Below are 129939 nucleotides of genomic sequence, written 5' to 3'. Positions count from 1 at the left end.
CAGGAGGGAGCCCAAGCCCTCCTGGCACGGCGATCTCCCCACCACCACACGATCCGGCCAGGAGGGAACCCAAGCCCTCCTGGCCCAGCGATCTCCCCCCTCCCCCCACTATACGATCCGGCCAGGAGGGAGCCCAAGCTCTCCTGGCCCGTGACCCCCTCTAACCCCCAACCCCCACTAAAATACGGGCAGGAGGGATCCCAGGCCCTCCTGCCCTCGACGCAAGCCCCCCCAATGATTGCCCCCCTGAACTGTCCCCCCCACTGACCCACGACCCCCCACCGACCCCATGACCCCCCATCCCCACCCCCCTTCCCCGTACCTCAAAAAATGTTGGACGGGTGCCAAGCCCGCCCATCTGGCAAGCCATCCAGTGCAGGAATGGGGCCGGATTGGCCCAGGCGGCTCAAACCCCACCCACAGATGGGGCCTGAGGTGCCTAGGCCAACCAGAATAGGCCCAGGAGCCTTAGGCTCCTCCTGTGGGCAGGGCCTTAAGCACATGGGCCGGGTTGGGTCCATGTGCCTAAGGCCCCGCCCCAAGAGGGACCTAAGGCTCCCGGGCCTAGTCTGGTTGGTCCAGGTGCCTCAGGCCCCACCTGTGGGCAGGGTTTGAGCCGCCTAGGCCAACGGATTCAGCCCAGGGGGGCGTTTGGGGATCGCGGGGCAAGAGGGCTTGGGCTTCCTCTTGCCCCGATGTCGGGGGGGGAGGTGGATTCTGTAACCGGTGTTGTTTTTGACAAACACCGGTTACAGAATCCAGCTTTTAGGCGAAGAACTGGCTCCTCCTTCGCCTAAAAGCCCTTGTTTTGGACGTTTGTGGCTTAGGCTTTTTTTTAGGTTGACTATATGGTATAAGTTTAGATGTAGTGGTGGTCTGGGCATTTAAACAGCTGAACGTAGAGGCAGGCCATTATAAAAAAAACAACCTCCTTTTGGACGTTTTTTTTGATAATGGACATTTTCCCTGCTTCTACTTTCAACGTTTAAGGCCTTAGGCCAAAAGGGGACTTAGACTTTTTTTTTATTATGCCCCTCCACATGTATAGAGGAGTAGCCTACTGGCTAGTGCAGTGGGCTGGGGAACTGGATTTGATTCCCACTGTGTCTTCTTGTGATCCTGGACAAATCACTTAGGCCCAAATTCTGTAACCGGCGCCTAATATTAGGCACCTATTTCGGAGGTGCCCATCTAAATAGGTGCCTATAATACCTGAGGCTTTTTCTTCCGTTGGGGATAGTGCTCCTACATTAAATAAGTGGAGTATTCTTAATTATTGTTATTTATTATCCACTTCTACCATTTTAGGTAGATCTGTATAAAATACTAGCATCAGTGAGAGAAATCATGCCTACTTTGTAGGCATACAAATTTACCCTACTCTTAAGTAGGTCTAAACATTCTCACCTAGATTATTAAGTACATTCATAAATTAGCATATTTCATAATCTACACAATACTGTCCATGCACAGTTCAACCCCAACTATGTTTACATACAAAAAAAATGGCCTCTTATAAAATCCTGATTGGCATAAAAGTATGCATGACAGCTTGATGTTGTGTACTTTGCAGTAAAGAATGGCATGGGGACAAATTTTTCCCCGCAGGAACTCATTTTCTTGTCCTGTCTCAGCAAGTTTTTTTTCCCTATCCTGCCCCATTCCTGCAAGCTCTGTCCTCATCTGCACAAGCCTCTAATACTTTAAAATCATAAGTGTTCTAGGCTTGTGCGGTTAAGGCAGAGCTTACAGTAATGGGACAGGGACAGCTACAAAACTCGTAGGGATGGGGCGGGAAAATTGAGTTCCTGCAGGGACGGGGAAAAATTTGTCCCCATGCCATTCTTTACTGCAAAGTACACAACATCAAGCTATCATGCATACTTTTATGCCAATCAGGATTTTATAAGAGGCCATTTTTTTTGCGTATGTGGACACGTCTGTGCAAAATGAAGTCATAAAATTACCGCCCCCCCCCCCCCACCAAAAAAAAAAAAGACAGACCTAACAGCCAAGGAATGTGTTTTTTTGACACCTTTTCCAGGCAAACTCCCATACTTGATTTATCATCCAGTTAAAGAGGCTTCTTGTCTGACTGGATGCTGAGGCTGCTCCTTGAAAAGACACAGGATATATATATACAGTGGTGCCTCACACAACGAACTTAATTGGTTCCAGGAGCAAGTTTGTTATGCGAAAAGTTCGTTATGTGAAATGCGTTTTCCCATAACAATACATGTTAAAAAAAATAATTCGTTCTGTAGCATAAAATATGCTAAGATGACATAAAAAAAGATAAATTTTTTGTTATTATTTTTATTTAGATACATCTAAAAACATAATTGTTTTTTAAAACAACACACATTTTTTAAATTTAAAGACAGACTAAGTAGAGTCTAATTTTACAGTGAGAGAGGGCAGAGTCTCAGCGGCAAAAACTGGGACTTAACTGTTCATTTTTTTTTTTTTCTAGCATCGGGGAAGCGGCGAGAGTAGCTACGCCCCCCCCAATGCATCAGCAGTAGGCGCCGGGCCCCTGCGAACCGACGGTCCGCCACTGCACAGGGAGCCAGGCGGAGAGAGGGCAGTTAAGCGCAGTGCCTGCGCGGAAGGATGCAGCTCGGGCGACTTCGTTGTGTGAAACGAAGTTCGTTGTAGGAAGCAAGACATGAAGTTCGTTGTGCGCAGCGTTCGCTGTGCGAGGCGTTCGTTATGCGAGGCACCACTGTATATATATATATATTTTTTTTTTAACTCAGTGAGAGTCTGCAACAGAACTAAGTCACTTGCTTCCCAAATAATTATGACAAGGTGTTTAGTAGTTTCTTGAATATGAAGTCACAGTAGGTTTACACAGAATTGTGTTAGCACTCTTTTTACATACATGGCCTTCACATCTTTCCAAATTCAGGTTTTAATTTAAAACTGGATTTCCTTTAGCTGCCACTGCTGTGCTATTCCTTGCTAGTCAATGAACAGAGCTGGGGATGTGGCTAGCAACCCTTGAGCTCTTCAGGGTCTGTAGTGCCTCTTCAGCATGTCTTCTGAGGTGGGGTGGGGGTAGGGGATTGAAGGTAAATGGAGACAAAGCGAGAAAAGGCAAAATAACCTCTCCTAATTTGCTCTACTTATTACATCATAGTCCTCTATAGTATAGCTGTTCATCTTCTTTAAGGCTCAAGGGCAGTGATAACACCTTATCATGAAGAAAGTCCTTTTACTACTAACTGAATATCTGCCTTGAAGGGGATGGGACTTGATATATCGCTTTTTTTCTGTGTGGTTTATACAATTAAATATTGAAGATATTGAGAACACAAGACACAGGACAAAAGTGAACATTTTTCAGACTTTGTGCCATTATTCTAGAGGGAAGGCAGCTGCCTGATTCTCAAATAGGGCCAGATATACTAAAGGAAAAGTATGTTTTTCCATGTTATTTCTATGGAAAGAAATGCCTAGTTTACAGGCCAAATAATCAGTAAAACATATACCCCATTTACAAAACCCGATTCTCAGCTTCCCCAACCCGATTCTAATTTTCCCCAGCCCCCCTGCCTGATTCTCAGCTTCCCCAGCCCCCCTGCTCGATTCTCAGCTTCCCCAACCCCCCTGCCCGATTTTCAGCTTCCATCTCCAGCCCCCAAGACTCACCAGCCCCTCTGCCGATTCCCAGCTTCCATCCCCAGCCCCCAAGACTCATCAGCTCCCCTGCCGATTCCCAGCTTCCATCCCCAGCCCTCAAGACTCACCAGCCCCCCTGCCGATTCCCAGCTTGCATCCCCAGTCCCTCTGCCGATTTCCAGCTTCCATCCCCAGCCCTCAAAACTCACCAGCCCCCTGCCAATTCTCTGCCTTCAGCCCCCCCGCCAATTCTCAGCCCCTCCTGCCGATTCTCAGCCCTCAGTCCCCCCGCCACCGCCAATTCTCAGCCCCCCCCCCCCACCGCCAATTCTCAGCCCTCCTGCCGGTTACCCTTTGCTTCCGAGGTCTGCTCACTCCCCCCTCGACGCTCCCACATCCTTTCGTTTCTTCTGATGTAACTTCCAGTTTCGCGAAACCAGAAGTTACATTAGATGGGAACGAGTCCGGCAGCCGGTGGTGAAAAAAAAAATTAACTTGAATCGGGGCTGAATCGGTGAGTCCGTTTTTTTACCAAAACGAACCAATTCAAATCGATTCACCTGATTCGAATCGGTGAACCGATTCGAATCGTGAATCAGGCAGCACTATCCTGCAGTGGTGCCATGACCAGCAGCTACAATGCACGATTGCCCAGCCTCCGCTGTTTCGGACGCTCCTGCTCTGCTCAGCACTGAGGATTCCGTCATGCTGCTTGTTGATCCTGCCACTGGAACTACGAATGGACCACCAGCCTGCAATGCAGTCAGTCTTGTAACCTGTGAAGAAAGAGCTGGAGAAGGAGCAGCAACCTGCATGGTACCAGATGGAGGTAAGCCCTGCTGCCACTCCCAACCGCTCACCCCTGCCCCACAGGAAGATCCTGGGAGGGGCCACAACCCATCACCACCTGGTCCCAACGCTGGCAGCGGTCCTGTGCCAAGGTACAGTGCCAGGGCCACTGGCCATACTGATGAACACCAGGCAGGTCCCTATTGCCCAGCTGGCCAAAATCCCGAGAGACCCATGGATAGCCCCTGCAACATGCACCCAGGTCCCGTACCTGATCCACGCCCTCCGAAACCAACTTCTACCCCCCACTTGGGTCGACAGCCCCTCGCCTGCACTCCCTGCCAGTGACGCACCAGTGGCCCTTCCATGCTTGGTCCCCACAGGACCCCCCCTCCTCCTGCCCCCTGCACTCTACTGCCTCTGGCCAAGCACTACCCAATTCCTCCCTTGCCTTACCTGATCCTTCTCTGGCGGAAATATTGGCTACCTTACCCTTGCCATGTTTGGGGCCTTTGCCCTTCATCCTTCACCCCACAAGACCCACCCAGATCTGCGACTTCAAGAGCAATCGTAGAGCAAGCTGCTGCCCTAGAATGCCACAACGGCATCGCTCTTCCGACGTCCCTGTTCTCACTTGATGATCCTCCTTGTTAAAGGAGTCTCCGGCGAGCAAGGACAATATGGCCTGCCCCTCTGCCACCCGCTGGTCAGCCATGCCATTAGCTACGCCACAAAAGCCATCTCAGAGGACCAGAAACACCCCGAGTCCTCTGAGGTCCTGGCTTTCAATCCCTCTCTCCTGACGTCCCCTGCAGCCACAGCCTGTCAATCAACTACCTGATCTTTGGCGAGAAGTCGCCGTCAGCCAATCCCCGACCCATCGCACCTTACACCCGCCCCTCACTAGCCGCATGTGCTCGCCTCCCGTCCCCATGTTAACTTCGCCCTCAGACTTCTGATTCTTCTCTTGGCTGAGCTGAGCAGCCCCTCATACTCCAAAATAAAATTCATGATAGTTTCCTATAGGCTAAAGGTTTCATTTTTGCTGCTCTTCAATAATGGAAGATGTTCCAACCTTACACCTTTGTCATCCCTATACTGAGACAAACATCCCTTCAGTTTCATAGTATGTAAGAGTAAAAAGCATTATATAATGGGCAAGCACTAAGCATTCTGTCCATGTGTACATAACATTGACGGAAACAAAGCAGACATTTATTAGTCAACAGTTTGGAACCAGCGCATTAATGCTTAGCATAGACCAAAACCAGCATGCTCCGAACCATAGCCCTATTGTGTGTGCCACATCAGGGTCAGGAGATATTAGCAGGAACCTGCATGTGAAATAGGCTTTTTTAGCTGGTGCTCCAGAATACAGTGAAATATATGCCTCCACCTGTTAATGTGTGTGCTTGCTAAACCATAAACCGAGCACCTGCTTCATGCCAAGTGCAGTCCACTGAAAGGGCACAGCTGCCAGCAGGCATTATTGTGGCTGAAAACTTCAGGTCATGTGCAAAAGATGATACTTTACCCACAGGCCTTTGAGATAGAACACATATTCCTGCACTTCTCTTTGGAAGGTAAAAAGAATATCCTGTCACCTGGGTTTGTTTGTTTATTTTTTTTTTTTTTAAATAAGTTCCTATAGAAAACCACATTTATGTTCACCACAAAAATGTCTTTGCAAACAAATGGTTAACACATGACAACTGATGTTCAAGTGTTGCTCTATACCCCACAATACAGAAGCCACAAGGGTTTCATTGCCTCTATTAATTTTGCAAGGTCGCACAAATGGCAGAGCTATTATGAGCATTGCTGTTAGCCAATGTAGCTTGTTCAAAGACCACTGCAGGCATTCTAAGTCTTGACCCAAAATGGCATCTGAACAACCATATCAATGGCCCAACCTTTTAAAGAAGTGTGCATAACTCATTACTGAGGAACATGGAACCCCCACTCCTCAAATAGGACTACAGTCAGCCCCAGTAACACCGCAGAATAGAGGCACTTCCCCAAGTCAGACCTTTGTCAATAGAATGGATGCCATGGTACAGGAATACATCAGGTCTACAAATGGAGTAGATCTGACTGCAGAAATATGAGGCAGCATTGAAGATACAGTATAGAGACATGGAGGAAATAGCAGAAGCAGAGAAAGCTACAGAGTTAGTAGGAACAGCAGAGAAGAGACACCATCACATGCGTTTATTGCCTGGATAACCCAATAGTCACTCAAAGGTCAAGCCTGGGACACACTCAATGGCACCCTCATTGGGGAAAAGGAAGGTTAAAGAAGTGGACAGAGAAAAGTGCTACTCTGAAATCTGTACCACTTGCAATTTTAATTTATTTCTTCATTTTATAATTATTTTCAATATTTTCAAACTCCATAACACAGGTCAACACATCATTTTCATCAGAGTTAATGTTGGGTGGGTTTTTGTAGTATTTTTCATGTTGATTTCAAATCTGTGTTTAGTTTTTATAATAATAATAATAACTTTATTCTTATATACCACCAATAATCTTGCGACTTCTAGGTGGTTTACAATGAGGTGAAACTGTACAGACAGTGAATTACAGAGTATAACAGTGAACATCTGATATTAACAACATTAATAATAACAACAGTTTATATACTGCCGGAACGGGAAGTTCCGTGCTATTTACAATGAGTTAGAAAAGTTTCATAAATTGATTGGCACATTCATAGTTTAGAGATTAGAGGTTAACAGTTTGCAAGATCAGATATGGGTGGAATTACGAAGGGGACTATTGTCCTTATTCGTTACCTATGTAATTCAAGAACAGGTATGTTTTTAGGTGTTTCCTAAATTCGCTATAGTTGTTTGAGTGTGTGATTAGTTTTCCTAGGTCTTTGCCCCATAAGGCTGCTTGGTACGATAGAAGTTGTTGATGATGTCTCTTATATCTGCATCCTCTAGCCGGTGGGGAAACGAATTTCAGGTGTGTGCTTCTCTCATGTCTGTTAGTTGGGAATGAGAAGAGGTCTATTATATATTTAGGGGCTAGGCCTGATAATACCTTAAAGCAAAGACATCCTAGCTTGAACTTCGTGCGAGCCTCCATTGGCAGCCAGTGCAGGAGTCGGTAGGAAGGGGTTATGTGATCGGACTTCTTCAACCCGAAGATCAACCTGACTGCTGCATTTTGTATAAGTTGTAGTCTCTGCATTTGCTTCCTAGAGATTGCCAGATGGGTAATGTTGCAATAATCAAGGTGGCTTAGTATTAGGGATTGTACCAGAATTCTGAATGCTGAGGTGTCGAAGTATGCTCTAATGGACCTAAGTTTCCAGAGAGTAAAAAATCCTTTTCTGACTAGGGAGTCTACATGGTCTTTCATAGTTTGATCTTGGTCCAGTATTACCCCCAGAACCTTCATTGTTGGTTGAATAGGGTAGTTGAGTTTGTTAATGCGTAGTGATTTTGTCGTGATATGTGGGTGTGGCGAGGCTATAAAGAATTTAGTTTTATCTGAATTGAGCTTGAGTTTGAATTCTGTGGTCCATTGTTCCATCAGGTTTAGCGCTTCTGTTGCTGTGGGGGTGATTTCGGAGGGAGACGTAATAAACGGGATAATGATTGTAAAGTCATCCGCGTAACTGAATACTTTTATACCTCGCTGGGCCAGCTGCATGCCTAGTGATGATATATAGACGTTGAAGAGTAGAGGGGATAATGGGGACCCCTGTGGAACGCCTGATGGGTTTCTCCATGTTTTAGAGAGGTTGCCGTTGAAGCGTACCTGATAGGTGCGGGCCGTAAGGAATCCTCGGAACCAGTCAAGTACCTCACCTCCAATGCCGATTGCGTCTAAACATTGTAGTAATTTTTTGTGGTCCACCAAGTCGAAGGCCGAGCTCATGTCAAATTGCATGATTAAGGCGTTATGGCCCTTGGTGAATAGGTTGCGTAAGTGTTCTAGGATCGCTGCTATCACCGTCTCAGTGCTAAACAGAGGTCTGAAGCCGGACTGGGTTTCGTGTAGTAGAGAAAACTGATCAAGGTAGTCCATCAATTGGGTATGTACTAGAGAATGACACGGTGAAAAAATTGGTCCCCGTCACCGCCCCGTCCCCGTCTCACCATCCCCGTCACCGCCCCGTCCCCGTCTCACCATCCCCGTCACCGCCCCGTCCCCGTCTCACCATCCTCTTCACCGCCCCGTCACCGCCACTGCCACCCCATTCACCGCCCCGTCACCGCCACTGCAATCCCATTCACTTTTCTTTATTTACGTATAAAGGAAACATTCTTTAAAACTTTAAAACTTAGTTAAATATTAGTTAATAACTATACAAAAACAAAACACGCAGAGAAAAAATTAATTAATATAAATTCCCTGACTTCCCTGCACTGTCCCCCCTTGAAGGTCTGTCCCCATCCTGAAAGCCTGATGCCCCCCCCCCCCCGACGTCCGATACATCCCTCCCCCCGAAGGACCGCCGACTCCCCAACAATATCGGGCCAGGAGGGAGCCCAAATCCTCCTGGCCACGGCGACCCCCTAACCCCACCCCACACTACATTACGGGCAGGAGGGATCCCAGGCCCTCCTGCCCTCGACGCAAACCCCCCTCCCCCCAACGACCGCCCCCCCCAGCCGACCCGCGACCCCCCTGGCGACCCCCACGACCCCCCCACCCCCCTTCCCCGTACCTTTGGTAGTTGGCCGGACAGACGGGAGCCAAAACCGCCTGTCCGGCAGGCAGCCAACGAAGGAATGAGGCCGGATTGGCCCATCCATCCTAAAGCTCCGCCTACTGGTGGGGCCTAAGGCGCGTGGGCCAATCAGAATAGGCCCTGGAGCCTTAGGTCCCACCTGGGGGCGCGGCCTAAGGCACATGGTCGGGTTGGGCCCATGTGCCTCAGGCCGCGCCCCCAGGTGGGACCTAAGGCTCCAGGGCCTATTCTGATTGGCCCACGCGCCTTAGGCCCCACCAGTAGGCGGAGCTTTAGGATGGATGGGCCAATCCGGCCTCATTCCTTCGTTGGCTGCCTGCCGGACAGGCGGGTTTGGCTCCCGTCTGTCCGGCCAACTACCAAAGGTACGGGGAAGGGGGGTGGGGGGGTCGTGGGGGTCGCCAGGGGGGTCGCGGGTCGGCTGGGGGGGCGGTCGGAGGTTCTTGGGGGGGGCGGTCGTTAGGGGGGTTTGCGTCGAGGGCAGGAGGGCCTGGGATCCCTCCTGCCCGTAATGTAGTGCGGGGTGGGGTTAGGGGGTCGCCGTGGCCAGGAGGGTTTGGGCTCCCTTCTGGCCCAACTACCAAAGGTACGGGGAAGGGGGGTGGGGGGGTCGTGGGGGTCGCCAGGGGGATCGCGGGTCGGCTGGGAGGCGGTCGGAGGTTCTTGGGGGGGAGGGGGGTTTGCGTCGAGGGCAGGAGGGCCTGGGATCCCTCCTGCCCGTAATGTAGTGCGGGGTGGGGTTAGGGGGTCGCCGTGGCCAGGAGGGTTTGGGCTCCCTTCTGGCCCGATATTGTCGGGAAGTCGGCGGTCCTTCGGGGTGGGGGTGCGAGTGGTCCTGCCGGGGGGGGATGTATCGGACGTCGGGGAGTCGGCCGGGCAAGAGGGCTTGGGCTCCCTCTTGCTCCGATCGCGGGTGCGGGTGGGAGCGCGTGCGAGCGGTCGTTCGGGGTGGGGGTGCGAGCGGTCCTGCTGGGGGGGTGAATCGGGCGTCGGGCGGTAAATAGCGGTTCCTAGAAGGGGGTACATTGGCCCGCGGGGACAAACCTGTTCACCGTTTCCGCGGTCGGTGAATGGCCTTGTCCCCGTCACCGCAGCGACTGCTAGTTTTCTTCCCCGTTTTCGGCGGTGACCCGCGGCTTAAATGCGGTGGCCGCGGGTAAACCGTCACCGTGTCATTCTCTAGTATGTACTAAACCTTCCATTATTTTTACGAAGAATGGAATGGATGCTACCGGTCTGTAGTTGGTTACTGATGTTAGGGAATGTTTGCGATTTTTTTGGAATTGGGGTGATTATAATGTGATCGTTATTCGTTAGGAATTTTCCGTTTTTGAACTTATTGGTCATACAGCTCCATAGTGTTAGTTTAAAGTCTAAAGGAGCTGCTTTCATAATGTTGGGGGGACAGGGATCTAGAATGCAGTGTGATTTAGTATATTTGTTATAGAGTTTTATGAAGTTATTCCATTCTAGATCTTGAAATGAGTTCCAAAACATATCCACTGGTATTTCATTTTCAAGTGTGTTGGCTATTTGATGTGCATGTGTGTTGTTTGTTGGGCACGTGTTCCTTAGGTTCACAATTTTTGAGTCAAAGTGTTGTGCTAGATCATCTGCTGATGGGAGTTTTGTGTCGTGCATGGGTTGATTGTGGCGTGTGGTATCAAATAAATTTGTGACCAGGTTAAACAGTTCTTTAGTGTTGATTCCTTTTGAACTCGTGTTGGATGTGTGTATTTTGGATGAGTAGAATGTTTTTCGTTTTTCTTTTATCAGTTGTTTGTAGTCCTTTATGTTGGATCTCCAGTTGTTCCGGTCTGGTATTTCTCCCGTTTTATTCCAGATCCTTTCTAGTCGTCTTACTGATTGTTTCATTTTTAATAGTTCTGAGTCGAACCATTTATTATATTTATTTGAGCGTTTTGTTCTGTTTCGTTTAGGGGCTATTTTATCTAAGATGGATGTGCTTGTTTTTGTCCACTGTTCCCAGAACTCATCCCCTTCATTTATCTCCTCGCGCGATTCGTAGTGTGCCCAGTATTCCTCTGGGTTTATGTGGCCCCTTGTGAGATGTTCTTTTATTTTTATCTTTGGGTGAGTTTTTTCTTTTGGTTGATTCCAGATTAAGTTAAAGTAGTAGGTGAAGTGATCGGACCAGATGTCGTGGTACCAGAAGCCGTCGGATATAGAAATAGTGGGATTTAGGATTTCTTTTGAGGACATAGATACCAAGTCTAACTGATGGCCTTTCTCATGAGTTTGTGTGGATGAAAGGAGATTGTAGTTGAGTGAGGATAGGAAGTTTTTAAAATCTTTTGTGTCAGGATTGTCCTCGTTCTCTAAGTGTAGGTTTATGTCTCCTGCTATAATATTATAAGACGGGGTAATTGAGTTATGTAAGATGAATTCGTAGAAGTCCTCTCTGGCCTTTGACCAGCTTTTTGGCGGGACGTAAAATAGAATGCAGGAGAGGTACTCTTCTAGATCCTTGTTACTAATTTTGCATGCTAGTGTTTCTAATTGGTTGGTTATCTTGGAGTCTGTTAATTCAAGTTCAAGTTCTTCCTTAAGGATGACAGCCAGTCCTCCCCCTCTTCTGTCTTCACGATTTAACATGTGAATTTTGTAGTTATCTGGTATTAGGTCGTTAAGTATTGGATCCTCTTCTGACAGTAGCCATGTTTCCGTTAGAAAGAGGCAGGCTAACTTCTTGCTGATGATCCAATCTTTGATTAAGAAAGCTTTGTTCCTTACTGATCTGGTGTTGAGGTAGGCGCAGGGAACAGAGGTAGTAGTGATGGTTGAGGTGTGTGTAGTGATTTTGATAGGTTTTATTTCCCTTGTCCTTTTTTTGAGGGTGCGGTGAGGTCTATTGTTGCTTGTGATTATTTTAATATGATTTATTCTTTCTTCCTGTTGGTTAGTTAGCAGCCTAATGGGTGTGTCAGGGTAGTGAACGGAGTAAGGTTTTGGATAGAGTGAGATAACGTCCCTAACGTTATTGCTTAATAGATAGATCAATAGGATCAATAAAAGCTTCATGTCTGCTGGTTGTTGTAGTTCCTTCCTGTGTTAAATGTTATGTTAGTTTTCTGTTATGTTATGTTATGTTAAATGTTATGTTAGGCTCCCACGCTCCTCTCTCGATGCAGGGAGTACTGGTCTACCTCAAAATGGTGTTAGTGGATAATAAATAACAATAAATACTCCACTTGTTAATGTAGGAGCACAATCCACAATGGAAGAAAAAGCCTCAGGTATTAATCGGCAGAGAAAAAAATGCTCAAACCTCCTCCACTCACATCATCGGCGCTGGCAGGAGCAGAATAGCAGGCTATAAATGTGGAGAAGTGATTTTTGACAAAGCCCTGAAGAAATGGTTACACACCGTGAAACATTGACTTACATGTTGCATCACTTATGTCATCATAATTAGATAAGAAGTAGCTAATGAATCAAGTCCTGCAAAAGTAGAGTAGTGGTTTTCGCACATTCCCTTTGGAAGTTTTTTGCCGATGATGTGGGTGGAGGAGGTTTGAGCATTTTTTGCTCTGCCGCATTAATACCTGAGGCTTTTTCTTCCGTTGTGGATTGTGCTCCTACATTAACAAGTGGAGTTTTTCTATTTATTGTTAGTTTTTCACTAGCACATCACATTTTTGTAATGAGGCTCATTATATATAATTATAAATGTTAATTGGGCGATATATCATGCATTTATAGGATAAACGTATAAAGAGGGTTAACGACAGTTGTCTTTGTTTTTTTATGCTACAGACGGTGATTAATGTCTTTATCATGCCAAGACATTGTACTAATCATCCAGGTAGCTTCTGTTACATCTGTGGTTCATTCACGACGAAAGCACAACATTGCCCAATTACGTAGATCTGAAGAAGGTATATAAATTGTACTTTGGCTGTCCACTAGATGACCATGATAAGTCTTGGGCTCCACATATCAACTGTACCAGTTGTTCCAATGGACTTCGTGACTGGTTCAATCAACGAAAGACAGCGATGTCATTTGCAATCCCAATGATATGGAGGGAACCACGAGACCATATTAAAGATTGCTACTTTTGCCTTGTGAACACAAGTGGATTCTCAGCTAAAACTAAGCACAAAATTATATATCCTACTCTGGATTCTGCTATTAGGCCTATTCCTGATTATGACTCACTGTCTGTTCCTGTACCTCCACAAGATGAACTTGCTTCTGTGGAACATGATGAGGAATGTGATGATAATGCAGCAGCTGGTCACAATCCAGAATTATCTGATCCTGATGATGTGAATGATGAAGATTCAGAACCAGAGACCTTTACACAAGCCGAGCTCAATGATCTTATTTGTGATTTATATCTTTCAAAACAAAAAGCAGAACTTCTTGCTTCAAGGCTTAAGCAAAAGCACTTGCTTGCAAAAGATGCTAATATAACTCATTACAGAAAAAGGAATCATAACTTAACAACATTCTTCACAGTAAATGGCTCATTATGCTTTTGACATGACATCAACGGGCTCTTCAACAGTTTGTCACAAGTGCATTGTCCAGATGAATGGCGTCTCTTCATTGATTCTTCACAGAGAAGCTTGAAGGCAGTGTTACTGTACAATGGAAATTCCAAACCAAGTATATCAATTGCCCATTCTGCTCATCTAAAGGAGTCTTATAAGAATATGAAAAATTTACTAGAAGCAATCTGTTATAAAACACACCAGTGGAACATCAGTGGTGATCTGAAGGTCACTGGCATGCTAATGGTAATGCAAGGAGGATTCACTAAATACTGCTGTTTCCTTTGCTTGTGGGATAGCATATCTATAGCTAAGCTTTATGTCAAGCGTGTCTGGCAGCTGAGGGATCCCTATAACCCAGGGACAAGCAGTGTGAAATTTATGCTATTGGTGGATCATCATAAAATATTTCTTACACCTCTTCATATCAAGCTGGGGTTGATGAAGAACCTGGTAAAGGTCATGGGTAAAGCAAACTTGTCAGGTTTTCAATGTCTTGCTAAGAAATTTCCAAAAATCAACACTGCAAAATTGAAGGAAGGAATATTTATAGGCCCACAGATCTAGTCCATTATGCAGGATGAAGATTTTAAGCAATCACTTTCAGCAGCTGAGCTTGAAGCTTGGGAGGCATTCAACTGGTTAGTGGGAAAACTTTCTGGGTAACCATAAGTCTCCTTCATACAAGGAAGAAGTTCAGAATCTCCTTGACTCATATCATAAACTTGGCTGTCGCATGTCATTAAAAATACACTTTTTGCACTCACATCTTTACTTTTTTCCTGAAAATCTTGGTATGGTGAGTGACGAGCAAGGAGAACGTTTTCACCAGGACATTCAGTTAACAGAGCGTCGCAACCAAGGTTTCTGGAATGAGAGTATGATGGCCGACTACTGCTGGATGTTGTGCCGTGACAATCCAGATACAACTCACAAAAAGAAATCATACTCTAAGCATTTTTGAAGAAATATTGGTTGCTAAGTGACAGTCCAGTATAATTATGCTATGCTATGTGCTTATTTGACTTTGGACTGAATATTGCAGTATCTTCGGTCCAAAGATACTGCAACATTTCTTTAAGTTGATGCTGCAATTCTTAAAACTCTATGCTAAAATGCTATAAACTAACATTAGTCATAACTTTAAAAGTTTACGTGACTGAAAAATACTAATAACAGATCTGAAATCACCGTGAAAAACTGATTTAGAAAAATGTGCTGTGCCGTCAGATGATTCCGAAAAAAAAAAAATTGTTGCCTTGTGTAATCAGTACAGCAGGTTAGCCAAAGGAAAGAGAGATTCACTAGCAGAAAATATTCTATAATGTATCAATACTGATACAAATGTATGAGGGGATACTGAAAAGTTCTCAGCCCAACTAGCCATCTTCCTACATTCTGAGCGTTATATTGCCACTGTAGCTGAAAAGAGTATTATCTTAAGTGCCAATTTTCAGAAACAAAATTCTATGTTTTGAAAATGTCTCAGATCATTGATTGAACCACATCCAAGTCATTCTCTTCTTGGTTGGGCTGAGAACTTTTCAGCACCCCCTAGCAGAATCACAGGACTTTGGATCTTATTTTAAAAGAAATAAGGGCTCAGGCTTAAGGCTTGTAGGGACTTTGAACTCTTCCTCCTCCTCTTTTGTTCTCAAGCCTCTTCTAGTCTTCCATCTGCCTATTGCATCCCTCTCTCCCCGCCCTGCTGCGACCATGGCTTCCTCCTGCTGAGCCCCAATCATGGTCGAATGCTCTACTGCCTCATCAAAAAAAAATCCACTCACCCAGCTAACCTATAAATTCCCATACTTAAACCAACACCAGGTACCCCACCATGTCATCTACTCCCATCTATGCCCCTACTCCCATCCGTATTTGTTTCAAACCTATTTAACATTTATTCCCTGCAGGTCATTCCAGACACCTGAACCCCTAGGGCTTGATTTAATTAGCTTTTATCACCAAAGATACAGAATGTGAAATGAGGCTCTGTAAAGAGGGTTCTGTTTTCTAAATGGGATCATCACAATGATACTCAACCAAAGATAAAATGAACCTGCCTCATTCAGGATCATTTCCAAGGCACCGGCTCATTTTGTCAAATACTTCCGCCCTCAGCATCGTAGCAGAACAAATTAACGACCACTTAAAATAGAGCAAGGATAGCAACTTGGCTGAGCTGGGGAAGGGGGGAGCGCACAAAGGTATAAGAAAGATGAAAGATTGCTACATTAGATGTTTATCTACACGTTAGAAACAGGTGTCACACAAAAGAAAAAAAAAACCCCAACCCTCAAACAAAAAGAAGCAGCAAGTCAAAGATAAACTTTAACTCACTAGATCCCATCTGTCATGTCTGAATTCATGCATAATAGATTGCACAGGGCTGCCGAATTCCTTCTTTCACTAGCTTCACACAGTTTTTCTAGATGCATGCCACGCAGGTACTAAATCATCCCCAAGTGTGACTATGCTGCAAAGACAGCAGGGGAGTACGTGAAAATTTCTCTGCATGGAAAGTTGGCAAGACCTGGGAATAAAGCTGACCTGTGTTTAAGGGAGGCAATTTTAATCGTGTGCCGATTAAATATTCATGCTATTCTATTATTGTTATTACAGGGGTTAAGCAGGCTTCCCTGTGTTTCAGGAGAGGAGTAAAAGCAAGGACGGTGAAGAGTGTGAAGCGACCCAAGATGAGATGAGAGGAAGAGACATAAGGAGAATGTGTCAACAATAAACAGGAGGAAATGATAAAGAAGGAAAAGATGAAGGTGGAAACTAATCTCTGTGTGTCGCTACAACTGCCAGAGAGCACTGGCAAAGACGTGGCATCCTTTTATTTCAGTTTTAATCATTTCAGCATTTTAATGCCCTGTTCCTTTTGTAAATTCTCCTGGCATTCCTCAGATACAGCCATCCCGGCCAAAACGCCAGTGCAAATTAAATGGCATGAAAGCACGTTGCTGCTGCTGCACTTCTCCCAAAATGAGCTCATCACTGACCAAAAAGCAGGAAAGCTAGGTCTATCCCAGGTCTCTGTGGACCCCAGATACCCTTTATCCTCCCACCCCTCCATTGTCAACTGAATGACTCAGATTTCTTCACTCCAATTTTGAAAAAAATAAATAAAAGGCAAACAGCTAGGTAATGGTGAGTATCATTTTTTAAAAGCAAATTTTAAAATGAGCCAGTTGTAATACAATAATCAGTGACCATCAGGGCCTGGAAAAATGAGTTTGCTCTCACTGGCACTAAGGAGCATCACATGATTATTTAATTACAGCTCTAATTTTTGTCTGGTGGATGGCAACATATCAACAATTAATAGGGCAAATAGAGGAGACTGCATTTTTAAAGAGACAGGCCCCTGCTGGAACAGAGCTTGGAAGTACAGGATGTCACTGCATGAAGCCTCCATACGGAGATATTCCTTTGCACTGCACAAGTAGATCCGGTGAGAGACAGAACCAGGATTCTTAGTGACCTCCAGCAGTGCAACTTTAGCAAACAGCATGTCCAGAGTGTCTTTTCTGATCTGAATCAATTACTGCCTGGCTGCTATTCTTTGAGGTTCTAACCTTGCTCTTCCAAAGAGAACTCCCTACACTGCACATTTATACGAATGAGTATTAAAAATGTCACTAGCGCAGAAGCAGCAGAACAATGTATTGTAGAGACAAAAATGTAGACGTAGCGTGCTTAGATGCAAATGACAGCAGAAACCATTTGTGCAAGTGCTATTGAAGATTCTGTGCCGTAGCCCTTTCAGGACCAAGGGACATATTTGTCCCATAACTTTAAAATCCTATAAATTTTGATTGGGATAGTCTACAGTTCTAAATTTGATATGTACGGATTCCATATGATACTGCCTTTATGTAAACAAACTGGTTCCGACATTCATTCATTAGCGTCGTTGCCAGATTGACGAGAAGATTCACTTGCCACACTGTCCATAAGCCAGAAGTGTGAGTTTTTTTTAAAAAAATAATGATATTTCACACAAAAAAATCTATTTTTTGGCATCTGCAAGCCCTTTTTACCATAAAAATGTCGTCAAAACCACAAAAATTGGCCTACGATCCTTATGGTCCTGAAAGGGTTAACCTCTCTGTACATATACTGCCCATAACTGAGCTGCACTAAAAATTGGACCTGTTAAGAACACCATGCCACTTTTGCAAAGAAACCTTCAGCAGCAGCACAAATAAGGTCCAACTTGATCTGACTCATGTAACTTGGTTTGCCCTTCTAAAAAAAAATAAAAAATAGCCTTCAATCCATAATGAAGTACGAATGAGTACGGCGTACAAAAGATCCTACAGCCATTTCCTACCCACACAGATCATGTCGTCGCTAGACTCACTAATGACCTTCCCCAGAGCAGTAAAGACCTTCCTCTTCCGCCAATCGGGCCATTAAAAACTGCCTCCTCAATATACTTCTAGTACTCTTCGCTATGACCAGTCTGGTCTCTAGAATAAGCTCCGTTGTTGTCTACTGTAACCTTTTTGTTGTCATGACTAGTCTGTTTTCAAACGATTGTCAATGTCTACTTGTAACCCGTTCTGAGCTTCTGGGAGCACGGGATAGAAATTGAAATAAATAAAAAAAAATAAATAACCTTATTGCCCTCTGCTCACCACCCTAGCCAGCAAATTAACCATCCCCCTCCCCTTAACTGTATCCCCCACCCTGGCACCCTGTTTGTCTGTTTAGATTGTAAGCTCTTTCAAGCAGGGACTGTCTCCGTCAAGACTCTCTACAGCGCTGCGTACGTCTGGTGGCACTCTAGAAATAATAGAAGTAGTGCCTACCACTGCCTCCCTCCTCCACCCCACACCTTTTTATTCTCTTCCCTCGATGCTGCAGGTGAAAGAGCAGCTAGAATTGTAGAAAGCCAAGTGCAAGCTGACAGCGCAAACCTTTTGGGGGGAAAGAATTCTTCGCTAATTCTGGACAGAAGGGCTTCATAGGCTGCATTCTTAAATGGAAAGATAAAAAGGCTGGCAAGCAAGAGCTTGTTTATAATGCTTTTTCATGCACCCTTAATATACATCCCATGTAAACTGTTTCAGAAAGGACTGTAATTAAGCATATACTATACTAATAACACTAATAAGCATACAGTATTATTATATAACAATGAATCCTTAGAACTGAGAACTTCTAAGATAATGTTTTTCATTGTTTTAAGTTTGGGGTTTTTTTTTTCCTCTCCTAGGAACTGTTTAGTCCAGGAAAAGAGAAACCACCTTTGAGCACAGGCAGGTTACAGAGTCACTTCCACAGAGGATTCTCCAACAAAAAGTGCAGCTCACTTTAGCACTGGAGGATTTATATAAATTCAATACTTCTCTCTCACTGGTATCCAAATATAATACTTACAATTTATCCAGTTAAAACTCTCCGTTTCTGGTGGATCCCAAAAGCTGCAGCTGTTCTGATGCTCTCTCACTTATGGTTCTCAAATTGTGAAATGCCCTTCCCTCAGGGTTTTGTCAGGAGGCAGGCTCCCTTACCTTCAGGGAAAAGGATTGCTGCTTTCCTATTTCCAGAAGATAGAATAGGGAGAGTGGATGAGGTTATGGGCTGATTATTTTGGGGTGGTAGTGGGTAAAGCCATCCCCTCAGACCCTATTCCCACCCCTCTACTCGACCCCCATCTCACATACCGTTATCCCTCCCATATGCCATATTCTCAATCTATCTCTTTCCACTGCAACTGTCCCTGCTGCCTTCAAACATGCGGTGGTTAAGCCTCTTCTCAAAAAACCCTCGCTTGACCCCCCTCCTGCCCGTCCAACTATCGCCCTGTCTCCCTTCTTCTGTTCCTATCCAAGATACTCGAGCGTGCTATTCTCCGTCGCTGCCTGGACTTCCCTTTCAACTCGACAGATTTTTGATCCTTTACAGTCTGGTTTTCGCCCCCAACACTCCACAGAGACTGCCCTCACTAAGGTCTGCAGTGACTTGTTCATGGTCAAATCTAAGGGCCTATACTCTATCCTTATCCTTCTTGACCTGTCTGCTGCCTGTGATACTGCAAATCACAACTTACTGCTTGATACGCTGTCATCGTTTGGATTCAGTGATTCTGTCCTCTCCTGGTTCGCCTCCTACCTTTCCCAATGCACCTTTAGTGTATATGCTGGTGGGTCCTCTTTTGCTGCTACCCCGCTAGCAGTTGGTGTACCCCAGATCCTCCTCTCTTCTCTCTCTACACCTCTTCCCTTGGTGCCCTGATCTCCTCCCATGGCTTCCAATATCACCTTTATGCTGAGGACTCCCAGATCTACCTCTCTACACCTGAAATTTCACCTAAAGTCCAAGAAAAAAAGTCTCTGCTCGTTTAGCTGACATTGCTGCCTGGGTGTCCTGCCGTCATCTGAAACTAAATACGTCCAAGACTGAGCTGCTTCTCTTTCCTCCTAATCCCTCTGCTCCTCCTCCTCCTTTCTCCATCTCTGTAAATAATACTGTCAATGTTCCAGTCTCCTCTGCTCACAACCTTGGAGTCGTCTTCGATTCTGACCTCTCATTTTCTATGTATATCCAACAAGCTACTAAGACCTGTCGCTTCCATCTCTTCAATATCACCAAAATTCACCCCTTCCTCTCTGAGCATACTACCTGAACCCTTGTCCAAGCTCTCGTAACATCACGCTTAGATTACTGCAATCTACTCCTTACCGGTATCCCTCAGTGTCGCCTCTCCCCCTTGCAATCTGTGCAAAACTCTGCTGTGCGACTCATCTTCTACCAACCTCGCTACGCTCATGTCACCCCTCTCCTTTACTGGCTCCCTATCTGCCATCGCCTACAGTTCAAGATCTTATTGCTGTCCTACAAGTGTGTTCATTCTGCTGACCCTCACTATCTCTCTTCGCTTCTCTTTCCTTATACACCTCTCAGAGAACTTCATTCCTCAGATAAGTTACTCTTAATGTTACGCTTCTCCTCCACTGCCAATTCCAGACTTCGTTCCTTTCATCTAGCTGCCCCCTATGCCTGGAATAAATTACCCAAGTTTGTCCGTCAAGCTCCTTCCTTTCCCTTGTTTAAAAGCAGGCTGAAAACTCACCTTTTTGATATAGCTTTTAATCCTTAACCCTACTCCTCTGCCCTCCAACCCAGCCAGCTGATTAACCGTTCCCCTTAACTATATCCATGACATCCTGTTTGTCTTTGGGAAGCAGAGCTGAGCTTCTGATGTCATAATGGCTCTTCCACCAATAAGAGCCAATCTCATCAGTGATGTCACAATGGCTTGATTGTCCTGTACCTCCTCTGCCCTCCAACCCAGCCCACTGATTAACCATTCCCCTTAACTGTATCCATGACATCCTGTTTGTCTGTCTTGCCTGTTTAGATTGTAAGCTCTTTCAAGCAGGGACTGTTTTCTTGCTCTTTGTGACTCTGTACAGCGCTGCGTGTGTCTGGTAGCGCTATAGAAATAATTAATAGTAGTAGTAGTAGTAGTTTTCCCTTAGGACCTAAAGAATGTTTTATATGTACTGTGTATATTACTCGCATTTTTATATATGTTTTATCTGTTAACCACTTAAGAGTGTCCTAGGGACAGAGAGGTATTGAGGAAGTATAATAAACAAACAGGAACAGGTAAACTCAGAGCATGTTAATTATAAGATCTGGTCAAGGCCTTCACAGTTTAAGTTTCAAAAGGCATAGCATAACTGAAGGGAAGCAAGGCTTAGATTATGGGTCTGTTGCTCAAGGAGACATTGTGCTGTTGAGTCCAGATTGGTACTGGTATGATTAAATCTATCCCTATCTAGCTTGAAGGACTGCTATTAGTAAACTCTGACCAAAGCCCCAAACACACACTAACTCCTGGCAGAATTCTGCATGTGCTAGATAGCAGTTCACATAAACAGTCAGGTCTAAGCCGGCACAGGAGGAGGAAGTGACCCTCTGTGCAGTGGTTCACTTCCTCCTCTAATGCCCGTGTCTGCACTGAATTCTGCACAGCATGTGCAGAATTCTATGTGTCCTGAAGGGGTGAGACTTTCTGCACTCATAACATTTTGCCAAGAGTAAACCTTACAGCTGGCCTGGTGGAGTGTTGATATGGTGACAGCTTCCTACAGAGGCATCAGGTTGATAGGCTAAAATTCAAAGTGCAACCTACATGTGCAGGAGCATTACTGAATTGGCTTCAGGATGTTGGAGCAGCAATAATAATATCACACCCTGCTGAAGTGCCTGCAGACAGTGTTGCTAGTATTAAAGTTACAATGCTTTGGCAAATAAACTTAAAAGCTCATCTGGATGTTACACTTTGTAATGTTTGCTTTAAAGGGGCAGCTCTGGCAGGGATATTAAAGAGAACTTTGCAGTGAAAGCTCATAGCAGAGTTCTTTACCAATGCTAGCGGTTTTGGATAAGGCAAGGAGGCAGTTCAGGAGAGGTTTGAGTAGTGAACTATTCCACTTTGAAAGCAGTGAGAGAGATGTGCTGAATGCAGTTATGAAGAATACAAGGGGGCAGTTTAGGAGAGAAACAAAATACTGCAAAATTGCAAAAGATCCCCAAGTATACCTAACAGGCAGAAAGATACAGAAATATTTCCCACTGTTTTGGGTGCCACGGGCTTAATCAAAAAGAACTTCCAAGCATGCCTGGCTAAATTGTCTATACATGTATACATCTTATGAACTCCAGCAAGAAGCTCTCTTTGGCACAACGCAAGTACTACGGTGAGCATTAGAAGTAAAATTGAAAGACCAAGATCATAGTCTACATATCCTGGCTTAGGAGTGAGGTTTATTAAAAATTAGCAGTGGAATAAAAGCCTCAAACAACTGTGACAGTGCCTTATATCAATAAACCCAAGCTGTCCTGATTACTATCATTGGCATATAAAATTTCACTCGCTAGTCACATAAACTAACCCATTTGGAGAAACTGCCCCAGAGAAACCTATCTCGATTTTTTTTTTCCTACAGGAGCGTCATGTCAACCCAAGCTAGTAGAGGACATAGATAGAACTAAAAAAAAGATCACCCCACATGCTAACAGGAGTTCCCTGAACACACACATCTTAAGTGGCATTCTAGGCATGACTTCTTAAGATATGATTTTCTTTTTTAACTTGTTTTTTGCCTTTTAGATCTAAACCCAGGTATGTAAAACACAAACAGATTCTGTATCTTTAAAAAACTGGTTTGTGCATGTCACACAGAGAGAGTTTAAAGTTCCTCTCAGAGTGGAATGATACCATGACTTAAAAAAAAACAACAAAAAAAAAAAAAACCAAGGAAGAGTCAGCTGCTTAAATATCAGTGCAGGTAGATATTAAGAGGGAGACAGAGCCATCATTTAGTGGCGACAGGAATATAGATGCTTGCACAAACCTATAAAGTAGTATTTACTTCAGGCAAGTAAGTAATATTTTTGCTCTGTTGCTGAGCTGTCAGTTTAATGCAGTGTAAATAAAGTGGAAGTGCTTGATGGTTTCAGGTAGGAAGTGCTCATTCCAGAAGAAGAGCAGAGATTACTGGAGCCTGAAGCACATGACTACTGGGCATCTCTATATTGGCCCGAAATACCACTTCTCCCATACTGGCATCTGGGCAACTATTCACATCATTTGCTGTCTATAAAATATTCAATTCTGTTGCTAAGGAGCTGAAATTAGAACTGAAAAATTTCACTCTTTTTTTAAAATAAATTTTTTTTTAAATTTTTTTTTTTTTACAGTTGTCTTCAGGAGGATTAAGGAAAGAATTTTAGAAACAACTGCACATCTGTAATTTTATCATCCTTTCGCTCTGAATGCAAACTTCATGTAATTATCCTAATCTGTCTTCAAAAGCTCAAACAATACACAGAGTTCCCAGTTTTTATTCATCTCATTCCTGTTAGAGGTTACTGTATAGTCTTTGCTTAAAAATATGTATATATTTCCTGTCAAAAGGCTAAATACAAGCAAAACACTGCATACCCTTCCCAATAAATTAAATTCCATTCAAAGACTCAAAAGACTGGATAACTATGCAACAAAGCAAAAAAAAATAAGTATTCAAATCACCGAGAAATCTCCTAATAGACAAGTTTGCAAATGATATCATCTAGGAAATGGAGCCCGTTTAGAACAAGAAGTGGCAGATCTCCTTTGAAGAGAACCTAAGCAAATACACTGCAGTGACGAGAGCCCTGTGAAATACTACAGCTGCTAGCATCCTACCTAAATCCGCAGTATACTACATGAGCTAAGAGGGTCAGGTCTGTATTTAACACCTATTGTACATGAGATGTGGAGAAGCAGGAACCCATTAGTCACCATCACAGCTTGCTTTGAATATGAGATACCATCAACAAATAGAACAGAAACGCTTGAAGTTAATTTTGCAGTTTTCTGTCCAAGCAGTACATGGAGGTCACAGTTTTTAGCTGGAAAATATAGAATATAGACTCAGATTCCTAAAGCTGCATTTTTATTTTTTGAACACACTGGAGGTAAATTCTTACACTAGCAGTCAAACTCGGATGCATTTAATTCCTTTGTAGACCAAAATTATTAAGGAAGCTCGAGCTGTGGTTATTCAAGACTGCCTACGTGGAACAATCCCTTCTGTGGTTTCAGCGGGCACACCTGCCTACAACGCCATTCGAGATTTTTATTTTCTTAGTTCACCTGCCTCTCTGAACATATACACAGAGTACAGAGTAATCCAACACCACCACTAATATACAAGAACACATAAACCTTTCAGCTGACCACATAGGCCTTGATTACATAAACCATTCATTCAAAAGCTCACCTTTCTCTAGTCAAGACCACACACAACACAGGCAAAATTAACAACCATTTAACCCAAATCACTCCTGTAGTATCAGACTTCCTGTTGCCTCCCTGTTTCTGGGCTGTAAAGGGCAGGGGCCAAAATCATCTTCTAGCTACTAAAATAAGCAAGCAGAGGAAAAGTCCTGTCTGCAATTTGCTAGCCACAAGTATTTAAAAAAGCAACAGGACCGGCTATAAAAAGAAAAGAGTGTCATATTTTAAACACACAAGTAACAACATTCCATTCAAATACTTTAGTACCAGTGAATTCATTTTGCATACAAAGAACTATTATTTCACACATATTTCAACTTGTGGGAAAACAGAAGGAATGTACTGCTACTAGAAACAATTAGATATAGACTGCTGGACTCAATTTTTTTTTTGTCTTATTCTATATGTGGGTTTTCTTCCCTAGAATATTCTCAAGCCAAGAAAACAAAAAATATGAATTTTTCAATCAATGCTTTATCATCTTTATACAACTGAGTGGGTTAGAAAAGTGGGAAAGTATTTATTTTCCAGTAATGTGTTTAATAGTCTTCCACATACAACCCTCTGCGTCTTTCTTTATTTTGCATATATAGTTCTGGATGTAAATACACACTGATGCACTTTAAAATATTGTTTTCAACAGGAAATCATTAAAAAGGGAAACATTCTAATGCTAAACTGAAATGAGAAGAATACTGGGTATGAATACATTTTTAAGTCAGTATGTAAGTTAATCTATTAAAAATGCACTCACTTCGCTACACCATACATACTGATTATAGTTTATCATGAAATGGCTAAGTAAGCTAATTGTATATGCTTAGTGATTACTAAACATTTTAAGATATAACCAGTTCCTTAGGCTCACTACAGCTGAAATTATGCAGCTACTGCAACCTTTTCTGAGAGAGAAAGCAAAGCAGCACAGTGTATTAATATTAAATTTGCTTCACAACACCAGCTTAAGGATGTTGGGGGTTTTTTCTTGCTCTTTTTTGTTAATATATTTAAAGGTGTCCATTTAGGCAAACTTCATCTGAACATGTCAAAAAGGCAAATTTGAATGCTGGTATTTTCTTAGCCGAGGCAGAAGCTTGTAGTCCCCGAATTTTACTACTAATAAAACAGTTTAAAAAAAATTAATCGAGATGTGTTGCTAAATCATTATAGTGTATCCAACGAATGACCATCACCATAAAGGCTAGCTATTGAATCAAATTGGAATCGTATTTTTTTTTTTTTTTTAAATCCTCCGAGATGAAGTGATTCAGTTTTACAGAACAAGCTGTCATCCAACGCATCTGACTGTTTACCCTCACCGTTTTCTATTTAATTCAGTTTACATACTTGTGCAAAACAGTCTAGTTATGTTCACAGTGGGATACGTGTTTCTCTGTCAATAACAGAATATTTTATAGCCTCGCTGATCTACCTTTGGAAAACCTGGCGCCCTTATCTCACGTTTTAATCCGCAAAAATAGATGCACCCTATTGTTTTGGTTTGGTTTTTTTAAAATCTAAATATTCCTAGGACCCCTCCCCCCCCCAACACACACACCTATACAGTATCTCACAAAACTGTACTCTGAGGATAATCATTCCCCTAGGATGGTGCGTAAATGACCTGAGAATTGATGTTCGGGAGGATTCGTATGTGTAGGTATGAGGGAGAGCCCTGGAAAGCAGCAGAAGCTGTGTTTTGCTCTTTCTTCCCAGGAGGGAGGGCACTTCAGCAACTGCCAACTTTCCAGGAATTAATATTAGATCTCCGGCTCGGGCGTGAGAATAATGGTTGCAAGCCCGGTGGATCTGCTCCGTCGTGGCAGTGTCTGGCAACTCTTCAAACAGGAAAAGCGAGCGAGCGAGAGAGAGATCTTATCCAGGGGGCGAGATTACAAGTCCCGCGCGCCAGCGCTAGGGCTGCCAGCCTTGAGTGACAAGCCAAGTGCCTCGAGGCTGGAGCTACTGCAAGTTCCCTTCAACTCTCACCCTCAGAGCCATTCAACTGCTGCTCCCCCACTGCTTGAAGTTCATTTCTCCTAAAGTTATCAGCTCTTCCTGATGCTGGAAACTGAGCTGGGGAAATAGTTTAAATGGGGCATTAGTGCTAAGTGAAGAATAGTAAAATAAAAGAAAAATGAACTTCTGAGAGAACTTTCTGTGGCTGGGCTGGCATTGCTCGTGCAGAGCACTTCAACTTTCAGCAGCTTTCACTTCTTTCCAGTGCGCTTGGCTTGCTCTAACACCTTAATCTGGGGGGGGGGGGGGTCTACCCCCCCCCATTTCGAGACCATCTTATCTTGCAAGGGAGGGGGGGGAGCAAGGTGCTCTCGAAGCAGGTTAGGAAACTGACCCGTCAGGAGCGTGCTCGGACCTCCCCCTCCCCTGCCCCAAAACATCAGTACAAGTAATGAACTTCAAAAAGGCCAGCGGCGATCGCGACTCAGGAGGAAGGGGGTGGGGGGGGGGTTGCAGGGGGGGTCTCCGGCCGGCCGATCGGTCATACTCTACCTTCAGCAGCAGCCGCCGGCGTCCGACTCACTGGCACTCAACTTCCACGCGGCTCTCTTCTCTCATCAGAAGTGCGGGCTCCAAAAAGAAACAAAGAAAGAAGGAAACGAGCAAAAAAAAAAAAAAAAAAAAATAGAAGAAGAAGAAAAAGGCGAGAGACCCTCGATTAGCCCTCCCCAATCTCGGTTTCTACTCCCAGCCGGTGGGCGGGCGGGGGTCATTCAGGCTCCGAGCCGCTGGGTGTCTCCAGTGACTTTCGGCGTCGGGCTTTAGCCGCCTGTGCGTGGAGAGATCTACGCGTGTGTGTGTGAAGGGGAGGCTGCGGCTCGCACCGCCCAATAGTCGCCTCTCGAGGCTGCTTTATTTGGGTGTCTGTGCGCGAGGGAGAGACAGCGGCTCGCAGGCGTACGCAGAGGGCGCCGAGGAGGAACGCCGCTTCCTCTCAGTTGGTGGGGCACAAGTAGGTCCTTTTCTCTCTTTTTTTTTAGCTTGCTCTCTTTCCCCCCCCCCCCCCCTTCTTCCTTTCGCCGAAGGAGGAAGTCAGGTGAGAGGCGGCGATCCCCTCCTTGTTGTTGTTTATATACGATAGTATTATCTCTCAGGCGGTGCCCTGCCCTCCCCCCTCCCGAAGCCTGCAGAGCGATGGGGGAGGGAGAGACACCCGCCCCCTCCCCCAGCACCCCCCGTCTCTTTTATAATAATATTTATGCACCGCATGGCTCGCTGTCAACTGCACGCTGTACCTAGGGTAAAGAGACAGCCAGCAGCTTCCCAAAGAAGCAAGACACCCTTCAGCACACCTGAAAAGCCCTGAAATATGTTGGCGGGCCTAAATGGGTGCTGGCCGGCCGTTTCTTTGCTAGCTGTGTAACTTCGTTACCTTTGCATCCTTCTCTCCCTAACCGCCCCCCCCCCCCCCCATACACACACACTCTCTTGTGAGATCCGAAAAAGCGGCGTTTCAGGGTTGCGGCACAGACTAGGTCGTTGTGGCCAGTGGGCAGCATAGATGACAAGAGTTTCCAAGCTGAATCTGAAATGTGAGCAAAGTCACAGCGCCCTGGCAGGTTAGGATTCGTGAAATTCCGGTGTTTCCGGTGCTGCTGCTAGTACGGTAGCAATCTGGCCTAGGCTTTCCGCCTAGACAGTAGCACAGCACATTTTGGAACACTGGCATTTTGTATTCTGGAGTTCGTGTGGTGGTGCCTCCACTTGGGTGGGTGAGCCAGGGTTTTTTTTTTAATGCTTATATTCTTTCGAAATAGCTACGGAACAATATTCAGATTTTTGTCCCATCTACTAGGGATGTGCCCACAGCCAAAGAAAATTGTTATGGTATTTTTCAAAATCTGCATGTTTTAGTTTATTTTCCGTTTCTTCTGCATATTCACCTTTAATGCACATATTGTATGACTAAAGCTTTGTTGACATATGCAAATCAAAAATGCTTAGGCACCCAAATGAACCAATTGCATCCTAATAAGTGATGCTCAGCCTGATCTAAAATGATTTAGGGCTGTACAGAGTCTAGTTGGCAAAGGCGAAATAGGCCTTCTCTTGACATGTAAAGGTCTGGATAATTTTCTAAAAGAGCAGGACCTTATCCGGACAATATGATAAGCCAACAGAGTTTGACCAAATTTGGCCTATCCTATGTTCTCTCCAATGTGTAAAGTCATGCACTGCTCTCTGCATAAACCAATGCTTCTGCTAATCTTCCTGCTTGCCATATAGCAGTACAACAGGACACCTGTGTGAGGGTCTGATGAAAAATTGGAACAGCAAAGCCCTGCTGGGGCTTCACATGGAAAAACACACGAAAATGCTCTGAAATATGATCAAACAGCAAGCTGCTTCTGTGTGAAGCCCCACTTGCAATTCACAGAAAACATTTGGCCCTTGTAAATTTTCATGCATATTCTGCAAAAGTTTCTTTGAATTCATTTAATAGCCTTCTGTAATGCAAAAACATACAAAGCAGCTTATTAATAGTACTTAAAAAAAAAACCCAACCAGGTGTGCAAAAACTTCTCATGATGATTTTCTTAAAAATATAATTACACCTCAGTGAAGAGTGCTACAGAACTCATTTGCATTTGTAGTGTACGTTTCAAAAATGGGCCTCTAGCTTGCTAAAGATCCTGCAGGTCATTCAGTACATTAGACAGCAAGATAGGTATTTTGATGGGAAGAGGCTACATTGCATGCTTTACAGGCAAAACTTTACAGGATTCAAAGTCCAAATTTCCAATCTACTATTCGCGACCCCAGACTACAAAACTTTCAGAAAAGAAATAAAAACCCTGCTATTCAAAAAATCCATGAAGACCTAACACCGTATAAAACATTTCAATCCTCTGAAGCAACCCACTCTACTCTGTAACACCTCTGGACATGTCCAGAAATCCTCTTCTGTAATCCGCCTTGAACTGCAAGGTAATGGCGGAATAAAAATCACTAATGTAATGTATTAGCCTCATAGATGCTATAATAGAGTTCAAACCACATGAGAAAATATCTTTAGTCTGTAGGAGACAGCAGTAGGGAAACTCTGGGCACTATATTTGCTGATTATGCAGACGCTAATCTTTTACAAAACAAAAGCCATGAGTGGAATTACACATTTAGAATATTTTTTAAATGTGATTTGCCAAAAACTGTTCAATGAATTAAGGATACTTTGGAATTTGTCGTCCTTTATTCAATCTTGGAGAACTTTCCCTTCAAAAGCTGGCACATCCCAGCTGTTTTGTGAGGTACCTCTTGACTGGTATATTCCTGTCTTTCTGTTAGCCTACTTGTCTGTTAATATGTTGGTGACGGGTCAAAAGCGCGTGAGGACAAAGGCGCGCCGACAACCGAGCGCAGACAACTGACCGCAGGGCTTAATCACGCCAAAGAAAAAACGTATTTTAAAGGGCTCTGACAAGGGGTGTGGGGGGAACCCACCTACTCTACTTAATAGGGATCGCGCTGCCTTACGTTGCCATGTTGGGGGAGGGTGTGGGGGGTGTAAACCTCCACATTAAACTGAAAACTTAACTTTTTCCCTAAAAAACAGGGAAAAAGTTAAGTTTCCAGTATAATGAGGGGGATTACAACCCCCCACAACGCCAGCGCGATCTCTATTAAGTAAAGGGGGGGGGTTCCCCTCCAACACCCACCGTTGGAGCCCTTTAAAATACGGTTTTTCTTCGGCGCGATTTAAGTCCTGCGCTCAGTTGTCTGCGCGCCTTTGTAGTCGCGCGCTTTAGACTATGAACCAATATGTTTGTTGGATTGTTGGTTTGAATTTCTCTCCTATTGATTTTTGTAGTTCCATTCTTTAGGGATATTTTTTTTTTTTTTTTTAAAGAATGTACTTTGCTTTGTCCTTCTCTGACAGCTAAAAGCAGTATACTAAGTCTAAAATAAATAAATGTTTTAATTGTGCAGTTGAAACAAGGCAAAAATCTGAAAGCATATGGTAGCTTATTTCATTGCTCATGTAGGGGAGGGGGATCACAAAAACTGAAGAGTAAATGACAGCTCTGAGTATAAAACAACATGGACTCCTCCATTTCAAAGGCTTTTTTCTCTTTTTTGCTACTGCTCCTATTTTCCATTTCTTTAGCATACTCGATGCACCAGCGCTGTACATAAAGCATGTAAGAGACGGCCCCTGCTCAACAGAGTTTACAATCTGTTCAAGGCGAGCAGAACAAAAAAAGGGATTAGGGAGTTATTTACTGTGGGAATGATTAAAACAAAAACAGGAACTGAACAGGTGAATAGGGGTTAAGAGTTAAAAGCAGCTTCTAAAAGGTGGACTTGTGGCCCTGTTCAAATCTAGGCTTAAAGCCCACCGTTTTGAGGCTGTTTTTAACTCTAACTCTGTATTCACCTGTTCAGTACCTGTGTTTGTTCTAGTCATTCCAGTAATAAATAGATCCCTAGTCCCTTCTTTGTTCTGCTTGTCTTTCAAATCTAGGGCTCGGATTCTTTCACAGATCATTAACCCCTCCCCCCCCCCCCCATTTTGCTAAGCCCAACAGCACAGTCCGGCGTAGTAAATGCTCTGACACCCATAGGAATTGAATGGGCATCAGACCATTTGTGTGTGGCACTCAGATGCACATCTTAATAAAAGAAGGGGCCTAACTCTGGATATATTAATAGAAAGACAGCCCTAACTGATATCTGATCAATACATTGTCCCTATACAGAGGCACATGGTGAGGGAAAAAAGCTTAAGTACATAACTGTTAACTCCATCTCCCATTGTTTAGTTTGCAGTATGTCCTAGTACACAGGAATAAATAATAGCTGTTATCCAGTATCAATGAAAACTTCTACTATTAAATCCTTTGTTTAAAACGTTGAACTTCTTTCCTGTCTCCAGAGGGTACTAATGAGCCAGAAAAGATTGATTGTGATATCTTACATGCATGTTTTGTATGAACCCTTTAGCTAAACTCTGTGACTCTCATCCAACCTGGTCCCTTTCACAAAAGTCAGGAAATTTGTAAGGAATTAGTTGAAAAGTTTGGAAATCACAATAGTAGGGTTGCAACTGACTCCCAGGGGGTAATTCTATGAAGTCGTATATGGCCTCTTATAAAACACCGATCAGTGTAGAAGTACACATTTGACATGATGGCACATACTTTGTGGTAGGCGTATTACAAGAGTGGAGTTTGGGCAGAGCAGGGGTGGAACATATAGTGGAGTCTCATAATGGAACCGACAGGTGGTTGGAAAATCAAAAAGTTGTAGAATACACAAAAAGTGGATGAGGGATAAAAGAGAAGCATATTGAATTCATATTTCGAAAAGGAAGCAGTAACAAAGATTTATAAGCTTAATGAGTCAAAAATCTGACCTAGCACCACTGCTTTTTTTTTTCTTCTTCTTTAAGGGAAAGGGATTGGGATTTGATATACTGCTTGGACAAGGTGTATTAACCAGTTTACAGTCAGGTAGTCAAGCATTTTTCCCTATGTGTCCTGGCAGGCTCACAGTCTATCTAATGTACCTAGGCTAGTGGAGGATTAAGTGACTTGACCAGGTCACAAGGAGCAGCATGGGGTTTGAACCCACAACCTCAGGGAAGTAATTCATTGAATCAAAAATTCTACGTACTCTCTGATTTCCTGGTGGTGTGTTATGCTGTAAGTTTCCTGGAAAGCACAGTATACCTGGCACAGTTATTGTACCTTTCTCCTGAAATCTAAGATTATTTATTTATTATGAAATGTAATTCTTATTGCCTGAAGGGCTAGTTGGTATTCTGATCCTAAATCCAAAGCTTTACTTTAGTATCAGTAAGTGACAGGTTTTATCACTAAGCCCCAGTAATAAACAGAGCAGCACATTTCTTTGTTAACTTCCATGAGTTTGGAATGAGGAAGGGGAGCTGATCACGACACTGCATGCCAAAACAGCTTACACAGTTGAGTTGGCTTCTAAAGCACTCAAAGTTAGTAAAATCCCAATGTTTCAGGAGGAATAAAGGGTGCTTACTAAGGTGATATGTCTTTACTACAAGAGTGAGCAAACTGTGGGCTGAATACAGCCTGACATTGAATTTCATGCAGCCCGTGAGAGCAGGGAAAGTATAATAGAAAACGTCATTAGTCCGAACTTTAGTAATTTAAAATATTATATTTTGCAAATATTTTCAGAATAGCAACTCTAGCAGTTTGTTTCCTATGGGGGTAATAATCAAAAAAAACAAACGTCTAAAAAGTGTCCTAAATGGCTACTTGGACGATCAAAAAGCCTGATCGTCCAAGTACCCATAACCAAAGCTGGATTTTAGACGTATCTAAAAACAGCTTAGGCCTTTCCCCTGCCTCTAGACGCACAGAGAGAAAAGAGGTGTGTTTAGAGGAGGGGAAAGGGCGGGCAGTGGGCGGGAGATGGGCCGACCTACACCTAGGCGTACAACAGGTATAACCAAAACATTTACAGGTTGCCTAGTCGGCACTTAGACCTTTTTGATTTAGACATAGTCAAACCAGGTCTAAGTGCCAAAAAAGGGGCCGCTGAGCTGATGGCCGCTGGCGCCATCAGTTCAGCGGCCCAGCAACCTACCCACCACAACCATCGTGGCAGGAGAGATGCCTCATCTCCCCTACCGCGATGCCATCACTCCTCTACCCGAACTGCCGCGACTCGCGGCAGGAGAAATGCCCTATCTCTCCTGCTGCGGGTCGCAGCAGTTTCGGTAGAGGAGTGATGGCATCGCGGTAGGGGAGATGAGGCATCTCTCTTGCTGCGATCCATCACCCCCCCACACACACAACATCGGGGCAAGAGGGAACCCAAGCCCTCTTGCCCTGCTGATTAACATCGGGCCAGGAGGGAGCCCAAGCCCTCCTGGCCCAGCAACCCCCCCCCCCTGTGTCTCGATTGGGCCAGGAGGGAGCCCAAGCCCACCTGGACCAGGCGAACACCCCCTCCCCCGCATCTCGATTGGGCCAGGAGGGAGCCCAAGCCCTCCTGGCCCAGGTGACCCCTACTCCCACCCCTCTACTACATTACGGGCAGGAGGGATCCCAGGCCCTCCTGCCCTCGACGCAACCCCCCCTCCCCCCAACGACCGCCCCCCCAGAACCCCTGATCGGCCCCCCCAGCCGACCCACAATCCCCCGGCCGACACCACAACCCCCCCACCCCCACCTCCTTTCCCCGTACCTTTTCCAGTTGGCCAAGCCCGCCCGTCCAGCAGCCGGCCGACTCCAGAATGGGCCCAGATTGGCCCAGCCGTTCCAAAGCCACGCCCACAAGTGGGGCCTAAGGCTCCTGGGCCAATCAGAATAGGCCCGGGATCCTTAGGCCCCGCCTGGGGGGCGGGGCCTGAGGCACATGGGCCTGGTTGGGAGGGGGGGTTGCGGTTCGACATGGCAGGAGGGCTTGGGCACCCTCCTGCCTGGATGGTTGTGGGGGGGGATTCTGTAACCGGTGTTGTTTTTGACAGACACAGGTTACAGAATCCAGCTTTTAGGCGAAGGACTGGCTCCTTCTTTGCCTAAAAGCCCTTCTGTTGGACGTATGGGGCTTAGGTGTTTTTTTGTTTCATTATGGCTGAAAAGTGTAGACGTCGTGTGGGTGTACTTATAGACGTAGTGGAGATTGGGTGTTTAGGCAGAGGAAGGCCATAATCAAAACAAGGACGTTGGTTTTGATTATGGACACTTTTCCCTGCTTCTGCGTTGAACGTTTAAGGACTTAGGCCAAAAGGGGACTTAGACGCTTTTTTTGATTATGCCCCTCCACGTTTTTAAGTTAAATTTCTACTTATCTGTTTAACACAGAGAATCTACAGAGCTTTGTGCATTTCCATTTCCAATTCCAAAATTACATAATGTTGAAGCCTGCCAGGGATAGTAGTGGCGTGTATAAAGGTTGCCTTCCCCTGCTTTACTGTAAAAGAGCTGCAGATGCACTGGGGAGGGACCTGAGACTGATTGGCCCAAAGGCTCCTCCTATAGGAGGGACCTTAAACAACCTAGGCCAATCGGAGCATTAAGTCCCTCTCTGGTGCATCTCAGGAAGAGGCGGGCCTGCTGGCCGGAGGTGGTGTCATTGGAGGCACAGATTGGGAGTTGCGTGGTAGTGGGAGGGAGTGGGCATATATCCCAAAGTCAGGAGGGGTGTTGGGTGGGGTCACTTGACTTCGGCAGTGGGTGAAGGCATCTCTCCTGCTGCCAGAGGGGTGTCAGAGATGCATTGCTTGGCGGCAGGAGAGAGTGGGCATCTCTCCCCCTACCAGGTGGGGTGGTGGGGGTCATTGCTTGGTGGCGGGAGGGAGTGGGCATCTCTTCCGCTGTTGGGGGGGTGTTGGGTTGCTTGACTTCGGCAGCTTGATTTGGTCTTGTTTTTATGGGCACATGCAGATTTAGTTAAACTTTGCTACCCTCCACAGCCTCATTTGCATGAACGTTGTCTGAAGAATGACTCACTTTTTTAAAATCGCTACAATAACGGTTGCGACAGTGGCCCATCGGATTTTAACGCAGATTTTTGAGAATCTAGCACTTAGTGCCTTACTCTTGAGGAGATATGAATGTTTAAATTTGTAAAACATTTCCTTCTTAGCATTTCCCAGTCCAAAAATCTAACTTTCATAGCGCTTTGCTGTTCTGGTTTCTCATCAGAACCTCTTGTAGGTGTCCAGTTGCACTGGAAAGGAGGAAGGTGAGCTGATTAGCAGAAGCATTTGTTTATGCAAAGGGTAGTTTTTAGAACACAGTGCTCTGTAAAACTCTTCACATCCTTGTATGTTTTTCACATTTTACTGTCTAAGACAGGGGTGCCCAAATGGTCGATCGCGATCGACCAGTAGATTTGCAAAGGCAACGCATTGCCTTTTTTATCTTTTCTCCCTGCTGCTTCCCCAAGCCAGGCCTGGTGCGTACAAGCGCCGGACTTACAAAACTTCACCTCCGATGTCAATTCTGACATCGGAGAAGAAGTTCTGGGCCAGCCAATTACTGCCTGGCTAGCCTGGAACTTCCTCCCCGACGTTAGAATTGACGTTGGAAGTGAATTCTTGTGGGCCCGGTGCTTTTATGCAAGAGGCCTGGCTCGGGGAAGCAGCAGGGAGAAATCGCCTTGGTGGCTTGGGGGTGGGGATAGGGAAAGAATCGGGGAAGTGGAGAAATCGGCACGATGTCTTGGGGGGGGCAGGGGGAGAAAGAAAGAAAGGCAGAAAGAAAGAGGGGGGCCAGGGGGAGAGAGAATGAAAGGCAGAAAGAAATAAATATTGGCTTTACAGAAGAAGGAAGTGCAACCAGAGACTCATGAAATCACCAGACAAGGCAGGAAAAATGATTTTATTTTCAATTTAGTGATCAAAATGTGTCTGTTTTGAGAATTTATATCTGCTGTCTATATTTTGCACCATGGCCTCCTTTTACTAAACCGCAATAGCGGTTTTTAGCGCAGGGAGCCTATGAGCATCGAGATCAGTGCAGGGCATTCAGCGCAGCTTCCTGCTCTAAAACCCGCTATTGCGGTTTAGTGAAAGGGGAGGGGGTATATTTGTCTATTTTTGTATAGTTGTTACTGAGGTGAAATTGCATATTTTAAAGTCATCTGCCTTGACCTCTGAAAAAAACCTCAAATACAAATGATAATTAACATTTTCTCAGGATTCAGTGTGCTTTGTGTTTTTTTAAATTTTATTGTTGTTACATCATTTTGACTTGGTCATTTTAAAAGTAGCTTGCAAGCCAAAAAAGTGTGGGCACCCTTGGTCTAAGATATACAAAATGCATTAAAATGGAAGTTGTTTCACTGATCTATAGTGTACACTGTACACTTTCAATGTGAAAGAACAATTATAGAAATCCTCAAAAACTAATCAGGAATAAGACACCAAAACATCTTGTTTGTCGTTTAGCTAACCCTGATTGGTTCACTTTCAAACAATTATTTCAACCAGGCCCATAAACAGCCATCCTGTGTCCAATCACAGTACGAAAAGGTGCTGAAAAGTTCTCAGCCCAGCAAACTTCCTAAATTTTGAGCATTATTTGCAGAAATGAAATTCAATGTTTTGACATTGTTTCAGATCATTGATTGAACCATATCCACGTCAATCTCTTCTTGGTTGGGCTGAGAACTTTTCAGCACCCCCTCGTAGCTAAGCTAATTTGAATATCCCCTGAAGAAAAATCAAGCTGTTTCTGAAGCAAAGGTCTAAAAAAAGCTGCTAAATGAACCCTGGAATAAAGTTATTTAAAAACACTGACTGGAAGACAGTTATGAGAAAAATTCAACATGTTTTCAATATCTCCTGAGTAATCTAATCTATTTGTGAGTCGCACAAACCTATACAAGCTCTAGTCGACTGAAGAGTAAACAGGGAGGGAAGGGGGATGGGGACATATAGGAGGAAAAGAGAAATGGCAGATATTAATTAATTGTCAAAGAGATAAGTTTTCAGTTTTTTTCAGAAGAGGGAGTAGTTGGCCTCCTTTCTGATAGTTTCTGGGAGATCGTTCCAGGTTTTTATTCCCAGATAGGTTAGCATGGAGTTGAAAATTCACTTGTATTGAAGGTTCCCTATGGGCGGTAGGTTCCATTGAATTCTGTTAAGGATTCTTCTGGATGTGGACCAGGTTGCTGAGAATATCTGTATAAGGGGAGCAGCTGCGTTTCCATGCAATATGTTGTGTAGGATATATGATATTTTGAAGTTTATCCGGGATGATATTGGAAGCCAGTGTAGTTGTTTGAGGAAGGTCGAGATCCAATCATATTTCTTTAGGTTGAAAATCAGTCTTACTTACTACAGCTGTGTTCTGGATGAGTAGAAGTTTGTGGATTATTAGATGGAAATGCAATAGTCCAGTTGAGGCAGGACCATCATCTGGATGATCAGTGTAAAGTGATGTGGATGAAAGTATGGCCTCGTGAGTTGTAGTTGTCTCATTGTGTAGATGGTCTTTTTCCAAAGATTTGAGATTTGTGGTTCCATTGGGATGGTGTCATCCATTATACGGCCAAGGACTTTAGTGGATTTTGTACTGTTGTGTTTGTCATTATGAAGTTGAAATAGTTTCACACCACAAAGACATTGTCTTGATCAGGCCATCTTTCCATAGTTGGTAGTCATGTGTCTAGGAAACTGGTCAATGTGATGGCTAAGATTGTGTTAAAAGAATTACAGAAATCCCTAGGGAAAATGTTGACTGTCAACAGTGTCAGGATTACTCCAACAAGTTCGGACACCCAGATCATCCAACAGGATTACTCCAACTAGATTACTCAAAACATGTTTGGACACTCAGATTCTTGCTAATCTCCCATATATGTATGGAAGGGTGGCAAGAAGAGAGTTACTACTGAAGATATGCTGCATGGCATTTGCAAAGAAAATGTAGGGAATACTGTGCACATGTAGAAGGTTTTATAGTCTGATGAAACCCGAATGAAACTTTTTGATGTCAGTACTGGGCACAGGTTCTGTTGCAGACGCCACCTGATAACATATTTAGCATACACTATCAGTAAATGAGCCCTTGTGTAAAACAAACACAGCACATTGTCTTGCTAACACCATCCCTACAGTAGAGCATGGTGATGGAATATTATTTTACAGGGATGCTTTGCAAGTGTGGGGTCAAGCAAACTTCTGAAGATTGTGAAATATGAATGATGCAATACTACAAGAAAACCTGCTTCAGTATACCATAGACCGGAGACTAGAGAGAAAATTCATGATAGTGGTCCTAATCAGAAGGCAAATGCAGCAATGGAGTGACTCAAGAAGAAAGTGAATGTCCTTAAGTGACCTAGTGAAATCCCAGATATAAGAATATAATAATAGCCTTTCTAGATCAGAAAAAAAGTCTATCAAGCCAAGTAGTCCATTCTCACAGTGGCCAATCCAGGTCACTAGTACCTGATCAAAAGCCAAAGAGTAGCAATATTCCATTCTACCGATCCAGGGCAAGCAGTGGCATGCCCCATGTCTTTCTAAATAACAGACTATGGACTTCAGGAAATTGTCCAAACCCTTCCTAAAACCAGCTACACTATTCACTATTACTACAACCTCTGGCAATGCGTTCCAGAGCTTAACTATTCTCTGAGTGAAAAAATATTTTCTCCTATTGATTTCAAAAGTATTTCCCTGTAACTTCGAGTGTCCCTTAGTCTTTGTAATTTTTGACGGAGTGAAAAATCGATCTGCTTGTACCCGTTCTATTCCACTCAGGATTTTGTAGACATCAATCATTTTTTCCCTCAGCTGTCTCTTTTCCAAGCTGAAGAGCCCTAACCTTTTTAGTTTTTCCTCATACGAGAGGAGTTCCATACCCTTTATCATCTTGGTCACTCTTCTTTACATAGAAACATAGAAGATGACGGCAGAAAAGGGCTACAGCCCATCAAGTCTGCCCACTCTGCTTACCCACTCCCTGTCTATGCCCTAATGACCCAATTTCCTTATCTTGACCCTCGTAGGGATCCCACATGGGTATCCCATTTATTCTTAAAGTCTGGCACGCTGTCTGCCTCGATCACCTGCACTGGAAGCTTGTTCCAATGATCAACCACTCTCTCTGTGAAGAAATACTTTCTGGTGTCGCCATGAAATTTTCCGCCCCTGAGTTTGAGCGGGTGCCCTCTTGTGGCCGAGGGTTCCTTGAGAAAGAAAATATCATCTTCCACTTTGACACGTCCCGTGAGGTACTTAAATGTTTCGATCATGTCTCCCCTCTCCCTACGTTCCTCGAGAGTGTAGAGCTGCAATTTGTTCAGTCTCTCTTCGTACGAGAGACAGTTGAGCCCCGAGATCATCCTGGTGGCCGTCCGCTGAACCAATTCAATTCTGCGCACATCTTTACTGTAATGTGGCCTCCAGAATTGCACACAGTACTCCAGATGAGGTCTCACCATGGCCCTGTACAACGGCATTATGACTTCAGGCTTTCGGCTGACGAAACTTCTATTGATACAACCCAATATCTGCCTTGCCTTAGATGAAACCTTCTCCACTTGATTGGCAGTTTTCATGTCTGCACTGATGATTACTCCTAAATCTCGTTCTGCTGAAGTCCTAGTTAAAGTTTCTCCGTTCAAGAACCTTTTCTAGTGCCGCTATATCTTTCTTGAGATAAGGAAACCAGAATTGAATGCAGTACTCCAGGTGAGGTCGCACCATGGAGCGATGCAGGGGCATCATAACATTCTCAGTCTTGTTAACCATCCCTTTTTTAATAATTCCTAGCATCTTGTTTGCTTTTTTTGGCTGCTGCCACACATTGGGCAGAAGGTTTCATCGTATTGTCTACAATAACACCCAGATCCTTTTCTTGGGCGCTAACCCCCAAGATGGACCCTAGCATCCGGTAACTATGATTTGGGTTATTCTTCCCAATGTGCATCACTTTGCATTTGTCCACATTAAATTTCATCTGTCACTTGGATGCGTTTTACTAACTATGAACAGTTTAGCCTCATCTTAAATCTTTAATCACCTCACTCGTTCCAATTTCCAGATCATTTATAAATAAGTTAAATAGCACTGGTCCCAGTACAGATCCCTGCGGCATTCCACTGTTTACTCTCCTCCATTAAGAAAAATGACCATTTAACCCTACCCTACCAAAGTTGGTAGACACTTATCGTAAATGGTGCATGGATGTTATGGCTGCAGAAGGGGCTTGCACCAAGTATTGAGTCAAAAGATATGAAGACTTATGCAATCAAGACTTTTTGGCTTCTTATTCTTCATTACTTTTAGAACACTTCCGTAATTGTTATTTTATGTTGAAAGTGTGAAGTATGTTGGGGAGATCAGAGACACATTTTGAATTGTATTTTTCAGACTGCTGAATGTGAAATCTGTAGAGAGTGGGAAGACTTTTGCAAAACACTATATTTTAAAGTAACACGGCCTTGAAGAAGAGCAAAAGACAAAATGGGAAGATTTGACACAGACTAATTTGTTGAGGCAATATTGGCAGAGAAGGGCAAGATATTTTGGGTTTAGCATATGCCTTTTTTTCAGTTGTAGCTAGCTCAAGGTGAGTTATATTCAAGTGCATTAGGTATTTCCATGTCCCTGGAGGGCTCATAATCTAAGGGGCCCTTTTACTAAGAGGTGTTAAGCCATTAACATGAGGTCAGTGCATACTAACAGGCTACCATTGAATGCGTTAAAACATTTTGCAGTTGCCTGTTTACACACAGTAACTTCCACATTACTGATTTTCAGAAAATATTTTTTAGTAAGGGTGTGTCATGGGTGGAAAATGGGCATTCCTATATTATCCAGCTAACATGATAGGATTAATGAGCATTAACTGGTAGGTTAACATAGGAGCACATAGCACCTTCTAAATAGGAGGCAATAAATTGTTTCTTGTTAATTTTTTTATTAATACTGTGTGCTAATGGGAACATTAGCACATAACTGGCAAAAAAAGGCCCTACAAAAATGCCATGTTAAATTTGGGTATAGTGTATGGGGGCCACATTGTAACTTGCCAAACCCAGATTTTGCCACACTTTAGTAAAAAGCCCATACGTTTGTACCTGAAGCAATGGAGGGTTAAGTAATTTGCTGAAGATCACAGGAAGCCACTATGCTGGCTCTCTGTCCACTCCTCTAACACAGGCTAACAAAACAAAACAAAAAAAATTATTGGTGCCTTGGGTTTTTTGACCTGTTCCTGGGGTTATTTGGGGTGCTGATTCAGAAAATTGCATTGGATAGACCACATCAGCTCTAGTTTCTTAGATATGGTTGAATTTATTAATTTTTTTTTTTTAACCGCTATTTAAAAAAATCTCTTCTGCAGAATTGGGATGTCATAACAAGCTTTCTTTTTCAAATGGGTAATTTATGTATTTAAATTATCCACATGTTTTTGGGTTATAATGACCTTTGTTTCACAACCATTCGTCTACTTCCTTTCCTATGATGTACACTGACATAAAAATGTAAAGCTCAGATGACAAAATTGCATTTGTTCTGTTATATTACATATTTATGTGCAAAAAACTTGGTAAACATGGTTTCCGTAGACTACGTAAATTTGTATTTCAAATGTTTCAAAATCTGATTTGTTTAAAACAGTTGCACATAGATTTCAATTCTAATGGGGTTTTCAACTTTGTCTTCTGTTACCTGGATTGTGTTTTTGCGTACAAGTTAACAGATATACCCCCTCTTTTACTAAGGCATGCTAGCCAATTTAGCACTCACTAAACGCTAATGTGTCCATTAGCGCAGTAGCATTTAGCACACGCTAAATCAGCTAGCGCGCTTTAGTAAAAGGACCTCATAGTGAGAGTGTTTACATATTTCCACCTTTAATTTTACATCCAACACATTGGATTGTAAAAAGTAAGTAACTTAACTGTATAATAGTTATGATCATATAGGAGGTGTGTGTTTATTCCCACTCATATCATTTCATTTTTGCAGATCGAACACCGTAGAGGTTATGGCTACTTCAAGACGGAGCTGCTTGTATCATCCCAACATATTTTGCTATATTTGTGGGAAGTACACACTGAAAGCAAGTTGGAAACCTGTTAAGTTTGTAAGTTATTTTGGTGTCAAGCTTGGAAATCAAGATAAGCCATGGGCTCCTCATATTGTATGCAAAACTTGTACAGAGCTTTTGCGCCAGTGGACAAATGGAAAGAGAAGCTGTCTGAAATTTGGAGTATCAATGGTTTGGAGGGAACCAAAAAACCACTTCGATGACTATTATTTTTGTATTGTTCATAACGTAGGCATCAGTTGAAATAATCGTGACAAGTGGTCTTACCCTGACCTACCTTCAGCCAGGAGACCTGTTCCGTAATCAGATCTTGTACCCATTCCACCTTTCCGTGAACTGCTATGGCTCTCAGAGGATGAGACTTGTATGTCTGATATTGCACAAGATAAAGAAAGTGGGGGCAGTGACATTGATTCCCAAACAACTTCACATAGTGAACGTTTTGACCAGATTAAATTGAGTGATCTGATCAGGGACTTAAATCTTTCCAAGGAGTCTTCTGAATTGCTTGCCTCCAGACTAAAGGAAGAGAATGTACTTCATCCTGGAACAAAAATTACATTTTATTAAAGGAGAGAAAAGGACTTGCTGCCATTCTTTACCAAAGAGAACAACTTAGAATTTTGCAATGACATCGGAAACTTTCTGAAGAAAATGAGTCTTTCAGAATATAACCCAAGTGAGTGGCATCTTTTCATTAACAGTTCAAAACATAGTTTGAAATGTGTTCTTTTAAATAACGGCAACAAATATGGTTCTATTCCAATTGGTCACTCCACCAGGATGAAAGAAGAGTACAAAGCTATCTCTTTAGTCTTGGAAATGATAAATTACCAAGAACATCAATGAGTGATTTGTGTAGACTTGAAGATGGTTAATTTTCTTCTTGTTCAACAAAGTGGCTACACAAAATATCCTTGCTTTTTATGCCTATGGGATAGTAGAGCCAAACATGAACATTGAGCAAAAAAAGATTGGCCTCCGAGGGAATAGGTTATGGTTGGAGGACAAAATGTAATCAATGAACCTTTGGTAGCATGAGAAAGAATCATACTTCCACCACTACATATAGGACACGTAGGACTGATGAAACAATTTGTAAAGGCTTTGAATAAAGATGGTTCGTGCATTGAATACATGGCGCATATGTTACCTGGACATACCATGGAAAACTGAAGGTATGAATTTTCAATGGTCCACAGGTCAGACAACTTATAAATGATCCACATTTCATAGCATCAATAAATGAAATGAAATTGAATCACGTGCCTAGTCTTCATTTGTTCTTGTTGTGAAAAACTTTCTTGGCAACAAGAAGGCAGACAACTACACACAATTAGTAGAGGAAATCCTCTTTCATTTCAACAGGCTTGGCTGTAACATGAGCGTTAAAGTACATTATCTTCACAGTCACTTAGATTGCTTTTCAGAGAACCTTGGTGACTTAAGCGAAGAGTAAGGTGAAATATTTCACCAAGACATAAAAACAATGGAAGCTATATACCAAAGATGATGGCAGACTATTGTTGGAATTTTAAGCAGGATTGTCCTGGCAGATCGCACTCTCAGAAGTCTTACAAAAGGATCTGGAAACATTATATCATAAACTTATGTTTTTGGTATGAAATAAGTAGATTTTCATGTTATACACTTTTTTTTTTCATTTTTAATGTTTCTTTCATGCTTAAAAAATATTAAGAACTTAAGAATAGCCTTACTGGATCAAACCAATGGTCCATCCAGCCCAGTATCCCATCTTTGCAGAGGCCAATCCAAGTCACAAGTACCTGGCAAAAACCCAAATAACAGCAGCATTCTATGCTACTGTCCCATGGCTGTCTCAACAGCAGACTATGGACTTTTCCTCCAGGAATTTGTTCAAACCTTTTTTAAAACCAGCTACATTAACTGCTCGTACCACATCTTCTGGCAATGCGTTCCAGAGCTTAACTATTCTCTGAGTGAAAAAATATTTTCTCCTATTGGTTTTATATTATATTTATCAACGACCTAGAAACGGGGACGAAGTGTGAAGTTATAAAATTTGTGGATGACACTAAACTTTGTAGCAGTGTTAGAACTGTGGAAGAATGTGAGGACTTACAAAGGGACCTGAACAAACTGGAGGAGTGGGCTAATAAATGGCAAATGAACTTCAATGTAGGGAAATGCAAGGTCATGCATATAGGGAAAAAGAACCTGATGTTCAGCTACCAAATTGGGGGGATTAGTACTAGAGGCAAGTAACCTTGAAAAGGACTTGGATGTGCTGATGGACACAACAATGAAGTCAACAGTACAATGCGCAGCAGCCTCAAAGAAAGCAAACAGAATGTTGGGTATTATTAAGAAGGGTATTACAACCGGAACGAAGGAAGTCATCATGCCGCTGTATCACGCGATGGTGCGCCCACATCTGGAATATTGTGTCCAATATTGGTCGCCATACCTAAAGAAGGACATGGAGATACTTGAGAGGGCTCAGAGAAGAGCGACAAGAATGATAAAAGGTATGGAAAACCTTTCATACGCAGACAGGCTAGAAAGGCTGGGGTTCTTTACCCTGGAGAAGCGAAGACTCAGAGGAGACATGATAGAGACTTACAAGATCATGAAGGACATAGAGAAGGTGGAAAGGGACAGATTCTTCAGCCTATTGGGAACTACAAGACCAAGGGGGCATTCGGAGAAATTGAAAGGGGACAGGTTTAGAACCAATGGTAGGAAATTTTTCTTCACTCAGAGAGTGGTAGACACCTGGATGGAGGATGTGATAGGACAGAGTATACTAAGGGGATACTAAGGGGATTCAAAGAGGGATTGGACAAGTTCCTGAAAGATATGGGGATTGAGGGATATAGATAGAGGTAGAGATAGGATTATGGAAAGGTATAGGTAGAAGAAAAATGGGGATTGAAAGGTTTTAGACAAAGGATCACTTACAGATCATGGACCTGATGGGCCGCCGCGGGAGCGGACTGCTGGGCGCGATGGACCCCTGGTCTGACCCAGCGGAGGCAACTTCTTATGTTCTTATTAAAATATTCAGATTGTGTTTTTGCCTGACCTCCTTTTCTATAATATTTTGTAGTTCAAATCCCCTTCTCCTCTTTACTCTTGTTTTGTTAAGTTTGTATATTGTCTAGTTTATTTTAATGGTTATGTTTAAATTAATGTTTTATTTTTTAATATTGTAATTTTAATTGTTTCTTTTTATGTATGTTCATCGCTTTGAAGTAAGATTAAGCGATTAATCAAAAATTTTAATAAACTTGAAACTTAATAAACTTATAATACAGAGTGGAGTGGTATATGGCACATGTTCTATATCTCAAAAACTAGAGCTGATAGGAAAAAACTGGTGCCATTTTTTGAAATCAACAGATCAAATATACCCAGAAATAGGTCTAACTTTTGAGGCATCAAAATGAGTGTTGGCCAGTGTTAGACCAGTGGTTCTTAAACCTGTCCTGGGGGCCCCCAGCCAGTCGGGTTTACAAGATATCCCTAATGAAGCAGATTTGCACGCCTGTCACCTCTGTTATATGCAAATCTGCCTCATGCATATTCATTAGGGATATCTTGAAAACTTGATTGGCTAGGGTTCCTCCAGGAAAGGTTTAAGAACCAGAGCATTAAACCAGTGTTTCTCAATCTTTTCAACAAGTACCCCCTAAGCCTAACAAATACCCACGAAGTACCCCTGGCCAAACTCCGCCCCAAATTCACCCAAACTCTGCCCCAGACCCGCCCAAACTTTGCCCCTGACTCCACCCCAATAATAATAATACTAATTGTAATGCAATTTCTTCCATCCATTTTTAATATACACCCAATATATCTTATTAATACATAATGGTAACCACAAAATTAAAAAGACACAAAGCACACTGTATGCAGAGAAAATGTTAATTATCATTTATATTCAGGGGGTTTTCAAAGAGGTCAAGGCAGATGACTTTAAAATATGCAATGTCACCTCAGTAACATCTATAGAAAAATAGACAAATATAGTGCAAAATATAGACAGCAGATATAAATGATCAAAACTGACACATTTTGATCACTAAATTGAAAATAAAATCATTTTTCCTAACTTTGTTCTGGTGATTTCATGAGTCTCCTTCCTTCCTTCACTCAGGCCCAACAGTTGTCCCTTTGTATTCCCTCCCTCCCATGTCTCAAATTAGTGCTCCCTTCCTCCTTCCCTCCCTCTCTCCCTGCCGCATCTAACCCCCTCTTTTACGGAACTGCGATAGCAGTTTCTAGAGCGGGGAGCCGCGCTGAATGGCCCGCACTGCTCCTGACGCTCATAGGAACTCGGTGAGCATCGGGAGCAGCGCAGGCCATTCAGCGCGGCTCCACATGCTAGAAACTGCTATCACAGTTTCATAAAAGAGGGGGAAAGTCTGCCTTCCTCACTCCCTGCTGTGCCTAAGTCTGCCTACCCGCCACCGATTCCTCCTCCTCTGCCCCCGGTCCGCCACTCGCTGCAAATCTAGGAAGGTAAGCTTGAAGCGATTGCACGTCGCTGGCCCACAAGCCTTCCACAGACGTCAGTGAGAAGGTCCAGGATTGGCTGGGGTATGCGTACCGCGTGTTGAGAAACCCTGCATTAGCTTATTCCTTTACTCTTAACTGCCTTAGACGGTGCTTAAGGATTGATTTAGAAACGCTGGCAGCTAGGAGTGTGCTGCTATTAGTTTCATTTAGGAGTCAAAACGAAATAAGGTGATACCGTTTTTATTGGCCTCAATGCATTTTATGATGAGCTTTCGAAGTTAACCCTTCTTCAGATCAGAAATAAATGTTGACGAATATCAGTATATATAAGGAAAACGTGAAACATTTTTAGGGATTGGAAGAGGGAAGGGGTGGGGGAGCAGGAGACAGAGAAGTGGCAGAGCAGTTTTAAATGTTTTTGTAGTGTATCTCTGTTGTCCTATCTGGTAGGTGTCAAAATATTTTATCATTTTTATTTCAAAGGTTTTACCTTCTTGGATTGTCTTAAAGTTCCCTTTTTGTGTTCTTACCATAAAATCATTGGTTGTCTGACAGAGGTGACATCCTGGTTGGTATTGCAATTTTTTATCTGTGTAGGTAAGCATTTGGCTTGTTTCACCGAAGTAACATATCTCTTTGCACTTTTTGCACTGAATGATGTATACCACATTAGAAGATGCACATGTGAAGGATCCCTTTATGCTGAGGTTGAAAGAGGCCTTAGTGCGTCCTTATGCGGGTCTTTCCTGTGTGCTGAGGCCATTTCTGATGCCGCTGGAAAATGGCTAATGTTGCCATTAGTATGTAACCATTAACAAAAAATTAGTACAGGAGTCCTTACCACCACCTATTTTGTAGCTAAGGGCTCAGCTCACCCCATGGTATGCACTTTTAAGCTGGGTAAATTCCTTAGCAATAAATCAAATTTGAGTGCATGTTAAAGCAAATTAGGATGCACTAAAATGAAACGATATAAAATGGAAAAACTAATACAATAATGATGAAGTGAAATGTATAAATATTTTTGGTTTAAGTGCTGATCAGCATTAAATAATTCCATTAAACTCTGAAGTGCTAACTTTAGCACTCTGACAATTGACAAGATAGGTGTAATGTGAGTACTTTTAGCACAATTCATGTGTTAAATTTCAAGTTTAAGGTTTTTTTGGTATATCGCCAATCAATCATATTATGTAAAGAAGTTTTAAAGAGCATAGTTAGCACTGTGGGCTGCCATTAAGATAGGTTATTATAACCAACAGATTGTGCATTTTTCGCACAGATCTAATTTTATGCAATAAGACCTAGGGATCCTTTTATCAAGCCACGCTAGCGGGGTTAGCGCGTCGGACATTTCGTCACACGCTAATCCCCGCGGCTGGCTAAAAAAAACTAACGCCTGCTCAATGCAAGCGTTGCGCAGCAGGCGGTTTAATGCGCGGTATTACGTGCGTTAAACCCCTACCGCAGCTTGATAAAAGGACCCCCTAGTTACTAGTAACACAGGTTATCAGAAAAATAACTCATCTTAGTGGTAGTCCATGTTGAACACCCCCCCCCCCCCAAATTGAGGGCTATTTATGTATAGTACTGGGAGTCAGATAAACAGGAACTACAGATACCTCCAGATTCTATAAATGGCACCCAAATTTGTGCTCCCTGAATCGCAGGCAATCCTGAGATCCACACACAAATACATATAACCCCCTCCCCCTTTATCAAGCTGCGCTGCCAAGCAGCAAAAGCTAAATGCTGAGCTACCCATAGGATTTGAATGGATAGCTCAGCATTTAGCTCACTACTCAGCAGCATGAGTTGATAAAGAGGAGAGGGGGGGGGGTTGTTTAACAAGCTATTAATCAATACCCAAATCTCTTCTAAAACTATACGTTTAGTGAAACTCCTTATTCATCCTTGTAATTTTATATATCAGTCTAGTTGTCGCCTTCGCAACTTCAGTAATCCTGTGTAATGATATATGGTAACTCTCTGTATGTAAACTGTAACCCGTTCTGAGCTCTTTGAGGAGGATGGGACATAAATCCAAATAAATAAAATAGTTGGCTATCAACAATCAATTATAGACGCTAATTGGCTCTAATTTGGATTTGCATGCAGATTTGGCTACATGCACCTAAAGAGGGCATGGCTATGGGGGGAGGAGGGGAGATGGGTGGGTCAGGGGCATTCCAAAAATTATATGCAGTTTTCTATAATTTGGAGGCAGTGCACCCAAGTTGCATGCCAAGATTTATACCAGATTTCAACTAGTGTAAGCCCTCACAACTAAAGTTGGGCATTGGACTGTGTTTAAACTGCTACTGATCACTCAACCCAGAACACACTTAGAATAGCGCCGAGTGTGCATTTTTCACAGCACCATTTATTAAATCCAGTGCCTAATCTTGGGAGGGAGGATTGGTAGCTCTTTTTTGCCATGAGGGAGTTAGAGCATGCAAGGGTGGGGGAGATATGGCTCCATACTTGGGCAGACCCTCAACTTTTGGCACCTTCACAAAGGGACACCATGACAAGGGATGAAACTCTTAGGGATGGCAGCACTTTGGTGTTCCTCAGGCTTTGCCTTGAGCATAAATGGGAAGAGTGAGGCCTTGGGGCAGCAGAGTGATGAAGGGGATTTGTACCCTTTTTAATGACCTTAGGAAACAATTTGGCTTAGATGCATGGAATCTATATGGATATTTGGCTGAGGATATAAGAAAAAATAGGACCATACTGGAGTTCTGTGTATCAGTGGACTGTGGTTGGGTAGCAGGGGATTTATCTCTTAAATGTATAGGTATTTGCTGGTGGAGTGTATCAGCACTCAAAGATCTAGGTATCATTGTGGGCAATATGCTGAAACCTGCCCATTGTGCAGTGGCAGCCAAGAAAACAAACAAGATGATAAGAATTATTAGAAAAGGGATGACAAATAAAACTAAGAAAGGTATAAATTCCTCTATATCACTCAATAGTGTAACCTCACCTTGAGTATTGCATTCAGTTCTGGTCTCCTTATCTCAAAAAAGATAGAGCGGCACTAGAAAAGGTTCAAAGAAGAGTGACTAAGATGATAAAGAGGATGGAACTCCTCTCATATGAGGAAAGACTAAAGAGTTTAGGGCTCTTCAGCTTGGAAAAGAGATGGCTGAGGAGAGATACGATTGAAGTCTAATCCCTGAGTGGTGTGGAACAGGTGCAAGTGGATAGAATTTTTTTTTTTTTTTTTTTTTCCCCACTGCATCATGATTTACAAAGACTAGGGGGCACTCAATGAAGTTACAGAGTAATACTTTTAAAACAATAGTTTTACTCAGAGAATAGTTAAGCTCTGGAACACATTGTCAGAGGTTGTGGTAAGAGCGGATAGCATAGCTGGTTTTAAAAAAGGTTTGAAAGTTCCATAGTCTGCTGTTGAGACAGACTTTGAAGGAAGCCATTGCTTGCCCTGGATCGGTGGCATGGAATACTGCTACTATCTGTGAAGATGGGATAATGGGCTAGATGGATCATTGATCTGACCCAGTAAGGCTGTTCTTATGTAGGACAGTGAGGTTAGATTATCACCTGGCGATAATAGAGGTAGGTGAGTGCAATGATGGAATGTCATTACATCTTCATTCTATTAACCTGTTGGTTTTGAATAAGATTTCACACTGAGCACTCTATAAATTATTTTATAATAATTAAAGACATACTTTAAACAATTTTTGATTCACATTTAATGTTATGATAATAGAGAATTGCCTGAAGAGTTTATTTAAATATGTATGACCTTGTTGTAATGCATTCGCATGCCAGAGTCAAGAATCTGCAAGGAAGCTTGGAAAAATATTGAGTCCATTTGAGAATTGGCCAGTAAAATACTACCACGCTAAACCGTCTGGAACGGGTTTAGTGACCATCGTTAAAGGCACGTTGTGGTTTCCCTTTAGTCCCTTCTCTCACTCATTAGAACCTTCCAGCCAGTGCAGTTATCATGTGTTTTCTTATTTTTGGCACCCCCCTATGTGGAATATCCTAGAGCTCCCACTTATTCCCTATTTTATTAAAAAAAAATTGTGTGTGTGTGTTCACTGAATTCTGTGGTTTTGGACAAGGGAGAATATCTGTTCTCTTACTGTCTTATTGATTATGCCTAATGACATGACTGTTGCAATATTAATTTTGGGTTGTATTACCAAAATAAAGTTGAATCCTGCAAAAAAATAAAATTTTATGATTAGTAGATCATTCATTAGCTGCTTCTCCAGTAATTTGTTTAAACTATCAATAATACTTTCTTAAAGTGCTGGGTTTTAGTTTAGATTCATCTTTAAGTTTTGAATTTCAAATTAACAATTTATATAATAATTATTTTAAATTATAACAATTGAGGGCTGTTCACCCCCTATTTTCATGAAAGCCAGTTTACTTTGCTAGTTCAAACTATAATTCTATCCAAGATAGATTATTTCAATTCTTTATTGGGTTAATCTCTTCATAAAGGCAGCTAATAAATCTAAATACATAAATAAATAAATAATTAAATAAATGCACTGATTACAGATTCCTTTCTGAAAAAAATAAACCCTTCAGTTTTTACAAAACACTTCAGCTAGATTAATTTTTCAAAAAGAAAAAGTTTGGTCATGTCTTGCCATTGCTGAGAGAACTTCACTAGCTCCCTATTCGAGCATGGGTTACCTTTAAAACAAAACTGCTTTATTTTTAAAATCTTAAATGGCATGGATCCTGAGAATTTAGCCCAGTTAGTGGTGTTCCCTCAGGCAGGGATTTGTCCAGGTCAAGTGACCTTCCTGCCATCTAAGGCCATTTGTCATAAGAGGCTAGAGCTGTCTTTTTCTTATGAAGCAGTCCAGATCTGGAATGACCTTCGACAGTCTATAAAGAAACTATCTTCTTATTTTGATTTTTTGTGTGTGTGTGTTTTATTTTTGTTTTGAATGTTTTTGACTAAATGTTAATGTCATTACATAGTTATATTGATAATTTCATTGTAAACCGCTCTAGACCCTAGTTAGGGGATGATGCACTCTGAAAGGGGAGAATTAATCAAAAGGTATTTTGGCCTTAATGCACCTTAATGTGTATTAAGGGAATTAGCATGCACTAAATGCTAAAAGCGCATAGGAATAGAATGGGCTTTTGCATCTAGTGCACGCTAATTCCTTTAACGTGTTTTTAGGCCATAAAGCTGCTTGATGAATTTCCTCCAAATGTTGAATTAGAATTAGAATCTTACTTTCATGAGAGGATGGACCGCTGGTCTGACCCAGCAGCTGCAGCAATTCTTATGCCTGAGAGAAGAAAAGCCAGGTGACCCTACCAGTAAAAGAAATCTGAGCATGTCTTCTTCCTACACACTTCCTCCACTTTTCTTTATACCTACAAATACATGGGATCTGAAACCTACGGTAGTTTTAGCCACTGAGGCCCAGATTCTGTATAGTCCAACCCAAGATGCATTTGCAAATGTATGTACAACACAGATTTTGTGTGCGCAACCTACAGTAATTGTTTAACAAGTTAATCAGTGCCAGTCTGGCAATTAACACTTAATAATTGATGCTAATTGGCACTAATTAGAAGTTACATGCACGATTTTCTAAGCACATTCTATAAAGTGGTGAACATAAATTCTACTGTGTGAATCTCAAAAGAGGGCATGGCCAGGAGATGAACATGGGTGGATCATGGGCATTCCTAAAATTTAGACGCACTGTTGTAGAAAATGCTTAATCTTCACACGACTTAGGTGCAGATACTTAGGCCTGGTTTTCATTGGCCTAAATGTTAGTCAGTATATGGGTGCTAAGTTTGATTCTATATATGGCGATTCTATATACTGTATGTTCTAAGCACCATTCTGACTGACACCATATATAGAACTTGGGGAAGACTGAAGGACAATTCTCTTCTATCTGTGTCTTTTCAGAGGTTTCAAAGAAAATCAAATATTTTTGCAAAGTAGTACTGCACTTACTCCCTCTCCTATGAAACTATGCTAGCAGTTTCTAGCATGGGGAGCTGCGCTGAATGGCCCGCGTTGCTCCCGAAGCTCATAGGAACTCAATGAGCGTCGGGAGCAGTGCAGGCCATTTAGCGCGGCTCTCTGCCCTAAAAAACGCTAGCGCGGTTTCATAGAAGAGGGGATTAATTCTAAAAAAGATTTATACTCTGGGCACACTTTAGGGATTGTTTACCTTTGGCATCATGCTTTTAGGTGTGTTTGATTACTTTACTCATTCCATAGAAAGTGCATTACACTGTTTATGACCAGAGTCGGGTATAGTGACTAAGTGTTCTACCAGCTGCTGCCACTTGGCTGTCATCGCTGCATGGAAAGAATGTCATCAGTTCTGCATAGCTTTTAGGAATGATATTAAGGATGACTTGGCCCTTGTGGCACCTTCCCTCTCTTACCCCCTCACTGATCTCTTGTGGCACCTTCCTTCCTCTACTCCCTCACTGATATCTGTATTAAAAATTAGCACTCGATTAATCATTTGAAGGAGGGAAGAGAATCAGATTTACACTGACTCTGTTATGAAGGCCATTCTAAAAAGGCAGAGATACTGCACCTTTGAACCTTTGAAAGTGGTCCTGTCTTAGCAAAAGCTGTCATCTGATGATGCTTGAATCTGTGCTTATAATCACAGCAACTGCAAAAAGCAGAGACTGTCAGGCGGATAATGATGGCACCAGAGCCACACTGGTTATTAATTTTATTGTTGATCTCATACAGCCATGTTTTGGCAAGTCCCTTTGTCAGGGTTTCAAAACTCACTCATTTGTGGTCTGCACAAGTAAAGGTTTTTTGCATGAATGAGTGAGTTTGGATACCCGATGCAGGTCCTTGCTGAAACGCAGCCATGCCGGGTCAACAATAAAATTAATGACCTGAGTGTGGTTCCAGTGATATCATTATTCTCCTAGCCATCTCTGCTTTTTGCTGTTTCTGTTCTCTGCAGACTGTTTTTGATCTTTTCCTGTTTCTTCTCTTCTGAATCTGTGCTTATGCCATCATGTCTGGGCCATTGGGTAATGATGTGGCCTTGGATTTGAACAGGTAAGACTCGAGCAGGAAAAGCCAGGATCTCGGCTCCAACCAGGGTCCGCTGGCTCACTCCATTACAATGTGCCCCTGGTTCTAGGAGGCAGATAATACATTTCACTTTGGAAGCCATAAAATGTGATTAACAATCAAAGAGAAATGTTAGTGATCATTAAAGCTGAGCTGACAAAAGATCAAGCTCAATGGAATAAACAAAAAGGAGAAATCCATATAATACAAGAACAAAGTGAAAGAGATTACTAGGCATTTTCAGATAACTACAGAATAAGACTGAATGAAGTGCTTGTATAGGTCCCAGAAGACTTTGAAAGACAGATAGAATAGGGTAAATAAATCACAAGGAAAAAAGAGATGTGCAGAGCAGTAGTTCCCAAGTCTGTCTTGGGGGGGGGGGACTCCTAGGCATTCAGATTTTTAGGATATCCACAGTGAATATGCACGAGGTAGATTTGTATGTAGTGCTTCCATTACTTGCAAATTTATCTCATTCAAATTCATTGTAGGTATCCCAAAAACTCAATTGACTGTAGTAACTGGTGGTTTGAGCATAGCTAGGAGGAATGGATGGTCCAGTAAATCAAGGAACTGCAAATGATAAAAGAGCTGCAGATTTAGTCAAAGAATATCTCAGGGCAAGAGAATAATATAATAAAAAAAAATATGAATAGGGTATGAAAGTATTCAATATATATATCCAAAAACACCACCCACATCCTTCATGGACATTCAACATAAGTAAAACCTAGGGGATAAATTTTCATTGTACAAAATCCCTGAATTAGAATAAATGCCAGTCTAATTTCTAGTTTCTAGGTCTGTGGCCTTACTGCGGAATCCTCCTTTTAAAAGGATAAAGAAAGATTAGCCCTCTAAGAGTTTGACTTACTGTGTGGAAGTTACATTAGACATAAATGATTGAACATGAGTTGTGCAATAGAATAGAATAGAATAGAGGCCAATTAATTCCATAAGTCAGAAAGTTCATTAAGCATTACAAGTATAGCCATTTAAAGAGCTCATTTAGGCAAGAGAGAAAAAGCGAAGAGAGATTTGTTTATCAACTCACAGTGGTTGGGACGTCAAACCTTTGGCTTTTAATATCCCTTAAACTGTGATGGGAGTTTTCATATTTTCATTGGTAAATTCTCCTGTAAAGATATGGAAAGTCCACTAATTGTAATGGACTATTAACAATGACAGAGCTGCTGATTTAACACTAGAAACATAGAAGCATGACGGCAGATAAAGGCTGAATGGCCCATCCAGTCTGCCCATCCATAGCATCCACTATCTCCTCATCTCCCTAAGAGATCCCCCTTGCTTGTCCCATGCTATCTTAAATTCAGATATATTATTAGTCTCTACCAGGAGACTATTTCACGCACCTATTGCCCTTTCTGTAAAGAAGTATTTCCTTAGATTATTCCTGAGCCTATCACCTCTTAACTTCATACTTCTCTTTCCAGAGTTTTCCTTCCTTTGAAAAAGACTCACCTCCTGTACATTAGAGTTGCACGGGGACAGAAATCCCACCCGTCCATGCCAAAATCCCACCATCCCCACCTGTCCCTGGGAGGAATCTCCTCTGTCCCTGACCGTTCCCCCATAAAAGTTACCTGTCCCCATAAAAAATAGCAATTACTTCAGAAAGTTTTGATTTTTTTTTTAAGTCTTAGTTTATTTAAACCAACAATAAAATACAATCATTTTTTTAACAGCCCCTTCCTCTCTATAAAAAAAAACATTTTTAGTAATAATCCATGAGTCACAAAGCAAGAGTGCACCTAGGAAAAGGGAGCATCATAAACACTGCAGTGAGCATTATAACATCAATATTCCCATTGTTAAACTGAAACCAGATTAATACAGATCGATCCTGCACAGTCAGCGCTAAAAGAAAACAGTCCTTTTCATACATACAGAAACCAACCTCCCTACCCCTCACACTGGCCCACTTGCTTCCTTGTCACCATCACCACACTCTCCCTACCCCTGATCCTGGCAGGCCTGCCTGGCTGTCACCATCATCTCTGTACCCCTTATGCCTGTTCTTGTCACCAGATTCTCTCCCCTTCACCCCATCCAGCCTGTCACTTCACTCTCCCTACCTCTCTCTTTGCCCAAGGTGGAAGGCTGTCACCTTGGCTGGCCTGTTTAGCCACCTGCAATTGATCATCAAAATAGCTGCAAAATTTTCCAACTACTTTGTCCACAACCCCTTTGTAAAGCTATATCCACTTTATCAGAATCCTCAGTTGCACCACTTAGAGCTCAATATATCTCATTGCTCTAAGCTTTACCTGAGGACAGTGGTCACAGTTACTGGCGGTATAACAGTTAGGTGTTAAGCCTTGAGAAAGCGAAACATGTCGGCATTGAAATCCCTAGCCAGAGATCACACGATTTAAGCTAAGTATATGCTTAAAAGTTTAAAATATAAGTATAAATATAAGCAAGTATAAATATATGCAAAGCCAAAATTAAAGATACAATTAAGATTAAGTAGGAGAAAACTCGGATCCGATGACGATCTGACACGTAAAGCTTAGAGCAATGAGATATATCGAGCTCTAAGTGGTGCTGCTGAGGATTCCGATAAAGTGGATATAGCTTTACAAAGGGGTTGTGGACAAAGTAGTTGGAAAATTTTGCAGCTATTTTGCTTGAGGAGTATACCCTTTGAAAAATTGATATATAAATTTGGTGCATACTATATGACTGTCTAGCCACCTGTCATCACATGCTCCATGTCACCATTGCCTCATTCTCCCTACCCCTCATGATAGTCGTCACCTGTCCCTTTTGCTAGTTCTCATATTAGCCATACTGCCTGCTGCTATCTTGTATCCCCTCTCCCTGTCACCTCACTCTCTTCCTTCATGCTAGCTCTCTTTCTTCTCCTAGCCCTAGCCTGCCTGTCACTTTCCTCTCCCTTCCCCCTAGCTATCCCCCACAATTCCAAGCCCATTCCTGCCTAACCTGTGGGCAAAATTGACTCTCCTCTCTTTCCTCCCCACCTGTCGCATGCATGCCAGATCCCAGCACCCACCAAGCCTTTACCCTTCCCCCACTAACCTGACCTCAGCAGCTCCAGCCAGCTCCTATCAAGTGGTTTGACAGGGGGAGTAGGCCCTCTCCCAGCCAGCCACCCCAGTGAGCTGGAACTACAGCCACCTTCACCACAGCAGCAGCGAGCCGTGGAGAGAGAGGCACTGGGTTCTGGCCTGCCCCCCTTCCCTCCCCCCCCGAGGTCCTTCCCTTCTCTAGACCTAGTGCCCACACTTAACCCATGCAACTTTGGCCAGCTCAGGTGGAGACAGGGCAGAACACAGCTGGAAGCCAGAGAGCCATCCCACTCTTTGCTTGGGCGGCTGCACAAAGCAGCACCTTAGATGCGCACAAAAAGGCAACAAAAGTAAAGCACCATAGCTCCCCAGAAGCAGCAAATCAGCCGCCGGCTCTCCTTCCTCTGGAGCTCATCACATAGGCAGTAAGCTCAGCACAGAGACACATTGGTTCAGCTGCAGCACAACAGGCCAATCACAAATGACTTTAGAACTCTGAGGTTGTTTGTGATCGGCCCAAAGTTCTGAGGTCATTTGTGATTGGCCCGTTGTGCTGCAGCTGAACCAATGTGTGCCTGTGCTGAGCTTAATGCCTACATGCTGAGCTCAATGCCTGTGTGACAAAGACTGTTGCTGCTGAATTGTTGGGAGCTCAGTGCGACGCCGGACCGGAAATTAGATAGGCCTCGAGTTGGGATAGGAACCCCAGTTTCATCTCCGTGGGAGTACGGTCGGCCTGGGAGGGGTCCCCATGGGAGTCTCATTGACCTAGGGGGGATCCCCTCACGATCCCCATTCCCATGCAGACCTCTACTGTACATTAACACCACAGAGATATTTAAACATCTCTATCATATTCCCTCTCTCTCTTCCAGAGTATATATATTAAGCTCTCTAAATCTGTCTCCATATGATTTATGACAAAGACTTCTAACCAATTTTATAGCAGCCCTCTAGACCGACACCATTCTATTTATATCTTTTTGATGGTGCGGTCTCCAAAATTGTACACAGTATTCCAAATGGGGCCTCACCAGAAACTTATACAATGGCATTACACCTCCTTTTTCCTACAGGCTATTCTCCTTCCCCAGTTATGGTACATAGACTTCTTGTGGCACGGGGGCTTGCGTACATCTATGCAGCTGAAAGTTATGCCATCAGTAATTTCACTACCAACAGGGCCTCTGAAGGTGGATAGATTTCAGTGGAGATGTCAGACTAATGATGTAGCACCCATCTGGGTAGCAGCAGATGGTGTTTTGGAGGCGGATGATTGCGTTTGATGCAACAACGGCAACAACATAAAATTTACACTGTGCTGAAGAAAGGCTTGACAATCTACTTCTCTATTCTGCCATGAAAATTTGATGATTTTCATCAAGTTGTTAGGACTCAACATGAGTTGATGGCACCTAACATTCCTCTCCTTATGTACCCAAGCATCTTCCTGGCTATGACCATCGCCTTTTCTACCTATTTTTCTACCCTGAGATCATCAGACCCAATCATCCCCATGTCCCACTCTTCTGTACACAGAAGTACTTTGCTTCCTTTACCGTTCTCCTAGATTTTTGCAGCCTGAGTGACCTTGCATTTTTTAGCATTAAATCTTAATGGCCAGTTACCAGACCATTCTTCAAGCTTTACCAGATCCCTCCTCATGTTATCCACACCCTCCAGGGTGTCTAACTTATTACAGAGCTTGGTATCATCCACAAAATGATAAAACTTTGCCAGACAGTCCTTCCGCAAAATGTTGTTAAATAGAGATGTTAAATAGAGCCAGTGCAAGGACAGATCCCTTCAGCATTCCGCTAACAACATCCTTTTTCTTCGAGTAAACTCCATTTACCACTACCCTTTGTCTCCTTCTATTTAACTATATTTGAATTCAGTATGTCACTTTAGGGCCCATACCGAATGCACTCAATATATTTATCAATCGCTATGCAGCACCGTGTTAAAAGCTTTGCTAAAGTCCAAGTACACTATATTTAGTGCCCCTCCCATATCCAACTGTTTAGTCAACCGGTTAAAGAAATCAATCAGATTTGTCTAACAAGAACTGCCTCTTGTAAAACATGCTGCCTTGGGTCCTGCAGTCCATTTGATTCTAGAAAGCTCACTATCCTCTGCTTAAGAAGCATTTCCATTAGTTTACTCTCTACCGAGGTCAGACTAACCGGCCTGTAATTCCCAACCTCCTCCTTACTTCTGCTCTTGGTCAGAGGAACCACACAACCATTCCCATTTGTGTTCATTTTCTGTGGTCCTACCCCTGGTCTTTCATCCATGAATACAAAACAGAAATAATTGTTAAGCAGTTCAGCCTTATCGTTATTAGTTTCTCCCCTTCACCTTTGAGCCTCACTATGCCATTTTGACAGTTCTTCCTATCACTTACATATCTAAAAAAAAAAAAATGTTTTATCCCTGAATTTTACCATATCAGCTGTCTTTTCTTCCATTTCCATCTTTGCTTTTCTGACAGCTTTTCCCGCTTCTCTTAGCTTTTCCACATATTTTTGTCTGTCAATACTATTTCTGCGATGTCTTATAATTTATGAAGGCTAACCTTTTTTCTCTCACTTTTTCAACTACTACATTTGAGAACTAAAGCAGCCTTCTTTTCCTTTTACTCTTATGTACTTTCCTAACAAAGGTTTTTCACCTTTTAGAATAGCTTCTTTCAGTTTTGCCCATTTCTTTTCTATTTCATTCAGCTGTTCCAATCATTCAACTAACTCTTCCTTGAGATATTTCCAAATCTTGACAAAGTTAATTCTTTTGAAATCTCGAACCTTTTGAAATCTAGTAAGTCCTCTCATCCCGCATGTTAATATTGAACCTCACTGTTCGGTGATCACTAGATGCCAAATGATCGCCCATTGGAACCTCAGAAACACTTTTTCCATTTGTAAGCACCAAGTCCAGAATAGTTCCATCCCGCATGGGTTCCATTACTAATTGCTGGAATAATTCTTCCTGTAGCGAATCCAAGATCTCCTTGCTTTTAGATGACTCCACAGCAGGTAAAGTCCAATCAACATCTGGCATATTAAAATCACCTATCAGTAGTACTTCTCCGTTCTTAGCTATCCTGTGAATGTCTTTAATTAAATCTTTGTCCATTTCTTCTGACTGTGAAGGAGACCTGTGTATCATACCCAGGTAGATACATTTTCTATTCCCTCTTTCCAGATTAACCCACAGTGCTTTTACTTTACCCCCCACATCTTGCAATTCTGTCACAATATTATTCTTAACATATAAAGCCACTCCACTGCCCATTTTATCTACCCTATCTCTCATGAAAAGATTATAGCCAGGTATAACTACATCCTAAACATGGTTCTCTGTAAGCCACATTTCTGTGACTGCCACTAAATCCAATACAGCTATTAGAGTTTCTTGATCTGGAATTTTGTTTCCCAAACTACAGTCATTGGTATACAAAGATTTCCAGCTATTGCCCTTTTGTCCCATTTTAATAACTGTATTTGATGCCTTATATTCCAGAGAGTTATTAATTACCTTGTGGTATTTTACACCTATCCTCAGTAAATTTAGTTTAAAGCCCTCTTCGGTACATTAGCCAATCTGTTACTAAAGATACTTTGTCCCTTCTTTGATAGATGAACACCATTTCTGCTGAGCAGGTTATGGAAAATCATTCCATGGGCTAAGAATCTAAAGTGCTCATGTTGACACCATCCATGCAGCTCCAGGATGCGAGTTTCTCTCAGTTATTCGTTATTTAAGACAGGAAGGATTGATGAGAACACTGCCTGTGCACCTAATTGCTTCACCCTCTGTGCCAAGGCCATGAAGTCACTTTTGACATGTTCAGTGGGATGCCTAGCAGTATCATTTGTACAAATATGGATGAGTGGCATAGGATATCGGTCCTTAGGATTGATGTAGCTTGTTTGCTACATAGTTTCTGAGTATTTGCAGAGTGAGTCTCAGCAAAAGTATTTGCTGGGTGAGGCTCAGGAAAAGTTCCACTGCATCTTGAATCTTTGCACCAGGCAGACAGCACACCTCACCTTGACATCATGTCTGGTCTTATACCTCTCAGAAGGGAATCGCCGACCATCACTACCTTTCTCTTCTTAATGGCTACTGCTCCAGCAGCTTTGACATTTTTTTAGCTCTGTTTCTTCCTGTTCTTGAGATAATTTAATATCTTCAACCTCTAGGGCTCCAAATCAGGTCTTCAGTTCAACAGAAGATGGAGTAGTTAGGTTTACTTTGCAGGGTCTGGTGAACTGTGTCCAGCTGTCCTCTTTCAGCCCAATGCCTCCAGCCCAATGCATCAATATGCATATCTGGGATAGATTTCTGTTTTTCACAGATGTCTCTTAGTCTTGCCACCTCATCTCTTAGTTCTTGTACGTCTTTCACGAGGGATTCAATAGGCATACAACTTGTACATTAAACTAATCCCTCACCTTGGAACAAACATTCATTCTGTATTGATGTAGAAGCTGTCATGGGAGCTTTGGAGGTAAGATGTTTATTAGCCATACTGTAACTAGTAGAGCTTTTTGAAAGGAAGAAAAAACAAGTTGGTGGGTGCTGTAAGGATGCTGATTAGTTAAGGGCTAGGTGGGAAGCGGGGTAGTAAGGAGAAGAAAAATTTTATTTTGGGGTGATTGGAAGGTGGAAGGTTATGGGGATTGGTGTGGTTTGGGCTTCATGGAAAGGTTATGGAGTTTAGCTCGATTGGCCCACCCTGCCCTTCTTTTTTATTTGTATGGCTTTCAGTATCGGGAAGACAGTGTGGAATTGTTCTTGCTGGTTGTTGGTGTGTGTGTATGGGTGTATTCTAGGACTCTGGTTGGGATTGGGTAGCAGGGGAGTTGCATCTGCAAGAGAGCAGGGTTCTTCCAGGTGGATGTGAAGGGGTTGAAAGGAATTATGGGTGTTTGGAATACTTTGTGTGCGATACCGCTGCAGGTTGATGTGAGGCTGTAACATCTTAGGTCTCACGGGGAGGAGGTGAATTCTGTATGGTATGAACATGAATGCATTTTCTGGATTTTTGACTAGCTAGCAATGAAGAATAATAGTAGAAGGCCGCATTGGAAGAAGGGTTAAGTTAATTCAGTTTTGATACATTGCCGTTGCAAGAATTGTTAAATAAAGCTGCGGCCAAGTAATCTTGGATTTGTCTTCGACTCTGACCTTTCATTTTCTTTTTATCAAGTTTCCATTATTTACCAAGCATTACATCTTGTACAGAAAGAGTAGAAAAAGTCTCAATACTGTTAAAAATAAAATGTCATAAAAAAATATTGATTTATCTTTCTTAAGTCCATAATATTAGGATCCAAGAATACTACAAGCGGTTTAAAGAACTTCTAGAATATTCTAGATATAAAAAAAAAAGCAGATCGACTCAAGCCTACAGGAGAGACATATTCTATTAATATGAGCTCTACAATGAAACAATCAGTAAGGCGATTAGAAAGAATCTGGAAAAAAACGGGAAAGTTGTCAGACCGGGACAACTGGAGATCCAACATAAAACTCTACAAACAACAGATAAAAGAAAAACGTAAAACATTTTACTCATCCAAAATTAACTCATCTAACACTAGCTCAAAAGGAACTAATACTAAAGAACTGTTCAACATAGTTACGAATTTATTTGACACCACATGCTACACTCAACCCATGCATAACATAAAGTTACCCTCAGCAAATGATCTAGCACAACATTCGATTCAAAAATTAAAAACCTAAGAAATAACTACTCAATAATTGCCGAATATGAACATCAATCAACTGATATACAAAGAAACGAAATACCTACAAAGAAATGAAATACCAGCGGACATGATTTGGAGTTCCTTCCACAATTTAGAATGGAATAACTCTAAATCATACCGTGTCCTGGACTCATGTCCCCCAGAAATTATGAAAGCAGCTCCATTAAACTTTAAACTATCTCTATTGAATTAGCTAACCAATAACATAAACAATGGAAAATTCCTCACTAATAATGGTCATATTATAATAACTCAAATTCCAAAAAATCGTAAAGAATCATCAACATCAGTAACCAACTATAGACCAGTAGCATCCATCCCATTTATTGTAAAAATCATATAAGGAATGATACACACCCAACTGATGGAATATCTCGACCAGTTATCTCTCTTGCACAAAACTCAATCTGGTTTTAGGCCTCTGTTTAGCACTGAGACAGTATTTGCGGCTATCCTGGACAATGTGCGCTACTTGTTTAGTAAGGGCCTCAACGCCCTAATCATGCAATTTGACATGAGCTCTGCCTTCGTCTTGGTGGACCAAGGGAAACTATTACAATGCTTAGAAGCAATTGGAATCAGAGGAGAGGTATTAAACTGGTTTTGAGGTTTCCTTATATCACGCACCTACCAAGTCCGTTTTAATTACGATCTCTCTGCTACATGGAGCAATCCATCTGGCGTGCCACAGGGATCACCATTATCCCCACTGCTCTTCAATGTTTACATGGCCTCATTGGGTGCGCAATTGTCCCAGCTGGGGATAAAACTATTTAGCTACGCTGATGACTTCACAATAATTATCCCATTTACTACCTCTGTCTCAAAAGTCACCCCCAAAGCAACAGAAGTACTAAATCGGATGGAGCAATGGATGACTGAATTCAGACTAAAGCTAAATTCAGAGAAAACAAAATTTTTTATAGCATTGCCACGCCCACTTGACACTAAAGCATCATTGTGCATCAATAACCTTAGTTATCCCATTCAACCCACTATGAAGATATTGGGAATAGCACTGGACCAGAGCCTGACCATGAAAGACCAGGTAGACTCCCTGATTAGAAAGATCTTTCTCACCCTCTGGAAGCTTCGGTTCATCAGAGCTTACTTCGATATCTCATCATTTAGAATTCTGGTACAATCCCTCATACTGAGTAAACTCGATTATTGTAACATCGCCTACTTGGCACTCTCCCAGAAGAACATGCGGCGATTGCAACTGGTACAAAATGCAGCGGTTAGGTTACTTTATGGACTGAAGAAGTTTGATCACGTGATAACTTCCTATCGACTTCTGCACTGGCTGCCGATGGAGGCACATGTGAAATTCAAGTTTGGTTGTTTTTGCTTTAAGGTACTTTATAGCTTAGCCCCTTAATATATAACAGCCCTTTTCTACTTCACAACCAACAGATTCAGAAGAACCTCACATCCGAACTTTGTTTCTCCACCGGTTAGAGGTTGTAAATTTAAAAGTCATCACCAACATCTTTTCTCACATCAAGCAGCAATTATGGGATAAAGACCTGGAACAACTGCTCATGCCTACTACTTATAGGGAATTCAGAAAACGCCTAAAAACACATCTGTTCCTGAAGAACTTAGGTAACTGACCTATACAATCGTAGTCCTCAACAAATGATTTTTAGAAGTGTTATTCACTAACTCTGAACTTTGTTTATTCCACTCGATCTATAATACCTTTTAATCATTGTAAATTGCATAGAACTTCATGGTCCTGTTTTTATTATTATTATTACATACTTGCTCTCGAGGCATTTCATAGATAGGAAAGTCGTCAACTGTAAAGATTTTTTTTTAAAAAATATTTTACAGAATGATATTTAACTATATGTTTACATGGATATCTTAGGAAAAATATTTCCTCCAATCAAAGTGACTCCAGATTTCAGAAGTAAAATTTGACATCTGTGTTTCTAGGTCTTGTGGGCCACATCAGGAAATATTTGAATTCGAAGCCCTAAAAATTCTTTGTCTATTTCTAAAGAATAATTTCAGGATAATGTGAGTCTTAGGACAAAGCTAGAATCACTTGAGAATAATGCACGGAACAATAATTTGAGATTAATTAATTTTCCAAGATTAGCAATGGTAACTCCTAGGGAAATGCTTAGGAGATACAGTACTTGGTTGAAATTCTGCAAGTTCCAGAGGAAAATTTGCTGTCTTTTTCCCAAGTGTATTTTTTGCCTAATAAAGAAGGGAGTCAATTACAGAAAAAAATGACTGATCAAGCACCATAGAATGTATTGGAAATCTTGGAAACATCAGATCGAGATATTGCTATACCATCTACACCAGTGTTTTTCAACCTTTTTTGGGCAAAGGCACACTTGTTTCATGAAAAAAATCACGAGGCACACCACCATTAGAAAATGTTAAAAAATTTAACTCTGTGCCTATATTGACTATATATAAAGTAATTCTCTTGAATAGGAATCAAATAAACACAAAGAAAGTATTTTATAATTACTTTATTATGAAATATTAAGTAAACAGAATAGTGAAAAATTATAAAATACTTTATTCAGTGCGAAACCTGGGTCTGTTTGGCTGAACACAAAGCTGATATTCTGGCTGGAATCGAAGAAAGACACACACGTAGCTCTTCGTCAACAGCCGTTCCCTTTCACCGCCCAGTCACCGCCACTGCCATCCCATTCACCGCCCCCGCTGCATCCATATAAGCCTTAGTACTGTAATATTTAGCTTATTCCTTTCTTATAAATCAAAGTTCCTGCTGCTGAACTAGAGAAAGAGATGTTCAGCTGGCAGGGCTTTGTTTATAAATTTTTATCAACACAACTAATATACTATTTTATCCTAAAGCAAAAAATAAATAAATAAATATAATTTTTTTTTCTACCTTTGTTGTCTGGTTTCTGCTTTCCACATCTTCTCATTCAATTCCTTCCATCCACTGTGTGTCTTCTCTCTACGTCTTCCATTTGCTGTTACTGTGCCTCTCCCTTCACCCCCCCCCCTCAATTGGTCTAGCACCCATCTTCTTCCCTCCGCTCCCCCATAGTCTGGCATCTGTCTTCTTCCCACTCTGTCTTCCACATTTCCCTTCGGGGTCTGTTCCTCTCCACCCTCCTTCAATGTCTGTCCTATTCCTTTCCACCACCACCCTTCCCTCCCTCCTTTACCATCTGTTCCTTTCTACTACCCTTCAGCTCCTCTCAAGTGGCTTATCTATCTACCTTCCTCCCTCTTATTTTCATGGCACGTTACAATGTAATTTGTGCAAGCCACTGGAGCCTGCGAGCTCGGTCCCTGTCCCATCCCCACAAACCATCTCGCTTCTGTGTTCTTATTTTCTCCATTTCTAATATCTCCCCTATGTATCTGTCATTGTCCCCCCCCCCCCGTGTCCATATACCATCCCCATGGCATGTCCCCTTTATGTCTCTGTCCCTATGCCCCATGCACATAATTTCCCCTCTTTCTGTTACCTTCCTGTGTCCAGATTTCCCCTATCTTCCTCTTCCATACCAGTGTGTCTCTTCTTTTCAACCCCATCTAGCTTTTTTCCCTCTTTCTTTCCCCCCCCCCCACTGCTTCTAGCATCTGGCTCACCTGCCTGTCCTTCCCTTTCTTTCCTGCTATGGGTTTTTCTTTCCGTCTTCATCCCCTTGGCCCAGAATCCTTTTCCCTTTCACTCCCTCCTTCCAATTAAGCTGGGAACACGAGCGATCGCACAGTCCCCGCAGCCACCACTCGCCTGCCCAATCGATCCTACTGTTTAGCCAGCTCTCTCCCTTCGCCTCACCTTAGTTTGTAGGTTTTGTTTTTCGGCGACATGCATGCTTTCCCAAAGAGCCGCGCACGCGCGGCTGCTCAGTGTTCAATCTTCTGCTCTGCTGCAACTTCCTGTTTCCGGTTGCGTCAGAGCAGAAGATCGAAACTGAACAGCAGCGGGGACCGGGGGAGTCTCATGGGAGCGCCTGCGGGACCCGGCCTGAGGCCTAATCAGTGTCTGCACCGTAAGGCACACCAGGCAACATCTCGCGGCACACTAGTGTGCCGCGGAACAGCGGTTGAAAAACACTGATCTACACTACAGTAATAACAGTAGAAAATGTGGTTGTTGAGGCTTATCTTTAAAAACAAACAGAAAGAGTTTCTTGGATGTAAAATTCAAATGTTTCCTGATCTTTCAAGAGAAACTCAAAAGCGTCGTAGAGAATTTCTTCTTTTGAGACCAGGGGTCACCTCACTGGGAGCAACATTTTACTTAAGAAATCCTTGCAAGTGTATTATTTGCCACTGCTCAGTTAAATACGTTTTCTTTGAACCTCAACAATTAAGTGCTTTTTTGGCAATGTCCTGACTAGATGAAGGAAAATCAAGTGCTCAATAGTTAATGAAGCCGCTCCTACCTCAATACTATCTGTAGCTTATCTTGCTATATTGTTGTATTTTCCCCTTTATTTCTTTGCTTATGTGTAATCTTGGAATCACAGGTTGAGGATTTGAGTGAGTTAGTTTAAATAAATGGTTTTTTTTATTTCTTTTTGTAATTGTACTAAGGTGTAATGTGTTTTACACTTTATGAAGTTGTATTCTTACTATCTCACTTTCTGTACAAGTGTTTTACTTAGTATGTAACAATGAAAAGTTATAAATAATTAAAGAAAAAAAAAGAATAATTTCACAATCCATATTTTGTCTGGCAGAAGTGCCACAAATGCCAATAAAGTAGAAGATTTGACAATTTCTTTGTCAAAGGCCTCCAAAATGACTGATATATCTAATATTTGTGCATCTTGGCCTTGTTCTGCAGTTTTTTTGATCTTGCTCTTTAGTTGGTAAGTAATAAATTTGTGCAAAAAGGGAACTGACTCTTCAATTACCATCAAGACTTCCAAGAAGTATCTCTTTAACATTTCCCTAGGTGTTACTGTGTACACCTGTAAGAAATTTATAAACCGCAGATTATTACAACGAAAATTATTCTCCAAAGCTTCTGTTTTCCTCCGTAAATATACGTTATCTTTAATCAAAGCTTCTTGGACTTGTTGAATTTCTGTCAAATCTTTATCAATCTTTTCAAAGTGAAGTTTAGAAGAACTCATTTCTTGCTTTAATTCCCTAATTTCCTCTTTTTGTTCACTTAATTTAGCCTCTAGAACCTGAATTTTGAGGGCTTATAGATTTACCTAAATTTACCATCAAGTCCCAGAGAGAATCAAAAGTCACTTCAGGTGGTTTCCTTACTATAAAAGGTTGTAAATGCACAATTGATATTCGCTCACTATCTTGTTCACCATCCTGTTGGCCTCCTATTTGATGTTGCTCTTTTCTCTCCAGTGAAATCAGTGCAGCACCCTCTAGACTCTCTTGCCTCAGAGGGGAATCCAGAACCATGCTCACTGTTACTGGTCTTTCAGCCTCCAGGATAAGGGAAGCGTCTTTCTCTGATGCGTCCCGATCCTATGATGAGCTAGTGCTCTGCGGCTGTAGAAGTGGAGCTCTCACGTCAGGGCTCAAGGTGGTTTCGAGCCCATGGAGATCCACTGTGGTCCTACTCGCAACCAGTGGCTCCTGCAGGCCAACCCCCGGCCATACTGGGTCTCTATGAAGGCGCCTCAAAAGTTTGTCAATCTCACAGAGTACAGGGGCTCCAGAATGCCCCAAGGCTCCACAGCACTTCTGCCCCTTCTCTTCAGCATTCAGGTAATTTTGTCCGGTAAAAACCGGCAAAAAATCATCACAGCAGAAAAAGATTTCAAGGCGTCTTTCAGCTTTCAGTTGATCGCAGCCATCTTGGATCCCACCCCAACCTTTTATTTTCTACTCATATCCAACAGACTTCTAAAGTCTGTTGCTTCTATCTCTATAACATCACCAAAATTCACCCCTTCCTCTCTGAGCACACTACCCAGACCCTTGTCCACACTCTTAGACTACTGCAGTCTACTGCTAATAGGTCTCCCGCTGAACTACCTCTCCCCCTATAATCTGTAGAAAACTCTGCTGCATGACTTATCTTCTGCCAACCTCGCTACACTCTCCCCTCTCTTCAAATCACTTCACTGACTTCTTATCTGCCTTCGTATACAGCTCAAACTCTTATTACTAGCCTACAAGTGTGTTTGTGCTGCTGATCCTCAGTATCTTTCCTCTGCTCTCTCTCCTTATACAATACACCTCCCTGAGAACTCTGTTCCTCAGACAAATTGCTTTTATCTGTATCCTTCTCCTCCACTTCTAATTCCAGACTTCATTCTTTTCAGCTCGCTGCACCGTATGCCTGGAATAAACTACCTGAGTCCATCCACCATGCCTTTTCCTTTCCCTTTTTCAAAAGTAGGCTGAAAACCCACCTTTTTGAGACATCCTTCAACTCATTACCCTACAATAGGGGTAATCCCTGCTATACCTTTGGAGACTTTGGGCCTAGAACTTAGGCAAAGAACCATCTTTTCTGTCCTAAGGCATTCTGGATGTGTTTACAAAATTTATGTGTGCACAGCCAAGGACTTTTACTATCACTGGAACTCTATTGCTATTAGAATATGTGGAGGAGAGGCAAGCTCCTCAAGCATTGCTATAAACAGTGACTTGTGCTCTTATCTTGGCACTTCTGGCTGTCTCACTGAGACCTTCTACAAGAACTCTATTTATTATATTTCTGTGTGACCAAAAAGCCCCTGCTGGACAGGTTCTGATTGGTCCCCTATAGGTCACATGTGCATGCCCTAAAGAATTTGCTGCGCTATTCTGAATCAATCAATGCTGGATTCGGAGGAGTCGAGGCTAGTGTTGTGAAGCACCTTTGCACTTTGCAGGGACAATAAGAACTGATTATAGAAGAATCTTCCTGGTGAATTGCCTGTTCTCAGCTACGAGATTGGGAGACAGACTGTGTTTGGGACACTGCTGAACTTGGTCTTTGATTTACAACCTGCATTCCAGAGGATGGACAACTGACTATTCTGGCTGCTGCAGAAGGAAATTAACTTGTTCTGTGACAGAGTGAGGAGTTTACATTTACCCTACCGTAAATTTATTTAGATCTAGGAAGAACATAATTTTCATTCCCTCGAAGGTGATGGTTGATTTTATTTTGGCTTTTTGTAAAATTTGAAATGCCTGTGGGACTCGGGAATTTCTGGTTTGTAGATCTCACAGAAGGTGTGCAATGTGCTCTTTCAATTTTAAGTGAAGGTTCAAACTGAAGATCCAGTAGTTTAGAAAATAGATTTTCCAGGAAGGCAATAGGGTGCGAACCTTCCGATTCTTCTTTAATTTCCAGAATTCAAATATTTATTTCTTTTTGACCTATTATTTAGGTCTTCTAGGTCTTTCTTCAATATATCAATTTCTTTAATTTTTTTTTATATTGTGTCATTGTTTTCTCAGTTGACTGCACATTTATTTTCGATTACATTGGTGTGAGACTGGAGTTCACTTAATTGTGATTTAATTTCGGAGACATCTTCACAGAGCAGAAAGCGAGTTATTATTGTCTTGTAAAATTCCTTTAATGGAGAAGATCTCGTCCATAATTGAGTGTAATCTAATTTTGTTAGTGTCTTTGGCGGCCATCTTGCTAGGAGAGCGTGCCTCCTGTTTATGGTGTTTAGAGACTTATATCTGGCTAGAAGATTGTTCAGATTTAGCAGCTTTATTAGATATCGGACTTGTAAAGGTGTCCAGGAAATTTGGGGAAAATTGATAGGAAATTGTTGAAGAAATTGCAGGATTCTTAGAAGGAAACTCGGGAGCCATAAAATCAGTTGACCATGCTGTTTTGAGTTCACCAGCGCCCCCCTCCCAGGAGTTTACATCTACTGTACTTAGGGCTCGCTGTATGCTTGTAGCCCAAGAAGATAAATCTGTCACACTGTGTGAGCTGACATCAGCTGGACCCAGGGGTGAGGCAGGGATTTATCTCTGTTGTTCTGCTGGGGTTAGATAAAGTATCTTTGCTTTGCTAAGGGTACAGTTTTTTGGGACCATTGGTATTTAGCCAAGCTATTTCAGTTGTGCTTCTTATATTTTTTTTATCAGGAATTATAGTTTGTTTACATAAGAATATATTAGTTATATATTCTGATTACTTAGTGATTACATATGTACTAATTGTCTTCTGCTGAGATGTTTACAGAGATATTTGTGCATAATTATTAGTGTGTTATTTTATACAGCTTGCTATATATTATTTTCTTTATTTTTTTTATAATAAAGTAAGTTTCAGATATTCTCTGGTCTCACCCTTCCAATAAGATTGCAAATACCTAAACCTGGTATATAACTGTGGATGTAACTAGTATCTCTAGACACGAGAACAGAGCAAGTGCTTATCTCATTGTCTGTCACCGATTTATTGCACCTAATAGATTTACACTACTCCCCTCTGCTCACCACCTTAGCCGGCAATTTAACAATCCCCTCTAACTGCAACCCCCTACTCTAGCATCCTGTTTGTCTCTCTTTATTGTTTAGATTGTAAGCTCACTCGACCAGGAACTATCTCCTTTGTGACTCTGCACAGTGCTGAGTATGTCTGATAGCACTTTATAAATAATAGTAGTAGCAGTGGGGAAGCAGATGTCAAGTATCTGACTCTGGATCTCTGGTCTCCCCAGTTTGCAGGCTCAGATGGTTGTTAAGGAAAACATAGACTTGCTGTCTGTGCCAAAATTTTGGTGCTATACCTCCCATCTCTTGGGGTTCAGATTATGGATTTTAAAATATATGTTACTATGGGCTACTTGGTAGTAGCATCTGCTAAAGGTAATAAATGAAGAATAAATGAACATTCAAAAGATTTTCCAGCTAACTTTGGGAATTACGGTAATTGGATAAATCTTAATGTTTGACAATACCTCCTCTGCCAATCATTTCAATTTTCATCTTTAAGGCAAAATTTGTTCAATTAAGAGAAGGTGATGCTTGGGGCATTCTGAGAGCATGGTTAGAGTGTAACCAGAAAAGGCAATATTCAGTACTATCCAATTAAACATCCAAATAAGTCTGGTTGCAGATATAACAGGCCTAAAGTTATCCAGATAGCTTTATTTTATATTCAGCAAAAGTCTTAGCTGCTAAATATCCAGTTAAAGTTTATCTGGATAACTTATAGTGCTGACTAGATTGATTTAATTCATATTTTAAAATTATGGCAACACAATGAAGTTTAGTTAGCCTTTTTGGAAAAGATGTGGTATCTGAACCCTCAGTCAGATCATTTGTGGATTTGAATTTTTACTGATTCAAGAACTCTCCCATAATTTTCTCCATTCATCTTCCTAACTATTGAAATGGATTTGACTATTTCATTGTAAATGCAATGGTTCTCTTTCCTTCTCTGAACTGAAGTTAGCACTGGGGAGAGGTCTAAGGCTCTGATTGGCCCAGGTTGTTATGGGAGGGGCCTTAGGCCCTGGGGAGGGGCCTATGGCTCTGATTGGCCCAGATGCCTAAGCCCCTCCCTTAAGCATCCCAAGACAACCAAGAATCTAGACCACCTCAGGGTGTATCAGCTTTGGAGATGTCATAATTTTAAAAAGCACTAGTGAAAAAATGGTGCAATCTCTTGTGGAAAATCAATAACTAACTTTAAATTTTGTGTAATATATTATTTACCTACCTAAAATTTCTAGGAAATTATGCAAAAATACACAAATTACTGAAATATGTTTAAGTGCTCTGATAATAAATTTTATGTTTGCATTGCATATTAATGACTTTTGTGCCTCAATGATCAATTTATCTTACTTATATACCTCTATTGACACTAACACATTAGTTTCATAGAAACATAGAAGTACAATGGCAGATAAAGGCCTAATGGCCTATCCAGTCGGTCAATCCCCAGCATCTCCCTAGGTTTCCCTCGTCTCCCTAGGTTTTCAACATAGTGTTAGAATAAAGATAATCTAATTTTGAAAATTTCCAAAAGAAAAACAAGACTGCAAGTTTGGACTCATTTACATCATGTGGTGAGATCAGACAGAGAACTACCTGTAGCTGAACTACCAGTTGTTAGGGATCTCATTAGACATGGGTTGTATTTGAGAAACAGTGATCAAGATAGATGAAATTACAGTACTAATGAATAGTCAATGACCTGATGACTAGATTACTTAGTAATACAAAGCAAATCCAGATTCAGTGGTCCTCTTATAAACGGCCAAGTTAGAATTAAAGCAAAGTTGAACTTGAAATCTATGTGGGAACAAATCAGCAAAGTTTCTGTGGGCAGAGCAAAACTGGAGGAGAAAGACAGATTTACTTTTACTTTTAAAGAGCTCCGAAGCGGGGTGTGAGTGGGGAACCCCCCCACACTTTACTTCATACTATTCGCGCTGCCATTGGAGGGTGGGGGTTGGGGAGTTGGAACCCTCCATTATAGAGAAAACTGAACTTTTTCCGATTTTTTCAGGAAAAGTTCAGTTTTCTCTATAATTTGGGGGGTTGCACCCCCCCCACCCCACCCCCAACGGCAGCGCGAACAGTATGAAGTACACCCCCGTCTGAGCTCTTTAAAAGTAAGTTTTCCCGTGGCGCGCTGGTGTCTTGCACCGAATTGTCTGTGCTTGATTGTCGGCGCACTGGTGTCTCATGCACTTTTGTCTCGTCACCGAAAGGAAAGAATCTGAAAACTTACGAATGATTGTAGAGTTCTGTGTTGGGGTTTACATGATAAATTGGTTCAATCTATAAATAAATATCAATTGAAAAAGTCTTAAGCATCGCCTCTTCCAGCTGCAACTGTTGAAAGAACAGTGTGAAGAGGTAAGGAACATTGTTTGGAAAGGTTCTAATAACTATGTTGTGCAATGAAGTTTCATTCTGTTGGCTAATTCCTCATCGTTATGGAGAGCTAAGTACCTCCAATAGACAGTTTATTATCTGTGCCTGCTCAGTTGTTTTTTGGCTGCTCTTGTACCCTCGGATGAGAGGCAGAGACAGTTCTTACCTTAATTATTTATTTATATTTTGTTGTTTATTCACTAGTCACTATTATCACAATGTTTGTGCACTAGTTAGCCCGGGGATGTTTCACAGATGTCACCCCTTTGGGTGTATATTAGTGACAGCTGGTGTATTAGGGGTTTGTCCCCTCTGTGAGCTGTGTGACTGAGGGCTTCCCATTCACTAAATTATAGTTATTTTCCTGGTTCGTGCTGTCTCTTTCCCTCACCCCATTTTTTGAGGGTCCTGGGAGATTTTTCTCCTTTTGTTGTGCAATGAAGTGGAACAGAAGAGAAGAGATGCCGTGGAGAAGCTATTGAAGATCAAAGTTGAAGGAAATGAGAAGACAGAACTTGGAGACAACAGGGTGAGAACCAGAAAAACACCATCCATCAACACTGAGGCAACTACACCAACCCAATTACTTGATTAGAGCTTCAGAGTTTCTGAGCTTCCTCTTATCTGTAACATGATCAAGCAGAGATCTAGGCCTTTCTGAGCAGGCCCATGGTGGATTCAGATTGGCCATCATACACCCAGTTTAGCTGAGGCTGCTTGTCATGTGTTCAATCAGGAAAGGAGAGAATGTTAAATTAGGAGTCAGATGGTCAGCAAGGAGCTCATGAGCTGAAAAAGAAGCAAACAAGATATGGCCTCTTTGCTGGATTTTGTTTAACATGAAATTAACTGCATAAATGACATTTTAAATACATTTATGTAGCTACAGATGTAGTTCAAACTAAATGGTACAAAAGGAAGTGGGAACGGGCAATGAACACTCCACTGAAGATCACTGCTGCTTGAGTCTTTTTATGAAATAAACAAATTGGTTTTACATCATTGATCTTCAGTGGAGTGTCATTGTCCGTTCCCACTTCCTTTTGTACTGTTTTATACCCGTGGGTTCTCTGTCCTGTTGGACTTTTTGGTGTTTACTTGTTCAAACTAAATGTACATTCAAACAAATATTATTTACTTTCTACATATTTCAACTGTGATTTGATGTAGGTAAGACTCACTTTACACAGTTTCTGAAGACAGCTTTAGATGCAACTCTGGACAATTTGGTCACTTTGGCCCAGATTCTCTAACTGGCACCATTGTCGGTGGCTGCCAATCGCATGTCAATCACGTGATGGCATCATTTAGAGCAGTGGTTCCCAACCCTGTCCTGGAGGAACACCAGGCCAATTGGGTTTTCAGGCTAGTCCTAATGAATATGCATGAAGCAAATTTGCATGCCTATCACTTCCATCATATGCAAATCTCTCTCATGCATCTCAGGCGTCTTCGTCTTCGACTTCCATCAAGGCTCCTTCTGCGCCTACTGCTTCCACCTCGAGCCTCATCAGACCGTCGTTTGCAGCTGCTCTTGCTTCGACGTCATCAGATAGCTCAGCAGTCGGTTCCACTGGTGGTGATTAAAATGTCCAAGACTCCTAAGTCGAAACACACTCACACTACCTCGAAGGAACCTCCAGCCAAAGCAAGTGGTCCGGTTTCAGACGTGGATCCATCCTTGCCGGCTTCTTTCCAGACCATGTTAGAGAAGCAGTTTATTCAGTTCCTTACAAACATGGGACCTAAACTGCTTCCTCTTATCCAGCCTGGGCATTCAGCAGACTCCCGCGAGGTCGAGCTGCTTCCTTTACCCCAGTCTGAACTTACACACTCTTTGCAGGGACCAGAGTCTCTGCGAGTATCTGGTCTGCCATCCAAGCACGAAAAGCAAGGAGCAGATTCTTTGCGAGTGCCTCAACGAGAATCCTCACACTCTAAACAAGGAGCAGAGTCTTTGAGAGTGCATCGAGGTTCCTCCACCAAGCCTCTGGAGCTTCGATCTACAGCCTCTAGTCCTATTCATACATCGTCATCGGCTGCCTACGTCTCTGAGGTGAAATCTCCTCGATCCTCGAGATCTGGTTCCAGACACAGTTCTCACCGACATTCGAGGCCTTCATCGAGGCATCCTTCCAGGCATCGTTCTTCTTCTCATGACAGACCATCTTCCTCGAAGCCTCGATCTACTCCAACCTCGACCAGACCACCGACTCCTTGTTTGAGGTCTCCGATGCCAGACCTCGAGGATGTTCCGGTCTCGAATGTCTTGTCTAAGTCACCAGGTTCCTTTGTTGCCTTTTTTCCATGCCAAAGCTTCTTCTTCGACATAGGCTGCCTCGATGTCCTCGAGTCCTTCTCGAGGCAAAGCATTGGCAGATCGGCTATCTTTCTCGTCTTTCCTGCGACAGATGGCTGTAGACTTGGATATTCAATTGGATACTGGCTCCAAGTATTCTAATGAGTATCAAGAAGTCATGCATCTTCCTCAACCTCCGGCAGAGTGTCTTAAGCTTCCACTTCATAAGCTTTTGAATCAGACTTTTGGTCGATGCATGGAAACACCTTTTTCCATACCAGCTGTCCAGTAAAATTGGACTCTAGGTATAAAACTGTGCATTGCAAAGGGTTTGACAACTCAGTTATCTCATCAATCCCTGCTTGTTGAATCCTCCTTAAAGAGATCCCATCCTTCCAAGGTCTATGCCACAGTTCCTCCTTGAAAGGAGGGGAAAACTATGGACAAATTTGGACGTCGCATCTACCAGAATGCTATGATGTCCTCTAAAGTCCTCAATTATAATTTTTATTTCATCACTTACTTTGAATTTCTTCTTTCTCTTCTACCAAAGTTTTTGGCTTATTTGGATAACCAAATGCATTTTGAGTTTCAGGAAGTCATTGCTTTTTTCTCTCAATTACGTCTGCATCTCCTCCAATCATCTTATGATGCCTTCGAGTTGTCTGCCCGAGCGGCTGCTTGCTCTGTAGCTATGCGTCGTCTTGCCTGGCTTCGTACCATTGACATGGACTCTAACCTTCAAGACCGCTTAGCTAACATTCCTTGTGAGGGCAACAACCTCTTTGATGAATCCATCGAGGCAGCCACCAAGAAATTATCTGACCATGAAAAATCATTTGCTTCTATAGTCAGACCTAAACCAAAGCCAGCTCCAGCACGCCCTGCTTTTATCTATCAAAGGCGTTTTGCTCCAAAGCCGGCTTCTTATACTCGCCCTCCTCTGAAAAAACAGCAATCTCAGAAGCAACAGAAACCCCAACCTTCTGCTGCACCTAAGGCTTCTCAGCCTTTTTGACTGTTTACAACAGAGCATAACCTCCACCGTTCTGTCTCTGTCTCCTTTTCCCCCTATAGGAGGTCGTCTCCATCATTTTTACAACCGATGGACAATAATTATATCCGACTTCTGGGTGCTTACCATCATCAGGGAAGGATGCTCTCTTCATTTCATTCAGGTTCCACCAGAACTTCCTCCAAGAGAGTATCCTTCCAATCCATCCCAGACCGCCCTTCTTCTTCAGGAAGCTCAAGCTCTGCTTCGTCTCCATGCCATCGAACCAGTTCCCTTGGAACAGCAGAACAGGGGGTTTTACTCCCGTTACTTCCTTGTTCCGAAGAACACAGGTGATCTGCGGCCCATTCTGGATCTCAAGGCTCTCAACAAATTTTTAATCAAAAAAAAGTTTCAAATGTTGTCCCTGGCATCTCTTTATCCCCTTCTCGAGCAGAACGACTGGTTATGCTCTCTGTATCTCAAGGAGGCCTACACTCATATCCCCTTTCATCCGGCCTCCCGTCAATACCTCAGATTTCGGGTGGGGAATCTGCATTTTCAATACAGAATACTACCCTTCGGCCTGACCTCGTCTCCCAGAATGTTCATCAAGTGCCTGGTAGTGGTAGCGGCAGCTCTACGAAACCATGGTCTTCAGGTATTTCCCTATCTAGACGACTGGCTCATCAAAAATTCCACATCTCAAGGGGTTATTGTAGCGACCCAACGGACTACCTGGTTCCTACAAAGTTTGGGATTCGAAATCAACTTTCCCAAATCTCAACTTCAGCCCTCACAGAATCTACAATTCATTAAAGCTGTTCTGGACACTGTCCAGCTCACAACATTCCTTCCACAACAACGTCTGGAGGCTCTTCTACAACTCTGTCACACAATGTCTTCCCGCTCTTCCATCTCAGCGAGACACATGATGGTACTTCTGGGTCACATGGCCTCCACAATACATGTGACTCCTTTTGCCAGACTTCACCTCAGAATTCCACAGTGGACCCTGGCATCTCAATGGACGCAAGTATGCGACCCTCCTTCTCGACACATTTCAGTCACTCCTTCCTTGAAGAAGTCTCTCCGTTGGTGGATGCTCTCTTCCAATCTTTCCAGAGGCTTACTTTTTCAAACGCCCCCTCATCAAAAGGTCCTCACAACAGACTCTTCGACCTACGCTTGGGGCGCTCATCTCGATGGTCTCCGTACTCAAGGCCACTGGACCAGTACGGATCGTCAATGTCACATAAATTTGTTGGAACTCAGAGCGATTTTCAAGGCTCTCAACACTTTTCAACATCATCTTTGCGACCAGGTAGTCCTCATCCGGACGGACAACCAAGTCGCCATGTATTATGTCAACAGCTCTGAAGGTTTGGGACTGGGCAATCCGCCACAACACCTTCCTCAAAGCTGTCTACATTCAAGGGGCGAAGAATTGCTTGGTGGACAACTTGAGAAGTCTTCTCCAACCTCACGAATGGACTCTCCATTCCTCGCCTCTTCACCACATTTTTTCACAATGGGGAATCCCTCAGATAGACCTCTTTGCGACTCCCCACAACTTCAAACTGCCTCAGTTCTACTCCAGGATATATTCTCCTCACCGCCTCGAAGCAGATGCTTTTCTTCTGGAATGGACGAATCTTTTCCTCTATGCATTCCCTCCATTCCCTCTCTTTCTCAAGACTCTGGTCAAGTTGAAGAACGATCATGCCACCATGATTCTAATCGCTCCTCGGTGGCCAAGACAACCTTGGTACTCCCTTCTACTTCAACTCAGCATCAGGGAGCCATACCTTCTACCAGTTTTTCCTTCTCTGCTTACACAGAGTCAAGGATCTCTGCTTCATCCCAACCTGCAGTCTCTACACCTGACAGCTTGGTACCTCTCAACATGACCCCTCTTCAGTTTTCTCAGTCTGTAAGAGACGTGTTAGAAGCTTCTAGAAAGCTTACAACTAGACAATGCTATCACCAAAAATGGACTAGATTTTCTACATGGTGTTTTTCTCATCATAAGGAGCCTCAGCATTCCTCATTATCTTCTGTTTTGGACTATCTTTTGCACTTATCCAATTCTGGTCTCAAGTCTACATTTATCCGAGTCCATCTCAGTGCAGTTGCAGCTTTCCATCAGCCTATTGAAGGGAAACCCCTCTCTGCTCTTCCGGTGGTTTCCAGATTCATGAAAGGACTTTTCAATGTCAAACCTCCGCTGAAACCGCCTCCTGTGGTTTGGGACCTCAATGTTGTCCTTACTCAACTCATGAAGCCTCCATTTGAACCAATTGATAAAGCTCATCTGAAGTATCTCACTTGGAAAGTGGTGTTTCTTATTGCCCTCACTTCTGCTCGACGAGTCAGTGAGCTGCAAGCTTTAGTTACTGACCCACCATTCACGGTGTTCCATCATGACAAAGTGGCTCTTCATACTCATCCGAAATTCCTACCTAAAATGGTCTCAGAATTTCATCTCAACCAATCCATCGTTCTTCCAGTGTTTTTTTCCAAAGCCTCATTCTCATCCTGGAGACTCAGCTCTTCATACTCTGGACTGTAAACATGCTTTGGCCTTCTACTTGGAACGCACCAAACCACACAGAACTGCTCCTCAACTTTTTGTTTCCTTCAATCCAAATAAGTTGGGACATCCTATTTCTAAGCGTACCATCTCCAATTGGATGGCAGCTTGTATCTCTTTCTGCTATGCCCAGGCTGGATTACCCCTTCACAGCAAAATCACAGCCCATAAAGTCAGAGCTATGGCAGCTTCAGTAGCTTTCCTCAGATCTACACCTATTGAGGAAATCTGCAAGGCTGCTACTTGGTCCTCGGTTCATACCTTCACTTCTCACTATTGTCTGGATACTTTCTCCAGACGGGATGGACAATTTGGCCAAACAGTATTACAAAATTTATTCTCCTAAATTGCCAACACGCCCACCATCCCATTCTGGTTAGCTTGGAGGTCACCCATATGTGAGAATACCTGCCTGCTTGTCCTGGGATAAAGCACAGTTACTTACCGTAACAGGTGTTATCCAGGGACAGCAGGCAGCTATTCTCACAACCCACCCACCTCCCCTGGTTGGCTTCTCTGCTAGCTATCTGAACTGAGGAGACACGCCCTGTGCTGGGCGGGAAGGCACTCGCGCATGTGCGGTGTGGGTGACTTGAAACTTCGAGTTTCTTCAAGCAAGTCTGCTTGCGAGGCGTCCGCATTCAGGCTCCGTCTTGATGTCACCCATATGTGAGAATAGCTGCCTGCTGTCCCTGGATAACACCTGTTACGGTAAGTAACTGTGCTTTACTGATCACCAAGTCTTGTGTCACCATCCTCAAGGTTAATCCAGAGAGAAATGGCCATAATTGTCTCACCTGACACAACCTGACAGAAGTTGCAGGATGAGAAATTCTTGAATCAAACGGTTATAAAAAGCTTACTATTTTGTTGCTGCTTTTCAAGCTCTTCTCCCTATTGATTAGTTGATGGAATCTTCAGAGTTGCTATTTGCATTTACTGGCTATTTTATATTGTTTTTAGTGGGTGGTTTCCGTATGCGTGTACTTTCCTATTTTTATGTAATTTCCTTCACCGCTGTAATCTCTATTGATACCAGGTGGGATAGAAAGTTTAATAAGCTATAAACTTACAGTATGTACCCCAGATAGTATTAGCAATCTAAGAGTAATAAGTCATCTCGGAGTCCAGTTGAACACCCTAATTCGAAAAAGCATCCATAGGATCAATCTTTATCCCATATACCTTGTGACCCAGTGGGTACAGGAAAGGAAGGGGACAAGAAGCCCAAAAAGGAGACCCAGACCCAACACTATTTAGATTTCCCTGAGCCTGCTAACAACCCAGAGTCGGTGATTGGGAAGACTTCACACAGGCCTTCATTAGAAAAGCAGAGCTAGGACCCTGAAGTGTAAAGCCAAGCTGTTAGTAGGCAGAGTGATGATTATCCAGGTCACCAGCAGGGAGCCAGAGAGAGGATCAGCTGAGCTCAGACCCAGGTAGAGCAGGGCGTGTCTTCCCCTTTGAAAAGCCAGCAGTCCTGAGCAAACTGTAGGGCAGTTAGGGAAAAGGCACAGAGCTCTCCCTAAAGAGGAACCTCCAGGCTCAAGTGGGAGTAATGCCTGTACTCCCATGAAAGTGGATGAAGCAGAGACCTCTTCAGAGGCACTAGTAACTGATCCATAATTGCCAATGGAAGTGCAAGCTGAACTAGCAGCTGAAGATTTATGCAGCACTCCGGAACCAATGAAAGTAGGAGTGGTAACCAGCTCTGGATAAGCACAAGGACTGTGAGGTTTTTTTTCTTCTTCTTCTTCTTTGGCTATTGGTTGGGGTTTGTCTTCTGCTCCCAACCTCATTGATTGACTGCCTGGACTGAGTTTTGGGTTTATTCTGATTTTGTTTTTTGCACTTTTTTAAAGCTGAGAGTGTTTTTTTGGGGGGGAGAAGTTTGCATTCACCAGGGCGGGAATTTTGAAAAGATGTTTGTGCTTTTTGACAAGCAAACTTGGGACACTCCTCTCTTACCCAGCCAAGCTCTATTTTAGGCTGGAGGCTTTTTGTGGTTTGTGCAAAGAATAGTTGAATGATAAAGTGTATTTACCAGGAACTGTATTTTTCTCTGAACTATACTTACCTGTCTTTGTTTGAGAGCACCTCTGTGAAGAAATGAGGGCGATTTGTTTGTATCAGGAGGGAAAAAATCCTGAAAGTTGTCAGAGTTTTTCTCTGGTTATTTTTTTTTGTGGATTGCATTTTCTTATATGTTGATGATTTAAACCATTCTGAGTTTGAACATGACAAAGTAAATTTTGCTTTTGGTTTTCATCCTAGAACTTTGTGGGGTGTTATTATCCAGTTCCAGTTTAATCCCTGTAGGGTGACTTCCTTCATAGTCACACGCTGGTGCAATTTTGAACTGTGACCACTGGAGGCATTGCGGAGTCCTGTCCTAAGACTCTGGTGCCGGCGACAACCTACAGGGACATCAGGTCAACCATCCTTTTCAGAGAACCATGGATGAAAATTTTATTGTTTTTCAAGATTTAACAAAAGCTGATTCTCCAGACTATAAACTTTGCCAAACACTTATTAATTTTAGAAATGATAGCATCCTGATTACCCCTGTATAGGGCACAGAATCTGGTTATCATAGGCCTAAAGTCCCAGATTCTATAAATGGCACCTAACTTAATTTTTTAATTAGCTTTATTGGTGCTGTTAATGAGCTCATGATTGGTAAAAAATTAAAATGAATTGGGTGGTAGGCATGTAACACTTTCAGGTAGGCATCTAGCCCAAAGCACCTACCAGAAAGTGGACATGATTAGAGGTGGATCATGAGCAGATCTTGGGTGTGTTTGTGTCTAGGCACCTAAATTGGACTTAGGTGCAAGTATTTAGGCCAAAATAACCCTGGCCTAAATAGATATTAAGTCTAATTTAGGCACTGTTAGGTGCAATTCTATAAACGGCACCTGAAGACTGACAAGCACTATGTGCTGCGTTCCTTGGCACCTATCTTTTAGGCACTGTTTATAGAATCGGGGTCAAAATGGAAAAACAAACAAACCTCCAAACTCACAATCCTATATTTATCTCCCTAAAGGTTGAAGAAACAAGTTAAACAGCCTATCCATGACATGCTATAGCAGGCCACAGACTCTGGAAAATCTTCCAACTTTGATTAAAACATAGCAAGATCATCTTTCATTTTGAAAGCAGCTTGAAGTCATATTTGTTTACACAGCTATCTGGATGTGATTTGATTATGTTCAGTTTTATTGTTTGATTTTATGTTCCTGTATATTAATTGTTTTTATCTTTTTAACATTGTAATCCACAGAGAACTGTTTGTGACCAGATTTGTGGAAAATGAAAATTCATCTTTTAACCTCAGAAATTCTAAGAATATCTAGTACAGCTCCACTATGGAGTAGAAGAAACAGACATGTTGGAACATTATTGCCTAGCCTGTGCAGAAAGCAAGACTGTTTCAGGTTTCCTTGTCAAGGAATATTTTGGAGAAAAAGAAATGACTGCACTGTGAACACAGAGCCCATTGGAGGTGTGAGTGTAGATATTGCACTAAGTTTCAGCTGAAATAATAGGAAAATAGTTCCATTTCTGTATTTTCATAGTGACTTTTGTTCTTATTAATGTTTTTCTGTCCTTCCTATCATGGTACTCCCTATGGTTTAGTTAATTCAAGTTGTTTTGTATTTCCATAAGTAGGTCTTGTCAACTGTCACTTGACTGTAAACTTGATTATTTACATATTTAGGAATAAATTTACTAAATGACACTCCTTTTTTAACATGCACTAACATGGAATGGCAAGTGTTGCTTACTACGGGTTTTAGGAACGTATACAAGGTAAACATTTTTCATTTGTTTGGAGAGGCATTGTCAATATGACATCTAAATCTGAAGTTAGACATGGACCAGAAGACATCCAAAATCAAACTGTGAGAAGAATGCCTAAATGTATGGTGAGTTTTGAAAACCACTGAAATAAATGTTGCCATGCATTGAAAATAACCCATAAAAACGTCTTTACAAACTCAAAATGATCAGTTCTGTTTCCACCCTTCTCAAACCTAAATCACTCAATATTCTGATACATTCATTATTATCTCCCATCTTGATTATTGCAACTCTTTATCAAGGCATTTCACAAAAATAAATTAGGCGACTTCAGATCATACAAAACACTGCTGTGTAATTAATATACTGGACTCTTGGGAGATAGCAAGATGAAATGATGGAAGTGGAGGCATTGCAAGGAGGTTGGAGGAGGAGGAACAAAGAGGACATAAAAGATTGAAGGGATAAGAAGGGCAGTGAGGTAGACTGGCGCAGAGGGATATCTCAAAACTTGAACAACTGATTTTGTGGACTTTAATTGACTTTGGGGCTCATTTTCAAAAGAGTAAAGTGTCCGAAAAGTGACATAAAGGGGCATACAGAAGTTTTTCTTGCCAAACCCTTCCAATTTGTTATTTTCAAAACCTGTTTTATAGATGGATATCTATTCTTTTTATCAGTCATTCATCTAAATCTGAAGAGGGTATGGTAGAGGTGTGGTGTGAGTGAGACTAGGGCAGGCTTATGACTTGGATTTTTTTCTGCCATAATTGAACATTTAAGAATACATCCTAGGCACAAGTAAGACATCTAGGGCTAGACCTGTTTTAATAACAAATAAGTGCCAAAAAGGTGCCCTAACTGAACAGATGACTTCTGGAGGGAAGCAAGAATGCCCCACCCCCACACTCCCCCAGTGGCCACTGATCCCCACCCATCTCCCTATCCCCAAGATGTAAATGAAACAATATATACCTACCTGCATGACAGCTTCAGATTTTATGGCTTGTCCAAGTAGAGCAGCAAACAGGTTCCTGGATTAGCCTGGTGGGCAGTGTAGTCAACCATAGAGATGGGGGTCTCAGGCCCATACTCCACTCTAACCACTACACTTATGGTAGAATCTGTGAGCCTTTCAGACTCCACCCAAATCCAAATGTGAGGTGTCGCCTGCAGGCATAAAGGCTATTGATGTGATATACAGATGGATCCAGTAGATTTGGGATGAATTATGGAGGGCTTACAGATTCCACCATACGTGTAGTGGTTAGAGTCGAGTATACTATAATTGGGATATGGTGAGATGTGTACCTGGGAACATTTCTGTGAAGTTCATTACAGTGCCCCCTATGGTGCCTCACTGCTCTGCTGGGATGTCTGTGTGGCCAGTTTAGTACAAATGCTGGCCCCTCCTACATCCCAATTGCTTGTTTTGTGTGTTTTTCATTTGAATGTGGGTTGTTGTTTTTTAAATGGTTCAAAAAGATGCACAGAAGATAGACGCACAGAGCACATTTAAAAAAAACAAGATAGACGTTTTGCAGTTTTGAAAATGGGCATATTTGGTATTGGATTTTTGTGCGTCTTCCACAAAATGTCTAAACTTGTATTTAGACTTCATATCGAAAATGCCCCTTCACATCTTTTTGATTTTCATGTTGTTTTATCCTAAGTGAATGTTTGAATGTTTTTTTCACTTCAGCTTACACCTTTGAGGTTCTGCTTTCCCCATTCCACCAGAATCCTTTATTTCTTTCTACTGGACATTTTGTTGTGTTTTCTTAAGTATTTTTGTCTTTTTCTTTTACATAGGGCCTCTAAGGACAGCCTCATTCCCTTTAATAAGAGGTTCCCTACACATAAGGAACCAGCATGAGACTGTACATTCCAGACAGAGTAGACAAAATGAGACATGATTGAGAAAGTATGAGGAGTGGTCATGTGCTTGGCAGCTAAAATTCAATAGCAACTAGAGTTCAGATAAATGCCCTTCAGTATGTCTTTGTTCCATTGGGGTATTCTTGCAATGCTCCAGATTGATCCCTTTGAATGCTATCAAATGCCTTTTTGAAAATGATGAAATCTATTGAGAGTAGCCTTTGAAACTTGAGATTTTGTTCACTGATGCTCTGCAGTGTAAAAATTTCCACAGTGCATGATGGCTCACCATAAAAGCCTGCTTGCTGTCCTTGTAGGATGACATCAATGGATAAACCCAGCATAAAAGACCTATCCAGTGTAATGCCTCTCCAGTTGACATGCTCCATGATGTTGCCTTTCTCTGGTAACTTGAAAATCTTCAATTCTTCCGGAATGCATTCTGTATGCCAGCATGCATTCATTAGCCTTCTCATTTCTTTTAGCATTCAAGTTCCACCATAATTCAGCAGTTCCACCGGAATCTAGTTTGGTCTGGTAGCCTTGTTACTTTTCAATGCTTTATTGCCATATCAGCTTCTTCCATAATTTCCTCTTGATTTATCACTGAGAGTGAACGCATCAAAATTAAAAGTTACAGATAAGTTTGACTGATTCTGTGTTTCTCTGAAAGACTCAATGCAATTTGCACCCTATTCTTTTTATGTTAATAAAATCTTTCAATTTTTATCTTTGATTGAATTGATGGAGCTACCACTAGTTCCTTGTCTTTTAACAATTTTGGTGGTTTTCTTTTTGTGCCTCTTCCCCCTTTAACATGGCTTTCATGTTAGCTTGGCAGTTCCTCTTAACACGGTGATCCAATAATTGGTAATTGGTTACAGCTGTTTCCTGTTCTTGTTTATTCCTGTTGATGTTTAGAAGTCTTCCTGTTGTCTATCAGCTGCCATGTTTTATCCTGTATCCAACATTCCTTTTTGCCTGCTGTAAAATATATTATTTATTGCTCAGTTTAGGTCTAAACTCTTTGGCACTGACATACAATGGAGTTCTCAGCCCAACCAATCAACTTCCTAAATTCCAAGCGTTATTTTGCCACTGTAGCTGAAAAAAATTATCTTATTTCATCAAGTGCCATTGTGCAGAAATTCAATTCTATTGACCTTGTCTCAGATCATTGATTGAACCATATCCAAGTCATTCTCTTCATGGTTGGGCTGAGAACTTTTCTGCACCCCCTCGTAGTCCTTCAATTTTTCACTACAAATGAACATGCTTCTTTCTTTGTAGCTCTTCACATATTTCTTCAATGATTCCCTCATTGTGTTAACTGTCAGAGCCCACATCAGCCCCTCTGAATGTCCTTAAATCTTATAGTGCCAAACTTCACTACTTGTTCAGAGATGTAATTGATTTGCTTGCTGCTGTTCCCATCTGACGAGCACCACTATTCGTTGAGAGTGGTGATCAAGCATAGGTACTGATAGACAGGGGCAGATCCCACCAGCCTCTTTTGGTCCTAATAGCTGGCCTTCCCAGCCTGCTTACTGGAGTGTTCTGCTTCTCCTATCACAGGTTTCCTTATCTAAATGTAGGAACCTCTCCTCTAGAGACTCCAAGCCAACATTCAACAGTGCTTCAGATTCTAATTCATCTAGCAATAACAGTTACCAGCTGCCTCCAAATTAGGGCCAGATTTGAGATTTTGGTGCCCATAGGCAGACCTAGAGAGTGAGGACATGGATCCTCTCTTGTAGGTTGTAGAGCCAAAGGTGGCTATTGAGCCAGGATGCCATGTTCATGTCTTTTTGAAGTGGCAGTGTTGGACGTCACTAAAATAAGTGAGAGAAAGTTCTTTTATTTTTTGGCTGGATATTTGGAGCCTTCAATGTTTGGTAGCCTAGGCAGTTGTCTAGGTTATCTGCACATAAATCCAGGCCTGCTCTAAATATACAACAGTTTACAATTCTCAGGTCATCACACTCACATTACAGATCTACATAGCTCTCAGTAAACTCTGATCATTCTGGGCACTTTGACAGCTTCTCTCAGTTCGTGCATTTTTGGATAGCCCCTGTCAGTTGATACTACAACATGCTATGATAACATCTTGCTGTATTACTGCAGTGTTATATAACGAAGCCTTTCTCAGTATGTGCTTAAATGCCGTACAAGCTATTCAAAAGATGCTCATTTGAATCCTATATCACACCAAGAAATATGACCATATTACCCCACTGTTAGTTCAACAGCACTGGCTTCCTACCTATTATAGAATTCAGTATAAGATTCTTTTATTTACACATGAGGCCTTACACACTGGTTCTCCATTTTATATTTTCTACCTTTTTCTTGCCTCCCTACATCAACCCATAATGAACATCTCTATGTTCCTCCAATGCAATTCTCCCACTTAGATTCCATTATCACAGAACATTTTTCTGTGCAGCACCTCTCTTAGGAGTTCACTTCTCCTATCTCTTATTTATTTATTCAATTTTTGAATCCGTCCTCTCAAAGGAGCTCAGGACGGGTTACAAATCAGGTACTCAAGCATTTTCCCTATCTGTCCCGGCAGTAGAGGATTAAGTGATTTGCCCAGGGTCACAAGGAGCAGCACAGGATTTGAACCCACAACCTCAGGGTGCTGAGGCTGTAGCTCTACCACTACACCACACTCTTTCTTCTCTTAGAATGGTACTCTCATTTTCCAAATTTAAAATGTAGTAAAACAATCCATAGGGTTGTCTGTCTGGTCACACAGAGGGTAGTTTAGTTTAGTGGTCAGTGCAGTGGATTTTATATAGTGACCAGGTACAAATTCCACCTAAACCCCTTTATATTGTATTGTGAGCCCTCCAGGAAGAGAGAAAACCTATGGCACCTAGAAGTCCAAAACTACAATAGCCCTCAGGCTTGCAGGTCACATATATATGGGTATTTCTATTTTCTAGGAGGGTTCACATATTTGTCTAAAATGAATGACATTTTACTGGTTCAATTATGGCTATGAGCTATACATTTCTTGAGATGTTTGCAACTAAACTTCTCAATTCGGACTTAGACGTCCTATTGAAGATACCCCTCCCACATCAAGGAAACCATAAACCATCCCATCGTGGAGTTCTTGCTTGTCATGCTCCTTTCTGCCCCCAGAAGCTCTTCTTCTGCTCTCATTTGCTGAGTCTCTTTTCCTTTGCCTGTATACCCATTCATCTTTTGCAGAGCAGTGCCAGCTGCTGTCCAGGTTTACAGTAGAAGGAGTGAATATGAGAGTCGTCACATCCAAGTACCCTAAAGGGGCAACTTTGAATTGAGAACAGACACCTCAGGTTTCCAGGCCCTTTTTGTTACCAACTTTAAAATCACAGGAAAAAGGATTCCTCTGAAAATTGACTTGGAAAAAAAATGCGTGCACAGTTTTGCCCCGCTTATTTCTATGAGCACTTTTTATTTATTTGCTTGTTTTATATTTATTTATTTTCCCCAGTAAAACTATGCACATATTATTGGAAATAAGAGTATGCGTGCTGTGTAAATCCCACCTACAGGCACCCTACCTTATCAAGTTTATCAAGTTTATTAACAAAATTTGATTAATCGCCTATTGTAATCACTAAGCGATGTACATTACAATATAATAAGGTAAAAAGAAGTTCACAATATTACAACAAACAATTGACTAAAACAAACACATAGTTGGGAAGGAATCAATAAAAGTTACAATTTTCGTTTAAAATAAAAAAGTGGAAAAAAAAACAATAGGTAAGGGTACATAAAAATCTCAGCTATTAAAAACATAATCTGCTTTAGACGTTGAAGGCATCTCTAAATAAATAAGATTTTAAAGCTTTTTTAAATATTAAAATGTCTTTTTCATTACGAATATATTGGGGAAGGGCATTCCACCATAGGGGACCTGTCACAGAAAAAATATCTGCCCTTCTAGTACCAATAATTTTCAAGGAAGGAACTGATAGAAGATTTTGGTTAGAGGAACGAAGTGAGCGTTGTGTATTATAGGGTATCAAAAGTCTAGATATAAATTGAGGTTCTTCACAAGCTAAGGTTTTGAAGATAAGTAGCATTATTTTAAATGTGATTCTATGGCTGATAGGCAGCCAGTGAGAATCCTTTAACAGCGGAGAAACATGATCGTATTTCTTTGCATTATATATTAACTTTATTGCGGTGTTTTGAATCAGTTGTAATCTCCTATTTTCTTTCGATGATATGTTAAGGAATAGAGCATTACAATAATCGAGTTTAGATATTACTATCCATAGGTATAGTTAGGCACTTGGAATGGCTAAGACTAAGAGTAAGGCTTTACAATTGCTGGTGAATTCAGTTGCTAGGCTGATCACTGGTGTTTCTAGGATGGCTCATATTACACTTCTCTCTCCGTATTTGCAGTTTAAGCAGTCGTGGTTTCGATTATTCACAGTTTTAGCTTGCTGGCTCCTCCCCCAAATTACATCAGTTTGCATAGAGAAATTGCTGATTTCAAGCGTTTACAGAGAAAAATCGCTGAATCCCAGCATTTTCTTCACTGTGTTTTGCCTCTCCTTCAGGTACAGGCCAGGTCTCCCAACTTGTTATTCGCGGTTTCACCATATTCATGATGGTTTTTAATAGAAAACAGCAAATAACATATGGAAAAGTTATTTGCGGGTTTATTAATCCCCTATCACAGTGAATACGGAGAGAGAAGTGTACACCTATTTTAAAACAGTTGCATTGGCTTCCGTTACAACAAAGAGTGCAATATAAGGTTCATCAAGCTTTGATTCATATGGACCCATGTGCTTTCAAACTCTTTTGGAAATATATCCACCAGGAAGAGTGTGGAGGTCCGAGGGGGGGATGAAACTGACGACGACCAGGGAATTAGGAGTACATTATTTAGGTTTTTCCTATCAATATTATGGAGTTCCTTATATTTTAAGTATATATATCATGGGCTGGTGAGGTAAGTGCTCCGACGCTCATAGAAATTCTATGAGTGCCAGAGCATTTACTATGCCAGCTCACGCTAGAAACCTCTAGTGCAGTTTGATAAAAGGGGCCCATAATTTATAAACCACTTTCATCATATCAAAATTAAGTGGTATATTAAATTTTTAATAGACATTAAACATAAACATGAATGGAGTTGAGATTTCATAATGATGCCTCTCGTCATTTCACCAAACTACATCACATTCACCAGGTTCAAGTAAAAACTGAGAATGCTTGATTCAGACTTAGGGCCTCTTTTACAGAGCCGTAGTAGTGATTCTCCTGCTGCAAATGCACCAAAGCCCATAGAAACTGCCATGGGGATACTGCTACTGCAGCTTTGTAAACCTAAGGCCCAGCTAAGGAAATAGTGAAACACCAACACTGTACAGGAGTCAGTTCTATAACAAGAGTTCCTATCGTGTTTCCCTGAAAACAATCATGGTCATATTAATTTTAGCTCCAAAAAATGCATTAGGTCATATTTTTTCATGCACAACAATCATCTCTCTCCCTCTCCTCCACCTCAATTCTTCCTCTTTCCTTTCTTCCCCCCCCCCATGGGCAGCATCGTTTCTCCCCTCTCACCCATCCCCTTGTGCAGCATCTTTTTATCCCTCCCTCCCATCCTCCTGTGAAGCAGAACCCCACCGACCCTCCCACGGTGAGACTGACATACTTCTGAGGCATCAAAAAACAGCCCTGGCAGCATCACTCTGAATGGACTGCTTCACAGCCTTCCCCGCCAAGGCTTTCCCTCTGCCGCATTGCTGTTTTTTGATGCCTCAGAGGTATATCAGATCTCACCGGGGTGGGGGGTCGCTGAATCCAAAAGTCCTATTTTTTTTGTATGTATTTATCTTTCCCTTCTACTGCTGATGGTGGACTGCAGCCCAGACATAGTGGAAGCCTGGGGGGGGGGGGTCAGATGGGGTGGGCTTGGGGGATCCTTTGGGGGGGTCCGGCAAGAGGACAAGGCTCTTGTTTTGCCACAAAGAGGCTGCATCAGGGAAAATTCTCAATGATTTCAAAATACTCCGTGCACATTTTTTTGCATCTTGAGTTAGTTACAGTATTATTATTTTCTTTTTCTTGAGAGACGTGCAGGGAGTTGGAGTGTTTTGAGATCGTTGAGAATTTTCCCTGATGCAGCCACTTAGTGGCGAAACAAGAGCCTTGTTGGAATGTCTTTCTTCATTAGCAGTGCTGTGGACCGAGTGGAGATCTAGGAGTGATAAGAATTACAGCAGTTTGGAAGATCACAGTGTTTTTGCACGCAGCACCAGCATGTGAAGATAAGTGTTTGCGTTTTCTAATTTTCCCTGTGCACAGTGATGGGTGTGTAACCCAAGTTGAAAGTTGCATTTGTTTATTTTGGAGCTTTTTGCCTGTGATATATAATTAGAATAGCTAGAAATCCACTTGAATTGCCGTCTGACTTTCAATACAGTTGAGGCTTTTTCTCTACCAATTACTAAATGTGCATTTCAGTGGGCAACCCCATCGCTTGGCTAATAACATTTTTTTGCATCTTGAGTTAGCTATTATTTTCTTTTTCTTGAGAGACGTTTAAATACCTACGTGATGTAAATGCGCAGGAGTCGAGTCTCTTTCATTTGAAATGAAGCTCTGGAATGAGAGGGCATAGGATGAAGTTAAGAGGTGATAGGCTCAGGAGTAATCTAAGGAAATACTTTTTTCTTTACAGAAAGGGTGGTAGATGCATGAAACAGTCTCCCGGTAGAGGTGGTGGAGACAGAGACTGTCTGATTTCAAGAAAACCTGGGATAGGCACGTGGGATCTCTTTGAGAGAGAAAGAGATAGTGGTTGCTGTGGATGGACAGATTGCATGGGCCATTTGACCTTTATCTACCATCATGTTTCTGTTTCAATCAGAAACATTTATGGAACTCAAACATTCCCCCAATGTGTTAGCAATAGATTATTCTTCTTATCCTAGAGCAGTGGTTCCCAACCGTGTCCTGGAGGACCACCAGACCAATCGGGTTTTCAGGATAGCCTTACTGAGTATGCATGGAGCAGATTTGCATGCCTGTCAATTCCATTATATGCAAATCTCTCTCATGCATATTCATTAGGGTTATCCTGAAAACCCGATTGGCCTGGTGGTCCTCCAGGACAGGGTTGGGAACCACTGTCCTAGAGGTCTGACTGACATCAAAATCTCAGTTTTGACTCAAACTTCTTGAGTGACAGTAGACAGGCAGAGTAAATAACTAAAAAGGTGGGATTCCAGAATGACACACCTATCTACTTGAAAAGATATTAGCAAGGTAAGAACTTAATCTCTTTTTCTAGTGCAATAGGTGTGTCATTCTGGAGAGTAGGGATATGAACTCTATGGGGGGAGGTGAAATCGCAGCTGGCACCTTAAGAGCTCTGCTGAGCCCCCTACAGATACCTATCAGCCTGCACTCAAGCCCCTGCGGTACAGTAGGCAAGCTAAGCTACTAGGGCTATAGACTTTAAGCTCTACAAAGTTTTCTGCAGGCTGGTCAAACAGGTCCCCAAGGGATTAACATGCTAGCTGCAGACCCAAGTCTGCTTCTCCAAACAGGCAGAGCTTTCTCCCGCACTGGGGAACTCTGGTGCACCGATAGCTGCAAAAATGTGAAAAAATACTGATAATAATAAAAATATATATATAAAGAGCAGATCAGAAAGACACCTTCTGGCTCATGTCAGAAGGAAAAACTGAAGGGAGCAGCAGAGCCCTCTGGAGAAGGAGGAGGAGTTGAAAACTTGGAATGGATTCCTTCTGCACAGCTTGCAAGCATGGGGAGAATACCCTACTGTCCAGAATGACACACCTATTGCACTAGAATAATGCATAGGTGGAATTTTGCAACTGTTTTAATTGTTTATGGCATAATTGACCCAAAACTGTGAGAGTCTATAGAATAGGGAGGAAAGGGGATGTGACTTATATACCACCTTCTTGTGGTTACACATTCAAAGCTGTTTACATATATACAGGTACTTATTTTGTACTAGAGTCAATGGAAGATTAAGTGACTTGCCTAAGGTCAAAAGGAGTAGCGTTGGGATCGATCCTAAAGCCTCGGTGCTGAGGTAGCAGCTCCATCACTAGGCCACTCCTCACCTCCTATGTGTTTTCCAGATGAAGATGAAATTTTCTTTTATCAAACTCAGAAGTAAACTCTCTTAATTGTCTTTAAATTCTCTTCTAATATGATTAATAAGTCGCCTGAAAACAATACAATCAGTTATCAAATGCAAAGATAGATTTTTCTTCTTCTGTTTCTTTTGTGCCTCTGCACCTATCCCTATTCTAGTTTTTACACCATAGAACCAGGGCTTCAAAGCTGCAGAGTTCATCCTCTATCACTGTTAAGTAGTTTGGATGTCATACCTTGCCCTCATTTTCTGTATTGTACACTTAGGGCCTGATTCTCTAAAAGTGTGTCCCGATTTTAGGCAGCTGTAGGCGTCCTACAGCTGTCTAATCAGCCAATCGGGATGCACGTTTTTTTAAAAAAATGCTCCCCAGGCAGGCCGCCTATATTGAAGGCCAAGCAGACCTTAGATTAAGTGGGGATGGGCGGACCCGCTATGCCTAAGGCCTGATTGGTCCAGGCTTCTAGAGCCTGGGCCAATCAGGCCTTAGGCTTCGGCGGGATGGGCCAGGAAGGGGCGGGCCCGCTTCATTTCGACGAGGCGTGCCTGCCGGCTCAAGACGTGCAAGACCCATCTAAGAACAGGTTTGGTGGAGTGGAGGTTTGGGGGGGAGGGTTAGCGCCGGGGGGGGTGCGTCTTCGGCAGGAGGGATTGGGCACCCTCCTGCCAGCTATCGATATTGTCGGGGGGGGATCGGTAATGTCGGGGGGGGGCGGTCAGTAGTGTTGGGGGGGCGGTCGTTAGTGTCGAGGGGGGTGCATCTTCGGGCAGAGGGTTTGGGCCCCCTGCTGGTCAGGGGGCCGCGGCCCGTTATACTTATAGTGGCAGAGAGATCCCTTGCCGCGATAAGTATAGCGGCCGCGTCTACTTACAATGTAGGCCAGCATTTTGCCGGCCTACATTTTAAGCTTCTCCTCTACTAGGGAGACGCGTAGGGCCGCCTAGGTTCAGCCTAAGGCCCTTAGACGAGCTTAGGCATCTTGCGGGTCTCCCTAGGCTTCCGGAGGTGCCTTCAGGCTTGCCTGGGGAGCATTTTTTTTAAAAAAACGTGCATCCTGATTGGCTGATTAGACAGCTGTAGGACGCCTAAAATCGGGATGCACTTTAGAGAATCAGGGCCTTAGTTTATATTAGGGGGGGAAAAAACCCTTCATTATAGTGGTACCACTCACATGATTGCAGCCCACAGATTTTATGCTTTCCTGATAAAAACATTAGGTCCAAAACTCTTCTTGTCTGACTATAGAAACCATATTTTTATCTTTTGAGAGTGGATACAAATGAGTGCTGCTCTAATGACAATAATTTCTTTAACCATAGATACAGAAAACAGGATTGGCAGACTTTTTGCAGCTTAGAATCGTGCCCTCAGCACCCACACTTGATGTACAAACATGGTCTCTTGGCTGCTTAATCTCATGGCCATCTGTGTGCTTGGCATGGGGCCCGCTAACAAGTTACTTGGATCCTTTCATTATGGTATAGAATAGATGCCAAGCAAACATAGGTTTAGATAGGCTGTGTGTGTAACCTTGAAAGTGCCATCTCTTCTGCTTCATGTTGTCTTTCTCTGATAGTATGACATGCCTTTTTGCAGTGAGTCACACTGGTTCACAGATATTATTCAGTGCATTCTGTATTACCACTGGTACTCAGTTGACATATTGCTCCTTAAGGAAACTTTTCCATTGAAGCTAAAATAGACACAAGAAAATTGGCTTTCATACTACCTTCGCCCTCCCCCTCCCTCCCCAGTATCACAGATAGTTATCTTGAAATAGGACTGGCTTAACTATCAGACAGACTAGGCAGTTTCCTAGGTGAACAGCTGGGAGGTATGCAGGAAAGAACAGCTGCCATCAGAACAAAACAGTAGATCCTGAGACCCAAGCTAACTCAAAGAACCATCGGTGCATAATTTCTCCTGTAAGAAGGTAGGCAATTTTCAAATAACCCATTTGTGTAGAAAAAGGCCCTTTGAATTTGCTCTCATTAGGAATTCATATTTATGAAACTAAGGTTAGAATTTGAAAGCACAATGTCCAATTATATGTTTCAACAGCATTGTTTTGGAAGGGATAATGTTGCAGATATCAAGACATGTGGAGAGAAGTAGAAAAAACAGACAGAAGTAGAAAAAAAAATCCAACTAACTTAATGACAGATTTGTTCTGTTTGAAATGGAGGAATAAATTTCACGAACTTATGGGTTGAGAAGCCAGTCTGGCTTATTCCTCTTGTCGCAGAAGCAAAGACTTTGTCCGTATTTGGTCTCCTTATTTGGACATTTGGCCCTGATTCTGCAAACTGCGCCTAACTTTAGGCGTAGTTTAGACGTCTGTGGAGTGGAAGTTGCGCTCCGCGTTACATAGACGTGAGCTAGGTGTCAGATATGAGTAAAAAATAATATATATTTTTTCACTTGTAGACGCTAGGTGGATGTCCCTACAATGTATTTAGTTATATATAAAAATGTATTTTTTACCGATTCTGTTCCATTATTTCAGGATTGTAAACTTTAACATAATATAAACACAGTATACGATCTTTAAAAGGATAATAAAAACACAGTATACTATCTTTAAAAGGATATTTATAATATATTATTTTCAGTGGGACTTGAACTGGGAACATCAGAGTGAATCTTGAAAAAATGTGACATACTAACATGCTAACTTTCATTCTAATCCACTGTGCTGGACAACAAGCCATACAAGAATAGCAATTCTGGTTTTATTATACTGTTCCATATAGGCAGTTAATTCTGCTAGGATAGATGCCAGGAGACAACATAAGCTTGATCTTTCTGCCCTGTCATATTCTTTTTCTTCATTATGTCAGGATTGTAAGCTTTAACATAATAAAAAGAAAAAAAAAGGTAACAGTATGCCATCTTGAAAAGGATATTTATAATATTTCATCTTCAGTGAGAGGTATTAACTGACTGGGAGTTGAACTGGAAAAAACAGTGTAGAAGGCTGTTACTTTAACTACATAATAGCTGTATAGCAATTGTAAAATGAGCTCCTTCAAGCAGTGGAAAGAATAGCTGTTTGAGCGTTGTTTAGGCTTTAGCTAGACGTGGTTTAGGCTTCAGAAAGACGTTAATAGGATAGATGCTATTTAGGCTTTCCTGCTTGTCTCCTATTGAGCTTTGTTTGAACCTCAGATAGACGTTTTTTTTGAATGGGGTTTTGTCAGATTTTGGACGTTTCCAAAGTGATCTAAATACAGTTCAGGCATTTTATTCTGTGATTCAGTCACCTCACCACATAAACAGGACACATCCATACAAGCATATTGAATTTAAAACTGCCTAAAGAAGCAATGTTATTAGCTAATTACAGTACATGAAAATCACAGCTTTAGGTTTCAAGCTCCAAATAATACCTCCTTTCTCACTAAACTTTACTCCAATCAGCTCATTCTTCAAAGCAAAGAAAGTCCATAACTTCATTTGACAAAGCTTAAAAACAGAATAAAACACATGAATGTGGCTTCTAGTTCATTGCAAAGGGAGGTATGCAGCTGCACAATGCTGACTTCATTGTGAGATCATCAAGGTGCAACTTCAAGGTACAATACCACAAGTAAAAGACGAGCTGGGAGTTGAACTCACAACCTCTGCAAGATCAGCACAGAGCTTTTACTCATTGAGCTACACCACCTTCCACTCCAGTTTCTCTGACTCCCCTGTCATATCATAGCTTAGTGATCTGCTAAGGTATCATCTGCTTAGCTATTATATCACATGTAGCTGAGACAAGACTGATAGCTCAATGGCTTAAAAGCCAGAATCTCAAGTATGGTTGATTAAATGTGACATGAAGCCAAATACTTCTGTTTTTATCAATTGCAAATTCCACTTTTAAAATTTATTGCTAATGTTGTGCTGTTTGAGATGAAAATTAGATTTGATTGGTCTGTAGCTTGTAATTTTTATAAAAATGAGTATTGTCAGCTGAAGTACATGAGGGAGTTGAACCCACACCAGGCTCACACGCCAACCTTCATTCTAACCGCTGTGCTACACAATGAGCCATAAAATCATAGCAATTCAGGTTTGATTATACTGTTCCATTTAGGTGTCATTATGGCTGTAGGTACGGCATGCTTGCAGCTCTGTAGCGGAGTGCCCAAAGCATGCCGTAATGGCTGCAGTTAAGCATATCTTAAGCTGTCAGGGTAGGAAACCTCTCCCCTGACTGAAAGATGCCATTTCTGGCTCACCAAGTTCATCCTCTCCAGCTCTCATATAATCTCATTTTCTCAAATATTATGCTGGTTGTAGGCTGTGAGGCAGGAGACATGCCAGCCAATGCGCCCCCTCCCCTGTAATATAGCACAGCTACCCTGTTTGCCACCCCCTAAGGGCCTCCCCACTTCTCTCCTTTGCAGCTTGGGCCTCATAGAACACTAGATAAGACAAAAGGTGAATGTGACGAAGTAACTGAAGTGGTGCTTATTAAGGAAACACTAATGCCCGGCTGCTACTCAATGTAAATAAGCACAAGGTGAAAAATGATTTAAGATTTTCATTGTAGAACGTCTAGAATATTGCATAGTCCAGGAAAACAGCATGCAAGAGTAATATCAGGCAACTGCAGTTTGATGAGATGGATGACAGATATGCAGAGTAAGCCTAGGTCCAAGTTGTTACTGTGGTAGAATTGTTAACGCCCCATAATCTGATCCTGGTAGGAGAAGGCAGGCTGAAGAAAAAGGAAGATGAATTGAGACAAATTAAGAGTTTATTGGTGAGTTTTAGGCTTTCTTTTACAAAGGTGCACTAAATCAATGCATGCGCTAAATGCTAACGCGTCCATAGGATAACATGCACACATTAACATTTAGCACACGCTAACTACGCCCTAAACGGCACTGCTTTAAGCATGTGGTAAATATTAACGCATGCATGTTATCCTATGGACGCGTTAACAGTTAGTGCATGTGTTGATTTAGTGCACCTTTGTAAAAGAGAGCCTAAAACTCACTGTTCTCTCAGAAAATCATCAATAACTACACCCTTCTGAAAGAAAAAAGTGTGAAACATGTTAGTATTATGAAAATGTATATAATTCATCACAAGGGCAAAACAAATGTTGCAGTACATCATTCTCACCTATTCTTTCTGTTTTACTATTTGAGCTGCTGGTTCTTTAGCCAGGTGCAAGCTGGTGTGCTGAACCCAGTTTTAACAGACCTGCTCTGGCCTCTGGGAAACACAAGGGGAGTCATTAGCCACTCTGGGAACCTGAAATCAGGAGAAAAGGGGGAAAATGTTAGACATCTGTGACAAAAATAAAAAGCAGAAGTTTTGGGAGAATATAACATAACATTTTACATAGCATAACAGTTTATTTATATACCGCAGGATCATGAAGTTCTATGCGGTTTACAATGATTAAAAAATGCTACAAATTGAGTACAACTAACAAAGTTAGAGATTGGTGATTAACAGTTCTAGAGATCAATTGTTGTGGGAGATTGTGCAGTTCAGCTATCAAAGTACAGTCTCAAAATAACAGTACAGTCTCAAAATAACAGCTAGAATGAACAAAAGCACAAACACTGTTCCCTTTTTATAATAAGGATGCCTAACAATTATGACTCTAAAAAGATTTACCTTTAGCTCTATGAGGAAAAGCACTGCTTTAGGTTCCACATATTCATGTAACTTGCATATCCATTTTCCTGACACCAAAGTTTCAAACAGCATGGGTGTTTTTTCAGCCAACACACCTGGAACCAATTTTTATCATCATTAATTCTCAGACCTGCTAATGACCCTGTGGAATGGAGAGAGTTGTGGAAGAAATCAGGAGGACAAAAAGTTAATGGAGAATCACCATAAGCAATAACACAGAATGAGAGTCCAAAAGAAATCAGTTCTGCCTGAGCTTTTTTGTAATAAAGACACCTAAGTAGCTAGCAATATATCATTCTCACCTGGATTTGGTATCTGAGCTGCTAGCATGGAGTTCCTTACATAGGTCAGCATAGTCATAGACATCAAAATTGCAAATTACTATAGCTTCTAATGGTCCTGTGAAATGGAGAGAGTTGTGGCAGATATAGGAAAGAAAAGGTTAAAAGATAATCAAGAAAGGTAAGGTCTCAGAAATCAGCATAAACAATAACACAGAATAGGAGTCCTAAAATAGAAAACGCACACCTAAGTAGCGTCTGACGTCATTGGCACCGTTAGGACTTCCCGCCAGAAAACTTTCAAATCTGGGCGTGCTTTAGGTGTAGTTTGGGCACTATGAGGCAGGACCTACTTTTACTGGAACAATGGTCTAATACTTGGCAACTGAGTTTTAATGCCAAAAAGTATAAGGTGATGCACCTTGGTAGCAATAATCCCTGCAGAACATACACCCTGAATGGTGAAAACTTAACAAGAATCATCGCAGAATGAGACCTGGGTGTAATCATTAGTGAAGATATGAAAACTGCCAGTCAGGTGGAGAAAGCTTCAGCCAAGGCTAGACAAATGCTAGGTTGCATCCAGAGAAGTTTTATCAGCCGTAAGCCTGAAGTCATAATGCCGTTGTACAGGTCAATGGTGATACCTCATCTGGAGTACTGTGTTCAGTTTTGGAGTCGGAGTTCAGTTTTGGAGTCGGTTCAGCGTATAGCCACTAAGATGGTCTCTGGACTTAAAGATCTCCCATATGAAGAACGTCTAAACAGGCTGCAGTTTTATTCTCTCGAAGAACGCAGAGAAAGGGGTGACATGGTAAAGACATTCAAATATCTTACGGGCCGTATTGAGGTGGAGGAAGATATCTTCTTCCTTACGGGTCCCACGGCAACCAGAGGGTATCCGCTCAAACTCAAGGGTGAGAGATTTCATGATGACATCAGGAAATACTTCTTCACCGAAAGAGTGGTTGATCGATGGAATGGTCTTCCACGTCAGGTAGTTGAGGCAAGTAACGCACTCGACTTCAAGGGACGATGGGATAAACATGTAGGTTCGCTTCAGGGAAATGCTTAAAAAGAGGGTTCTTGTTGAGGAAGGGTTCTTGGATTGGGTTCACTCTGGGAAATTCTTACAGGGAGGGTTCTTATTGAGGGAGGGTTCTTCGAGTGGGCAGACTTGTTGGGCTGATGGCCCTTTTCTGCCGTCATACTCTATGTTTCTCTATGTACTGACTTTTAATCATTTCCTTTACTTCTCAAAGCTTTGAAAAGAAGCCATTTCTCATCTCCTTAGTCTGTGAAGGCTCTGTTACCAAATTCTAGATAAAGTGCCCGCTATAGCTCTATGCCTTAAGGCACTGCTTTTATGTTCCATACGTCAGGGGTTCAAGTCTTGTGTGCAGTTAGCAAATATTTTATATTCATTTTTCTATCAGAAAACCTTCAAACTGGGCTTAAACATATTTGGGTTGAGCTTTAAAATGATCTGCAGCAATTCTCAGATGTCTAAAGCAACCTGTTCTTTCTCATCCTAAACCCCCTCCCCCCACCCCAACACACACCCCTAATTCTAAAGACAAGCTGAATTTACCAATAGTAATGTCTCTAGGATACATCTCATAATATGTACCTTCCTTCAACACCTGTCCAAGCCCTCTGAAGTTTTAGTAAACTCTTACACCTGTGCGCATATTGCATAAAAAGAAATACATTCCTACCACAATGGCTTGTAGTTGAGAGCAGATGAATGTATCTGATGCACCTGTGCCTGCCAACTGCAGAATGCTGATGAAAAACAGCAAAGTCCACTACTTATGAGAGCTGTTAAAATGAGTGAAAGTGAGGGTGGGATTTGAACCGGTGAGCTGGAGAGGATAGACAAGATGCAACAAGGCTTCTTTCAGTCAGTGGACAGGTTTCTTACCATGAGAGCTTAGGGTATCCTAGCCATGGCAAGATCTAAATAAATGTGCCTGCAAATTGCACAATGCTGTTGAAAAATAGCAAAGTACACCATATACACATTCCTATGAGAGCTTAGGAAGCTGTTAGGAAGTTTTTTAAAAAAATTCTTTATTAAGTTTTCAAAGCCAACAAAAAGTGCAATACAATATACATACAAGTAATGATTAAATAAGCACTTATAATCAATCAGTATCAATACAAAAATAAAACCCAACATGTTCATTAGGGAATAAACCACACAAAAGATATACCCCCCTTCCCCTCCCCTCCCTCCCGGATGTTTGTGTATTATAACAACAGAAATAAAGATAAAAGACAACTATAACAAATCCACAAAAGACATTAATGGGCCCCCAACTAACTTGAATATCTTAGTATGCCCCAGCATGTCCACATTCATCTTCTCATGCTTTTAACTTAAGCATAAATTTGCCCACCAAAAAGTAAAACTAAGGCGATCCCAATTTTTTCAATTATGAGTAACCATTTGCATGGCTATCCCGATCATAATAAGGAAAATCTGACATTTATATCTATCCAATGAGGGTTTAAGATGCAATATCATCCCACATATGACAACCTCGTATGTCAATGGAATCGATGACTCCAGTATGGTATTAATCTGTCCCCATATTGACTTCCAAAAGTTGAGTATCAAAGGACAATAGAACAGCAGATGATACTATATCAAGATGACAGTGCCTGAAGCTCTTAGAGTTAGAACTATCTAATTTCTGCAAACGAACAGGGTTCTATGTAATAAAAAAAACATGTTTGTCTCAAAGATGCTGATGCTGTACATCTCATCCTCCAAGTCCAAATTCGTGGCCATTGAGATGCAGAAATCCGCTGCTTTATCTCAGTGCTCTAAATGTCTCTAAGACTAGTTTTTGGTTTCTTATTAATATAACCAGCAAAAAGCAAAGTCCACCATATATACTCCTATGAGAGCTAATAGGAAGCTATTAGGAAGTTGTTAAAATGAATGAAGGTGAGAGTGGGATTTGAACCAGTGAGCTTGAGAAGATGGACAAGGTGCATTAACTTGGTGAGCCACAAATGCTTTCTTTGTGGTGACTGTGATATCATTCCTAAGCAGATGATGCATAGGCAGGTCAGTAAGCTATGATATGACAGGGAAATCAGAGAAACGAGTGGAAGGTGGTATAGCTCAATGTGTAAAAGCACTATGTTGATCTTGCAGAAGTTGTGAGTTCAACACCCAGCGCATCTTTTAATTATGGCATTCTACCTTGCAGGTGTACCTTGATGATCTCACAATGAGGTCAGCTTTGTGCAACTGCACAGCTCCATTTTATAATGAGGGAAAATGCATGTTAAGGCCTGTATCTGGTTTTTGTATTTTTAAGCTTTGAGAAATGAAGTAATGTGTGCAATATTTATATCTTTTTCATGTTCTTTCTTTGCTTTTAAACAAGAGCTGATTGCAGCACAGTTTGGTGAGAAAAAAAGGGGTTCTTTTTAAGCAGGAAAGCCAAAGATGCTGTAATTAGTAAATCATCTTGCTATTTGGGCAGAAAAGTACTATGTTTAGCATGCAATATGTTTGCATTGATGTGCCCTATTGATATGGTGGCTTATTAAATATATTAGGAGAGGAAAAATAAAGGAAAAAACTGATTCCTGAAGTCTATGTAGAAATTATCATTTCGGAAGCCCAAAGCACATCTATGTTCTGCCCATAGAAACTTGCATTCAGCCCAAGCAGAAATCAAACAGAAACCACACTTAGACCAGCTTTTCATTTGCCTACAATTTCCGCGATGTGTAGACTCGGTCTGCCGCCCAACTAGTATCTACCTGGTGCTTATCCTTAACCACGCCCACGTTAAGCCCACATCTACATACTTGGGCGTGACTTTTCCCAAAACTCATGTCTACCTCATGTCTATATTCTAAGAACGCCTACCTGACACCTAACTCCGTCTAAGTCTCAATTAAAGCTTGTTAAGACCCTTAAATAGCTCATTAATGTCTGAACCACGCCTAAAGTTAAGCGCAGTTTGCAGAATCGTGGCATTTGTCTCCCTGGAGTCGTAGTCGCATTTTGAACAGACTGTAGTTGTATCTTACCCCACCTGTCTGACCTTTGTTCTTGGATTTGGGGGGAGGGGGCTGGGGGAGGGTATGTTGGAGGGGGTCTGCTTAGGGGGTTGGAGGTAGGGGTGCCTCTGTAACCCAGGAGGACATCAGAGTCCACTCCTCTAGGGGGGTCTCTATCTTGTATAATTTCAATTTCTTGTCTGCCATTTTGCATTTATTGTTAATAAAAACAGATTTAAACTAAAGAATTAGCTCACCATTCTGCTTTCTGAGTTAAACACGTTTAAACATCTTTTTCATTGGGTTCCTTGAGGAAGATAGTGGGACCCCAAAGACCCTTTGATGTAAGTGTTTAGCTAAAGATTTTTCAATTTTTTTCAAGTCAAATAATACACAAATATTGAGAGATAATCACCATATTTGACCACATATGCGATGATTGGGTGGTGAGTCCTTCAATAGTCCTTCATGTCTCTAAGCATATATAAGTGTTAATTGTGTATGACTACTTATGAAAGTTTTCTCACAAGAGATCATTGATTCAAGTTTACAGTTCACTTTTGATCTTTGCTACATTATAAGTGATTAGTTCTTTGACACTTATATTTTTGTCCTAGACCTATGTGCCCCTTACATGCATTAGTGGCACCAATAATTGGTAGCTATGGTATCCATTTTCAAAGCAGGACATTTCAAAATGCCTAAAAAAAAGTCCCATCTGCTAAAAACCTGATTATTACAGATCAATCTTAGACAATCAGTGCTAAAGGAATACATGGTCTCTTTCACACACACACAGAACACAGTAGAAATATAAGTAATCATACGTAAAAATGGAAATATGTAGATAAAAATTAAACTGAACTCTGAAGAAGCCAGACACTGCATTCAATGCAACAACCAGATACAGAGAAGCAGTGACATATTACCCCCCTCCCTGTGCAAAATATAAAGATAGCAGGTATGCATTTCAAAACTGACTTATGAGGTATTAAAAAAAAAAAGGTGATAAATGTTTTAAGTTAATCCAATAAAAAGGTAACAAAACATTTTTCAACCAGTTTTAGAGGCCAAATCACCTTTCTTAGGTCAAGACAGTATAATATACTAACTCTAGAGATTTTGGCAGCCATTTTAACTGATAAAGCCACTGGATCATCATGGATGTAATGCAGGCTCTGGGTGGTTGGCAGGAGGGTCAGACCATATTAGGGGAGGATAGGAGTTTGATCTTGAGGGGGTTGGAAAAGGGGATCTATTTGAGACTGGGGGATCACAAAGGGGAATTGAAATCAACTGGAGGTAAAAGAAAATGACAGATGCACTTTTGCAGGTCCCAGCCAATATTCAGCTGGGACCGTCATTGCATAAATTCGGGTGGCCAGCAACAGTCCTGTCAGACCTGGATAATCAGAGCCGGTACCTAGACATAGTCCATGAATATCATGATCTGGCATCTCTCCTTCCCTTCCCTCTCCCACACCCCCATGGTCTGGCATTTCACTCTCTCCTCTCCCTTCCCTCCACTTCCATGAACATCTGCCCCCTTTCTTTCCCTCCAACCCAATTCCATCCAGTATCCTTCCCCCTTATGTCACTCTCCCCTTTCCCTGCACACTAATTCCATGAGCATCTACCCTTTTCTTTCCCTCCAACCCAATTCCATCCAGTATCCTTCCCCCTTATGTCTCCCTCTCCTTTCCCTGCACACCAATTTCATCAGCATCTGCCCCCTTTCTCTCCTTCCACCACCCTAACCCCCTTTCTCTTCCTCCACCACCCTTCTATGCTCTTCTCTTGCTCCAAACCAGCAAGGTCCCGTGATGACTGCTTCTGCTGCCTCTGCTCCGGAAGAGGTAAGTGACGTCGGAGAGGGTGGGCCGGCAGACGCAGGGAGTTGCGGCAAGGTCTCATGATGAATGTGGCTGCCAGTCCACCCCCCTCTGATGTCATTTACGTTTTCCGGAATAGAGGCGGCAGACAGCAGTCATTGTGGGACTTTCCCGCACTTCAGCGCAGTTGCCGACGCTGCTTCGGAATAAGTACAGCAGCCATGCTGAGGTGCAGGTGCTGTTTAGAGCAGTGCAGGAGGTTCTGGTCCAGCTGGCTGGCTGTGCATCCCCCTAGGGCTGGCACCCACGGCGGTCCGCACCCCCCTGCCCCACCCTTGGTATGCCACTGCCTATCAATTCCAAGATTCTCACTATCCCCTCCAAATTAGTCAGCTTTTCCCATCCATAATCCCTGTTCTGCTTCCCAACATTCTCTTACTCAGTCATCAAATCTGTCATATTCTGCTCTGTCCCACATAGTTCCCATGTCCCCTTCGTCTTTTGCTCTGTTCCCCTCCCACTGCATCCCATCCACCCTCTGCTCTGTTTCCCTCTCCCTGTATCCTATTCATCTTTTGCTCTTCTCTCCCCCCCTCCCCCCCCACTGTCCCAGTCTCCAGGTTCCCAAACCCATGGCCTTAAGCTGTAGTTCTGGTGTTAGCAGCAGGTCACTTGGCCCCTCCTTCTATCCTTCTTAAAGGGACCAAGCCACACAGTTCAAATCAGCTTACGGGTACTGTCTGGTTCTCTTATGGGTGACACCTGCTACTAACAGCAATACTAGAAACAGGTGGGCATGTCACAGTTTTAATCCAAAATCTATTCTACTGAAATTTGAAGCTAAATTTGAAGCTATGGGAGCAGCCAAGTTAAACTGAGTGCATGAGCTCTGCAACTGATCAAATAATGTGGAGACCCCTAGCCCTGAAGCAGCCTGAATAGCAAAACGCTGTCCACCGTCGGCGGCAGAACTATGTAGTTATATGTGAACTGCTTTCACTAATTAGAAGATAGAATTGCAAACTTCAAGCACAGAAACATTTTTTGCTTAAGCATGTAATGTGTTTACTGACTGTTAAGTTTGTAAGATCAAAAGACTTTTTAAGTTTGAAGGAAATAAGGAGGTTTTTATGCATATGAGTAGGCATTAAGTGGTCATGAGGACTATTGATCCGGGCTGTGCCATGAGGCTTTTTCTTGTTTGTTTGTTTGTTTGTTTGTTTATTCATACAGTTTTCAGCATTACACACATTGAATACATTCTTTAGTTTCAGATTTCGGAGGAATAGATTTTGAGTTATAAGTTGTGCCCTCTTTCATTCTGTAACTACGACTTTGGCCTTCCACCAGTCATGTTTTGAAACAGTGTTAAATAAGATAACTGACATTTATCTTAGAGATGGGTCAGCAAACAGATTCATTATTGTGAACAAACCTTTTCCCATATTCCAGTTATTTGTTACTGTCTGGAGTTTAGCAGATTGACATCCTAAATCAGACTAAAGCAACCTGAAAAAAATTGGAATATAAATGATTTGGTTACCAAATTTTATATCCTTTGAACTCTGCCCACAGGAAATACTTGGCTCAAGGAAAGAATGTATGTTTTCTCCTGTGGCACATTAATTTTTTTTCTTTTTATTTATTATTTCAGGTAAAAATGACTGCTCTGTCTTCAATTTACAAGTATTAAATAGTTAAAAAAAAAAAAAATCAAACACGAGGATTCCTGAGCAGGCATCAAAATCCTTTAATCTTTGGAGTAATGTCATGATACATGTATGCTCACCATGAGGGTGCAATCAGAATGTGTTTTTTCTTTCCATTGAAAAGTAACTGTGGGACATGCAGCACATTAATAAAATGAATGAGAGAATGAAGCTGAAAAGAATGAGATGAAGCATTATGGGGCTGATCAAGAATTAAAATACTGTACCAGATCTTGCAATGATTAGGATTAATTTTATATTTTTGTGCATAAACGGATTCTGAGGCACCTTCTTGGTCTTTGGGCCATGCGTGGAAATGCACTTGAGGGAGAGTGGGTGGTCTAGTAGCTTCTGCCACTGATGCTTATGATGACCTTTGGTAGATCACTGTATGCTCCATTGCCTTAGGTATCCACTTAGGGGGGAAGTTATCAACACAGGCTACTTGTTGAGTTATTTTCAGTGTTTTTTGTAGGAAAAAAGGTACTGGTACTCATACCAGACAACCTTAGGGGTGGGGACAGTAAGGCTCCGCCCCTACAGTAACCAAACCCTTTCTCTCCCTTCCTTCCTCCCTGAGTTCATGTCACCCTCTGCCCTCCTGTAATCTGCCATCTGTTCCTCTCCCTCTTGCATTACCCCATCTGCATCAACATTTCTCCCTTCCTCCCTCCCTTCTAGTCCCCCATCCCCACAGTTCAACATCTCTCCCTTTTGCATCCTGTTTTCACTCACTCACAGACACATTCATTCTGTTTCTCTCTCTCCCTCCCACCCTCTACTCCCAGCTGCAGTCCAGCATCTCCCTTTTCCATTCTCAATCCCCTTCCCAGAGTCTAACATTAATTTTGGTATTTCAAAAGGTAACAGTTTCAGCAAGTCTCAAACTGCTGTGCTGCTGGCACAGCCTTTTCTCTCTATTGCAACCTGTCTCTGAGAAAACAGGAAGTACATCAGAGAGGCTGGCTGTGATAGAGAAGAGGCCAGAATGGTTGCAGGGCAGAGTTTGGGAATTGCTGCTGCTGATGACTTTAAAATACAAAAACAAAGGTTAGACTCGGAAAAAGGGGTTGAGGAAGGAAGGGGGAGGGATGCCAGACCATGACTGTTGGAGGGACCGGAGAGGGGGTGAGCAAGTATAAAAGGTGTCAGTATATTGCACTGGCATATACAGACACATAAAAAGCCTTGGTTATTTTACAACTTAAGCTCAAGTCCCATTTTTTACAATGAGACCTAGTTACAGCGACCCATACTGATAACTTTCTGGGTTAGGGATTTATTGCACCTGTAAAGGGTAATGGGGTTTGATATACCACCTTTGTGATACAACCAAAGTGATTTGCATATTATAAAAAGGTGCTTTCTCAGTTCATAGTAATGTAATGTAGACCATGGTATGTGTTATTGCCTCAAGGTAGGTCTCTTCCTTTTTCTTGTTAGGCAAAATGTGTTTATTTTAACTTCTCAAAGTACATTTTTCTTGTGAGTACAGCAAGGGAGAAAGTGTCATGAAGGCTCTGCGAGGAATTAATGGAAAAGCAGAACATTTTTTTTAGGATGTAGACAATAATTCTTGATCTTTGCTACCTCTTGTGGCCACAGCTAGTAAAAGAAGAAAAGAGAGCATGCAACCATATTAATGCTGAGGTACTCCCGCCCTTACAATTCCTTGCCTCTGGCTTTGTTCAGAAGCTTGTTAAAATTCTACTAGAATTAGCATAGTGTTACTATCATAGGATGTGACTTGCTTTCTTGTGTTTCCAAGAATGATTCAACACACTGGTAATCGTAGAACATGCCAAAGATTAAATATGATTAAATATATTTAAAAAGGAATCTTTGGAAGAACTTCAAAACCTCTAAGGATGGGATACCAGATCTGACCAGTGCCTGCAGCAGCTCTCAGAAACATTTTCGTGCTATCAGATGGTAACTTGTATACGCACCTAGGAAACTACTCCCGCTGCTGCATGGTTTATCCTGCTGTATTGATCTTTTTAAAACAGTTATATTCTAAACTCATTGATCTTTCCCTGTGGTCTTTGGGTAAATGAATTTTCACATAAATTTCTTATCTCCCATCTTCCCCTGCCTTGTTATGATGTAGTTGTCATTTGTGCATTACAGATGATAATTGTATTTGCTGGCCATACACAATATCAGCAGAGGGCAGCACATGAAGGAGCATGAAATACTGGTGCCAAAACAGAGGAGCTCAACCTGTAAATCACATTCTTGCCAGTCCCCTGTTACCTTTTACCGTCTCCATCACATGGAATGGAGGAGTGGCCTAGTGCTTAGAGCAGCTACCTTGGCATCCTGAGGTTGTGTGAGTTCAATTCTCATTGCAGCTCCTTATGACTCTGGGCAAGAAACATACATAGTAACATAGTAGATGATGGCAGATAAAGACCCGCAAGTCACTTAACACTTTATTGCAGTGTTTCCCAACCCTGTCCTGGAAGACCACCAGCCAGTCAGGTTTTCAGGATAGCCATAATGAATATGCATGGAGCAGATTTGCATGCCTGTCACCTCCTTTTTCGTATATTCAAATCTCTCATGCATATTCATTAGGGCAGGAAATATTTGAGGATTAGTAGTCAGAATGTATACAGTAGTAGGAACTTGGATGCTGTTCTAGGTTTATGTTTAAAGAATCCATAACCTGTCAGTGTTCTAGAATAGTGCCAAATAGAGTATGTGCTTAAATTGTAGGCTGGGGCTTTTAAACCTGCTCGAGCTGGTATTAATATCCATGCCTAGATTATTTAAGTACTCTTGTAAATTAACCTATTATGTGGTGTAATTATTAAGGTACGTTATGTTATTTGCCCTTTAATGCATGCTAAATGGCAATGGTGTGCATTATATTACCATAATGCATGTTAATTTGAGTTAACACAGGATATATGAGGTGCAAAGCATGTAAAACACCTCCTTTTTATGTAAATTGAATAACAGAGCTTGCAGTAAACTCTGAAAGTGTGTTATTCTGGGAAAAATAACATAAGCTCAAAAAGCTTCAGTTGCTCCCCCTCCTTTTATCTGTGAGATACCCCCAAACCTCTATCAGCTAATCCCTAACCCCCAAAAAGAAGCTGTACCTTGACTCCCTCACAAAGACCCATACCTCTCCTCTTAGATCCACAAACCGTTCACGCATCCCCCAATCAGAGACGTCAAACGAAAAAAACTGTACGATGGCCTTCTAGCCAAAAAAGCAGCAAAACTGGACCACCAACTCACTTATAACGACCCCAGACTACATATCGTTCAGAAAAGAAATAAAAACCATGCTATTCAAGAAATCCTTGAAGACAAGCTAACACCGCAAAACTCTTCCCAATTCTCTGAAACAACTCGCTCTTCTCTTCAATTCCTTTGGAAATGGCCAGATAACTTCTTTTGTAATCCGCCTTGAACCACAAGGTATTGGCGGAATAGAAATAACTAATGTAATGTAATTCCTTCAAAGACCCCCCCCCCCCCCATCCCTTTGTAGGACCCCTGGTCCTACTGGAAGACATCTCTGGTGGTCTAGTGAAAGTTAAGCAAAAATGATCCATAATTATCCCTGCCCATCTTAGTGCCAGGTTCAAAATGATGGTTGTTACCCCTAGTGCTTGTAAACAAATGTTTCTTTGCATTATGGAAGTTGTGTTCCATCAAAAAATACTTTGACCCTATTTCTTTCAGATTACTAGTTCAAGCACTAATTTTATCTATTCTTGACTATTGCAATATAATCTATTTGGGAGCTTATAAAACTTTCTTGGGAAGATTAAGGCTAATCCAAAATACAGTGGTCCTTTTAATTTTTGGATTAAAAAAACAGGAACAAGTCAGCCCTTACTACCATCAGCTGCACTGGTTGCTAGTGGAAGCAAGAGTACTTTTCGAGTTTGCTTGTATTTGGTATAAGATGTTATTTGGATTAGCTCCGCTATATCTCCTCTCTCATTTTGATTGATACTATTCGACTAGGCCTACTCGCGTACTTTTCCTAATCCCAAAAATTGCCGTTATAAAAAATATTTTGATCGATCTTTGGCTTATCAAGCAGGTAAAATTCAAGTATGGTTGGATGACCTGATTCAACAATCTGCATCTTATTGCACCTTTAAAAAATTGGTTAAGCCCTATTTGTTCAAAAGATTTGTTACTTGATTGATGACTATGTCATAGTTTCTTATTGTATTTTTCACTATTGAAATATTGTACTGCTTTTCTATGTGCTGTGTATCATCACTGGAATGTCCAGTCCTCTTATTCTGTGAACCGCCTAAAACTTTTTGGGTGTTGGTGGTATAGAAAAATAAAGTTATTATTATTATTCTAGTACTTCTAGGGGTCAAGCTGGTCATGACCACCATTTTGAACTCAGCCCTGGAGACTGCTTCTGCCTGAGTTCCACTAGACCAGAATGTCTTTGGGTAAAGGTTGGGGCTTGACTGCTGGGGGGTGGGTTGAGGGTTTCTCTGAAGGGAAAGAATGACCTGCTGATTGTTACCCATGGTGACCTCTTTAAGATCTGCTCCCTATGAGCATAAGGCTATCAGTTAGTAGCCCAGTGCTCCTGAGCAGTATGAATAATGTTGCCTGTGAGATTGTTGTGCCGATTTATTAGAGCATGCCTAATATACTGTGGAAGTCACTAACCAGTGGTACTGAGATACCTCAGGGTAGTGATTCTCAAGGTAAACTAAGATATTTACTTATTCTATTTCTAAAATTTCTAGACCGCCTATAGCTAAGCGGTTAACAATTAGAACATTCACAGTAGTTCAAAGACAGTACAGTTGCATAATACTTTCAGTTACAGTACAATCACATAATAATTTAGTCCACTTAAAATAGGTGACCCGTCAAAAGCATGCCGACAATCCTGACATATGCACATAGGACATATGCACGCCACCGCTTCCGTTGCTTTGAAGCCTTTCCGTTTGCGCTCTGAGGGGGAAACCCCCCTCCCACCCTACATTTACAAGTCCTCGCGCTCCTGTTGGGGTGAACCCCCCCCCCACTACACTGAAAACTACCATTTTCCTTTCCGTTTTCGCTGTTCGGGAGTTTTCATTGTATTGGGGGAACCCAAACCCCTCCAAACGGGAGCACAAGGACTTGTAAAAGTACTGGCGGGGTTCCCACACACACATACCCTCCCAGCGCTAATGGGAAGGCTTCAAAGCGACAGAAGCGGCGGTGCACATGTGTCCTGCGCTCAAATGTTGCCACGGAATTGTCGGCACACCAAAGTCCTTTGCGCTTTTGACGGTGTACTCTTAAAATATCATCAAAAGCAGAAGGAATTTATGTGTTTCCCATCCTCACTAAATATAGTGCAATAATCACAGTTCAGGTTTCTTATTAAATATACCTACTAGCAAAATTTCAGAGAAAAGCCTCCACATGCAGTTGTGTCTTCAACAGTTTTCTAAACTAAAGGTCCTCAGAATGCCAGGGATATGGTAAGATATAGTAAAAGCCCAACTTATACTGATCCCTAATAACTACCATACTGTATACCTATCTGTTATCTCTGCCTGTATTCCATCCAAACTCTGCCCCTGTACATATTTATTGGCAAAGTATGCACTGTTATGCCATTGTGTGTACTTTTGCACTGGTTAAAATTTTATAACAAGCCAGTTACACAATGTCAGTGGCCACATGTGCAAAATGACTTTATAAAGTTACCTTTGTGGAGAATAATTCTCTACAGGGGCCCCTGTTTTTAGACATCAATAACACTTCTATTGGGTGCCTTATTCCATAAAGAAAAATAGGCGCCTGATTTTCTTTATAAAATTCTAGCATAACAGGTGTAAATGCTCACACCCAGCTTTTCAGAGAATGCAAGTAGATCATTGCATTCTATAATTTGCACATGTAATTGTGTGCCCTGCCCACACTCTGCAGGTGAACACCCACCTGCAAAATATGCACCATCAAAGATTGGCACATACTTACAGAATAGTGTATAGCTGGAATATGGTAATTTAAGTGTACATATGTCCAGTGCTATAGTATCCAATTTCAATTTATCGCACAATGAAGTAATTCTCAAACGTATCAAATATGTGAATTGTGCTATCACAATTAATACTCCATTCAAAGTGTTCAATGTTATCATTCAGATCCTCAGCGCCATCACTTTAGGCTCAGAAACTCTCATTGCCTAAAGATTTATGTGTCCAGTCGTCATTGGATCTTTTATATTAGGTATAAGCCTCAATAAATTTTAGAGTTTTAAATTTTCCATTTTAAATTACTGTAGTACTTAGTTTTATAATAGGGATGTACTTTGCCACATAAATCTTTAGGCAGTGAGTTTTTGAGCCTAAAATGGTGAGGCTATTCACATATTTGATAAAGTGCTATAGAAGCTGCATAGTTACTTGTCCATGCAAGCAATGCTTCAGGTTTGCAGCACACAACTATATCATCTGACACAGTACTTAACTATAGCTCTCATACAGAGCAGTCATTTCTGCTACTTTTTCAGCGTGGGCCTTTCAGCAGATATGGATTCACAAGATCTGATAGCCCCTTATGAGGGAGTCTGTAAGACACTGCCCCTTTCCCTTAAAAATACTTCCAGAGTCAGGACCACCTTAAGTCCCATAGTCCCGTCCAAAGAGGAAGTGACGACAGCTACCAGGAAGTATAAAAGTTGGGACCAGAGTTGGGATAAGGAGGTCCAGGGAAGGAAGAAGTGGATTTACAGCATATGCCTTCACCAGCTATGTGTTGCTACCCTGACCTGGCTTAGGTAAGTCAAACTTTAATGTAATGCCTGTACTTGAGGCCTAAATCACTCTATGGACCTATTCAAAGAGTAAAGTTGATTGAATGATGTAACACAGTTCACCAAAACTTGCTCAGAATCAAGGAGGGGAAAACTGGGGCAAGCCCCAGAAAAACCACCTCACAGCCCAATCATCGCATGAGGGGTAAACGGTATCATTATATCATTCCATGTATGCTTGTATGTTGAAAAAATTGAGCACTATAATGATTAGATAGTTTTTAAGTCGAAGAACTAAGCAAACTTAACTTATAGCTTGCGGGTTACGACGTGCACGTTTCGATCCTGCCTCAGGGAACACACAGGAATTGTTGGAAAAGACATGCGATGGGTACAGAGTTTCAGGATGGACAAATGTCTCCCATATGAAAGCGCGAATGGTGCAGGTTAACTGCTTTCAAAGCAGTTAACCTGCGCCATTCGCGCTTTCATATGGGAGACATTTGTCCATCCTGAAACTCTGTACCCATCGCATGTCTTTTCCAACAATTCCTGTGTGTTCCCTGAGGCAGGATCGAAACGTGCACGTCGTAACCCGCAAGCTATAAGTTAAGTTTGCTTAGTTCTTCGACTTAAAAACTATCTAATCATTATAGTGCTCAATTTTTTCAACATACAAGCATACATGGAATGATATAATGATACCGTTTACCCCTCATGCGATGATTGGGCTGTGAGGTGGTTTTTCTGGGGCTTGCCCCAGTTTTCCCCTCCTTGATTCTGAGCAAGTTTTGGTGAACTGTGTTACATCATTCAATCAACTTTACTCTTTGAATAGGTCCATAGAGTGATTTTTTCTATCTGATATATGCACCTTTTCACTCTTGTTACATTGTGTGTAACTTGTCCCCAATTTCTATATTGTACTTGAGGCCTGGCTGGAGCCATACCAGCATTAGAGTACCCTAGACAGAGATTGTAAACTATGTTTTGGAGCCTTCATTTCTGTACCTGGGAGGTAACAGGCCTCCCTTTTGCGTTAATAGAAAGTGTTGTTTTACCTTTGTAACCTTGTCTTGCTGTGTATCCGAAGGCCCACCTTCAACCCTCACTCCTGTTATTATACCCCTCCAAAACATAATCTCTCCCAAGAGAGTTCAAATTCTTTTTGTCTTTTGCATGATCTTCTGAGGGGAATGTTTTTATCCACTCAGTGCTGTTGGAGATCATTTTGTGGAGCCTTAGTTTTGCTTTGGCTAACATAGCCTGCATTCTTATCATTCAGTCAGTGGTTTCTTCAGTAGGCAATTAGAATGTAAGCTCTTTCAAGCAGGGACTGTCTGTTGCGTGTTTAATGTATACCGCTGCATGCGTCTGGTAACACTATAGAAATAATAAATAGTAGTAGTAGTAGTGAGGACTTTAATCAATGATCCACATTAAAGTCTCTATCCACAAAATACCTGTCATCTGTGCCATAGTCCTTTTCTCCTTCCTGTGCTGTTGTCTGAGTTTATAGGTGTCCACTGAAGGTAATGGACTATTACAGCCCTTAAACAACAATCGGTTGATGAGGTCGTCATCACAATACCACAGTACTCTTAAGTAGTTTCTTTAGTCTTTGTTAAACATTTTGCTGGATGTCAGCTGTTATGGTGACAGAAGTTGATCAAAACCCCTAGTAGGTTGTTGGATAGGTCAGGCCAAGTGAAGAATATGCTCAGTGGTGTTCCTTGGAAATGACTACTGGAATCAAATATGATTTGGATCTGACCTGGTTTCCTTGTGAAGTACACACTGAAGGTGAGATGGTACCAGCATTTTTTTGTTCTCTCAAAAGTGGACCTGGCTCTACATCAGGAGTGTCAAAGTCCCTCCTCGAGGGCCGCAATCAAGTCGGATTTTCAGGATTTCCTCAATGAATATGCATGAGATCCATTAGCATACAATGAAAGAAGTGCATGCAAATAGATCTCATGCATATTCATTGTGGAAATTCTGAAAATTCAACTGGATTGCGGCCCTCGAGAAGGGACTTTGACACCCCTGCTCTACATGATCACTGACCAACATATCTTTTATGAAGGTTATAAAATGATGATTTGTCTCTGGCTTTCTTTTCAGTGTTCTTTGCAGTGAAGCACCCTGTAAAAAAATGTTGTTCCTATTGTTAGGAAGCTAAGATCTGAGTGTACGGAATGGAAGAGGAGCTATCCTGGTATTTGGCTTATTTTTAAAGAATTCTTTGTCAGTGTGAGCAGAGAGGTCATTGCCACATTTTAAATGCCTTCTTAAAGCTCACTATTTTGTTGCTACTTTTGATTTTACCTTCCCTAGGGATTATGTGAGATTATGTTTAGGTCACTAATATTTGTTTTACTTTACATTTTATATTTAGGTGTGTGTGTGGTCTTGTATGTGGGTGTGCTCCTGTTGTTTTACTGTAGTTCATTTCCTTTTTTCCTGTTTAACCTTGCAAGTTTTTCTACCTATATTGAATACCACTGTGATCTTGTTCAAAGCCAAGCGGTATATCTAATCTAATAAATTATAACTATAACTTTAACTATGACTTTCAGAAATTCTTTGTCTCCCACAGAGTAGGTTTATTATCATTTTTTGTGACCTGAAGCTCAGTGTTCCTCAGATGTTGTTCCAAGTCTGACAGAGAGGCAGTCTGGTAGGTTAGTAGATCATGGCTTGATTCCTTGCCGTCAACAACCTCCCTAATGGATAGATGGTTAGGGCATGGCTCAAATAAGGATGTGGTGTTTGTGTTGATGCTTGACATGTGTATTCTGTTGAGGCAAATATTACCTACTATTACTTGACATCTGGGGAGGGGTTAGGTTTCATACCATCTGAGTGTACGGTATTGACATGCTGGTTGCTACTATACTGTGTTCTTCATGGTTTCTTTTCAGTCTTTAGCAAGATGGTATTATGAACAGCAACATTTATAACAGGTTCTATTCTTTTTGAGCAATTATTGACATTCTTTCAAGATTTCTGTCGAAACCCATGATATGTTATTTTTTCCAAAAGGTGAGGATTCTTGTGTAAGGGACACTGTTTGTTTGGATCCTCCACTTTGTCTATAGAGGGAGGGAGGTGAGAAGATACAGATATTGCTGTGTTTCTTAGCTGACTTTTTACTTGTTTACGAGTACTTTGAGGGGAGGGGTGTGCTTTCCTTGTTTACGAGTACTTTGGACACATCAAGTGAGAAGCTAGGATTGTTTCTTATGTTTGCCAGATCTTGAATGAACCATGAAGGTATAGGAGAAAGAAGACCAGAGGGAAACAGCAACACAAATCGATACACATGTGTTCTTTTAAAAGGTTTTGTCCATTAAATGACTGACTGACTGACTAAGATTTTCTTTTTTTTGTACTTTTCCTTTTTTTATCTTGATAAAGTTTGCGCAACCCTTTTATAGTTGTATTTATTACAATTTGTCCTCAGTTTGCACTACTATTAAAGACTGGTTTTGTTTTTTTACAGTTTTACTGAATTTTGTAACAGCTTTCAGGAAGCTTTATTTATTTACATGTGAATTATAGTATACAGTATTATAAAATTGCTAGAGTTTAAGCCCGTTACATTAACGGGTGCTAGAGTAGATGTCTGTCTGGTTTTTTTTTTCTTTGTCTCTCTCTCTCTCCTTGGATGCTGTCTGTCTGTCTATCATTCTTTATGTCTGTATCTCTCCCTGGCCCCCTGTCTGTTTGTCTTTCTGTCTGTCATTCTTTCCATCTCTTTCTCTTCTTGGCCGCTGTTCGTCGGTTTTGGGTTTTTTTTCTTTCTCTTTCTCTCTCTCTCTCCTTGGATGCTGTCTGTCTGTCTGTCTCTCTGGCCCCCTGTCTGTCTGTCATTCTTTCTTTCACTCTCTCTTCTTGGCTACTATCTGTCTGTCTGTATTTCTTTCTGTCTGCCATTCTTTCTCTCTCTCTCTCTATCTGGTTGGGGTTTTTTTTTTTCTTTTTCTCTCTCTCCTTGGACGCTGGCTGTCTGTATGTCTTTTTTTTCTTTGCCTCTCTCTCCTTGGCTGCTGTCTGTCTGTCTTTCTTTCTGTCTCTCTCCCTGGCCCCCTGTCTTCCTGCCTGTCTCTCTGTGGCCCCCTTCTGTATTCCCCCCCCCCAAAAGCAAAGCTGTCTACCCCCAGCACACCCCTCCCCCCATAGCAGCCCCCTTTCCCTCTCTCTGAATGTCTCTCCATGGCCCCCTTCTGTCTTTCCTCCCCAGAGCAAAGCTGTCTGCCCCCCAGCCACCCATCCCCCCAAAGCAACCCCCTTTCCCTCTCCCTGACTGTCTCTCCGTGGCCCCCTTCTGTCTTCCCCTCCCCAGATTAAAGTTATCTGTCCCCCAGCACATCCCTCCCCCCAAACCATCCCCCTTTCCCTCTCCCTACTGTCTCTCTGTGGCCCCCTTCTGTCTTCCCCCCAGAGCAAAGCTGTCTGCCCCACAGCACACCCCTCCCCCCAAAGCAGCCCCCTTTCCCTCTCCCTGACTGTCTCTCTGTGGCCCCCTTCTGTCTTCCCCCCAGAGCAAAGCTGTCTGCCCCACAGCACACCCCTCCCCCATAGCAGCCCCCTTTCCCTCTCTCTGACTGTCTCTCTGTGGCCCCCTTCTGTCTTCCCCTCCCCAGATTAAAGTTATCTGTCCCCCAGCACATCCCTCCCTCCAAACCATCCCCCTTTCCCTCTCCCTACTGTCTCTCTGTGGCCCCCTTCTGTCTTCCTCCCAGAGCAAAGCTGTCTGCCCCACAGCACACCCCTCCCCCCAAAGCAGCCCCCTTTTCTTCTCCCTGACTGTCTCTCTGTGGCCCCCTTCTGTCTTCCCCCCAGAGCAAAGCTGTCTGCCCCCCAGCACACCCCTCCGCCCAAAGCAGCCCCCTTTCACCTGCAGTACCGGCACAACAGCCAGCATTTTTCATCATTTATATATTAAGCATACAGTTGTAATATTTTTATGCTTTATATTTCTAGATCCCTGATGCAAGCACTTACCAAAGCATGGACTTTGTTAGGTCCAATAAAAACTGCTTCCTCCCATATTTGGTTTTGCCAGTCTGTTCCATCTACGGCCTATTGCAGCCTCTCTGAAGGTACAATAACCAGATTGTTCAGGATATCAGTATCAGTAAATACCTCTTTTATCAGGTTTACAGCAAAGTCCTCCCTAGTACCAGATTCCAGTCTCTCTGGGACATCTCCCAACCTTCTACAGTACATGAATAGTTTTTCAAGTCACTGACCTTCAACTTCTGCACGTATGTACGACCAACATTAGCTTCTCTCCCTAAAACATATGTTCTCTGCTCATCATGCTCCACATAGCCCTCTGTCTCATGTTTCACTGCATTAGTTATGCCCAGGTCTGATTGAATTTTTTAAAAACTTTTTTCATTACTCTTCGTGTTATCTCCTATTATTTCCATAAAGATAAGCTCCATAGAAGTCTTGATTACTTGTTTTGCCTGTGGAGAGCAAGATACTGTTGAACTGGGATGCTGGGCCCCAGAACCATGATTGCAAGGATAGTTATTTTGACATAATCTTCTGTTGAATTGGTTTGGCTGCCTTCCTCTTGCAATTCACAAGTCAGGAGGACCTCTACCGTTTAGTTTTCAGAATCTGATAAGTCCACATTTCCCAAATGTGAGTTTAGAGGCTGACTGAAATTGATAGATTTTGTTCTGGCTGAAACCAAATCTGTGTCCAAAATTTGCTGTTTGGTTTTAGGTGGAACCAGAATTGAAACCAAAATTGGTACCTTGCAGGTCTTTCTTGGATGTCACCAATACAGCCATACTCCCCTAGAAGAGGGTCAGCTGGACTCAGCCCTCAACCCCACCACTCTCCCACCACCTGAAGGCTTTTCCTGGGCCTACCTTTGCTTTAAATGACCTGGTGATCTAGTAGCTTCTTCTAGGCAAGAGTGATTCCCAGTCACCCTTGCCCCCAGAGGTTTGTCAGCAAAATGGCTGCCGAGACTTTCCGAGGCAGCCTCGTGAAACTGCCACAGGAGTTTATGATGGTCATTATGAGGTTAGAAGCAGTATAAGCAGGGGCAGACTCCAGTCAGTCCATCTTATGCTGCTTCCAATACCAAAATGACCACCTGGACCTCCTGTGGCAGTCTTGTGAGACTGCCATGGGAAGTCTTGGCAGCCACTTTGGCTGAGGAACCTGCAGGAGCAAGAGCACAGAGATTGCTCTCATCCAGAAGAAGTCACTAGACCACCAAGCCATACATTTTCACTAGGAAATACTTTTTCACAGAGAGAGTGTTGGTTGCCTGGAATGCCCTTCAAGGAGAAGTGATAAGAGTCAAAAACAGTGAGCAAATTCAAAAATGTATGGGATAGATATAGGCCTAAAGAGACGGAGGATGGAAACGCAATATAGTTGAGGTGTGGGGTTAGGTAAAAGTAGTGGCAACTAAGTCCAAAGCCAGAAATATTTCTATTGTCTGTGTCTCGCAAATGTATAAAGACTGAAAGAAGATTTGCCTAATTTAGCATGGGGGAGCTAAGGCCGATGCTGGACAGACTTCTTTAGGCTATGTTCTGCAAATGACAAAACCAGGTAAAGTGTTGTAGATCACTTTGTCCAAGTGAGGGTGCTGTGCAGCTCAGGGGGAAAGGAAATACATCTTGACTGGTAAATTGAATACTGTCAGCAAAACTTGGAGTCTTAGTTATAACTAAACTCTTTGAGACTTGGCTAAACCACAAGTCAATATATCCAAATTGGATGTTATGGAGAGGTACTAGGGATCTCAAGCGCTCACAGCTATAAGCCTGATATGTTTTTCAAGTTAATAACTACAAAATGAGCTATCATCGGTCCCGTATATTCTCCTTTTTCTTCAATTTTTATCAAAAATTTTTTATCTTTTAGTATTTTAAATATTTTTAGTGTTTTAAATACCTTACAGGTCTTATTTTATATTTATATAATGATCTTCATTTATTAAGCAATACTCTCCCACTATGGAATATAATTATGAAGTACTTAGCTAAATTGTACACCGCCTTGCTCTGTTGTGGTGGTTAAAGGTGGAATAAAATAATTAATAAAAGGTCATGCAGGCTTTCAACTTGTACACTTTTAGGCATAATCTAATTTTATAATAACCTATTTATGTGACAAAATAGTGCTATAGGCTTGAAGATGGTTTATAAAATTACCTTCCCCATGGCTGTGTGTGCTGTAAGAAGTGCTCATATACAGCTGATTTCTCAGAACTTCAGTATCAAAGAGTTTTGACTGAATTGATTGCTGTTGGTTTCTGAATAATTGATACGATGCTATCGCTCTTGAAATGTTAGCTGCTAACTTGACATGCAGGTGACTTAATAAAATGCTTCTCAGTTCTAATTGTCATTTCCTTAACAAGTTGCTGCCTCAGATATGCTTTCTCACTCTTGTTCTGTTTAGGCTGGTACCCATCTGTGATAATCAGGGCAGGATTAACCAATAGGCCAAGTAGGCACGTGTCTGGGGCCCGAAATGGTCAGGGGGGCCTGATGAAGGAGAGCATCAACATTGTTTTTTTCCAAACAGCGATGGGCCCCTCCAGCATTGATCGGCAACGCGGCCCCCCCCCTCGATTGGCAACGCGGGTCTTCGCGATCCCAAACGCGGGCCCCCCATTGACGGAAAGTAAGACAAGCAAGCAACGGAGGTAAGAAAGGCAACGGGAACTGTAATTTTGCAAGCGGTGCTGCTTTCCCAAAGCTTCCCTCTGCTGTAGCTTCCTTTATCCGCCTGGGTGCATGGTGGGGCGGGGCGGGGTAGGGGACCCAGTGTACTTGTGTGCCTAGGGATCCTCGATGAATTAATCCAGCCCTGCTGATAATTGATAGAAATTGTTCTTGTTCAGCCTTCCCAAATAGCTCTATTACTAGATTCTGAACCTGTAACGTCACAACAATTGTTGAGAACAGCATGATTCACAGGTTGGTAAGGCATAGCAAGATGAGACCAGCACAATACATGTGCTCAGCCTCCTCCTTTGCTCTCTCTCTCTCTCTGTAGCCTAAATGCTTTGCACCATCATATCACTTTTGCAACACTTCCTCACTTTCAGGCACCCAATAGTATGCACTTGTTTTACAGCCTCAAATAACAACATCCTGAGAGATTTATATTACAAAGATGAGGACAACATATCATCTGCTGTGGGAAGCATGGTCTACGCTATATATGCCTACAGCATGATGCATGAATAATGTGACCATTAATTTTTTACCACAAAACGGGACCTGACCCTTCCCCGGATCCTCCTGGATTCCACCCCGCCCCACCCCTCCGGAACCCGTTAAATATAGTTCAAAATATAAACAGCAGATATAAATTCTCAAAACTGACATATTTTGATTACTAAATTGAAAATAAAATAATTTTTCCTACTTTTGTTGTCTGGTGATTTCATGAGTCTCCTTCCTTCCTTCACTCAGGCCAAACAATTGTCCCTTTCTATTCCCTCCCTCCCATGTCCTGAGTTCGTGCCCCCTCCCTCTCACTGCCATTCTTTCTTTCTTTCTTTCTTCGTTCTCTCTCCCTGCCCCCCCTTCTTTCTGTCTTTCATTCTCTCTCCCAGCCCAAGCCACTGCCGCTGGCTATTTGTCCAAGCCACCGCCGCACTAACATCATCTATCATCTTCGTGTAGCGACTTCACAAGCCTCTCCCCCCCCCCCCTGAGAGGAAGTTCCTGGCCAGTTCTGGTCCGGAACTTCCTCTCCGACATCAGAATTGATGTCCGGGGGGGGGGGGGGGAGGCTTGTGCAGTCGCTGCACGAAGATGATGTTAGTGCGGCACTGGCTTGGATAAATAGGCAGCAGTGGTTCATTTTTAGCTCACCTGTCCCGCTCCTTCTGAAAACGGGACATTTTGGCGTCCCGAAGCTGTGCATCAGGATAGGTGAGCTAAAAACGGGATGGTTTCATTCAAAACGGGACGTATGGTCACCTTATGCATGAAAACGGGTATGTACATGTAGAGTTACCAGATGTCTGGATTTCCCCAGATTTGCCCTCCTTTTGGCAGTCTATCTGGGCATCCAGGTGGTTTTCCTTTTTGACCTCATTTGTCCAGGTTTCAATGTTTACGGGGCAGCAGCAGTGGAGGGTGGCTGTCTGTGGTGAGCCACAACCCGCCGATTGAACCCCCCCTTGAGATTTCAACTTTTGGGCCTTGAACAGGCTGCTCCTGGCCTGCTTGCTGGGGCCTTCTCTCTGCCGCTTCACTGATGACACGAAAGAGGGAAGCCCAGGCCGAGAGCAGCCTGATCTTACAGTGTAGCAGTATCGGCAGTGACTCTCACATGCTGCCTGCTGCTGACCCGGAAGTCTCTTCGTAACAGAGGGGAGACTTCTGGGTTAGCGGCAGGCAGCATGTAAGTCACTGCAGATATCGCAACCCGAAGAAGCAAATCTGGAGTACAGGGATGAGAGAAAGGAAAGTTGGTGGCACAGGGAGAGGTAAGAGGAAGGAAAGTTGGTGGCACAGAGGAAAGGAAGAGGTGAAAGGAACTTCAGGAAGGAAAGCTGTTGGCATAGAGGAGGGAAGAGGAAGGAAAGTTGGTGGCACAGAGAAAAGGAAGAGGTGAAAGGAACTTCAGGAAGGAAAGCTGTTGGCATAGGGGAGGGAAGAGGAAGGAAAGTTGGTGGCACAGAGGAAGGGAAGAGGTGAAAGGAACTTCAGGAAGGAAAGCTGGTGGCACAGAGGGGAGGGAAGAGATAAGAGGAAGGAAAGTTGGTGGCACGGGGTGGGGGTAGGGTGAAAGGCAGGAAAGATGGTGGCACAGGAGGAGGAGAGGGAGACATGTATGGTGAGGGGTGAGGATGAAATTGCACATAATGGAGGTGAGGAAGGGAGAGATGGTGCATGGAGGGGGATAGAGAGATTTGACATAGGGCACAAGGAAGGGAGAGAGAGAGGTGTTGGACATGGTGGTAGATGAGAGGGAGAGAGAGATACACAGGAGGTGGAAGGGGAAAAGGAGGGTGATGGATCCAGGAACAGAATGGAGTTATGGAGAGATGCCTGGAAATGGAAGTAAGGGAAAAGAGTGGAAGAGTGGAGCAGGGAAGAGATAGGGAAATGTAAGGCTATGAGGGTGGGGAAGGGTTGCTGGGCTATAAGGGTGGAGGAAGGAAGATACTGAGAATGGTAGAACCTTGAGGTGGCAGCAAGGAGATGGATAAAAGGATAGATATAACAAAAAGGTAGAAATATGGTAATGAAGGTACATTGAAGATGAAAGGGAATAGAGATCTGAGGAAGAAATGAGATAGGGAATGGGAGAGAAGATGGAAATTTGATAGGTAGCTGAAAAGTGGAAAAGAGGAGAAAGGTAAGAAAGAGGCAAAAAAGAGCTAAAAAGGCATGATCAGTATGTCTGAGGCAAGTGTAGTGAGGGAATAGACAGGAGAGAGTAGAAAAGGCAAATAGATAGCAACCACTTGAAGGAGAATTAGCAGATGACAGGAAAGCAGAAAAAAGAAACTGTAATCAACATGATGGAAAAATAAAACATCCAGACAACAAAAGGTAGAAGAAATAATTTTATTTTCTATTTTGTGCTTACAAATGTAAAATTTGAAATGTGCATCCTGCCAGAGCTGGTATTAGCGAGCGTGAGCTAGGACCTAACAGAGAGAGGAAAAATCTTTTTTGTTTTGTTTACTCCACAACACCGGCATGGGGTTGAAGAGGGCAAAGGGGGATGGGTGGGTGAAGAGGCTACAAAAATAAACCCACCAGGTTGTAAAAAAAAAAAAAAATCGCAGGAAAAGCAAATCAAAAAATCAATTCAATAGGCTAAATTGAATCGATTCAAAAAAAATTTTTTCCCCTAAATCGGGTAGCACTAGCCTGGAGTGGGATCCCCGGAGGAGAAGAGAACAGCAGGTAAGAGCAGTCCATGCTAAATTGTTGATACAATGTTAAAATTCATGCTTTCTGGTTGCGGAGTAACTCTAAAAGTAGTTTTGTTTTGTCTCCCTTCCCTTCTCTCCCCCTAACTTATGGATCCAGCATCCATCAAACTCCTGTCCCCTGCTCTTTACCCTGCTAGACCTACTAGACCCTCACCTCACACACACTTCTGGTGCACCTCCCTCCCTCCATGCGGTTCTGGCCTCTTGGACCCCCTCACTTACCCAAAGCAGCAGTGGCAGCTGGTCAGCAGAGGCAGTGCTGTAAACAGGCTGCTCACGGCCAGTCTCAGCCATGACAGAAGAGACACAGCAGAGGAAAGGCCCTGCTGGGGCTGGCCATGAGCAGCCTGTTTACAGCACTGCCTCTGCTGACTGGCTGCTGGTTCAGGGGCTATATGGAGGGACAAAAGAGGGTTGTCTGGTCTGAACCACTGCTGTTGCTGCTTCATGGGCTGGAGGAAGGGGGAAGAGTGCTGTGGATGTAGAACCCAAGGTGAGAGGAGTTAGGAGTTGAAAGCACTCTTGAAGAGGTGGGCTTTTAATTTTGACTTGAACACTACCAGCGATGGAGCACGCCGTAGGGATTTGGGCAGTTTGTTCCAGGCATACGGCACAGCAAGATAGAAGGGACAGAGTCGGAAGTTGGCAGAGGAGGAGAAGGGCATAGATAGGAGGGACTTATCAGCTGAGCGGAGTTCACAGGGGGGGGGGAACATAGGGGAAAATCAGTGAAGAGAGATAGTGAGGGGCAGCTGAGTGAATATATTTGTAAGTCAGTAAGAGGAGTTTGAATTGTATTCAGAAATGGATGCCAATGAAGCAACTTTAGGAGAGGGGTAACATGAATATATCGGCTCTCACGGAATATGAGTCATGCAGCTGAATTCTGGACATATTGAAGGGGAGAAATATGGTAGAGCAGAAGACCTGAGAGTTGTGATTTGCAGTAATCTAAGTATGAGGTGATGAGGGCATGAGGGGAGAGAAAGAAGGACATGCTGGATGGAAGGGGATAGAGGGTAGAGTTAGTGAAAGACTGGGGAATAAGAGGAAGGGAAATGAGAAGCGTGGTGAGAGAGACAAGAGATAGAAAGCTGTAGGTAGATAGTAAAAAGAGGGAAATTGAAGACTATAGATTAAGACTTAATGAAGAGAGGGAGAAAAATAAACTGAAGAACACTAAGAGGAAAAAAAAACCAATGTTAGAGATGGATGTAGTAGAGGAGATGAAGAAGACAGGAAGAGAGTGAAAAATGACAAATGAACACAAAACCCTGGTACGATAGTTAAGAGAAGGCAGAGGAAAGCAGAAACTGAGACCAACATGATTAGAAAAGTAGAAAAAAGGATTGTATTTTTAATTTTGAATAAAGTACAAAACTCACAATTGAAAGTCCGATATATCATAGGGAAGAGGGTGGGGGCAGTGCAAGAAAGGATGGGGTGCAATTAGAGCTTGCTACGGCACTGACTGCACACAGCAAGCAACTGCCTAGGGGAGGGGTGAAGCTAGGGGTAGGCTAGGGTGGAACTGGGGGGCGTGGCCATGTGCCCTCTTTTTTTTTGGGGGGTCTTCACAAATATGGTAATGTGCATGAATATTTTTCTGCAGATGCAACAAATCTTACAAAATAATTTTTGCTCATTCTGTGGCTAACATTTGTTGCTTTAAATTATGTGTATGTTTAATGTGGCATTTGGATCACTTTTTTGTCTCTGTGTTTGCTTCTGTGCATTCAGATTATTTGCATATCATTTAGTTGCTGCACCTGGAGCAACACTTTGCTATTGAGCATGCATTATTGAACTGTGAGCTGAAGCTCTGCGCAGGAATGGATTCTTACGCACAGTTTTTTTACATCGACCCCTATAAGTTACACAGTTGAAAATGTGTAACTAGCCAGGAAGTGGGGGCAGTTTCCTCACAATAAAAGCTGTCATTGATTGACATTTAAATGCCAGGAGAGAGAGAGAGAGAGAAAAGTGCTGTCTGCCAAACAGATCTTACTGCTAATGCTTTTGCTAGCTTCAGTTTTTTTGTAAGTAGGGATTCTCTGCTTATCTTCTGTCCTCTTGAAAAAAGGGGATAAGTAAATAGTGTCTTTGTCATCCTTTGTTGCCATTTAATGTTTATGGTAGCGCTTTTGTGTGTGTATGGATCGAGAGTGTTGGAAGCAGGGGGACTCCTGTGCAAGGGTTGTGTTAGTAGCCAGTGGTATACAGCCTTTGCCTTGCTCCCCACCCCTAAATATATAAATCTTGGTCAGCTGAGAGTCTAACAATCTGGATGCCTGCCTAGATTCCTATTGCTACTACTTAACCAATAGGATTTAACTTATAGTTTGACTTTAATACTGTAGTAGACAGGCAGAATACTAGCTGGTTACCAGACTTTCTGACCTTTTCCAAAGCTAATCAAAAAATGAATCAAGTTACATCTTCTTGTTTGTTTTTTTTGAAATTTATTCAATTTTTCTATACCGTTCTCCCAGGGGAGTTCAGAATGGTTTACATGAATTTATTCAGGTACTCAAGCATTTTTCCCTGTCTGTCCCGGTGGGCTCACAATCTGCCTAATGTACCTGGGGCAAATTTTATTTGTATTCATTATCTTTAAAAGTAGACTAACACATCTGCCACATCATTTTATCCAAGATAGGGTTACCGGATTTGTTCAAGGTAAAAAAGAGGACACGTGGCCCCGCCCTGTTCCGCCCCAGCCCCCACACAAACCTGTCTCTTCTCCAAGTCCAAGCCGCATCTGGAAGGCACGTCATCACATTGCATTCTCACATGCTCAGAGGCCCTCCAGATGCGGCTCCAAGCTCGGCGCCTTCCAAAACCCGGACAAACTACCAGGTTTTGAAAATCCATCCGGACACCTGGACAATGTCACAATGATGTCAAGATTGTGCATCAGACACATCCACTTGCTCTGAACCACAGCCGTTGTGAGTAGGGATTCTCTTCTTATTGTCATGAAGTTTGGTATGCTATATATTTTTCATGTGCTTTGCTTGAGTAATGTTGACCTTAATATCAAACTGGAGTCCTTTATACCCCCCAAAATAAAGCCCCATTCACCTATATGCAGACGTTTCTGGCACGCCTAAGTGATGCCTAAGTTGTGTCTAGCTAACTCGTGCCTACCTAGTGCCCAGCTCACGCTCAAAAATAGACCTGTTTTTGTAATGTCTACATTTTAGGTGTTAGGTAGACGTGTTAGAACGCTGTGCGGCATGCGATTCTGTAAATAGATGTCTATTTCAAAGCCACGCCCATGCCTATCCCGTTAGGTGCGGCTTTTTCCAAAGGGAGTCCACGAAATTGTGGATGTCTATTTTGTGAAACGTGTCCAGTCTATGGACGTCTAACTTCCAATTATTGCTTGTTAAAGTTACTTGGGCTTATTATCCACTTTATCTGGACACCTAAGTCGATGGACGTCCACATTGTGGACACCTAAAGTTAGACATCCTTTACAGAATTTTCCCCTTAGGGTCCCTTTTACAAAGCCACGGTAGTGATGCTGCTATGTTAAATGTATTGAAGCCCATTGTACCATGGCTTTATAAAAGGAGCCCTTAATTGCAAGGAAGCATGCAAATGGGTAGAGCATGGGCAGGACACCAGAATATCTTTCAAAAATATGTGTAACTTAACAGAATATTGTAAGTTGAGTGCATTGCTTGCTAAACTTGGGCACATCTATTCAGTGAGGGTGGGAGATGCTCGAGGTGGTGGCACCCCTCCACCGCCCTCTTCTCTGCCCCTCACCCCCATCTTTTCCTTCCCTGCCCCCTCCTGCCACAGGCACACACACGCCCCTTCCCCCGTACCTTTTTAATATTCGCGGTGGGAGCAGCAACCCCAACTTGCTGCTCGTGCCAGTGTTGGCTCTTCCTTTGATGCCACTTCCCAGGTGCGGATCCAGGAAGTGACAACAGAACAAGAGCTGACGCTGGCGCAATCAGCAGATGGGGTTGCTTCTCGCACCGTGAACATTAAAAAGGTATGAAGGAAGGGAAGCTGCGCATGTACATGGTAGTAGGGGTGGGGGGTGGGGACGGGGGCAGAGAGGAGGACAGATGCTGGCGCCCCAACCAAGACTGCGCTTGGGGCGGACCTCCCTCCCCCCTTACTACACCACTGCATCCATTTCCACGTGTCCTTGACCTGGCATAACTGCATGCTGATGCAGGTTTATCTTAGTACTGGGTACCCAGATGCCATTATAAAAAGGTGCTTTTTGTGTTGCAGTAGGGTACCTGCATCTGGGCTCCCTGTACACAACCAAGCCATAGTCTTGTCAACTTTCTGCTGTTCTGGAACTCAAAATATTCCCTTGACCTTCTCACTTGGAGTGCCGTAGGTCTTTCCCATCTTTCCTCTATCCTGACAAGTAATGCCCATGTATCAGGCTTACATATAAATTCCTTGAAGTCAAAAGGAAAACCCGAGAGCAAAATAAGATTCAGGTTAGCCTACTCATGCTATTTAGCTCCTCTTTTACTAAGGAGCACTATGGTTTTTAGTGGGTGCTAAACGCTAACGCTTGCATGTTATCCTATGTTTAGCAAGCGTGTTGATTTAGCACGCAATAAACGTGCGATAAAACACTTAGCACACCTTAATAAAAGAGGGCCTTAGTGTGCTCACGCTGTTTAGTTTTCCCTTCATTAATCTCACTTATGACTATTGCTTTGCTTGGACCCACTATTTCTGACAGGTTTGGTTTGGTTTTTTTTTTACTGTAATCATATAAAATTGCTGTGCATTGCTTGCACACGGGCTTTTTAAGTGGCCTTTAAATTGTTGTGTGAGGTCATGTTGTTTTTGCTTTGCCTGAGTTTTAGTGCCTATTCCCCAGCCATTTATCAGTTAATTTGTATTTTTGGGGGAGACAGAAAGAGGTAATCACTTCTACCTCGCTACTTCCCATAGCACTGCTTGGCCACATTCTTCCTGGTAGAAGAGTGCAGGGAATTCTCCCTATTATATTGAGTGCTTAGATTCTACCAGAAGGTAGGGATATGGTAACTTATGTCTTTTAACTTGCCAAACTGAGGACACAATCACAATAGGCTTTAGGGGACAAGCTTCTGAATTTGGAGACAATACTTAAAAATTGGGAACATCTGATAATCTTAACTGAGTTTAATCAAACCTTATGGAGTGGGAGATGGGTGAGTTGACATGAATGGGCTCTTGCAGCAAATCTTTTGAGTAGCTAGCATAGCCTCTGGCTAGGGTGACCTGGAGAGGAGAGTGTGGCATAGTGGTTAGAGCTACAGGCTCGGCACCCTGAGGTTGTGGGTTCACACCCCATGCTGCTCCCTGTGACCCTGGGCAAATCCCTTAATGCCCCAGACACATTAGATAGATCGGTGGTCTCAAACTCGCGGCCCGCCAGGTACTATTTTGAGGCCCTCGGTATGTTTATCATAATCACAAAAGTAAAATAAAACAGTTTCTTGATCATATCTCTTTAGCTATAAATTACAATATTATTATTATTAAAACTTAGCCAAAAGGAAAGATTTATAAACTATAAAGAGTTTTACCTCATGCAAAATTGTCATTTCTTTAATAAGACATTAACTATTTTTTTCTGCAGCCCTCCAAGTACTGACAAATCCAAAATGTGGCCCTGCAAAGGGTTTGAGTTTGAGACCACTGAGATAGACTGTGAGCCCTCCTGTAAAGATAGGGAAAATGCTTGAGTACCTGATTTGGAACCCGTTCTGAACTCCTTGGGGAGGATGGACTAAAAACAATTGAATAAATAAATGAATAATGTTCTGG

At 42.3% G+C, this 129939-nt stretch overlaps 1 long non-coding RNA gene across 1 annotated transcript; it reads left to right on the top strand.

The window, feature by feature from the left end:
* The first annotated feature begins 27013 nt into the window (after nucleotides 1-27013).
* LOC117353997 lies at nucleotides 27014-82824 on the top strand. The gene is made up of 2 exons (XR_004538089.1): nucleotides 27014-27422; nucleotides 82366-82824. It is a non-coding gene; the product is annotated as an uncharacterized LOC117353997 (long non-coding RNA).
* The last annotated feature ends 47115 nt before the right edge of the window (nucleotides 82825-129939 follow it).

Source organism: Geotrypetes seraphini, chromosome 2, assembly GCF_902459505.1.
Source record: "Geotrypetes seraphini chromosome 2, aGeoSer1.1, whole genome shotgun sequence".
NCBI lineage: Eukaryota > Metazoa > Chordata > Amphibia > Gymnophiona > Dermophiidae > Geotrypetes > Geotrypetes seraphini.
The sequence above is the reverse complement of the archived record's forward strand: the minus strand, read 5'-3'. Positions and strand labels throughout refer to the sequence as shown.